Source organism: Pelobates fuscus, chromosome 1 (assembly GCF_036172605.1).
Source record: "Pelobates fuscus isolate aPelFus1 chromosome 1, aPelFus1.pri, whole genome shotgun sequence".
In the NCBI taxonomy this organism is placed as follows: domain Eukaryota; kingdom Metazoa; phylum Chordata; class Amphibia; order Anura; family Pelobatidae; genus Pelobates; species Pelobates fuscus.
In genome coordinates this window covers 473,189,630-473,326,221 of record NC_086317.1, presented here as the reverse complement: position 1 = coordinate 473,326,221, position 136,592 = coordinate 473,189,630, and the positions used below count along the sequence as shown (strand labels likewise).

Here is a 136,592-nt window from a genome sequence, read left to right as displayed (position 1 = left end):
CAAGAAAGAAGAAAAATGGTAAAAGGGTACTTACCTTTCTGGAAAGGTTGTTTGTAGGTATCTCATGCATTGTGAACATTTATAAAAAAAAAATGCATCAGGCGGATCAAATAGTGGATATATTTTACTGGCACCGGTGTAAATTGGTAATGTGCATTAGAAGGTATTCCTAACACTATAGAATCCCTTTAAGATATTAATTGTTAATGCAAGCAGTGATAAATAGAAATAGGTAAAAATAAGAATCGCTTACCTGGATTCAGGTTGTCCGTTTTTTGGTCTTTTGTCTTTTTTGCTTCTCTCCAGGTTGTCTAAACTGATAGCCACCAGTCCTCTTATCACTCCTCACCACTCCATTCTCCTGTATTAGCTACCGGGCCCCCAGGGGATCTTTTTTTCTCCTGCTCCCTGCTGCTCTATTCAGTCCAGATCTATGCTGGATGCATGCCACATGGCTCCAAAAACCCATCAAGATTTGGTTCCATCTATGAGCCCAAGAGGCTCCACCATTTCCCTTCTCTCAGTGGCCTAATTCGGAGGCAAAAACAAACAAACATACAAGTGTGTGAAAAGGGGCTGTTTACAAAACGGTGATAAAGAAGGTAAAAATGTTGAACCAGTATGATAACTGAAAAAGTCCCTGTTGCCACAGAAATACTGATATGGAATACCATTCGTCTAAGAGACTCTGATAGGCTAATTATAGCGGTATATAGTAGTCGTGGCAATAGATATTAGTGATCTACTGGTTTAGGAAAAATCCCTGCATTGCCTGCATGTAACTAGATCAGAGACATTGGGAATAAACACAAGTCCCGGAATGGATCTAGATATATAGTGAGTCTATATAGCTCAATATGACTGCTAAGGTATAGAGTGAATATCCATAAACATATACTAGATATTGATCTAAGGAAAAATAGAATAAAAGAAGACTATCGAGTATACTACAGAGCCTGCCTTATAACGGAATTAGTCAGCACACATCTGTGCCTAGATGCTAAGCCACGTTAGGCTATAATCTCACTCTATTCCTTAATGCCTCTCATGACCCGGGAGATAGTTAAATCATTTTTTTAAATGAGAATGTTAAGACATTATAAAAAAATACACCATAGTATAGGCAAAGGTATATCTCAATGTATAGAAAACATAAAAGTAAGGATTATATAGATATATAATAAAAAATAAATATGTAAATAAAAATATGTAAAATATAAAACAAATTCTAAAATATATGCATATGTTATCAAGGGACAATAGATCTAAACAAGGGGATGAAAACGGAAGGTTGAATGAAAATAAATAAGCACATTATACTAATACTATGACAAATGGAAAAGTATAACTATATCTCGTAAAAATAAAAATAAGCTTAAAATCTAAATTTAGACCATCAGGCTCTAGGGTACATGAATAAAAAATTGAATGATTTTCTGCTCCCAGTTCTTTCTCTAGATCTCCTCCCCTACAATGGGTGTTTACATGCTCTGTTTCCATAAATCCTGCTGGATTGCGGGCTGAAGAAGCCTTGGAGAGGCGAAACGCTTCATGTGGGACTCCTGAAAGTATTTTATTTCTGTTTTTCTGTTTTTATTTTTGTTTGGTAAAATAAAAAGTAAACTTTTATAGATATACTTTTTTTATTTATTTACTTACTGCTTCCTGGTACCATCATATCCTTAGTTTTGTATCATACCCCAGTTGCTGTTTACACTAGAGCAGGTTCTGCTCTGGTAAATGTAAGTACATTACCTTATTTTCTCATTTGATTTCCATCAGTACTTACTTCACCATTGGAGTTTTTATTCCTGTATTTACCTCCACATATAACCTGCACACTGCGCCTTATTTGAAGTATCTGTGGTGACTGCATCACCATATATCCTTAGAAGGGGATTATTCAGTCCATGAGCAAAACAGCAGAGCTCTAAGTTAGCTCAATAAAAGGTGAGTGGACGTGAAATGAGATAATAAAACACATATGCATTTTATATACTGTGCTACACTATTACTTTTCTTCTCATTTTGAGGTCAACTGTGTATAATTATCTGAAGACCTATGTACGTATACCATTTTGCACTCGTATACCGGGCACAATTTACTTTTTTTTCTTGTTCTCTACTCAGTCAGGCCTCACCCCCTCAATAATTATTTTAACGTTTTACATTCTGTTTTTGTTAAATTAGCTTTGGGGGGAGGTGGGGGGGGCGGGGGTTGTTTTAGGTTTTTTTTCAACTTTTTTTTATTTATCTCCAAAGATCTAAACTCTTTTTCCACTACCTTCTCAAAAATTTTTATATAGTTAGAAACATAGAAACATAGAAACATAGAAACATAGAATGTGACGGCAGATAAGAACCATTCGGCCCATCTAGTCTGCCCAGTTTTCTAAATACTTTCATTAGTCCCTGGCCTTATCTTATAGTTAGGATAGCCTTATGCCTATCCCACGCATGCTTAAACTCCTTTACTGTGTTAGCCTCTACCACTTCAGCTGGAAGGCTATTCCATGCATCCACTACCCTCTCAGTAAAGTAACACTTCCTGATATTATTTTTAAACCTTTGTCCCTCTAATTTAAGACTATGTCCTCTTGTTGTGGTAGTTTTTCTTCTTTTAAATATAGTCTCCTCCTTTATTGTGTTGATTCCCTTTATGTATTTAGATGTTTCTATCATATCCCCCCGTCTCGTCTTTCCTCCAAGCTATACATGTTAAGATCCTTTAACCTTTCCTGGTAAGTTTTATCCTGCAATCCATGAACCAGTTTAGTAGCCCTTCTTTAAACTCTCTCTAAGGTATCAATATCCTTCTGAAGATAGGGTCTCCAGTACTGTGTACAGTACTCCAAGTGAGGTCTCACCAGTGTTCTGTACAATGGCATGAGCACTTCCCTCTTTCTACTGCTAATACCTCTCCCTATACAACCAAGCATTCTGCTAGCATTTCCTGCTGCTCTATTACATTGTCTGCCTACCTTTAAGTCATCAGAAATACTCACCCCTAAATCCCTTTCCTCAGATGTTGAGGTTAGGACTCTATCAAATATTCTGTACTCTGCCCTTGGGTTTTTACGTCCAAGATGCATTATCTTGCACTTATCCACATTAAATGTCAGTTGCCACAAATCTGACCATTTTTCTAGTTTACCTAAATCATTTTCCATTTGGCTTATCCCTCCGGGAACATCAACCCTGTTACATATCTTAGTATCATCCGCAAAAAGACACATCTTACCATCAAGACCTTCTGCAATATCACTAATAAAAATATTAAAGAGAATGGGTCCAAGTACAGATCCCTGAGGTACCCCACTGGTGACAAGCCCAAGCTTTGAATATACTCCATTGACTACAACCCTCTGTTGCCTGTCACTCAGCCACTGCCTTACCCATTCAACAATATTGGAATCCAAACTCAAAGATTGTAGTTTATTGATAAGCCTTCTATGTGCAACAGTGTCAAAAGCCTTACTGAAATCTAGGTAAGCAATGTCTACTGCACCACCCTGATCTATAATTTTAGTTACCCAATCAAAAAAATCAATAAGATTAGTTTGGCATGATCTCCCTGAAGTAAACCCATGTTGTCTCTGATCATGAAATCCATGTGTTTTTAGATGTTCAACAATCCTATCCTTTAACATGGTTTCCATCACTTTCCCCACTACTGAAGTAAGGCTTACTGGCCTATAGTTGCCCGACTCCTCCCTATTACCTTTCTTGTGAATGGGCACAACATTCGCCAACTTCCAATCTTCTGGGACTACTCCTGTTATTAATGATTGGTTAAATAAATATGTTAATGGTTTTGCTAGTACACCACTAAGCTCTTTTAATAGCTTTGGGTGTATTCCATCAGGTCCCATTGACTTATTTGTCTTTACTTTTGACAGTTGAAATAGAACCTCTTCCTCTGTAAACTCACATGTAATAAATGACTAATTTATCCTTTTTCTTAACTGAGGTCCCTTTCCTTCATTTTCATCTATAATCACATTAGTTCACTTTAGTATAGTGTGGATAGAAGGCTGATTTAGGCTGTGTGTGCTTGTGTCAGGGTGTGTGTCAGAATGTGATTGTATGTGTCATTGTGTGTGTATGTGTGAGGGTATTTATCTGAGTGTGATTGTATGTGTCAGTGTGTTTCTGTGTATCAGGGTGTGTGCATGTCAGTGTATGTATCTGAGTATGATTGTATGTGTCAGTGTGTGTATCTATGTGTGTGCATGTGTCAGTGTGAATCTGAATGTCTGTGTGTTTGTGTGTGTACATGTCAGTGTGTGTTAATATGTGTGTATATGTGTGTAAGTATGTATGTGGCAGTGTATGCGTATGTCTACATACATGTTTAAGTGTTTGCAGATGACACAAAAAAGATATTTGCTGCAGAGGGATTTAGATAGATTTGGGGACTGGGCACCAGTGTTAATTTTGGCAGCAAATTTCAATTTAGTTTTAATCATAGTCTTTTGACTAAAAAGCCATTTTAGTTTTATTCGCATTTTAGTTATCTGAATTGCTCTAGTTTTAGTCCAGTGATTTCTAGTTACGTCTCTGCTCCCAGCCCCATCATATGTCTCATCTTCCAGCCCCCTCGTGTGCCTCATTTTTGCACCCCCCCCTTAATTAGAGTTGAGTGAACCCGAACTGTAAAGTTCCGGTTCGTACCGAACATTAGGTTTTTTGGATCCCGGACCCGAACACGGACATATCACTGTATATTCGGGTTGGAGTTTGGTGTTCGGCGATTTAATTGCACGTTATCAAAGGCTGCAGGGCAGCCAATCAACAAGTGTTTGACTCATGTGTCCTTAGAAGCCATCACAGCCATGCCTACTAATGGCATGGCTATGATTGGCCAGTGCAGCATGTGACCCAGCCTCTATATATAAGCTGTAGTCGCGTAGCGCCGCACGCACATGCGGTCTTATTAGTGTAGGGAGAGGATGCTGCCGCTGATAGGGACAGCTTAGGAAAGAAGCGTCTAATAGAAGCGTCTAATAGAGTGCTTACAGCGCAGTTGTAAAAATTCTTATTTTCTGGGTGCTAATCTGCTAAATAGTACATTTGCAGACTGCACTTCATATCTGAGAGTCAAATAGAAGCGTCTAATAGTGTGCTTACAGCGCACTTATAAAAATTCAAATTTTCTGGGTGCTAATCTGCTAAATAGTACATTTTGGGGCCTGCTCTTCATATCTGAGAGTTAAATAGAAGCATCAAATAGTGCGCTTACAGTGCTGTTGTAATATTTTTTATTTTCTGGGTGTTAATCTGCTAAATAGTACATTTGCAGACTGCACTTCATATCTGAGAGTCAAAAAGAAGCGTCTAATAGTGTGCTTGCAGCGCACTAGTAAAAATTCTAATTTTCTGGGTGCTAATCTGCTAAATAGTACATTTTGGGGCATGCACTTCATATCTGAGAGTCAAAGAGAAGCGTCTAATAGTGCGCTTACTGCGCAGTGGTAAACATTCTTATTTTCTGGATGCTAATCTGCTAAATCAGCGGTGCCCAAAGTGTGGGTCGCGACCCACTGGTGAGTCGCAGGGTGGGTCACGCTGACCCACACATCTAGGGCCACCGGGGACTTGGGAGTCAGGCAGGCAGACTGATTATTCGGGCCCTCATGCCCGACACCAGGAGGGAGCCTGGCGGCTTGCTCTGTATGCCACCAGGCTCCCTCCAATGAGTCTGCCCAGCAGCTCCGGTCTGCCGACTGTGTGATAAAAGTGTCATGAGCACCAAAAGTGTTACCATGGCAACACTCTGGGAGCTTGTGAGACTTTTATCACACGGTCTGCAGCTCTGCACCCGGCGGACCACCAGGGAGAGACACTGGATCACCAGGGAGAGACACTGGACCACCAGGGAAATTTAATAAAGGTAGGACACAGCCCCCAGACCTTGCCCCTCCCCCCAATGTAACCCCTTCACTCCCTGCCCCTCCCCTCAATGTAATCCCTTCATTCCCTGCCCCCCACACACACTGTAACCCCTTCTCTCCCTGCCCCCTCCCACATTCTCTGCCTTCTCTCCCTGCCCCCCCACAATGTAACCCTTCTCTCCCTGCCCACCTCCCCACACAGGAACCCCTTCTCTCCCTGCCCCCTCCCACACTCTAACCCCTTCTCTCCATGCCCCCTCACCACACTGTAACCCCTTCTTTCCCTGCCCCCCTCCCCACACTGTAACCCCTTCGCCTCCTGCCCCCATCTCACTGTAACCCCTTCTCTCTCTGCCCTCTCCCCACACTGTAACCCCTTTTCTCCCTGCCCCCTCACTGTAACCATTTCTCTACCTGCCCCCCAACTGTAACTCTTTCTCCCTGCCCCCACACTGTAACCCTTTCTCTCCCTACCCGCCCACTGTAACCATTTCTCACCCTTCCCTCACAATGCCCCCCCACACTGTTACCAGCACATACACTCCCTCCCACACTGTCACCCTCACCTCCTGTCTCTGTATGTCTCTGTATGTGTATCTGAGTAACCTTTTGTGTCCATGTGTGTCTGTGTGTATTGTGTTTCAGCGTGTATCTCTGTACATGAGTGTCTATGCAAATGTGTGTGGGAAACTAGGTGTCATTTTGTGTGTGTGTCTGTGTGTATCGCTGTGTCAGTGTGTGTCTGTGTGTGTCTCTGTATGTGTGTGTATGTGTGTGTTTGTGTGTGTCTCTGTGTGTGTATGTGTATACACTGCACACATACTCCATCCAAAAAAACATGCTTACATTCAAACACACATTGTGTATATGTATATTTTACATACACAATATACACACACTGCATCCACTACACACACACACAATGCATCCACTACACACGCACTGCAATCAAACGCAAACATTACATACAAACACACCCCTGCATTAAAACACTAAAATTGAAGATTATGCTAGCTTTAGTGTACTAATAATCTTAATTTTAATAAGGACAGGAGGCGAGTATTTTGCATTAACTCTCTTTACTAAACTCCACAGCAGTAAAGAAAAACGTAAAGAGTAACAATAAATCACTGAGCAGCATAGTATATATAAGGGTCATGCTGCCTGTACACTTCTTCTTTCTTGAAGCGACATCCGAATCCAGACTGAGCTCGAAACGACCAGAAAAAACAACGAAACTGTCAACAACGGTCTCTGGTGAGCAGAACTTGAAGAGACTCCTGGTAAACGAGATTGGGAGAAGACGAAACGAAGCCTTTATCCCAGCAAGCGGAGTCGTGAGGGTAACCAAACCAACAACCAGTGGAGGTCCTGAAGAGGATTACACTGAAAGGAGAGTATGAAATAGGTTAGGTACTGAACCGTAACTGGTCACGCAGGAGAGCCATATCAGAGTGTGTCAACATAAATGAGTAGAGACATAATTAGTGTGTGTAATATGTTAAATACATGTTTATATGTAAGTAGGTGATGCAACGTAATCTGGCTGCCTAAGACCTAGTTTCTGGAATGAGAGTCGGGATAGAAACGGCATACACCCCAAAGAAAGGAGAAACCACTAACAAGTAAAACGAAAACATCCGTCACCTTGAGATCCACTCCCCCGATGAGTCAGGGTAGGGAACAAAAGGGAGGGAAAATACTTGCCTCCTGTCCTTAGTAAAATTAAGATTATTAGTACACTAAAGCTAGCATAATCTTCAATTTTATAACATGACAGGAGGCTTCCTATTTTGCAATTTTAAAGCTGAAGGAGAGATGTCCCAGCAGAAGGGGGAGTGCGAAAATTAAAGGTACGGAATGTAGATTCCCTAGACCAATCCGCCGCTCGGAGAATGTCCGACAGGGACGCCCCCGCTTGGAAGGCTGAGGAAGCCGCCGCCCCGCAAACGGAGTGGGCGCCGAAAGCGGGGTCTATACTGGCGAGAGAGAGGATCCAGCGAATCCATCGGGCCAGCGTGGTGGCCGAGACCAGAGCGTGGGGACGAACATAGGAGACTAGGAGTTGGCCCGACGCCGAGTTACGGAGTGAGGAGGTAAGTGAAACGTATCTGCGAAGGGTGGACACGACGCAGAGCTGCGGGTCGTCGGGGAAAAAAGGATAGAAGACTGAAGTCGAACCCGACTTAGTGCGTCGGGAAATGTGGAATGTGACCCCCTCAGGGGCAATCTCGAAGGCGTCGACGTCGAAGGCTCGAATGTCTGATACCTGTCGAATGGACATGAGACAAAGCAGAAAAGCGCACTTAGCTGACAATTGGCATAGGGAGAGACGGTCGTTAGGAAGCCAATCCTTGAAAAAATGGATAACCAGCCCAACATCCCATAGGTGAGGGTACCTGGGGGCCAGAGGGTGGCAGAGCCGCATACCACGGAGCAGGCGGCAGATGAGAGGGTCTTTGCGAACCGGGAGGTCCCCGACGGGGGTGTGGGCCGCTCCACGCACCAAGTAGACCAGGAGGCCCAAGCTGAAAGGTAGCAGCGTCTAGTTCCTGGGGCCCAGGAATCCCATAAGAGTAGCCTGCGATAGTAGCCTGCGATAGTCCGCTGACTTGCCAGGAACCCCGGAAAGAGTCCAAGCCACCAGGAATAGGCGGTCTTCCAAGAGAAGTGGGTGAAGATTCACTTTGGGATCCGTGAGCAGTTCCGGAAAGGATGGTAGGAGTAGAGGGTCCTTGCAAGAGGTGGCTAGGATGTCCAGGAACCATGGTTGGCTCTGCCACAAGGGCGTTATGAGAACCAGTGTGACCTGTTGCGTCCGTATCTGGTGTAGTGTTCTCGCAATCATGGCGAATGGGGGAAAGGCGCAGGCCCCGGTTGTCAGCCATTTTTGGAGAAATGCGTCCGTCGCCTTGCTCTACGGGTCCGGGAGCCAGCTGAAGAACTCCGGGGTCTGTTGATTGTTGCAGGACGCGAAAAGATCTAGGAGAAAGGGACCCCTCCGGGTCACCAGGGCCCTGAAGATCCTCGTGTTCAGCCTCCAGTCGCTGACGTCCCTCCAGTGGCGAGAGAACCAGTCGGCCGTGAGGTTGACCTCTCTGGGTAGGTATTCGGCCTGAAGTGCGATGTTGCGGGGTAGGCAATAGTCCAAAATGTCTCTCGTGATGTCCGACAGCAGGCGTGAGCGTGTGCCCCCCAGGTGGTTGATATACCGGACTGCGGAGACATTGTCCATGCGTAGAAGGATGCAGCAGTTGGATCTGTCCAGGGCCAGGCTGCGGATCGCGAAAGACCCTGCCAGGAGTTCTAGGCAATTTATGTGCATGGAGAGCTCCTGTGCTGTCCATGTTCCCCCCGTGGAGATGGTTCCGTTGGTGGCGCCCCAGCCCCACAAGCTGGCGTCTGACTCCAGTATGAAGTCTGGGGTATCTCCGAATATGGCCCTGCCGTTCCGGAAATATGGTTAAATGGAGGCGGAGAGGAGTCCTACGATCCTGGCCAGGTTGCAGAGTGGGATGGAGTTGCGACGGAGAACTCTGCGAATCTCCTTGCGATTAGACGAGATCTTCGAGGCTGGTAGCCTCAGAGTGCACGTTGTCGAGTCGATCTTGAATTCCAGGAATTGTATCGTCTGGGACGGGGTCAATTCCGATTTCTGTTGGTTCACCACGAAGCCCAGAGATTCCAGCAGTGTCACTGCGAGATGAGTGTGTTGACGCAGTCTGCGTTCGTCGGAGCAAAAGAGAAGCAGGTCGTCCAGGTAGATGATGCATCGGATGCCCCTGGATCTCAGGTGGGCCACTACCGGTTTCAGGAGTTTTGTGAAACACCATGGAGCCGAGCTGAGCCCGAAAGGGAGGCAGGTGAATTGCCAAGGACGGTCGTGCCAGAGGAAACGTAGGAGGGTTCGACAGTCCGGATGCACTGGGACCGACAGGTATGCATCTTTTAGATCGAGCCTGGTGAACCAGTCGTTGCTTTGCAGGAGGTCTCGTAGAAGGTGGATGCCCTCCATCTTGAAGTGGCAGTACACTACATACGCGTTGAGGCCGCGTAGGTTGATGACAGGACGGTATTCTCCCGTCTTTTTCCGGACCAGGAAAATATTGCTGAAGTAACCTCCCCAGTCGTGGGTCGCCTGGATAGCCCCTTTGTCCCGAAGTTCGCGTGGTTCCGCGTTGACGAGGTATTGGTCGGAAGATGACATGTGGATGGCGCGAGGAGGTTGTGTCTGAATGGGGGTCCCCACTAGGTCTATGATATATCCCTGTACCATTTGTAGGATCCACTTGTCTGAAGAAAGAGCGGCCCAATTCTGGAAAGAATGGGAAATACGGCCTGCAGGGCGGGTGTAAGGTAACAATGGAGGAATACGGGTGCTTACCTGTAGCAAAGCGGGAACGTCCGCGTCCGCGGGGTCCACGGCCTCTGTCCGAGCCTCTGGAGAAAGGCTGCTGCCTGTAATCTCTTGTTGGGTAAAATGGTGTCGGTTGGGTGCGTGGGCCTGTAGGCCAAAATCGGCTGGCGGCACGGCCCCATTGCCGGCCAGCCCTTCCAAAAACTCCTCTGGTGGGGTTGCTCCGAAAGACTGAGCATAGAGGACTGAGATACACGCGGTAAAACAAGATGGCCGTGTGAATCTCGCGGTATCCGGGATCAGAAATGGCAGCAGCGAGAGTAGGCCGCAAGCCGGGGACTACATTTTTGGCCGGCCGTGGGCGGAAGCAGGCCAGCGCGAAAATGGTCGCGATCGATTCCGGCCGCGAGGAGGGAGCCCATTAGGGCACTCCAAGGTAGAAGGGCCGGGGGGACCTGAGGGGAGCCCAAGGAGGGAGCTGTCTGCTTCTAGCTGGGCCACTTACTGGCTGAGGCCTTGTATCTCTTCACTCAGTGCATGGAGTTCCGAGGTTATGGAAGTGCGGAGTTCGGCGTTCGCTGTTTTCAGGTCTGCTTTTGTGGGCGTTGCTGCAGCATTGAGATCAGCTCTGGTGTGAATGTGGGGGAGATCTCGTGTGTCTGTTCACCCTGCGGTGATCGCGGGTGGGAAAAGCCTGAGGCCATGGAGTCACTCGAGGCCTGTTGGTACAGGTCCGCCTGTGGCACCAGGAAGTGCTTCACGGAGGGGTTTGGGTTGCCTTTCGGGGTGTCCGCTGGCCGCTGGGCACATGCACATGATGTGCGATGAGTTTTCCCCATTTTAAGCTTTAGGCTCTGCTGTCGGTGATGTGTTTTGCTGAGCCTGCGGGGAGCTCACGTATTAGGCTGCCATCTTCTCGGACCTCCAAGCCACGCCCCGAAGCACTTCCAATTTTGTAACAAACTAGGAAATAAAATATTTCTTGACCCTAGAATGGCAAATAGATTTATCCCTGGATCTAGAAGCTATCACCATACAATTGAAAAATTATATAATTGAATATTGTGTTTTTACAAGTATGCATCTAGATGCTGTTTAAACATCTGTACAGACTCTGATAAAACCACTTTTTCAGGCAGAGAATTCAACATCCTTTTTGTTCTTACGGTAAAAAAAACAACTTTCCTTTGCCTTAGACTAAATCTCCTTTCTTTCAGTCTAAACGCATGACCTCGTGTCCTATGTAAAGTCCTGTTTGTGAATAGATTTCCACACAATTGGCCCTGGATATATTTGTATACTGTTATCATTTCCCCTCTGAGGTGACGTTTTTCAAAACTAAAGAAGTTTAAATTTGTTAACCTTTCTTCATAGCTGATATGTTCCATTCCTTTTATTAATTTTGTAGCCCACCTCTGCACTTTTTCTTGTTCCATAATATCCTTCTTTAGAACAGGTGCCGAAAAGTGCACAGCACATTCTAGATGTGGTCTTACCAGTGATTTATAAAGAGGCAAAATTAGACTCTCTTCCTGAAAATGAATGCCCATTTTTATACATGCCAATACTTATAGCTATAGATATATGCTGCTCCGGGCCACTTACAGCCTTGGTTAATGAGGAGGGGGCCCAGAACTGTAATCTCCACTCCAGCAGCAGTAGCAGGTATGATGTAGAATTATTGAAAAATCTTTATTGAAACTGTATTGAATTATTGTACTAACTCCATTTTAACCCACATCACCATGACAGACCCTCCATTTTGTCCACATTACATGACAGAATTTCCTAACAGCATTTAGTATAATGAATAGAGACTGTATTTTCTATAAAGGCATGACTAACCCCGGAATTGCTGAATCTCCTGTAATTTGCAACATAGTATAATCTGAAGGCCATGAGAAGCTGGCCTAATGAAATGTTCTATTCATAAAAGAACCCTGAGCCTGATCACGAGTCTGACATCACTAACTGCCCAAAAACCATGCCAAGTACTCAAAATGGCTAGCTGCCAGATTCCCCCTCCCATCGAGTAAAGCCTCGTGCTAAAGAGCAATGGCGACTGAATCCTGGTCAGAAATTACGACATCCCATGATGGGAGGATGCCCCACTAGTCACTCAAATCCCTGAGCCAATTAATAATATTGATGGGTGGACATTGACATAGCCACTTAACATTTAATCCAATTAATGATGTCTATTTGCTGTAATCTTGATATTCAATGATGATGTAATTCTGCTCTTATAAGGGCTTGCAAGCCTGTTTTTTGCCAGATGCCATTACATTTTGTGAAGTTATTTTTAACCTGAACTGCATGTGTCAGTGTGAACTTACTTCTGCGTATACGCAATGTAATCATCTCAGATTTGGACAGGAACAGATAGACATTTAAACATATTTGTTTATTTCTAAATTAATCTACATCAATTTGGCGCCCAACGTGGGGCACCGGGCTATGGCCTCTGGCCGGTAAGCCGTCCTAAGGAAGATGCTGTTGGACGGGGGAATCCGGGGGGAAGGAAAGGAGATTGATCACCTCTGATTACACGGTAGAGACTTCTGCAGAGCCACCGGTATGTTCCAGCCCCTTTGATTGACCCGTCCACGTGTCTGTGACTGCTGCCGGGAGGACATCAAAGACAGGTAATATCTTGCCCGGTGTCTTGTTACTCACTTGTTTACCTGCATTTAGTCTATCTGTTGCCTGGGTGTGTTTGTATTGGCCTGTTTTAGCTTAAGTGCCCGGGTAGAGTGTTTATCTGTGTACCCCTTTTGGGATAAAGGGGGGTGGACCTGTGGTAGTTTGCCTGGGGGTCCTCTGTTTGTCTGTGTACCCCTTTTGGGATAAAGGGGTGTGGACCTGTGGTAGTTTGCCTGGGGGTCCTCTGTTTGTCTGTTTACCCCTTTTGGGATAAAGGGGGGTGGACCTGGGGGTGTTTGCCTGGGGTCCTCTGTTTGCCTGTTTACTCCTTTTAGGAACCACGTGGCTGTGGTTGTAAGGAAAAAGGGGGGTGGACCTGTGGAAGTTTTCCTGGGGGTCTTCTTTGCCTGTTTACCTCTTTTAGGAGCCTCGTGGCTGTGGCTGTAAAGAAAAAGAGGGTGTTGGATCTGTGGAGATTGTGTAGACTCATAGTTTCCTGGGGGTCCTTCTGGTGTCACTTTGATAGCCTAGCTAGCCTCATTGTGCACATAGCTCTGCTTGCAGAGAGGTGGTACCCTCCAGCTTCGAGCGCTGAGGCTGGTGGCATTCCAATTGTTATTTGTGGTGCGTGGATTCGGGCAGGCATTGCTGTCTCCATCACCACGGGGTAGTGAGACTTATGAGTGGGTTCATAGGGGCACTACGGGGGTGAGGATAGTGGTGGCCACACTTAGTGGACTGCTGTAACAAGGGAGGCATATGGATTTCGGGCCGGTGTCAGTCGTTATCCTTGGCCGCTGGTAGTGAGACTTACGAAAGTTGTTCTCCGAGCGGGGACACTACGAGGTTGAGGGAGGTGACTTTGGTCACATGAGTAAAGGAAAGAGATTACTGTTGAATTTATTTGAACTGTGATGCATGCACTGTATTTCAATTGAATTGTTGTTTTATTTGGGAGTCATTCAAACTCCCGTGTCTGTCTCTACATTCACTTTACTTTTTTACTTTTTACTCTACTTCCTGTATTATTTACACTATCCACTCCTATTTCTCTTGTGAGAGAAGTGATTGGTCACACACTTCTCACCCCGCTCCAATCCGTGGCTACCACCTCGGGTACACGGAATTAGTGACTAGTCTGCGTTTTGGGAAGATGCACTTGGAGGGACCCACCCTTTCAGGTGGCAGCCGACCATTGTAGACACTCTGTTCAAAAACCTTCTTTCCTCTATATCTGGGACGCCTTTATAGAGGAGATGGGTCAAGAATTAGGGAAGCCCAGTAGGGGCTGGTTAGCATGTGATTTAGTGGAAGACAGAGAGCGTGAGGAGATGGTTAAAGGAGTTGAAAAGATTGCTAAAGTGTGTAAAATTGCTGTGCCTTCATGTGGTAGATTGCAGCCAGAGAGCTGGCGCAGATTGTTAACAGAGAAGAAAGCAAGCTTACAGATAATGAATTGCTTCATACAAGCAGAAGCCTGGTACAGAGTAGCAAGAGCTATTCAGCAGGGAGGTTGGGTTGAGGAAGAACTAGACCACAAAGGGTTAAGAATGTATGTATATTATAATAATTGTGTTACTGGGAAGCTCTCCCAGCCAGAGCCCTGTCATGGCGTCCAGGAGGTGACCACTCCCATCATCCCGTCAGTAATGACCGAAATGTAACTGACCACGGTCACCATCCCCATCCAATCTTAAATGCTGTGGGGTTTTTGTATTTTTGTGTCAGCCATTAGATGGTAAAAGCCCAGTTACACTGAGAGTATTACTAAATGTTGTGTTTTTGTGTCTCTTTGCTTTTGCAATAATTGTAATGTATCTATCCTTCTGTTTGGTTACTGTCCTTCCAGCAGTGACATGGTTAAAACTTGTGCCTGTGCTTGTTTCTCTCCTCTCTTGCCCCCCCCCTCTCCCCCTCCTGCTTCTGGTCTCCATGTGCGGAGGTTCGGGGGGGAGGGAGGGGGGTTGCATGCTTGCAAATTCAGATTTGTTTCTTCCGTAGAGTTATTCAGAAAATACTGGGTTGGCAACGGAAGTTTTTGCTAGAAAATATTCTAATTGTGTATTTTGCTACTTACATAGGAGTGATGTGTCGTATAGGAGGTTTCTAGGGTTTGTGTGTTGTTGTTGTTGTTGCCATTTGTGTGACGCCAGCAGGTTCCGTGGCGTTGTATATGTATTTGGACGTGTTGGGTGATTGATGGCTGGTGAGTGGTGGGGGAGGTTAGTTGCATTCCGTGAGTTTATTTTTTGCACCATGTTATTTCAAAGCTTCACGGGCTGTTAAATGTATAATGTTTTAAACTGTCTTATTTAATCCGTCAAGTCTGTCCACAGTTTAGTATTTCATTTTTGCCGAACAGAATGTTGCTTCTCTGATTTATTTTATTAGGCTATAACTTAGTGTAAAGCTGAAATGCCCTAAAAGAAAATGGCCCCTGAACAAAAGAAGGTTGTCCTTAAGTGCCCACACTCTGCCCTTAGTGAGGTCATATCCGCCCATATATCGTGTTAGTTCTGGCCATCCATGGCTGACGAGATCTACTCCTACCATGCTCATCCTATCCTAAGACATGCTGTCTTCCTTAATTCCCACATATTATGAACAAGAAAGTTACAATTACTAAAATAATCCTGCTATTAGTTTCCCTATATCAGAAAAGTGTCTGTGACAAGTGATGGTTAATATGTAGATAGAATATATATGTATCGATTCACGTGTAAGTAACAAATGTGTTTTAACTTTGTGTACAAAAATTGATAACATGCTGGAAGAAGGGTTATCTTAAAGAATATTTACTAAAAGAAATTTCTAATAAACAAAGATTTCTTGAACAAATGGTAATACAATTAAGGATTGGTTTCAAAATGTTTTGATCTAATTGAAAAGGAACCAGTTAACACTATAAGCATAACTATTAACAAATGGATAAGGTGGGAGTGTGTTCCAATCTGTCTTTATTGGATAGTGTTTGCCTCCAAGATTAAAAGACTGACTAACATAATTTTTGTTGTAAGCCCAGATATTTTATTATTGCATATGCATAGGAATTGAGACTTTGGGCATTATAGTGTATTGATTCTAGATCTGTTACTAGCAGCAAGTGCTTAGCCTTATGCCTATCCCACGCATGCTTAAACACGTCTACTGAGTTAACCTCTACCATTCCAGTTGGAAGGCTATTCCATGCATCCACTACCCTCTCAGTAATGTAATACTTCCTGATATTATTTTTAAACCTTTGTCCCTCTATTTTTGAGACTATGTCCTCTTGTTATGGTAGTTTTCCTTCTTCTAAATATAGTCTCCACTTTTACTGTGTTGATTCCCTTTATGTATTTAAAATGCTTTTATCATATTTCCCCTGTCTCGTCTTTCCACTAAGCTATACCTGTTAAGATCCTTTAACCTTTCCTGGTAAGCTTCATCCTACAATCCATGAACCAGTTTAGTAGCCCTTCTTTGAACTCTCTCTAAGGTATCCATATCCTTCTGAAGATATGGTCTCCAGTACTGTATCCAGTACTCCAAGTGAGGTCTCACCAGTGTTCTGTACAATGGCATGAGCATTTCCCTCTTTCTACTACTGATGCCTCTCCCTATGCAACCAAGCACTCTGCTGGCATTTCCTGCTGCTCTATTACATTGTACATTGTCATTAACAGCCAGAAACTGGAAAACAAGAAATGTGAATTAATGTATAGCTATTTATAAGCCTAACAAAATCTCCATTATCTTTTTCATTTATTTCGCAGAAGACAATGTTATTTGTCTATTTTGTATGTTTTAAAAAAAAAATACATTATCAGTGAAGAGTAGAATAAGTTTTATCCCATTTGCAAGACATAAAATTGTGATAATGTATATTTGTGATATAAGTAAGAATTACATTTTGAGAAGTTAGATATAAATAAAATAAAGAACGAGAGTCAGGGATAGCGTCTGTCTCCACGGGCACAAGTCTGGTGTGGGAGATGTAGTGGGTTAGCCACTGCGGGGCACCCACGGAGTGAAACGTTCGAGGCCTGTGCAGACAAGATGAGCATGTTAGCCTTTTATTATTTTTCTATAGGGAAAGCATAGGGCCAGTTAATAGTTGTTGTACATGGGCTATTTGCAGCCCCCATTGCATTTCTACCTAGTCTTGATTTCTGATGTATCCTCCATTGCTACATCACCTGTCTGCTCCCTTACCTGCCCACCCCCGCTTACTCCTTCCACCGATCCCTCCCCTTCATCTACAGTACTCCACTTTCTCCTCCTACTCCTCCCTCTACTCCACCTTCTCCTCTCTCCTCCTACTTCTCATCTATTCCTCCTTCTCCTCCTCCTACTCCTCCCTCTACTCCACCTTCTCCTCCTCCTACTCCTTCTTCCTGCTCTTACTCCTCCCTCCTCTTTCTACTCCTCCCTCTACTTCACTTTCTCCTCCTACTCCTCCCTCTACTCCACCTTCTCCTCTCTCCTCCTACTTCTCCTCTATTCCTCCTTCTCCTCCTCCTACTCCTCCCTCTACTCCACCTTCTCCTCCTCCTACTCCTTCTTCCTGCTCTTACTCCTCCCTCCTCTTTCTACTCCTCCCTCTACTCCACCTTCTCCTCCTACTCCTCCCTCTACTCCTCATACTCCACTTTCTCCTCCTTCTACTCTTCCCTCCTCCTACTACTCCTCTCTCTACTCCACCTTGTCCTCTTCCCCTCCTCCTACTCCTCCTCCTACTCCACCTTCTCCTCTTCCTACCTCCCCTGTCCTTCCTACTCTACCTTCTTCCCCTCTCGCTCTATCCACTACTCATTCCTCCATCTCCCCACTACCATATCTATATCCTTTATATGCTTCCTCCCTTCTTATTCCTTACCAATTTCCTCCGCTCATAGACAACTCTGCCTCTGCCTGACAACATTATATTTTGAAGAAAATATGCTCTGGCCACTCTTCCGCCACTTCCCAGGGGGAATACCACACTAACGAAAAATTATTCAGACTGGTGGAGTGCACTTCATCATGAAAGACCTGTTTTGGGCACTCTCAAGGAAATAAAAGGAAATAGTGCGGTCCTGATCCAGATTCCCATGGAAGTAAGACACCTGTATCATCACTGGGAGGTGGCTGTCCCTCATGTTTTCTTCACTAAGTCCCCAGAAATCTCATGAAAGGAACCTGACTCATTAGAACAAGAAACATGAAACACTAACAATCGATATCAGCTCTCTACAGAGGGGGGCCAGCAAGATAACTGTAAATAGAAAGACAAATACCCCCCAATCTCACACAGAAATAGGTGAGGAAACCTCTTCTACTGCTCCTCATGGTTGCTTTGAACAGATGAAAGAAGAAACAAGACACCTCTCAACAGAGCATGCAGTAGCTTTACCAGATCCTGACTCCACTCTGTTTGCAGATAAAGAGGAAAGGTACCATACTGGATTTGCTGTTGCTACAGAAGATCAGGTACGTCAAGCATCTTCACTTTCCTCACCCACATCTGCTCAAGACGCTGAATTGACAGCCTTCTCAGTGGCATACAAAATGCCTGAAGAAAGACATGCCAATACCTACACTCAAGATATGCCCTGGGTGCGGCACATTATTTTGGATCAATCTGGAAGATAAGAAGCACCACTCAGCTGACCAAGCTGCCAACCAAGCCACAAGTGCACCAAGGGAAGTGGACAGAAGGGTGTCCGCCGAAGAAACTTCTATACTCACCATGTAGATCCTATCCACAGATCTCAAGCTTCTGAAAGCAGCTGCCAAGCAGCTGCTGACCCTGAAGAAATACAAAACTGGAAAAACAGAAAGGGGCAACCCTTGAAGACGGGCTGTACTCCAACACTCTCAAGTTCTGTTTACCCAAAAACATGTACTGGACAGTGGGCCCATGGATTTTTTTATACCTATCCAAGACCCTCATGAACTCTTTGATCCCTAAATACTCTGGAGCACCTAGAATTACTCCTCTAATCATCAGTTACTGCCGATCCTGTGTCATTTGTGCCAATGACAGCTCCGGCAGAAGAGGAGGAGAATCCTAAGCACCTAGCTAACTCTCACTATTCCTTTCAAGAATCCAAGTGACTATATCCAGGTGCCAAAGAGCTGCCGGGTCAAATATGCACTAGTTATAATAGACATTTTGTCAGGATGGCCAGAAGCCTAGCCGGTCATCAATGTGACAACCAAGACCATATACCCAATAGTGCATTGTGAAAGTTGCAGATATCACTCAGTGGATTCACTGTTCCAGATTCAAGACTCTCTCTGCAACATGGGAAGTAACATTTGTTGATTTTGACAAACCTTTGACTCTAAAGGAAAAATTACTTGTTAGAAGACAAAAAGATATCAACAAGTAGGTGGTTGATGGCCATAATAATGCCTGACCACCTGCCATCGATGGAAAGCCGAGGACCCCAAAAGGAGACCTCATGAAGATAAAGAGATCCAAACGCCAAGCTTCCTCAGGATTATTTGCCCATCCTGAGTTTGTGGTGATATTAATATTGACTAAATGATCCGAGTCCACCTACACTGATGTAGCGTGGGACAGGTTTAATACTATGGTGAATAAGCGAATGTGCCCTAGCCAAGGTTATTATGTCCATACACATAAAACATGACAAGGTACTCTTGACACACCACATTCATGCTTCAGAACACAAAGAGGAGCACCCCTCTAAAGGGAAGTTTGATATATATATATTTGTGTACGGGATTATGGAAGGGGCGCACATTAAAGTGTGTGTAGTTTATTATAAATAAGAGTCGGTTGAGGTGTGCCGAAACCGACGCGAGGTTAGGCCTGCAAAAGAGGGCCCACCCAGATATAATGATATATAAAGAGGGTGTGGTGGGAGGGAATTTCCGAAATCGTCGAAGACAGGTGAGTAAGGGGGTTTGCTGGGTTTAAATAGGCATAAAATCCCTCCCACAACTTCAGGCATACGCCTTCTATTTGTGTACGGGATTATGGAAGGGGCGCACATTAAAGTGTGTGTAGTTTATTATAAATAAGAGTCGGTTGAGGTGTGCCGAAACCGACGCGAGGTTAGGCCTGCAAAAGAGGGCCAAAAAGTATGTAACATTTATTTATCATAACAACATTATTTAGACATATTACAGAAAAAATGAGCCTGATTTCCTTCTCTGGATTTGGAATGTACCGGTTGCATGCCTAGGATTTCCAGCATCCCATCCTCTCCCTAACATGAGTTGGAACATGACAACTTGAGGCTGCAGTGGCGGCCCCAATACGGAATGAATGTCCCGAGAAGGAAATTGGATTGAGGCCAAGACTACTTAACAAGGAGCGAATGTATAGCATGAATAGTTTGAGAGATGTGGCAAAATTGTACAAGCAACCATTTACATTGGAACGCACATATTATCATGAATCATATACAATACTTACCCGTATCGTAAGCTGTAGAGTACGTTTGCATAGTATTAGTAGACAAATCTTACCTGCGGAAACCTCATACTTAAGGCATGATTTAAACCTTTATTGACCTGTAGAGGATTTCTGGACTGCGTGTTCTTCTAGCTTAACCGTTACGTTTAAGCAAGGTCCGACTTCAGGACTCCGGAAGTGGCTAAGGCGGGGGGTACTGCAGGAGACTTGAGATGACAGGGTTAGTGTTAAATAAAGATAGTACGTTACCTGGAGCAATTTCTTGTAGCACGCTGTGAGGAGGGAGGAAACGTAATATGTATTAATTATGCAAACTCATATGCCCATTGAATATCTCGTGTGGTAGAGCTGCTAGCCAACGGGAACTAAGAGGCGTAGATAAGGACTATCCCATGAGAGTTGAGGCCGTGCCATTAGCCCTGTGTTTGAGAGAGGCCCACCTATGAATTGGGCCATGTGGACTTGTACTAACTACGCGCAGCAGGGTGATAACCTCTTGTGGATGAGCGTTAACCCTACACTTGTGACTAACTGACATGAACCACAGCGAAAAAGGACTGTAACAGGCACCGAATGAAATTGTTGTGATTGCGACCGAATAATAAAATGCAAAGCCGTGAGTCACCGTAGGGAAATGTGGGCCCAAGAGAGGAACCTGAAAAGGAGCTTTGATCGGAGTTTGAATTTAAAGATGATATGTGATCGAATAGTAAGTACCCTATAATAATTACTTGGTAGGCTTGGGATCGTAAAAGTTTGTATTATATGATACTAATGGTGTTACTTCTTAAACCGAAACATGTAGTATGACCGAAAGTAAGTCCTGATGGACTTCTTGAACTTAAACAAAGTGAAACGAGTGCAACGTTAAATGCATGATGAATGAATCGAATGCGCATGGAGGACCCTGTGAATGTCAAGCGTGTAGACAAGTCCCTATTAGTTGTTTAAGGATTTGAATGGAATTCATACGGTCGTAATGAAGGCAGAGTGATGCCACGATGTTTGATATGAAACCAGTGGGAACTCTGTTTACACAGACTTATTAGATTGCTAACGCTTATCCTGCATTGCTTGTATGACTGACGTCGACGTGATAATAAGTGATAGTATGAGACAACATATGGTAATTTAGAACTCCACGTACTAAACGTCCCCCAATGGGTTGCAATGTAATGAACAGTATATCTGTAATGCATGAATCCGGAAGCAGTCACGGTATGTACGTAAGCGTCTCGCGGACCTGACGATGGTCCAATACAAGGCCTAACCTGTACAACACGAAACGTAAAGGTAACGCGAGCCCCAACATACGTATTAAACTGAATATGTGTAAGACAAAATGCCTGAAACAAATTGTGGGAGGAACCGCAGGCCTCGGCTACCACTAGCTTGACCTGGGTACGTAGTGTATGTGGTATGACAGGATCACCAGCGAGTGACAAGTTGGGGTAATATATATATATATATATATACATATTTGGGTATCTTGTACTGCTATATCTAAGTACCAAGCAGACCCTTAGCCCGTAAGTGACGAAGTATTGAACGCTTAGGATTAGCCTTGTATGATAGGTCTGCCATACTGTTTGTATAACTGTAAGAGTAATTAACTCACAAACGAAACTAAAGCGGGAAATAAAAGCGCTAGGATACCTGATTTGGTTATTGGAACTAAAACATAGTGATTATGTGCGACGGGTCTGTAGTATGCCGCCCCTCCCCCAGCTTACTAGGAGTGCAAGAGTGAGTGTGTGTGTGTGCGTGCTGGCTGACTAGCTAGTGCCGCAATGCGGCAAATCGATTACTCTAGGTTGGTGACAGGTGAGGCCCTGCTATTTGCCAAGCGGCTTGAGAGGCTCTATCTATGCGTTGGCGCGAGGGGGTAGCGTGGCCACTGAACGTTGTGGCGGGGTGTCGGCCTCTCGGTGACAGTTAAACATAAGATAGAATGGGAGTGACAGATGAGGCCCTGTCTATGCCACAATGCGAGGCAGCTAGCTATGATTTGGCCAGAGGGGCGTAGTACCTCCAAGTATGAGGATGGGTGTTGGCCTCGCGGGACCACTAACCTAAGGCAAAGAAGCCAGGGGGAATAATAACTAGTGGACACCTAGGAACATGACAGCCAGCCGTTGCTAACTAAGAGGGAAGTTCAGTTAGTGAAAGAGGACATGCCACGGAACGAAACGTGGGTGGTAATGAGTTAGGATCATACAGCTTGACCGAAACTGGAGCGCCCTGTGAGCATGTCGGGGTCCAGATGGTCGGGTATGAACTAGAATGTGTGTATGAATCGTAAGCATGGCCCTCGGGGCCCGTGGTGCCATATCGTGGCCTTGTTGTGCAATGTAATACGAGTTCATTCATCTATATATATATATATTTATTTTATTTTTTCAGATCTCGTTCATGGTACCGTTAAAACGCGTACCTGCCTGTGCTGAGGCTTGTTCACCAGAACTGCAGTACCAACCTACATGCACTCGACTAGTAACACATGTGCCTGCCTGTGCAGGTGTACAAGGCGAGGTAATCAGACAATGATAGGACTTAATGCAACGCTGAATATGTTAGGATCATTAAATAGGTAAGTAATGTAATGCGCGTAATTGACGAGTATGCAAAGCTGTGTGTCTACAAGTGCGTGCCGATGAATGTAAGGTGTGCATAACAGTCAGAGCATCTGCGATTATACTGAGGACGACCAATAACAATGATGACCTAGAGAGTGCCCTACCCATTTAATTTTAAGACATCTGACTTTCATACCTACTCAAATTCACTTTTAATATTCTCCAAACGTATTTGGACCTTGAGAGCATGGTGACTTATTCCCTATCTAAAATGTATAATGCTTGACAGGATTAATCATTTCAACTTCATGTAAATTATTTTAGAAATATTACCAGCACTGTAAGGGTTAATACATTTCCTGTGAAATGACAGTAAATGGGTTGATAAACTGAATTTGACAAATTACCTGCAGCCCTGTTGGCTAGGTAATGCGGTTTAATGACCTTGAAGGCTCATCCTACGCACCATCATAACTTTGCAACTTATTTCTCTTGAGGCCTCACATTCATTTCTGCTACCTGTACTGCTGATATTCTTTCCTGCAGCTGAGTTACTAATATTTTCCACCGTAAATGCAGAACTAGTGATGTGCTCAGAGCAACATTAGGCTGTTCTCGGGTCTGAAAGTGGATTAGAGCTGCTGTGAATTGTAAGAATCATATGTATATATTTGTGATAACCAGAAATAAAAGAAATTTTCGTAAAAAACTCTGCTAATTAGAAGAGCGCTGTATAACTGCTCAAGTTAAATGAATGCAGTAACATTCCAAGCTGTTGGATAATTAAAAGCCTAAAAGACGATGAATTGGGGGGGTGGGGGGGTGGGATCGAAAACAGTGAGAAAGAGACATGGGATGTATCAAAAACAGTGAGGGAGAGACATTGCAGCAAAACGGGCTACTGAATGACTGTCTTAAATTAAAAGAAACGGCCACCCCAAACCCTACACAAATACCCCTAGCAGCAGAACAACCGCAGGAGTGAAGTCAGAGCAGCAGTACACGCTCGGACATTCCCGCTAACTGCTGCAGGATTAGGTTAGACGAGTTGCATATGAAGTCGTGTCAGGGACCCAGACTAGGCAGCTCTCATACACAGGCTCCCCTGGGAGCCCAGTGACCCACACTCGTCTTCCGCTGCACTTGGGACACAGACTACTGACCCAAACGTGCATTCAGAGCAGCCTCTGGATCCGTTATCAGTAACTGTTACCAATGCCCAGCTCGCGTGATAAAATGTATACCGCTACGAACTTCAACGTACACAGCTTGCTATGTTACATGCAGAATACGGCCAGGAATTAATTCAAATGCGGCACAGAGAGTAGAATGGGCTCGCACAACGTTCTCCAGGGAGTACGAATTTATTTGCAAAAAAAAAAAACGTCAACTTGCCGAGTTTAACCTGGAAACAGTTAGCGGCCGAGTCTGTGAGAACTGACGAATGATGAACTATTGCGAGAGGTATTTCCCCTATTACGGCAAATGAACCATACCGCCGAATGATGTGCAGAAAACGAATACTCATAGCGAAGAATATTGAATGTACTTACAGTTAGGACGAAAAACTGTCGGGAGGCTACCGTTCGAGTGAAAATACTCACGAAACCGGCGGGCTGTGTACAAGCGTCGCGGCAGACTGACGTCAGAGGTCTGCAAAGCGGAAATGAAGGCGGGAATTTCCGAAATCGTCGAAGACAGGTGAGTAAGGGGGTTTGCTGGGTTTAAATAGGCATAAAATCCCTCCCACAACTTCAGGCATACGCCTTCTATATATATATTGATGCCATAGGTGTGCCAAGGGGGGTATCAGATAATTTTGCAGTTAAAGGAAAGTTTGAGTCCATTTTCCAAACCGTCACTGCTAATAATAATATTTTGATTTGCATTTATTATATCTATTGCAACCAACAACGTTTACCTGTCACCATGACTTGTTGTGCCTATACTCCAGATAACACAGGTCCATATGGTAATGTAAGCTTGTCTATTTTATGATGTCCCTCTGAAGAACTAAGAAGACTTTAAGAACCGTTACTTCATAGGGTTTTGTGCCTTTGGGCTAACATGTCTTCTGGAACTAACCAATAAAGTTTATCTTTTAGAATCTAACATTTTATAGGGGGGACTGATGTAGAATTATTGAAAAATCTTTATTGAACCTGTATTGAATTATTGTACTAACTCAATTTTAACCCACATCACCATGACAGACCCTCCATTTTGTCCACATTACATGACAGAATTTCCTAACAGCATTTAGTATAATGAATAGAGACTGTATTTTCTATAAAGACATGACTAACCCCGGAATTGCTGAATCTCCTTTAATTTGCAACATAGTATAATCTGAAGGCCGTGAGAAGCTTGCCTAATGAAATGTTCTATTCATAAAAGAACCCTGAGCCTGATCACGAGTCTGACATCACTAACTGCCCAAAAACCATGCCAAGTACTCAAAATGGCTAGCTGCCAGATTCCCCCTCCCATCGAGTAAAGCCTCGTGCTAAAGAGCAATGGCGACTGAATCCTGGTCAGAAATTACGACATCCCATGATGGGAGGATGCCCCACTAGTCACTCAAATCCCTGAGCCAATTAATAATATTGATGGGTGGACATTGACATAGCCACTTAACATTTAATCCAATTAATGATGTCTATTTGCTGTAATCTTGATTTTCAATGATGATGTAATTCTGCTCTTATAAGGGCTTGCAAGCCTGTTTTTTGCCAGATGCCATTAAATTTTCTGAAGTTATTTTTAACCTGAACTGCATGTGTCAGTGTGAACTTACTTCTGCGTATACGCAATTTAATCATCTCAGATTTGGACAGGAACAGATAGACATTTAAACATATTTGTTTATTTCTAAATTAATCTACATCAGGTACTGTTCGCTTCTTCCTCAAGCCGCGAGAGCATTGCTGCGGCTTACCATGGCAACACTCTGCGGCATGCAAAGCAAGCCGGAACATTGCCGTGGCAACCCAACAACCGCACTCTCTCAGCTCGTGGGAGGAGAGAACAGTACCTGCAGCTGCTGGAGTGGAGATTACAGTTCTGGACCACCGGACCACCGGACCACCAGGGGATTAAGAATCCTCGCTCCATACCCACAGGTAAGAGATATGGAGGGAAGAAAGAAAGTAACAAAAAACTAAAACAAAAAAACTGCTCTCCCCCATTAAAACACACACTACATGCACAATTTACATACACTATACACACACTGCATACACTACACACACTATATGTAGTGTTGTCGCGAACCCGAAATTTTCGGTTCGCGAGCGGCGAACGCGAAGTTCCGCAAATGTTCGCGAACCGGCGAACCGCGCGAACCGCGCGAACCGCCATTGACTTCAATGGGCAGGCGAATTTTAAAACCAACAGGGACTCTTTCTGGCCACAAAAGTGATGGAAAAGTTGTTTCAAGGGGACTAACACCTGGACTGTGGCATGCTAGAGGGGGATCCATGGCAAAACTCCCATGGAAAATTACATAGTTGATGCAGAGTCTGCTTTTAATCCATAAAGGGCAGAAATCACCTAACATTGACACCTGTCCTCAAAGCCCCTGATACACACTGACACAGAGCAGAATAGAGGTCACTTGGCAGAGGGTCACTTGGCAGATATGGCGGGGTCGTGGGAGGGGGAGGATGACTTTCACCTCTTCCCCTGTTAGATTCCCGTTGTGCTGTGACATCACCCTTATACGCTGTGTAAAGCATACTATTTAATTTGATCAGCATGGCCACTTGAGTTTTTATAGTTTTCACGCTGCTTGTAGTTTATATATGGTTCACAAAAATCAAACAAACGATAAAGTAAACATGTAAGGATTCAGAATATTCGTTCAAACCCTTACACATTGTGTGTACGTATTTTTTGTCTTAAGTTTGTGGCTTTAAAGAGGTTCACGTTGTTTCTATGATGTGCATAACATGTTCTTGTAAATGTTAATTTTTTCCTGGAATTGTAATTTTTGAATCTAAATAAAGATAGTCAAATCCCTGATACACACTGACACAGAGCAGAATAGGGACTGTTCCCCCTACATAGGGTCACTTGGCAGATATGGATTGACACCTATCCTAATGATCCCTGATACACACTGACACAGAGCAGAATAGAGACTGTTCCCCCTACATAGGGTCACTTGGCAGATATGGATTAACACCTGTCCTCAGAGACCATGATACACACTGACACAGAGCAGAATAGGGACTGTTCCCCCTACATAGGGTCACTTGGCAGATATGGATTGACAACTGTCCTCAGAGATCATGATACACACTGACACAGAGCAGAATAGAGACTGTTCCCCCTTAATAGGGTCACTTGGCAGGTATGGATTGACACCTGTCCTCAAAGCCCATGATACACACTGGGGGGAGCTACTGTCCTCCGCAACCCCTGCGCGGTGGGTGGGGGCCATAAATCACAATGGGGGACCTACTGTCCCCCCCCCCTCGGCCCCCACCCCTGCGCGGTGGGTGGGGGCCATAAATCACAATGGGGGGGCCTACTTTCCTCCCCCCGGCCCCCATCCCTGCGCGGTGGGTGGGGGGCATAAATCACAATGGGACGGACCTACTGATAGGAGTGGAGTATTGTTCATATCAGTTTAATACCTTCCGCGTCTCCTATCAGTGGACGTGTATATGGCAGCCATTTTAGGAACCGCACACCTGGGACCCGAGCAAGGTCACCTCGTTCAAGCTGCTCTGGTTCCGTGATGAGCCAGCTGCCCGTGAGTTAACATGTCCCGTGGAGAAGCACTCTGTCCTGTAAAGCCTCACCACAAAAAAATTAAATAAATAAATAAAATTGATGTTTGTTTCACAGGCAGAAAGTGCCCTAAAACATGGCGGCTTGAGCCCTAGTTGGTGGCGGATAAGTCACGCAAGTCAAACATCATTCAGAGCTAAAATACAGCAGCGTGTGGACCATTTTTAGCCCAAGGCAGCTCATCTCATCAGGCCTTTTTTAATCGAATGTATCGCCCAGTGTCAGTCCATTCGGGATCCATCCCTCATTCATCTTAATAAAGGTGAAGTAATCTAGACTTTTTTGACCTAGGCGACTTCTCTTCTCAGTGACAATACCTCCTGCTGCACTGAAGGTCCTTTCTGACAGGAAACTTGAAGCGGGGCAGGCCAGAAGTTCTATCGCAAATTGGGATAGCTCAGGCCACAGGTCAAGCCTGCACACCCAGTAGTCAAGGGGTTCATCGCTCCTCAGAGTGTCAATATCTGCAGTTAAGGCGAGGTAGTCTGCTACCTGTCGGTCGAGTCGCTCTCTGAGGGTGGATCCCGAAGGGCTGTGGCGATGCATAGGACTTAAAAAGGTCCGCATGTCCTCCATCAACAACACGTCTTTAAAGCGTCCTGTCCTTGCCGGCGTGGTCGTGGGAGGAGGAGGAGGATGACTTCCACCTCTCCCCCTGTTAGATTCCCGTTGTGCTGTGACATCACCCTTATACGCTGTGTAAAGCATACTTTTTAATTTATTTTGCAAATGCTGCATCCTTTCCGACTTGTTGTAATTCGGTAACATTTCCACCACTTTCTGCTTATACCGGGGGTCTAGTAGCGTGGACACCCAGTACAGGTCGTTCTCCTTCAGCCTTTTTATACGAGGGTCCCTCAACAAGCAGGACAGCATGAAAGACCCCATTTGCACAAGGTTGGATGCCGAGCTACTCATTTCCCGTTCCTCCTCCTCACTGATGTCATTGAAGGTATGTTCTTCCCCCCAGCCATGTACAACACCACGGGTACCAGATAGGTGACAACGAGCACCCTGGGATGCCTGTTGTGTTTGGTCTTGCTCCTCCTCCTCCTCCTCAAAGCTACAATCCTCCTCTGACTCCTCTTCCTCACAATCCTCTTCTAGCGTTGCCGCAGGTCCAGCAAGCGATGCTGATAAGGCTGTTTCTGGTGGTGATGGTGACCACAACTCTTCCTCTTCCTCTTCACGCTCATCTACAGCCTGATCCAGCACTCTTCGCAGGGCACACTCCAGGAAGAAAACAAATGGTATGATGTCGCTGATGGTGTCTTCGTTGCGACTGACTAGGTTTGTCACCTCCTCAAAAGGACGCATGAGCCTACAGGCATTGCGCATGAGCGTCCAGTAACGTGGCAAAAAAATTCCCAGCTCCCCAGAGGCTGTCCTAGCACCCCGGTCATACAAATATTCATTAACAGCTTTTTCTTGTTGGAGCAGGCGGTCGAACATTAGGAGTGTTGAATTCCAACGTGTAGGGCTGTCGCAAATCAAGCGCCTCACTGGCATGTTGTTTCGCCGCTGGATATCGGCAAAGTGAGCCATGGCCGTGTAGGAACGCCTGAAATGGCCACACACCTTCCTGGCCTGCTTCAGGACGTCCTGTAAGCCTGTGTACTTATGCACAAAGCGTTGTACGATCAGATTACACACATGTGCCATGCACGGCACATGTGTCAACTTGCCCAACTTCAATGCCGCTATAAAATTTTTTCAGTTGTCACACACCACTTTGCCGATATCCAGTTGTTGCGGAGTAAGCCACTTTTCCACCTGTGCGTTCAGGGCGGACAGGTGTGCTTGTCCGGTGTGACTCTCTGCTTTCAAGCAAGTCAAACCCAAGACGGCGTGACACTGCCGTATCCGGGATGTGGAATAGTACCTGGGGAGCTGGGGGGGTGCCGTTGATGTGGAGCAAGACGCAGCAGCACAAGAGGACTCAGCCGAGGAGGTTATGGAAGAGGATGGAGTAGGAGGAGTAGAGGAGGTGGCAGCAGGACTGCCTGCAATTCGTGACGGTGTCACCAACTCCTCTGCAATGCCACGCATTCCTTGCTTGTCAGCCGTCAGCAGGTTTACCCAATGCGCAGTGTAGGTGATATACCTGCCCTGACCATGCTTTGCAGACCAGGTATCAGTGGTCAGATGGACCCTTTCCCCAACACTGTGTGCCAGACATGCCATGACTTCCTTTTGCACAATCGAGTACAAGTTGGGGATTGCCTTTTGTGAAAACAAATACCGGCCGGGTACCTTCCACTGCGGTGTCCCAATAGCTACAAATTTTTTGAACGCCTCAGACTCAACCAGATTGTATGGTAAAAGCTGGCGGGCTAATAGTTCGGACAAGCCAGCTGTCAGACACTGGGCAAGGGGGTGACTTTGGCTTCTTACACTCAAACATGTCCTTGACAGACACATGACTGTGGGCAGATGAGCGGGAACTGCTCAAGGCGGGAGACGGAGTGGCGGAAGGTTGAGAGGGGGCAAGAAGGACAGCAGTGGTTGACGTGGCTGAAGATGCTAGACCAGGAGGAGGATGGCGGCTTAGAGTAGGCGTGCTGCTTGTACTCATGTGTTGATCCCATAGGCGTTTGTGATGTGAGATCATGTGCCTACGCAAAGCAGTTGTACCTAGGTGGGTGTTGGACCTCCCACGACTCAGTTTCCTTTGGCACAGGTTGCAAATGGCATCGCTGTTGTCAGAGGCAGACACACAAAAAAAATGCCACACTGCTGAGCTCTGCAATGACGGCATTCTGGTGGTGGACACAGCATGTGTTGATTGGCGTGCTGTCGGGCTGACCCCGGGTGCCAATGCATGCTGTCTGAATGTGCCACTAGCTCCTTGCGACGACCCCCCCCTTCTTCCAACTCGTCTCCTCCTCCTCTCTGTCTCCCCATCTGAACTTTCGCCCTGTTCTTCTTCTTGCTGAGCGGGCACCCACGTGACATCCATGGACGCATCGTCATCATCAACCGCTTCGCTTGTATCTGACAACTCAGAAAAGGAAGCAGCAGCGGGTACAACATCATCATCATCATCACACCGTACCTCCATGTGTTTAATGCTGCCTGCCTGAGACATATCCCTGTTATCTACATCCTCTAGCAATAATGGTTGCGCATCACTCATTTCTTCAAACGGGTGTGTGAATAACTCCTCTGACATACCAAGTAAAGCGGCTGTGGTGCTAGTTTTGGTGGTGGCGGCAGGCGGGTGAGTGGTATCTTGAGAGGTGCCTGAAGCTAAGCTGGAGGAGGATGGTGCGTCAAGGTTCCGAGCGGAGGCTGTACAAGATTGGGTGTCCTGTGTTAGCCAGACAACTATGTCCTCAGAACTTTTCAAGTTCAGGGTACGTGGCTTCTGAAAACTGGGCATTATTCTAGGGCAAAAGGGAATCACAGCACCACGACCACGAAGGCCCCTGCGGGGTGGCCTGCCTCTGCCTGTCATTTTTTTTGGGATTAGTGGTACTATGCGTGCAAGCTACTGTGAGACCAGATATGATTGGCAATGTGAACTGTAACAGTTCTGCAGAGCACACACTGCAGGCCTGACACACCCGCTTGAAGACAAGTAACTGCTATTCAATCTATAACAGTGAAAAACAAATTTTGGTTTTAAAAGCACGTTATAGAGACACCAGATATGATTGGCAATGTGCACTGGAACAGTTCTGGAGAGCACACGCTGAAGGAAGGACTGACAGAGCCGCTTGAAGGACACTGACTGGCTGCTATTAGCTTACACTAGAAACCTTTTTTCTTTGTAAAAGCACGCTATAGAGACACCAGATATGATTGGCAATGTGCACTTGAACAGTTCTGCAGAGCACACACTGTAGGCCTGACAGAGCCGCTTGAAGGACACTGACTGGCTGCTATTAGCTTACACTGGAAACCTTTTTTCTTTGTAAAAGCACGCTATAGAGACACCAGATATGATTGGCAATGTGCACTTGAACAGTTCTGCAGAGCACACACTGTAGGCCTGACAGAGCCGCTTGAAGGACACTGACTGGCTGCTATTAGCTTACACTGGAAACCTTTTTTCTTTGTAAAAGCACGCTATAGAGACACCAGATATGATTGGCAATGTGCACTGGAACAGTTCTGGAGAGCACACGCTGAAGGAAGGACTGACAGAGCCGCTTGAAGGACACTGACTGGCTGCTATTAGCTTACACTGGAAACCTTTTTTCTTTGTAAAAGCACGCTATAGAGACACCAGATATGATTGGCAATGTGCACTGGAACAGTTCTGCAGAGCACACACTGTAGGCCTGACACACCCGCTTGAAGACAAGTAACTGCTATTCAATCTATAACAGTGAAAAAAAAATTTGGTTTTAAAAGCACGCTATAGAGACACCAGATATGATTGGCAATGTGCACTGGAACAGTTCTGGAGAGCACACGCTGAAGGAAGGACTGACAGAGCCGCTTGAAGGACACTGACTGGCTGCTATTAGCTTACACTGGAAACCTTTTTTCTTTGTAAAAGCACGCTATAGAGACACCAGATATGATTGGCAATGTGCACTTGAACAGTTCTGCAGAGCATACACTGTAGGCCTGACACACCTGCTTGAAGACAAGTAACTGCTATTCAATCTATAACAGTGAAAAACAAATTTTGGTTTTAAAAGCACGCTATAGAGACACCAGATATGATTGGCAATGTGCACTGGAACAGTTCTGCAGAGCACACACTGTAGGCCTGACACACCTGCTTGAAGACAAGTAACTGCTATTCAATCTATAACAGTGAAAAAAAATTTGGTTTTAAAAGCACGCTATAGAGACACCAGATATGATTGGCAATGTGCACTGGAACAGTTCTGGAGAGCACACGCTGAAGGAAGGACTGACAGAGCTGCTTGAAGGACACTGACTGGCTGCTATTAGCTTACACTGGAAACCTTTTTTCTTTGTAAAAGCACGCTATAGAGACACCAGATATGATTGGCAATGTGCACTTGAACAGTTCTGCAGAACACACACTGTAGGCCTGACACACCCGCTTGAAGACAAGTAACTGCTATTCAATCTATAACAGTGAAAAAGAAATTTTGGTTTTAAAAGCACGCTATAGAGACACCAGATATGATTGGCAATGTGCACTGGAACAGTTCTGCAGAGCACACACTGTAGGCCTGACACACCTGCTTGAAGACAAGTAACTGCTATTCAATCTATAACAGTGAAAACAAATTTTGGTTTTAAAAGCACGCTATAGAGACACCAGATATGATTGGCAATGTGCACTGGAACAGTTCTGGAGAGCACACGCTGAAGGAAGGACTGACAGAGCTGCTTGAAGGACACTGACTGGCTGCTATTAGCTTACACTGGAAACCTTTTTTCTTTGTAAAAGCACGCTATAGAGACACCAGATATGATTGGCAATGTGCACTTGAACAGTTCTGCAGAGCACACACTGTAGGCCTGACACACCCGCTTGAAGACAAGTAACTGCTATTCAATCTATAACAGTGAAAAACAAATTTTGGTTTTAAAAGCACGCTATAGAGACACCAGATATGATTGGCAATGTGCACTGGAACAGTTCTGGAGAGCACACGCTGAAGGAAGGACTGACAGAGCCGCTTGAAGGACACTGACTGGCTGCTATTAGCTTACACTGGAAACCTTTTTTCTTTGTAAAAGCACGCTATAGAGACACCAGATATGATTGGCAATGTGCACTGGAACAGTTCTGCAGAGCACACACTGTAGGCCTGACACACCCGCTTGAAGACAAGTAACTGCTATTCAATCTATAACAGTGAAAAAAAAATTTGGTTTTAAAAGCACGCTATAGAGACACCAGATATGATTGGCAATGTGCACTGGAACAGTTCTGGAGAGCACACGCTGAAGGAAGGACTGACAGAGCCGCTTGAAGGACACTGACTGGCTGCTATTAGCTTACACTGGAAACCTTTTTTCTTTGTAAAAGCACGCTATAGAGACACCAGATATGATTGGCAATGTGCACTTGAACAGTTCTGCAGAGCATACACTGTAGGCCTGACACACCTGCTTGAAGACAAGTAACTGCTATTCAATCTATAACAGTGAAAAACAAATTTTGGTTTTAAAAGCACGCTATAGAGACACCAGATATGATTGGCAATGTGCACTGGAACAGTTCTGCAGAGCACACACTGTAGGCCTGACACACCTGCTTGAAGACAAGTAACTGCTATTCAATCTATAACAGTGAAAAAAATTTTGGTTTTAAAAGCACGCTATAGAGACACCAGATATGATTGGCAATGTGCACTGGAACAGTTCTGGAGAGCACACGCTGAAGGAAGGACTGACAGAGCTGCTTGAAGGACACTGACTGGCTGCTATTAGCTTACACTGGAAACCTTTTTTCTTTGTAAAAGCACGCTATAGAGACACCAGATATGATTGGCAATGTGCACTTGAACAGTTCTGCAGAGCACACACTGTAGGCCTGACACACCCGCTTGAAGACAAGTAACTGCTATTCAATCTATAACAGTGAAAAACTAATTTTGGTTTTAAAAGCACGCTATAGAGACACCAGATATGATTGGCAACTGTCAAAGTACGCTGGCAGGGTTGTGCAGGGCACACGCTGAAGGAAGGCCTGACAGAGCCGCTTGAAGGACACTGACTGGCTGCTATTAGCTTACACTGGAAACCTTTTTTCTTTGTAAAAGCACGCTAAAGAGACAACAGATATGATTGGCAACTGTCAAAGCACGCTGGCAGGGTTGTGCAGGGCACACGCTGAAGGAAGGCCTGACAGAGCCGCTTGAAGGACACTGACTGGCTGCTATTAGCTTACACTGGAAACCTTTTTTCTTTGTAAAAGCACGCTAAAGAGACACCAGATATGATTGGCAACTGTCAAAGCACGCTGGCAGTGTTGTGCAGGGCACACGCTGAAGGAAGGCCTGACAGAGCCGCTTGAAGGACACTGACTGGCTGCTATTAGCTTACACTGGAAACCTTTTTTCTTTGTAAAAGCACACTAAAGAGACACCAGATATGATTGGCAACTGTCAAAGCACGCTGGCAGTGTTGTGCAGGGCACACGCTGAAGGAAGGCCTGACAGAGCCGCTTGAAGGACACTGACTGGCTGCTATTAGCTTACATTGGAAACCTTTTTTTCTTTGTAAAAGCACGCTAAAGAGACACCAGATATGATTGGCAACTGTCAAAGCACGCTGGCACAGGTCTGCAGAGCACACGCTGAAGTAGGCCTGACACCCAGACGCTTGCAGACAACTAACTGCTCTTCTATTACAGTGACATTTTTTTATTTATTTTAAATCTAAAGCTTAAGCTATTGTAAAAACAGATATGAGTGGTGGCACTGGGCAAGAGGGCACAGTATCCACTGTGAACCTCACACAGAAGCTGGCAGGCAGGCAACTGCTCTTCTATTACAGTGGAAACAAAATTTTGGTTTTGAAAGCACGCTATAGAGACACCAGATATGATAGGCAACTGTCAAAGTACGCTGGCAGGGTTGTGCAGGGCACACGCTGAAGGAAGGCCTGACAGAGCCACTTGAAGGACACTGACTGGCTGCTATTAGCTTACACTGGAAACCTTTTTTCTTTGTAAAAGCACGCTATAGAGACACCAGATATGAGTGGCAACTGTCAAAGTACGCTGGCACAGGTCTGCAGAGCACACGCTGAAGTAGGCCTGACACCCAGACGCTTGCAGACAACTAACTGCTCTTCTATTACAGTGAAAAAAATTATTTCTTTTAAATCTAAAGCTTAACCTATTGTAAAAACAGATATGAGTGGTGGCACTGACTGTGCAAATGGGCAAGGCATCCATCCTGACACAGAAGCTGGCAGGCAGGCAACTGCTCTTCTATTACAGTGAAAAAAAAATAATTCTTTTAAATCTAAAGCTTAACCTATTGTAAAAACAGATATGAGTGGTGGCACTGACTGTGCAAATGGGCAAGGCATCCAACCTGACACAGAAGCTGGCAGGCAGGCAACTGCTCTTCTATTACAGTGAAAAAAAATTATTTCTTTTAAATCTAAAGCTTAACCTATTGTAAAAACAGATATGAGTGGTGGCACTGACTGTGCAAATGGGCAAGGCATCCAACCTGACACAGAAGCTGGCAGGCAGGCAACTACTCTTCTATTACAGTGAAAAAAAATTATTTCTTTTAAATCTAAAGCTTAACCTATTGTAAAAACAGATATGAGTGGTGGCACTGACTGTGCAAATGGGCAAGGCATCCAACCTGACACAGAAGCTGGCAGGCAGGCAACTGCTCTTCTATTACAGTGAAAAAAATTATTTCTTTTAAATCTAAAGCTTAACCTATTGTAAAAACAGATATGAGTGGTGGCACTGACTGTGCAAATGGGCAAGGCATCCAACCTGACACAGAAGCTGGCAGGCAGGCAACTGCTCTTCTATTACAGTGAAAAAAAATAATTTCTTTTAAATCTAAAGCTTAACCTATTGTAAAAACAGATATGAGTGGTGGCACTGACTGTGCAAATGGGCAAGGCATCCAAACTGACACAGAAGCTGGCAGGCAGGCAACTGCTCTTCTATTACAGTGAATTTTTTTTATTTCTTTTAAATCTAAAGCTTAACCTATTGTAAAAACAGATATGAGTGGTGGCACTGACTGTGCAAATGGGCAAGGCATCCAACCTGACACAGAAGCTGGCAGGCAGGCAACTGCTCTTCTATTACAGTGAATTTTTTTTATTTCTTTTAAATCTAAAGCTTAACCTATTGTGACCCCAGATATGAGTGGTGGCACTGGGCAAGTGGGCACAGTATCCAATGTGAACCTCACACAGAAGCTGGCAGGCAGGCAACTGCTCTTCTATTACAGTGGAAACAAAATTTTGGTTTTAAAAGCACGCTATAGAGACACCAGATATGATTGGCAACTGTCAAAGTACGCTGGCAGGGTTGTGCAGGGCACACGCTGAAGGAAGGCCTGACAGAGCCGCTTGAAGGACACTGACTGGCTGCTATTAGCTTACACTGGAAACCTTTTTTCTTTGTAAAAGCACGCTAAAGAGACACCAGATATGATTGGCAACTGTCAAAGCACGCTGGCAGTGTTGTGCAGGGCACACGCTGAAGGAAGGCCTGACAGAGCCGCTTGAAGGACACTGACTGGCTGCTATTAGCTTACACTGGAAACCTTTTTTTCTTTGTAAAAGCACGCTAAAGAGACAGCAGATATGATTGGCAACTGTCAAAGCACGCTGGCACAGGTCTGCAGAGCACACGCTGAAGTAGGCCTGACACCCAGACGCTTGCAGACAACTAACTGCTCTTCTATTACAGTGAAATTTTTTTATTTATTTTAAATCTAAAGCTTAAGCTATTGTAAAAACAGATATGAGTGGTGGCACTGGGCAAGAGGGCACAGTATCCACTGTGAACCTCACACAGAAGCTGGCAGGCAGGCAACTGCTCTTCTATTACAGTGGAAACAAAATTTTGGTTTTAAAAGCACGCTATAGAGACACCAGATATGATTGGCAACTGTCAAAGTACGCTGGCAGGGTTGTGCAGGGCACACGCTGAAGGAAGGCCTGACAGAGCCACTTGAAGGACACTGACTGGCTGCTATTAGCTTACACTGGAAACCTTTTTTCTTTGTAAAAGCACGCTATAGAGACACCAGATATGAGTGGCAACTGTCAAAGTACGCTGGCACAGGTCTGCAGAGCACACGCTGAAGTAGGCCTGACACCCAGACGCTTGCAGACAACTAACTGCTCTTCTATTACAGTGAAAAAAAATTATTTCTTTTAAATCTAAAGCTTAACCTATTGTAAAAACAGATATGAGTGGTGGCACTGACTGTGCAAATGGGAAAGGCATCCATCCTGACACAGAAGCTGGCAGGCAGGCAACTGCTCTTCTATTACAGTGAAAAAAAAATAATTCTTTTAAATCTAAAGCTTAACCTATTGTAAAAACAGATATGAGTGGTGGCACTGACTGTGCAAATGGGCAAGACATCCAACCTGACACAGAAGCTGGCAGGCAGGCAACTGCTCTTCTATTACAGTGAAAAAAAATTATTTCTTTTAAATCTAAAGCTTAACCTATTGTAAAAACAGATATGAGTGGTGGCACTGACTGTGCAAATGGGCAAGGCATCCAACCTGACACAGAAGCTGGCAGGCAGGCAACTGCTCTTCTATTACAGTGAAAAAAAATTATTTCTTTTAAATCTAAAGCTTAACCTATTGTGACCCCAGATATGAGTGGTGGCACTGGGCAAGTGGGCACAGTATCCAATGTGAACCTCACACAGAAGCTGGCAGGCAGGCAACTGCTCTTCTATTACAGTGGAAACAAAATTTTGGTTTTAAAAGCACGCTATAGAGACACCAGATATGATTGGCAACTGTCAAAGTACGCTGGCAGGGTTGTGCAGGGCACACGCTGAAGGAAGGCCTGACAGAGCCGCTTGAAGGACACTGACTGGCTGCTATTAGCTTACACTGGAAACCTTTTTTCTTTGTAAAAGCACGCTAAAGAGACACCAGATATGATTGGCAACTGTCAAAGCACGCTGGCAGTGTTGTGCAGGGCACACGCTGAAGGAAGGCCTGACAGAGCCGCTTGAAGGACACTGACTGGCTGCTATTAGCTTACACTGGAAACCTTTTTTTCTTTGTAAAAGCACGCTAAAGAGACAGCAGATATGATTGGCAACTGTCAAAGCACGCTGGCACAGGTCTGCAGAGCACACGCTGAAGTAGGCCTGACACCCAGACGCTTGCAGACAACTAACTGCTCTTCTATTACAGTGAAATTTTTTTATTTATTTTAAATCTAAAGCTTAAGCTATTGTAAAAACAGATATGAGTGGTGGCACTGGGCAAGAGGGCACAGTATCCACTGTGAACCTCACACAGAAGCTGGCAGGCAGGCAACTGCTCTTCTATTACAGTGGAAACAAAATTTTGGTTTTAAATCTAAAGCTTAACCTATTGTAAAAACAGATATGAGTGGTGGCACTGACTGTGCAAATGGGCAAGGCATCCAACCTGACACAGAAGCTGGCAGGCAGGCAACTGCTCTTCTATTACAGTGAAAAAAAATTATTTCATTTAAATCTAAAGCTTAACCTATTGTAAAAACAGATATGAGTGGTGGCACTGACTGTGCAAATGGGCAAGGCATCCAACCTGACACAGAAGCTGGCAGGCAGGCAACTGCTCTTCTATTACAGTGAAAAAAATGTATTTATTTTAAATCTAAAGCTTAACCTATTGTAAAAACAGATATGAGTTTTGGCACTGACTGTGCAAATGGGCAAGGCATCCAACCTGACACAGAAGCTGGCAGGCAGGCAACTGCTCTTCTATTACAGTGACATTTTTTTATTTCTTTTAAATCTAAAGCTTAACCTATTGTATAAACAGATATGAGTGGTGGCACTGACTGTGCAAATGGGCAAGGCATCCAACCTGACACAGAAGCTGGCAGGCAGGCAACTGCTCTTCTATTACAGTGAAAAAAAATTATTTCTTTTAAATCTAAAGCTTAACCTATTGTGACCCCAGATATGAGTGGTGGCACTGGGCAAGTGGGCACAGTATCCAATGTGAACCTCACACAGAAGCTGGCAGGCAGGCAACTGCTCTTCTATTACAGTGGAAACAAAATTTTGGTTTTAAAAGCACGCTATAGAGACACCAGATATGATTGGCAACTGTCAAAGTACGCTGGCAGGGTTGTGCAGGGCACACGCTGAAGGAAGGCCTGACAGAGCCACTTGAAGGACACTGACTGGCTGCTATTAGCTTACACTGGAAACCTTTTTTCTTTGTAAAAGCACGCTATAGAGACACCAGATATGAGTGGCAACTGTCAAAGTACGCTGGCAGGGTTGTGCAGGGCACACGCTGAAGGAAGGCCTGACAGAGCCGCTTGAAGGACATTGACTGGCTGCTATTAGCTTACACTGGAAACCTTTTTTCTTTGTAAAAGCAAGCTAAAGAGACACCAGATATGATTGGCAACTGTCAAAGCACGCTGGCACAGGTCTGCAGAGCACACGCTGAAGTAGGCCTGACACCCAGACGCTTGCAGACAACTAACTGCTCTTCTATTACAGTGAAAAAAAATTATTTATTTTAAATCTAAAGCTTAAGCTATTGTAAAAACAGATATGAGTGGTGGCACTGTGCAAGAGGGCACAGTATCCACTGTGAACCTCACACAGAAGCTGGCAGGCAGGCAACTGCTCTTCTATTACAGTGGAAACAAAATTTTGGTTTTAAAAGAACGCTATAGAGACACCAGATATGAGTGGCAACTGTCAAAGTACGCTGGCAGGGTTGTGCAGGGCACACGCAGAAGGAAGGCCTGACAGAGCCGCTTGAAGGACACTGACTGGCTGCTATTAGCTTACACTGGAAACCTTTTTTCTTTGTAAAAGCACGCTAAAGAGACACCAGATATGATTGGCAACTGTCAAAGCACGCTGGCAGTGTTGTGCAGGGCACACGCTGAAGGAAGGCCTGACAGAGCCGCTTGAAGGACACTGACTGGCTTCTATTAGCTTACACTGGAAACCTTTTTTCTTTGTAAAAGCACGCTATAGAGACACCAGATATGAGTGGCAACTGTCAAAGTACGCTGGCAGGGTTGTGCAGGGCACACGCTGAAGGAAGGCCTGACAGAGCCGCTTGAAGGACACTGACTGGCTGCTATTAGCTTACACTGGAAACCTTTTTTCTTTGTTTCAGCACGCTAAAGAGACACCAGATATGATTGGCAACTGTCAAAGCACGCTGGCACAGGACTGCAGAGCACACGCTGAAGTAGGCCTGACACCCAGACGCTTGCAGACAACTAACTGCTCTTCTATTACAGTGAAAAAAAATATTTATTTTAAATCTAAAGCTTAAGCTATTGTAAAAACAGATATGAGTGGTGGCACTGTGCAAGAGGGCACAGTATCCACTGTGAACCTCACACAGAAGCTGGCAGGCAGGCAACTGCTCTTCTATTACAGTGGAAACAAAATTTTGGTTTTAAAAGCACGCTATAGAGACACCAGATATGAGTGGCAACTGTCAAAGTACGCTGGCAGGGTTGTGCAGGGCACACGCTGAAGGAAGGCCTGACAGAGCCGCTTGAAGGACACTGACTGGCTGCTATTAGCTTACACTGGAAACCTTTTTCTTTGTAAAAGCACGCTAAAGAGACACCAGATATGATTGGAGACTGTCAAAGCACGCTGGCAGTGTTGTGCAGGGCACACGCTGAAGGAAGGCCTGACAGAGCCGCTTGAAGGACACTGACTGGCTGCTATTAGCTTACCCTGGAAACCTTTTTTCTTTGTAAAAGCACGCTATAGAGACACCAGATATGAGTGGCAACTGTCAAAGTACGCTGGCAGGGTTGTGCAGGGCACACGCTGAAGGAAGGACTGACAGAGCCGCTTGAAGGACACTGACTCGCTGCTATTAGCTTACACTGGAAACCTTTTTTCTTTGTAAAAGCACGCTAAAGAGACACCAGATATGATTGGCAACTGTCAAAGCACGCTGGCACAGGTCTGCAGAGCACACGCTGAAGTAGGCCTGACACCCAGATGCTTGCAGACAACTAACTGCTCTTCTATTACAGTGAAAAAAAATTATTTCTTTTAAATCTAAAGCTTAACCTATTGTAAAAACAGATATGAGTGGTGGCACTGACTGTACAAATGGGCAAGGCATCCATCCTCACACAGAAGCTGGCAGGCAGGCAACTGCTCTTCTATTACAGTGGAAACAAAATTTTGGTTTTAAAAGCACGCTATAGAGACACCAGATATGAGTGGCAACTGTCAAAGTACGCTGGCAGGGTTGTGCAGGGCACACGCTGAAGGAAGGCCTGACAGAGCCGCTTGAAGGACACTGACTGGCTGCTATTAGCTTACACTGGAAACCTTTTTTCTTTGTAAAAACACGCTAAAGAGACACCAGATATGATTGGCAACTGTCAAAGCACGCTGGCAGTGTTGTGCAGGGCACACGCTGACGGAAGGCCTGACAAAGCCGCTTGAAGGACACTGACTGGCTGCTATTAGCTTACCCTGGAAACCTTTTTTCTTTGTAAAAGCACGCTATAGAGACACCAGATATGAGTGGCAACTGTCAAAGTACGCTGGCAGGGTTGTGCAGGGCACACGCTGAAGGAAGGCCTGACAGAGCCGCTTGAAGGACACTGACTGGCTGCTATTAGCTTACACTGGAAACCTTTTTTCTTTGTAAAAGCACGCTAAAGAGACACCAGATATGATTGGCAACTGTCAAAGCACGCTGGCACAGGTCTGCAGAGCACACGCTGAAGTAGGCCTGACACCCAGACGCTTGCAGACAACTAACTGCTCTTCTATTACAGTGAAAAAAAATTATTTCTTTTAAATCTAAAGCTTAACCTATTGTAAAAACAGATATGAGTGGTGGCACTGACTGTGCAAATGGGCAAGGCATCCATCCTGACACAGAAGCTGGCAGGCAAGCAACTGCTCTTCTATTACAGTGAAAAAAAAAATCTTTTAAATCTAAAGCTTAACCTATTGTAAAAACAGATATGAGTGGTGGCACTGACTGTGCAAATGGGCAAGGCATCCAACCTGACACAGAAGCTGGCAGGCCGGCAACTGCTCTTCTATTACAGTGAAAAAAAATTATTTCTTTTAAATCTAAAGCTTAACCTATTGTAAAAACAGATATGAGTGGTGGCACTGACTGTGCAAATGGGCAAGGCATCCATCCTGACACAGAAGCTGGCAGGCAGGCAACTGCTCTTCTATTACAGTGAAAAAAAAAATCTTTTAAATCTAAAGCTTAACCTATTGTAAAAACAGATATGAGTGGTGGCACTCACTGTGCAAATGGGCAAGGCATCCAACCTGACACAGAAGCTGGCAGGCAGGCAACTGCTCTTCTATTACAGTGAAAAAAAAAATCTTTTAAATCTAAAGCTTAACCTATTGTAAAAACAGATATGAGTGGTGGCACTCACTGTGCAAATGGGCAAGGCATCCAACCTGACACAGAAGCTGGCAGGCAGGCAACTGCTCTTCTATTACAGTGAAAAAAAATTATTTATTTTAAATCTAAAGCTTAACCTATTGTAAAAACAGATATGAGTGGTGGCACTGACTGTGCAAATGGGCAAGGCATCCAACCTGACACAGAAGCTGGCAGGCAGGCAACTGCTCTTCTATTACAGTGAAAAAAAATAATTTATTTTAAATCTAAAGCTTAACCTATTGTAAAAACAGATATGAGTGGTGGCACTGACTGTGCAAATGGGCAAGGCATCCAACCTGACACAGAAGCTGGCAGGCAGGCAACTGCTCTTCTATTACAGTGAAAAAAAATTATTTATTTTAAATCTAAAGCTTAACCTATTGTAAAAACAGATATGAGTGGTGGCACTGACTGTGCAAATGGGCAAGGCATCCAACCTGACACAGAAGCTGGCAGGCAGGCAACTGCTCTTCTATTACAGTGAAAAAAAATTATTTCTTTTAAATCTAAAGCTTAACCTATTGTGACCCCAGATATGAGTGGTGGCACTGGGCAAGTGGGCACAGTATCCAATGTGAACCTCACTCAGAATCTGGCAGGCAGGCAACTGCTCTTCTATTACAGTGAAAAAAAAAATCTTTTAAATCTAAAGCTTAACCTATTGTAAAAACAGATATGAGTGGTGGCACTCACTGTGCAAATGGGCAAGGCATCCAACCTGACACAGAAGCTGGCAGGCAGGCAACTGCTCTTCTATTACAGTGAAAAAAAAAATCTTTTAAATCTAAAGCTTAACCTATTGTAAAAACAGATATGAGTGGTGGCACTCACTGTGCAAATGGGCAAGGCATCCAACCTGACACAGAAGCTGGCAGGCAGGCAACTGCTCTTCTATTACAGTGAAAAAAAATTATTTATTTTAAATCTAAAGCTTAACCTATTGTAAAAACAGATATGAGTGGTGGCACTGACTGTGCAAATGGGCAAGGCATCCAACCTGACACAGAAGCTGGCAGGCAGGCAACTGCTCTTCTATTACAGTGAAAAAAAATAATTTATTTTAAATCTAAAGCTTAACCTATTGTAAAAACAGATATGAGTGGTGGCACTGACTGTGCAAATGGGCAAGGCATCCAACCTGACACAGAAGCTGGCAGGCAGGCAACTGCTCTTCTATTACAGTGAAAAAAAATTATTTATTTTAAATCTAAAGCTTAACCTATTGTAAAAACAGATATGAGTGGTGGCACTGACTGTGCAAATGGGCAAGGCATCCAACCTGACACAGAAGCTGGCAGGCAGGCAACTGCTCTTCTATTACAGTGAAAAAAAATTATTTCTTTTAAATCTAAAGCTTAACCTATTGTGACCCCAGATATGAGTGGTGGCACTGGGCAAGTGGGCACAGTATCCAATGTGAACCTCACTCAGAATCTGGCAGGCAGGCACCTGCAATTACATTACACAGGAAAAAAAAAAAGCAGCCTGATGTTCTAGCCCTAAAAAGGGCTTTTTGGGGTGCTGTCCTTACAGCAGAGATCAGATGAGTCCTTCAGGATTGTAGTGGACACTGAATACCCTAGCCTAGCTATCAATTTCCCTATCTAATCAGCAGCAGCTAAACTTTCCCTCCTCTCACTAAGCATGCAGCTTCAGAATGAATCGAAAATGGATGCTGGGAGGGAGGTTGGAGGGTGTGGAAGGGAGGGAGTGCTGCTGATTGGCTGGAATGTGTCTGCTGACCGAGAGGCACAGGGTCAAAGTTTGCCCAATGATGACGAATAGGGGGCGGATCGAACTGCGCATGTGTCCGCCCGCCGCGGCGAACGCGAACACGCTAAGTTCGCCGGGAACTGTTTGCCGGCGGACAGTTCGGTACATCACTAGACTATATGCACAGTTGTTATGGTACTTTTTGCAGTAAACCAAAATGTTTAAATGTCTATCTGTTCCTGTCCAAATCAATAAAATAAATTGCGTATATACGCTGAAGTAATTAAGTCTGACACACAAGGTTCAGGTTAAAATAACTTCGAGAAAATTTATTGGCAAGTGATTAAAAAGCGGACACGCAGGTCCTTTTAAGAGACATTTTACGTCATCATTGCTTATTAGAATATCAGTAAATAAACATCATTAATTGGATTAATTGTCAAGTGTCGGGATTAGTGTCCACCTATCAATATTATTAATTGGCTCAAAAGACTAAGTGGTTAATCCCGTGTCCACCCACCAAGAGGTGGGATTGTTCTGGACACGGGTGGGGGACAAGGGGTCTTGAGCGTCATTTTACACGGTCGGTGATCTCAGGCCTCGTGGCCAGGTGCAAGGTCTCTTATGAATAGAACATTTCATTACTACTGTGTTCGCATGGCCTTCAAATTATACTTTGTTGCAAATCTAAGGAAAAGTCAGCAATTCCTGTGTTAATCATATCTTTATAGAAAATACAGTCTTTGTTCTATTGTATTAGATGTGCTGGGAAATTCTGTCATGTAAGGTGATTTTAAAATGAACAAGTTAGGTTATGAGGACAAAATGGAGGATTGAAGAAGTCAGGTTAGGGGGACAAAATGGAGGATTGTCACAGTATAAAGTTAAAATGGAGTTAGTGCAATAATTGAATACAAATACAATAAGGTTTTTTAAATAATCCCACATCAGTCCCCCCTATGAAATGTTAGATTCTAAGAGATAAAAAACTTTATTAAGTTAGTACCAGGAAGACGTGTTAACCCAAAGGCACAGAAACCCTGTGGCCGCTAGCTAGGTGTTAATGCAAAGTGCAAGGCTGTCCCTAGTTCTGACCCTGATAGGCTAACTCATCCGTCAGTATGGCTCTCGAACACTTCACACCCATGGGTATCCCATGGCAGCTAACCCACCACTTCTCCAACACGGGGTCTTTACCATTCACTGACAGATGCTGTCCCTAAGTTAGTCCCTTCCTAGAATTCCTGCACTTTATCAACAAAAGGGATTGTTTGCAGCGGCAGACAGGGTGAGTTGATGTCTTGGAGCTCTTGGTCATCAACTTCGAGATGGGTGAAAGTGGGTGCCGCTTGGTCAACAGTCTTCAGGAGGGATTTTCTCAGACATGGGAGGATACAACAAAAGAGAAGAGCAAAGAGAAAAAGAAAAATTAGTATAGCCATACCAATATGCATTAAAGCCTTTTGCCATCCTGTCATCCAACCAAACCATCTTTCCCAGGGATCTTGTATCCCAGAATTCCTTTTCAACTCTATAGACAGGTCATTTAATTTCTCTATGGCTAATGTAACTTTACCATTAGGGCCTGTGTTTTCTGGGATATAGGTACAACATGTCAAGGTGTCGGGCAAAATTTTACAAACCCCTCCTTTTTCGGCTAAGATCATATCTAGGGCCATTCTATTCTGGAAAGCCATTTGGGATGTGGCCTGCAATTGTTCGGCCAATCCCTGGAGGGCGTCTCTGGTATAATTAACAAAACGCTGTTGATTATAATAAATGTAGTTTATCCAATTTAAATTCTTGTTTGTGGTAACTATGGCAAAAAGTGATTCAAATCCTGCAGCAACTTCATCTCTCGCTTTAAATTCATTGGGCACCCCCCTAGGCACCCCAATGGCATCAATATAAACATGAGGATCAAAACTTCCTTTTACTGGGGCGTCACGCTTAACCTTAGTGTGCCTGGACTCATGGGTGACGAGGTGTGTGTCAGAGATGATATGTATAGGCATAATAGCTTTAGCCAAAGTACACTCCCCCCACCATTCCTTGTCCATTCTGGATCTTAGCTGTAAATCCCCACACAACCAGTAGATATCCCCTAATGACTTGGTGTGAAACTGCAACAAGTTCATAGAGACACTCCTGTAGGTAGCACAATACCCCTTAGAGAAGTTACCCAAGAATTTACCAATTCCATCATAATTAGCATAACAAGTGTAATTACCTTTATACACGGTAATACCATCTGGGGGTTTGACATCCTTGGTTAGGAGAGGATACTCCTTTGTCCATGCAATACATATGGACCTGTTAAAATCATAGTGATAGGCAAAAAGGCTTAAAACACATTCCTCTATATCTACTGGCAGGATTAGAGGTACAGTACCCAGGTGAGGCCGGGCACCACCACACACATAGCATGCAGTCTTATTATGCTTATTAGCATTATATTTCATCCATTCTAACCATAAATTTACATCATTAAAACCTGTTTCAGCGGCCATGGTATCTTCAAAGGTGGGGTTAGCAATGGCCATCATGTCTTGAAAGGTCTGGATGTGAGGTTTTAATGGGTTAGGGACCATATGGGTGGCCCCTTGCCACTCAGAAGAGTTGCACATATCTTTTAAGAAGAAATGCCCTAATTTACGGTAGGAACCCTTTTTCCAATACATTCCCATCACATACTGGTCTGCATCCGTTGGGCTTGGATGCTCAATGTTAAGGATTAATTTCATTGGTGTACCCCCCCCAGGCTTTCTCAAAGTCATTCTCTGGAGAAGGGATCTACCTTGATCATCTACTTTAGATAAGGCACTTTTTGGCTTGTAACCCCAGGCAGGCCCGGCATTCCATCCCGCCGCCCCCCAATGATTACAATTGTGCCCCCATTGCTTGTCAACTACACAAACATATGGATCTTTTGAATGAGGGATATCTCTGTAAATACTCTGGATTTGTGATGTGGGGAACGGGCATTCTACAATATCACAATAGTCAAAGGTGTAAGTAGCCACATGGGTGCATGATGAATTGTACCAGAAGGTATACCCACTAATATCTTTGGTGATGGCTACTTGTTGGGCCTTTATGAGGCTGATTAAGGAGAAGATGTGCCAGAGGTACATGCTTGTGCGGTATCTGCTTCCTCTGGGGCAGGAGATTTCTTGCAGTGGGAAGCGTGGATCCAATTTGGCCTACCGGCCAGTTTGACGGAAGTTGCGGTAATCAGGAGAACTTGGAATGGACCGTCAAATCTTGGTTCCAGGGTATTTTTCCGCACAAACTTCTTGACCAGAACCCAATCTCCGGGGAGCAGGTTATGGGCACCTGTATCCAATTCGGGATCTGGAATTGAAGAGAAAACTTGGGCATGTATTTTGTTTAAGGCACTTGCAAGTTCAGTTACATAATCTACTAAAACATCTGATTGGAGCTGTAACTGCTGCGGATAATAACAACCTAGTCTGGGTGCTGTCCCAAATAGAATCTCATATGGGGACAGTGAATGCTTCCCTCTAGGTGTGTGCCTAACACTAAATAAAGCTATTGACAGGCTTTCTGGCCAGGGCATCTTTGTTTCTTGTGACATTTTTAACATTCTGGCCTTTAGAGTGCCATTCATGCGCTCTACTTTACCACTACTTTGTGGGTGGTAAGGGGTGTGGAAGGCTAAGGTCACCCCTAGAGCAGTCCAAATTTCTTTAGTCACTGTTGCTGTAAAGGCTGGGCCTTGATCACTTTCAATGACTTCTGGGAGTCCGAACCTACATACTATCTCTGTAAGTAGGCGTCTTGCGGTTGTTTTCGCAGTGATATTGGCCACTGGGTAGGCCTCTGGCCATCCTGAGAACATGTCCACTATGACTAGTGCATATTCATGGGGCCCACTCTTGGGCATCTGGATGTGGTCAATTTGAATTCGCTGGAAGGGGTACATGGGCTTTGCCAGGTGTTTTGCAGGCACCTTGATTGGTCTTCCTGGATTGCATTTTGCACAAATGACACAGGCCTTACAGAAGCTGCTGATCAATGTTGTGATTCCGGGTGCTTCATAATACTTCTGTATGAGGGCGGCCATTAATTCCTTTGACAAGTGTGCAGGCCCATGTGCCCATTGGACAACTGCTGGATATAAATTTTTGGGGAGACAGAATTTGAAGTTGTTGTAATATACTCCGTCCTTTTGGACAGCTCCTTTCTTTTTCCATTTCTGGATTTCTTCAGGAGTGACTGCAGCTTGCTGTTCTCGCAAAATTCGCAAATCAGTAGGAAGAGTTTGCAGAGCAAAAATAGGGACTTCTTCTTCTTCTTCTTGTCCGGACACGTCTTCATCCACTTCCTGCAAATCCCTGGCTGCTAGCTTAGCAGCCTGATCAGCCAAATGGTTGCCCATTGCTTCATCTGTATCCAACTTCCCATGGGCCTTTACCTTCAAGACGGCCACTTCTTTAGGGAGTAGGAGGGCATCCATTAGCTCCTTGATTGCAGTACTATGCTTGACTGGCGTACCGGCGGTGGTAAGAAATCCTCTTGTCTTCCAGATTAGGCCGAAGTCATGTGCCACGCCTAGAGCATATCTTGAATCTGTATAGATATTGGCACGTTTTCCTTCGGAAATTTTGCATGCTGAAGTCAGAGCCTGTAATTCAGCTTCTTGCGCAGACATTGCTGGTGGTAAGGATGATGATTTGATAACTTCATCTGTTGTGGTTACGGCATATCCTGTATGGTATCTTCCTTCTTCATCAGCATATCTTGAACCGTCCACAAACAGGGTAAAATCCGGATCTGGTAATGGATTCTCGTGCACGGTTGGTAGGTGCACTGTCTCCATTTTCATCTGTTCAAAACAGTCATGAGGTGTTTCGGGGTCATAATCATTCACTATGACCAGATCTTGAAATTCTTTTTCTAGGAAGTGGCGTGGCCATGCTTCCAGAAGGTCAGTTGTTGGGTATTTGACAATACCATTTTCCTGTAGCTGTTCTTCATCCATGGTGGCCCATAACTTTGCCATGGGCCCAAGATCATTCCATGACTTTGTCTTCAATTTGGTAACAGGAATATGTGGGATAGCAGTATCCCAATGGCGGTAGAGGTAGTTAAGTTGTTGAGGTAGTTGGACCAAGACCATGCTATTGCCTTCAGAGTCACAATAGAAATCTTGAGCAGTGAGCTTAACATCAGTCCAATGGTAGAGCTCATCTTCATAGCAAGGCTCGGGAGTAATGTCTGGTTTGTACCACATGGTACAGAAGGCGTGATCTGGGCCTTCACAGAGAGGCTTTTCACCTTCATAAAATGTCAAATGTGGATGCATGACTTTCTTGATACATCCACAAAGCAGGTAAATGTAGGTTTCATCTGTGATAAATCCATAATAGATACCCCCCTCAGGGAGTGGAAGAAGAGTGGATGGGTTAAGAACTTGACATCTTTGGATGGAAATGTTGTCAGGTAGAAGAAGATGGCACTGGAGGCGTAGGTGTCTGGCTGGAGACACGTGCTTGAGCTGGACTTGGTTGATGATGGCAGAAATGTCATGAGGGGCCAAAACAACCAGGGGGTGGCCAAGGACCAGGTCCGAGGTTCTTTCTATGAGCTCTCTTGCAGCAAAAACAGCCCTGAGACAGGAAGGAGTCCCTCTGGCCACAATGTCCAGTTGACATGAGAAATATCCAATAGGCCTCTGGCGGCCTCTTAAGTCATTAGTTTGGGTGAGAACTCCTGTTGCGTGGCCTTGTCTTTCAGAGACAAATAATTTGAAAGGTTTGGAGTAATCAGGTAGGCCCAAGGCAGGAGCAGAAGCAATGGCACGCTTGAGAGCATTGAAATTGTCCAGAGCTTCATTAGTTAAACAGAAAGGGTCAGACTTAAGTGCGTCATAGAGGGGTTGCATGAGCAGGGAGGCTTCTGGGATCCATGCTCTGCAGTAGGAAATGAGGCCTAGGAAGGCATGGAGAGATTTTGAAGTTCTTGGAGTTGGAATATCCAGTACGGCTCTTACCCGGTCCCGGGTAAGATGTCTGGTACCTTGAGATAGGCAATGTCCAAGGAAAATTACTGAGGGTTGGCAGAACTGTAGCTTGATGAGTGAAGCTTTGCATCCTTGTTCTGCCAAATAACAAAGCAGGCTAATTGAGCACTTTTCAGTAGTGGGTATATCATCTCCACAGAGCAGCAAATCATCCACATACTGAAGCAGAACAACTTCTGGGTGCTCGGCTTGCCATGGGTCAAGGATGGTGGCCATGGCCTTTGCAAATTGACTTGGTGAATTTTGTGCCCCTTGGGGCATGACAGTCCAGGTATACTGTTGCATCTCATGGGTGAAAGCAAACAGGTATTGGCAGGATGGGTCCAGTGGAACACTGAAAAAGGCATTTGCTAGGTCAATGACTGTGAAAAATTTTGCAGATGGTGGGACTCCAGAGAGCAGAGTATGGGGATTTGGTACAAGAGGGGTGTCCAGGACGGTAGCTTCATTAACAGCACGGAGATCCTGAACCATCCTGTACTTCTCTGGCTCACCTTTTGGAGTTTTCTTTTTCACAGGGAATAATGGGGTGTTGCATTCAGATTTGCATTTCACTAGGGCATCCTTCTCCAAGAGTGCCTTGATGTGGGTAGAAATGGCAGCAGCCTGTGCTGGTTTTAATGGATATTGTGGTTTTCTTGGTAATTTAGCCCCTGGAATAAGCTTTACCACCACAGGGGGAACATTTAGGTGACCTATGTCCTCTGGGCCTGAGGACCATAACTTGGCGGGCACCTGTGTTTTTAATGCCTCTGGGAAATTGGACCTTAATTCTGCTGCTTTCTCACGGGGCTTTTCTAAATGCAGCATTAGAGGCAAGGAGCACAAGGCTGAGGTGTCTGATTCAGATAGAGGTGTGGACATTTCTACCTGCCCATCCGGGGTGAAGGTAATGGATGCTTGCAGGCGTGAGAGAACATCAGCACCTAACAGGTTAATTGGGCATGTGGAGGATACCACAAAGCGAGCTAGCAGGCTGGAGCCAACTCGGAGTGGAGTTGTTAAAGGGCTATGTCTTGGCTGGCCATCCACTCCGACACAAGAGACATCAATATTTGACAGAAAGGATGGATCTGGCAGGTCTTGTTCACGGAGAACACTACGGGCTGCACCTGTGTCAACTAGAAAGGTGGTAGGGTGGCCTTCAATGGGCAAAGTCACTGTGGCAAGTGGCCCCCCTTTATCCCCTGTAGACACTGCCATTACAGGGGTTACAGACACAGGCTTGCCAATTTCCTAATCATCGGGTTCCTCAATTATCGGAACCTCTTTTTCGGCCTTAGGGGCCGGGGCAGGCCTGGATGGCTTTCTTGGCTCTCTCTTGGGTTCTGGACAGTCACTTTTAAAATGTCCCTTGGCTTTACAATTAAAGCAGAAACCATCCTCTGGTCTGGTGCCCCTGGGGACAGGGGTACTGCGTGATACCATAAGAGGGGCAGAGCTTGGCCTTCTGGGGGTCTGGGCAGATTCTAAGCCCCTAGCAACTAAAAGTAGGGTATCCAGGGGAACAACCTTATATTCAGGGCGTGCAGCAATGATTCCCTTGCGTATAGAGTCCTTAACACCTTGGACAAACGCACCTGACAGCATTTGTGAATGAATTTTGTCAGTAAGATCAAACCCCAAATCTGTAAACATTTGATACAGTCTTGCATGAAACCTTTCCACTGATTCTCCTTTATCTTGAATAACATCAGTAAGGCCAGCAGCCTGATCTGCAAGTTTGTCCTTAGCCCATTCTTTTAATTGGGTGCAAAAAGTTACTCCAGAGGGGTAATCAACATCACTGCTGAGCTGATCTGTACTGAGGTGTCGGGCCATACTTGGCCAATATGCATCCCCTGCTTTAATAGCACAAATGCTCAATAGATCACGCCATGCGGCTGAATAAGTCTTTTGAATTTGAACTATCCCTCGGTAGAAGGGCATGGGCTGCTTTTCTGGGTCCGGGAGTGATTTCATCAGAGCACTAGCTTGAGTGGGGTTAAAAGCTACATATTTAGGAGGGGCCTGTTCTCCCCGACCCTTGTGGCCGAAGGGATCATCGATAGAACGATGAGATGGGGCTCCCGCAGCAAGTTCCGATGAGACATGGGACACCCTGTCCATCTCGTCATCATCGAATTCTATGATATTGACTCTTCTACGCGGTGCAGGTCCCGCGTGAGGTGAAAGGGTCGGTGGCTGGGAATGAGCCCCAGATGCAGGGGTGGCTAGCGAGTCGTAACCTGGGGACAGGTAGTCGCCGGGAATTACTGGCATCAGGGCTGAACTGGGAGCCGCCATATTGGAGGCGGGGAAAGGAGTTGCTTCAGGATTAAGGGAAGGAGCGGCGGCCATATTTGATATGGGCACTTCCGGGGTAGATTGGGCCGGACTGGGCATGACCGGAACCTGGGGAGTGGCTTGGGGAAAGGGAGGGTAACCGGGGTAGGGCAGGGCCATGGGATATGGGAAGGGGTAGGGCCAGGCAGGGGAGGGCAAAAGAGTAGGGTGGGCAGGTACGGTTAAGGAGGTAGGATATTGGACTGGGGCGGAGCTGGTTATCGGAGGAGACAGGACAGGATTAGTAGGGATGGATGCAGAAAGAGGAGTCGTAGCATGGGAGGGAGGGGTAGTTAGCTGGACGGGTGCTGATGGAAGGGGATTAACCATAGAGAGGGATTGCAGGGAGGAGGCGGCAGATGAGATGTTAGGATTAGGCATGGAAGGAAGCGTGGGGATGGCTGAGGATGATGGGACCGTTAGAGAAAGGGAAGGGGTAAAGAAAGATCCATCAGAATTCAGGACCGGGCAGACAGGGGAGGTGATGGGATGGGATTCGGGAGGATCGGGAGTGGGGAACATAGTCAGCTGGCTATCACCTATGGCTGACTGAACCTTGGGGACGGACATCCCCTGGGCGCCATTTTGGGGCGCTGGCTGAGGGTAAACCCCAGCAACACAATTTTTATGATACACAAACAATTTTACACCTTTGTGATTTACTTCTTCCTCAACCCAACCTTCTAACTGAATAGCCTTCGCTACTCTGTACCATGCTTCAGCAGTCTTTAATAAACCATTATCTGTAAGCTTGCCTTTCATTTCTGCTAGTAACTTGCGCCAACTTTCTGGTTGCAATCTCCCACATGTCGGTACAGCAATTTTACATACTTTTGCAATCTTTTCAACACCTTTAACCATCTCTTCACCCTCTCTGTTCTCTACCAAATCACATGCTAACCAGCCCTTGCTGGGCTTATCTAAATCCTGTCCCATAGTCCCTTTACCCCTATACCAGCGTCCTAGATATAGAGAGAGAGAGGGAAATTTGAACAAGAACGTCTACAATGCTCGACTGCCACCCGAGAATCGTGGGACTTTCTCAGGTGCGTCTTCCCAAAACGTAGACTAGTCACTGAATCCGCCTACCCGGGGTGGTAGACACGGATTGGAGCGAGGTGAGAAGTGTGTGACCAATCACTTCTCTTTTAAGAGGAATGGGAGTGGATAGTATAATAATATAGAAAGTGTAGAAAAGATGAAAGGCAAGGAAAAATCCTTAGAGACAGACACAGGAGTACATGAGACTCCTCATTAAACAACCAAGACAACAATACAGTTGAAATACAGTGCATGCATCACAGTTCAAATAAAATCAACAGTAATTCCTTTCCTTTACTCGTGTGCTTACTCCAAAGTCACCTCCCTCAATCCCGTAGTATCTTACTACCAACGGCCAAGGATAACAGCTAACACCGGTCCGAAATCCATATGCCTCCCTCGTCACAGCAGCCCACTAATGGTGTCTGCGCTACCCTCACCCTTGTAGTGCCCCTATAAAAACCCACTTTATAAGTCCCACTACTCCGTGGTGATGAAGACAGCAATGCCTGCCCGAATTCACACACCACAAAATAAAAATTGGAATAGCTCCAGCTCAGCGCTCAAAGCTGGAGGGTACCACCACTCTGCAAGCAGAGTAACGTGCACAGAGAAGCTAGCAAGGCTATCAAAGTGACACAAGAAGGATCCCCAGGAAACTATGAGTCTACACAATCTCCACAGATCCAACACACCTCTTTTTCCCTACAGCCCCAGCCACGAGGCTCCTAAAAGAGTTAAACAGGAAAAGATGACCCCCAGGAACACATCCACAGGTCAACCCCCCTTTTTCCCTACAACCACAGCACCGTGGTTCCTAAAAGGGGTAAAACAGGCAACAGAAGACCCAGGCAAATCCCCTCAGGTCCACCCCCCTTTATCCCAAAAAGAGGTAAAATACAAACAGATAAACAGACAAAACAGAAGACCCAGGCAAATCCCCTCAGGTCCACCCCCCTTTATCCCAAAAAGGGGAAAACAAGCAAGACAGAACCCCAGGCAAATCCCCTGCAGGTCCACCCCCCCTTTATCTCAAAATGGGGAAACAGGCAAACAATTCAAACACAATTCAAACACACCCAGGCAACAGATAGACTAAAATGCAGGTAAACAAATGAGTAACGAGACACCGGGCAAGATATTACCTGTCTTTGATGTCCTCCCGGGAAGCAGTCACAGACACGTGGACGGGTCAATCAAAGGGGCCGGAACGTACCGGTGGCTCTGCAGAAGTCTCTACCGTGTATCTGGAGGTGATCAATCTCCCTTCCTTCCCCCTGGATTCCTCCGTCCACCCTTGTCTTCCTTAGGACGGCTCACCGGCCGGACATAGCCCGATGCCCCACGTTGGGCAGCCAAGTTGTTATGGTACTTTTTGCAGTAAACCAAAATGTTTAAATGTCTATCTGTTCCTGTCCAAATCAATAAAATAAATTGCGTATATACGCTGAAGTAATTAAGTCTGACACACAAGGTTCAGGTTAAAATAACTTCGAGAAAATTTATTGGCAAGTGATTAAAAAGCGGACACGCAGGTCCTTTTAAGAGACATTTTACGTCATCATTGCTTATTAGAATATCAGTAAATAAACATCATTAATTGGATTAATTGTCAAGTGTCGGGATTAGTGTCCACCTATCAATATTATTAATTGGCTCAAAAGACTAAGTGGTTAATCCCGTGTCCACCCACCAAGAGGTGGGATTGTTCTGGACACGGGTGGGGGACAAGGGGTCTTGAGCGTCATTTTACACGGTCGGTGATCTCAGGCCTCGTGGCCAGGTGCAAGGTCTCTTATGAATAGAACATTTCATTACTACTGTGTTCGCATGGCCTTCAAATTATACTTTGTTGCAAATCTAAGGAAAAGTCAGCAATTCCTGTGTTAATCATATCTTTATAGAAAATACAGTCTTTGTTCTATTGTATTAGATGTGCTGGGAAATTCTGTCATGTAAGGTGATTTTAAAATGAACAAGTTAGGTTATGAGGACAAAATGGAGGATTGAAGAAGTCAGGTTAGGGGGACAAAATGGAGGATTGTCACAGTATAAAGTTAAAATGGAGTTAGTGCAATAATTGAATACAAATACAATAAGGTTTTTTAAATAATCCCACATCACTACAAACACACTGCATCTACTATGCACATACACACAATGCATTTACTACACACACTACATACAATACACACATTACATACACCACACACACTGCATGCACCACGCATATACTGACTACACTATGCACACAAACACCATGCATGCACTATGCAGACACTGTGCACTACACGTGCACTACATGCACACTACATGCACTTTACGCACACGTCACACACTATATGCACTACACACACACACTGCATCCACTACACACATCATACACTACACACACACCATATAATATACACACTACATACACTACACACACTGCACAAACAAAGACACTGCACCCACTACAAACAGACACTGCATCCACAAAACAAACACAGACACTGCAAACACTATACACACACACAATGCGTTCACTACACACACTTTGTACAAAGCACACACTGTATGCACTACACACACACACTGCATCCACTACACACAGAATACACTACACACACTGCATGCAATATACACACTACATACAATGCACACAGAGCATATAATGCACACACTACATGTACTTCACAAACAAAGACACTGCATCCACTACACACAGACACTGCATCCACAACACAATCACTGACAGACACACACACACACAATGCGTTCACTACACACACTGCGTACAATACACACAGCCACTACAATACACACACTTCACAAAAACACACTTTGCATCCACTATACAGTCACCACATAACATAATTAATGTGGGCGTGGTTTAGGTTTTGTTGAAGGGGTAGGGGGAGCAGAATTTCACCCTTAGACCCAGGCAGCAAAATGTCTTGGGCCGGCCCTGCTTCCACCCAGCTGAGTAACACACCATTTAGTTAATGAGCCCCACTCAGTCATCGTTTTTTATTTTATGGGTTGCCAACCTTATGTTTCATGATTGCATGTTGGAAGCAATCAGTTGATGATCCTATAGTAGGAAATCTTATTATTGGAAACATTGGTTCTATCATGGTACTGTTATGGTACTTTTTCAGTAAACCAAAATGTTTAAAATGTCTATCTGTTCCTGTCCAAATTAAAAAGAATTGAATTGCGTATATACGCTGAAGTAATTCAGTCTGACACACGGAGTTCAGGTTAAAATAACTTCGAGGAAATTTATTGGCAAGTGAAGAATCAGAGGGCGCGCAGGCCCTTTTAAGAGACATTTTCGTCATCATTGATTATCAAGATATCAGTGAATTAACATCATTAATTGGATTAATTGTTAAGTGTCTGGATTAGTGTCCACCTATCAATATAATTAATTGGATCAAAAACTAAGTGGTTAGCTCCGTGTCCACCCACCAAGAGGTGGTATTATTTTAGACACGGGTGGGGACAAGGGGGTCTTGAGCGTCATTTTACTCGGTCGGTGATGTCAGATCTCGTGGTTAGGTGCAAGGTCTCTTATGAATAGAACATTTCATTACTACTGTGTTCTCATGGCCTTTAAATTATACTATGTTGCGAGTTAGGGGAAATTCAGCAGTTCCTGGGTTAGTCATATCTTTATGGAGAATACAGTCTTTGTCTATTGTGTTAGATGTGCTGAGAAATTCTGTCATGTAATGTAGTTTTCATATGGAGAAGTCAGGTTATGAGGACAAAATGGAGGATTTGTCACAGTATCAGGTTAAAATGCAGTAATTCAATACAAGTACAATAAAGATTTTTTTAATAATTCTACATCAGTCCCCCCTATGAAATGTTAAATTCTAAGAGATAAAAACTTTATTTGTTAATATCAGAAGACGTGTTAGCCCAAAGGCACAGAAACCCTGCGGCCGCTAGCTAGGTGTTAATGCAAAGTGCAAGTCTGTCCCTAATTCTGACCCTAATAGGCTAACTCATCTGTCAGTATGGCTCTCGAACACTTCACACCCATGGGTGGCCCATGGCGGCTAACCCACCACTTCTCCACACGGGGCCTTTACCATTCACTGACAGATGCTGTCCCTAAGGTGGTCCCTTCCTAGAACTCTCGCACTTTATCATCAAAAGGGATAGATTGCAGCGGCAAACAGGGTGAGTTGAGATCCTGGAAATCTTGGTCATCAACTTCAAGATGTGTGAAAGTGGGTGCCACTTGGTCAACAGTCTTCGTGAGGGCTTTTCTCAGACAAGGGAAGACACAACAAAAGAGAAGAGCAAAGATAAAAAGGAAAATTAGAATTGCCATACCAATATGCATTAAAGCCTTTTGCCAACCCGTCATCCAACCAAACCATCTGTCCCAGGGATCTTTTATCCCAGAATTTCTTTTTAACTCTTCAGAGAGGTCATTTAATTTTTCTATGGCTAAAGTAACTTTACCATTAGGGCCTGTGTTTTCTGGGATGTAGGTACAACATGTCATGGTGTCGGGCAAAATTTTACATACCCCTCCTTTTTCGGCTAGGATCATATCTAGGGCTATTCTATTCTGGAAGGCCATTTGGGATGTGGCCTGTAACTGTTCGGCTAATCCCTGGAGGGCATCTCTGGTGTAATTAACAAAACGCTGTTGGTTGTAATAAATATAATTTATCCAGTTTAAATTCTTGTTTGCGGTAACTATGGTAAAAATTGATTCAAATCCTGCAGCAACCTCATCTCTTGCTTTAAACTCATTGGGTACCCCCCTAGGCACCCCAATGGCATCAATGTAAATGTGAGGGTCAAAACTTCCTTTTACTGGGCTTCACGCTTAACCTTAGTGTGGCTGGGCTTATGGGTGTTGAGGTGTGTGTCAGAGATAATGTGTATAGGCATAATGGCCTTAGTCAAAGTACACTCCCCCCACCACTCTGTGTCCATTCTGGATCTTAGCTGTAAATCCCCACACAACCAGTAAATATCTCCTAATGACCTAGTGTGATGCTGCAGTAAACGTACAGGAACAGTTCTATATGTAGCACAATAACCTTCGGGAAAGTTACCCACAAATTTACCAATCCCATCGTGCATGGCATAGCAAGTGTAATTACCTTTATATATTGTAATACCATTAGGAGGTCTGACATTTTTGGCTAGAAGAGGATACTCCGCTGTCCATGCTTGACATAGAGACCTGTTGAAATTATATTGGTAGGCAAAAAGACTTAAAACACAATTTTCTGCATCTACTGGCAGGGTTAAAGGTACAGTGCCCAGATGAGGCCGGGCACCACCACACACATAGCATGCGGTTCTGTTATGCTTGTTGGCATTATATTTCATCCATTCTAACCATAGGTTAACATCATTAAAACCTGTTTCAGCGGCCATGGTATCTTCAAAGGTGGGGTTAGCAATGGCCATCATGTCCTTAAAGGACTGGATGTGTGGTTTTAATGGATTTATGACCATGTGAGTAGCTCCTCGCCACTCAGGGGAATTACACATATCTTTAAGATAGAAATGCCCTAATTTAGTATAGGAACCCTTTTTCCAATACATTCCCAATACATATCGGTCTGCATCTGTTGGGCTTGGATGCTCAATATTAAGAATTAATTTCATTGGTGTGCCTCCTCCAGGCTTTCTTAGAGTCATTCTTTGAAGGAGGGACCTACCATGATCATCTACTTTAGATAAGGCACTTTTTGGCTTGTAACCCCAGGAAGGCCCGGCATTCCATCCCGCCGCCCCCCAACGGCCACAATTGTGCCCCCATTGTTTGTCAACTACACAAACATATGGGTCTTTTGCATGGGGGATATCTCTATAGATATTCTGGATTTGTGCTGTAGAGAATGGGCATTCTACGATGTCACAATAATCAAAGGTATAGGTAGCCACACGGGTACATGATGAATTATACCAGAAGGTGTACCCACTAGCATCTTTTGTGATGGCTACTTGCTGGGCCTTAATTAAACTAATTAAGGAGACAATGTACCAGAAGTTCATGGTTGTGCGGTATCTGCTTCCTCTGGGGCAGGAGACTTTTTGCAGTGGGAAGCGTGGATCCAATGTGGCCTACCGGCCACTTTGACGGAAGTTGCGGTGATCAGGAGAACTTGGAATGGCCCGTCAAATCTTGGTTCCAGGGTACTTTTCCGCACAAACTTCTTGACCAGAACCCAATCTCCGGGAAGCAGGTTATGGGTACCTGTGTCCAAATCAGGATCTGGAATTGAAGAGAAAACTTGGGCATGTATTTTGTTCAAGACACTTGCAAGTTCAGTTACATAGTCTACTAAAACATCAGCTTGAAGCTGTAACTGTTGCGGATAATAACAACCTAGTCTGGGTGCTGTCCCAAATAGAATTTCATATGGGGATAACGAGTGCTTCCCTCTAGGTGTGTGTCTAACGCTGAATAAAGCTATTGGCAGGCTTTCTGGCCAGGGCATCTTTGTTTCTTGTGACATTTTTAACATTCTGGCTTTTAGAGTGCCATTCATGCGCTCTACTTTACCACTACTTTGTGGGTGGTAAGGGGTATGAAAGGCTAGGGTCACCCCCAGAGCAGTCCAAATTTCTTTAGTTACTGTTGCGGTAAAGGCTGGGCCCTGATCACTTTCAATGACTTCTGGAAGTCCAAATCTACATACAATGTCTGTCAGTAGACGTTTTGCGGTTAATTTTGCAGTGATATTGGCCACTGGGTAGGCTTCTGGCCAGCCTGAGAACATGTCCACTATTACTAGTGCATATTCATGAGGCCCACTCTTGGGCATTTGAATGTGGTCAATTTGAATTCTCTGGAATGGGTACATGGGTTTTGCTAGGTGCTTTGCAGGTACCCTGATTGGTCTTCCTGGATTGCATTTTGCACAAATGACACAGGCCTTACAGAAATTGCTGATCAAAGTTGTGATTCCAGGTGCTTCATAATACTTTTGAATGAGGGCGGCCATTAGGTCTTTTGACAGATGTGCAGGCCCATGTGCCCATTGGACAACTGCTGGAAATAAATTCTTCGGAAGGCAAAATTTAGAGTTGCTATAGTAAATTCCGTCCTTTAGGACAGCTCCTTTCTTTTTCCATTTCTGGATTTCTTCAGGGGTAATTGCAGCTTGTTGTTCTCGCAAAATTCTTAGGTCAGTAGGAAGAGTTTGCAAGGTAAAGATAGGAACTTCTTCTTCTTGACCGGACACTTCTTCATCCACTTCCTGCAAATCTCTGGCCGCTTGCTTAGCAGCCTGATCAGCTAAATGGTTGCCCTTAGCTTCATCTGAATCCAATTTCCCATGTGCCTTTACTTTCAAAACGGCCACTTCTTCAGGGAGTAGGAGGGCATCCATTAGTTCCTTGATTGCAGAGCTGTGTTTGACTGGTGTACCGGCAGTGGTAAGAAATCCTCTTGTCTTCCAAATGAGGCCGAAGTCATGTGCCACACCCAGAGCATATCTTGAATCTGTATAGATGTTGGCACGCTTTCCCTCGGAAATCTTGCATGCTGAAGTCAGGGCTTGCAATTCAGCTTCTTGCGCAGACATTGCTGGCGGTAGAGGTGATGACTTGAGAACTTCCTCTGTTGTGGTTACGGCATATCCTGTGTGGTATTTTCCTTCTTCATCAGCATACCTTGAACCATCCACAAACAGAGTAAAATCCGGATCCGGTAATGGATTCTCATGCACAGTTGGTAAGTGCACTGTTTCCATTTTCATCTGTTCGAAACAGTCATGAGGAGTTTCTGGGTCATAGTCATTCGCTATAACTAGGTCTTTAAATTCCTTTTCCAGGAAATGGCGTGGCCATGCTTCAAGAAGGTCAGTTGCTGGGTATTTGGCAATGCCATTTTCCTGTAGTTGTGATTCATCCATGGTGGCCCATAATTTTGCCATGGGCCCAAGGTCATTCCATGATCTTGTCTTCAACTTGGTAACAGGAATATGTGGAATAGCAGTATCCCAATGGCGGTATAGGTAATTGAGTTCTGGGGGCAGTTGGATCAGGACCATGCTGTTGCCTTCCGAGTCACAATAGAAATCTTGGGCAGTGAGCTTTACTTCAAACCAGTGGTAGAGCTCATCTTCATAGCAAGGTTCAGGAGTAATGTCTGGCTTGTACCACATGGTACAGAAGGCATAATCCGGACCTTCACAGAGAGGTGTCTTGTCTTTGTGAAAAGTTAAATGTGGATGCATTTTCTTTATACATCCACAGAGAAGGTAGATGTAGGTTTCATCTGTGACAAACCCATAGTAGATACCCCCCTCAGGGAGTGGAAGAAGAGTGGATGGGTTAAGAACTTGACATCTTTGTATAGAAATGTTGTCAGGCAGAAGAAGATGACATTGCAGACGCAGGTGTCTAGCGGGAGACACGTGCTTGAGCTGGACTTGGTTGATAATGGCAGAGATGTCATGAGGGGCCAAAACAACCAAAGGGTGGCCAAGGACCAGGTCTGAGGTTCTTTCAATGAGTTCTCTTGCAGCAAAAACAGCCCTAAGGCAGGAAGGGGTCCCTCTAGCCACAATGTCCAGTTGGCATGAAAAGTATCCAATAGGCCTCTGACGGCCTTTTAAGTCATTAGTTTGGGTAAGAACTCCTGTAGCATGGCCTAGTCTTTCAGAGACAAATAATTTGAAAGGCTTGGTATAGTCTGGTAGGCCCAAGGCAGGAGCAGAGACAACGGCACGTTTAAGAGATTTGAAATTGTCCAGAGCTTCGTTGGTCAGGCCGAATGGGTCTGACTTGAGTGCATCATAGAGAGGTTGCATAAGCAGAGAGGCCTCTGGGATCCATGCTCTGCAATAGGAAATGAGGCCTAAGAAGGCATGAAGAGATTTTGAAGTCCTTGGGGGTGGAATGTCCAGAATTGCTCTGACTCGGTCCCGAGTGAGATGTCTGGTACCTTGAGATAGGCAATGTCCAAGGAAAATCACTGAAGGTTGACAGAACTGCAGTTTGAGAAGTGAAGCTTTGCATCCTTGTTCTGCCAAATAGCAAAGCAGACTAATTGAACTCTTTTCAGTAGTGGGTATATCATCTCCACAGAGCAGCAAATCATCCACATACTGGAGTAAAACAACTTCTGGGTGTTCAGCTTGCCATGGGTCAAGGATAGTACACATGGCTTTGGCAAATTGACTTGGAGAATTTTGAGCCCCTTGGGGCATGACAGTCCATGTATACTGTTGCATTTCATGGGTGAAAGCAAACAGGTATTGACAGGATGGATCCAGTGGAACACTGAAAAAGGCATTAGCTAGGTCAATGACTGTAAAGTACTTTGCAGAAGGTGGGACGCCAGAGAGCAGAGTGTGGGGGTTTGGTACAAGAGGGGTGTCCAGGACAGTGGCTTCATTGACAGCACGGAGATCCTGAACCATCCTGTATTTCACTGGCTCACCTTTTAGAGTCTTCTTCTTCACAGGAAATAATGGAGTGTTACATTCTGATTTACACTTCACTAGGGCACCCTTCTCCAGGAGTGCTTTAATGTGAATAGAAATGGCTGCAGCCTGTGCTGGTTTTAGAGGATATTGTGGTTTCCTTGATAACTTAGCTCCTGGAATAAGCTTAACCACCACAGGTGGGACATTTAGGTGACCTATATCCTCTGGGCCCGAGGACCATAACTTAGCAGGCACCTGTGTTTTTAACTCATCTGGGAAATTGGACCTAGGTTCTGCTGCTTCCCTATGGGGTTCTTCTAATTGCAGCATCAGAGGTAAGGAGCACAGGGCTGAAGTGTCTGAAACAGATAGAGGTGTAAACATTTCTACCTGTCCATCTGGAGTGAAGGTTATAGATGCCTGCAGGCGTGAGAGGACATCAGCGCCTAACAGGTTAATTGGGCATGTGGAGGAAACTACAAAACGAGCAAGTAAGCTTGTGCCAACCCGCAGAGGGGTTGTTAGAGGACTGTGTCTCGGTTGGCCATCCACTCCAACACAGGAGACATCAATACTTGACAAGAAAGATGGGTCTGGCAGGTCTTGTTCTCTGAGAACACTTCGGGCTGCGCCTGTGTCAATAAGAAATGTGGTAGGTTGGCCTTCAATGGGTAAAGTCACTGTGGCAAGTGCCCCCCCCCTTTATCCCCTGTAGACACTGCCATGACAGGGGTTAATGACACAGGTTTGCCAATTTCCTAATCATCTGGTTCCTCAACAATTGGAACCGTTTTCTCGGCCTTAGGGGCCGGGGCAGGCCTGGGAAACTTTTTGGGCTCCCCTGGTTCCCTTTTGGGTTCTGGACAGTCACTTCTGTAGTGTCCCTTAGCCCCACAATTAAAACAAGTTACATCCTCTAACTTGACACCCTTGGTGCCAGGGGTGATGGGGGTGGCGCGGGCCACCATGAGGGGAGCTGGATTGGGTCTTCTGGGGGTCTGGGCAGATTCCAAACCTCTAGCAACTAGGAGTAACGTATCTAGAGGAACAACCTTATATTCAGGGCGTGCAGCAATGATTCCCTTGCGTATGGAATCTTTAACACCTTGGACAAACGCACCTGATAGCATTTGTGAATGAATTTTGTCAGTGAGATCAAATCCCAAATCTGTAAACATTTGATATAGTCTTGCATGAAACCTTTCCACTGATTCTCCTTTGTCTTGCACAACATCAGTAAGGCCAGCAGCTTGATCTGCAAGTTTATCCTTAGCCCAATCTCTTAATTGATTGCAAAAGGTTACTCCGGAGGGGTAATCAACATCACTTGTAAGCAGATCTGTACTGAGGTGGCGGGCCATGCTGGGCCAATATGCATCCCCTGCTTTAATAGCACAAATGCTCAGTAGGTCACGCCAGGCGGCGGAATAAGTCTTTTGTATCTGAACTATCCCTCGGTAAAAAGGCATAGGCTGCTTCTCTGGGTCAGGGAGAGATTTCATTAAAGCACTAGCTTGTGTGGGATTAAAAGCAACATATTTAGGAGGGGCCCGCTCTCCCCGACCCTTATGGCCGAAGGGATCTTCAATAGAACGGTGGGTCGAGACTCTTGCAGCCTCTAATGAATCCTGGGACAGCCTGTCATCCCTGTCATCCTCTTCCTCATCTAATTCTATGATCTGGGCCCTTCTGCGTGAGGGGATCACCGGAGGTGACAGGGCCGGGGGATGAGAGGGAGTCCCGGAGGCGGGAGTCGCCATTGGGTCATAATCATGGGATCGGTAATCACCGGGAAGCACCGGCATCAGGGGTGCTGAATGACTGGGGGCCGCCATATTGGAGGCGGGGAAGGAAGTTGCATTGGGGTTAAGGGAAGAAGTGGCGGCCATGTTGGATGTGGGCACATCCGGGGCAGACTGTACCGGACTGGGCAAGACCGGAACCTGGGGAGTGGCTTGGGGAAAGGGGTATGGATAATTAGGATAGGGCATGGACATGGGGTATGGGTAGGGGTATGGCCAAGCCATCTGGGTGGGGGCTGGGGCGGAACCTGGGGTGGGCAGGAAGGTTGGGTAGGGGTTAGCAAAGGGGGTGGGAACCTGGGTCGTGGTTGGGGCGGGCAAGGGAGAGGATGGAGAAGAATCAGTAGAGGCGGGTGAAGAGGGAGGAGCCGGAGTGGGATCAGCAAGATTAACAGTGGCAGGGGAGGAGGGGTTAGTGAATTGGGCAGATGCAGATGGGAGGGAAGGATTATCAACGGAGACAAAGTGTGGGGAAGGAATGGCAGATGAGATGTTAGCATTAGACATAGAGGGTGGTTTAGGGATGGATGAGGATGATGGGATTGGTAGGGAAGGAGAGGGGGAAAAGTAAGATCCATCAGAATTTAGGACCGGGCAAACGGGAGAGGTGACGGGATGGAGGTTGGGAGGATTGGGAGTGGGATACATAGTCAGCTGGCAATCTCCCATTGCTGACTGAACCTTGGGGAGAGACATCCCCATGGCGCCATTTTGGGGCGCTGGCTGAGGACAAGCCCCAGCGACACAATTATTATGGTACACAAACATTTTCACACCCTTGTGAATTATTTCTTCCTCAACCCAACCTTCTTGCTGAATAGCCTTCGCTACTCTGTACCATGCTTCAGCTGTTTTTAATAAATCATTATTTGCAAGCTTGCCTCTCTTCTCCATCAATAATCTACGCCAACTTTCTGGTTGCAATCTGCCACATGTCGGCACAGCAATTTTACATACTTTTGCAATCTTTTCAACACCTTTAACCATCTCCTCACCCTCTCTGTCATCAACTAAATCACATGCTAACCAGCCCTTACTGGGCTTACTTAAATCCTGCCCCATAATCCCTTTCCCCCTACACCAGCGTCCTAGATATAGGGAAAGACAAGGAAAATTGAACAGGAACGTCTACAATGCTCGACTGCCACCTGAGAATTGTGGGCCCTTCTCAAGTGCGCCTTCCCAAAACGTAGACTAGTCACTGAATCCGCCTACCTGGGGTGGTAGACACGGATTGGAGCGAGGTGAGAAGGGTGTGACCAATCACTTCTCTTTTAAGAGGAATGGGAGTGGATAGTATAATAGTACAGGAAGTGTAGAAAAGGTAAAAGGTAAGGAAAAAAAATCCTTAGAGACAGACACAGAAGTTTGAATGACTCCTAATTAAACAAACAAGACAACAATACAGTTGAAATACAGTGCATGCATCACAGTTCAAATGAAATCAACAGTAATCCCTTTCCTTTAATCATGTGCTTACTCCAAAGTCACCTCCCTCAATCTCGTAGTGTCCCCGCTCGGAGAATGACTTCATAAAGTCTCACTACCAGCGGCCAAGGATAACAGCTAACACCGGTCCGAAATCCTTATGCCTCCCTCGTTACAGTAGTCCACTAATAGTGGCCGCGCTACCCTCACCCTCGTAGTGGCCCTATAAAACCCACTTTATAAGTCTCACTACCACGTGATGCGGAAAACAAGCAATGCCTGCCTGAATCCCCCCAGGAAACTGAGTCCCCTGCCACAAGACTAAGTCTCCTACCACAATTAAATAATCAGGGAACCTTCAACTCAACTAGAGCCGAAGGGTCCGGGTCAGGAAGCCCCCAACTCAACTAGAGCTGGAGGGTCCGGGTCAGGAAGCCCCCAACTCAACTAGAGCTGGAGGGTCCGGGTCAGGAAGCCCCCAACTCAACTAGAGCTGGAGGGTCCGGGTCAGGATGCCCCCAACTCAACTAGAGCCGGAGGGTCCGAAAGCGCACAGTGAAGCTAGCTAGGCTATCAAAGTGACACAAAATTGGATCACAGAAAACTATGATTCTACACAGATCCCACAGTTCCACAAACTTCTTTTTCCATACAGCCACAGCCACGAGGCTCCTAAAAGAAGTAAACAGGCAAAGAAGACCCCCAGGAAACTTCCACAGGTCAACCCCCCTTTTTCCCTACAGCCACAAACACGTGGCTCCTAAAAGGAGTAAAACAGGCAACAGGACTCCAGGCAAATCCCCCGGGTCCACCCCCCTTTATCCCAAAAAGGGGAAACAGACAAACACAGGACCCTCAGGCAAACTACCACGGGTCCACCCCCCTTTATCCCAAAAAGGGGAAACAAATAAACATTCAGCCCGGGCAACCAAACTAGACACACCCAGGCAACAGATAGACTAAATGCAGGTAATAAATGGGTAATAAGACTCCGGGCAAGATATTACCTGTCTTTGATGTCCTCCCGGGAAGCAGTCACAGACACGTTGACGGGTCAATCAAAGGGGCCGGAACATACCGGTGGCTCTGCAGAAGTCTCTACCGTGTACCTGGAGGTGATCAATCTCCTTTCCTTCCCCCTGGATTCCTCCGTCCACCCTTGTCTTCCTTAGGACGGCTCACCGGCCAGACATAGCCCGGAGTCCCTGTTCGGGCGCCAAAGTTGTTATGGTACTTTTTCAGTAAACCAAAATGTTTAAAATGTCTATCTGTTCCTGTCCAAATTAAAAAGAATTGAATTGCGTATATACGCTGAAGTAATTCAGTCTGACACACGGAGTTCAGGTTAAAATAACTTCGAGGAAATTTATTGGCAAGTGAAGAATCAGAGGGCGCGCAGGCCCTTTTAAGAGACATTTTCGTCATCATTGATTATCAAGATATCAGTGAATTAACATCATTAATTGGATTAATTGTTAAGTGTCTGGATTAGTGTCCACCTATCAATATAATTAATTGGATCAAAAACTAAGTGGTTAGCTCCGTGTCCACCCACCAAGAGGTGGTATTATTTTAGACACGGGTGGGGACAAGGGGGTCTTGAGCGTCATTTTACTCGGTCGGTGATGTCAGATCTCGTGGTTAGGTGCAAGGTCTCTTATGAATAGAACATTTCATTACTACTGTGTTCTCATGGCCTTTAAATTATACTATGTTGCGAGTTAGGGGAAATTCAGCAGTTCCTGGGTTAGTCATATCTTTATGGAGAATACAGTCTTTGTCTATTGTGTTAGATGTGCTGAGAAATTCTGTCATGTAATGTAGTTTTCATATGGAGAAGTCAGGTTATGAGGACAAAATGGAGGATTTGTCACAGTATCAGGTTAAAATGGAGTTAGTGCAGTAATTCAATACAAGTACAATAAAGATTTTTTTAATAATTCTACATCAGTACTGGATCTATTCCTTTGAAGTTCGGGGATGGTACATAACCCGTAATATTTGCTTTTACCTGTATTGTACTATTGATTGCCTTAACCATAATCTGATGTCACTTGTTAGATTAACCATTCCTGATAGTAATGGACTTGATAGTGTCAATAATTCATTCCTAGATTTGTTTTAATTTTATGGAGTCCTTAATGATTACAAATATTTGTATGGTGTATACAAATCTCTACACATAATCCCAATTACTTTTGGTGCAATAGATGGCTTAGCGTGGTAGTTAATAAAGTTATATGTTAATTGATTTTGATATTTTCTAATCATGAAATTGATTATACTAAGTATACCCTTAGATCCTGGAGTTACTATAAATAAACCAATATTATTTAGCGTAAAAGACACAACAATTAGATTAAGCATTAAGATCAGCTATAACGCATGTTAACCATTTTTCACGAGAAGTTTCATGTTCTTTTAAATTTGCAGTAAAGATTTAGCAAATGGCATCATAATTTAGCTCAGACCCAGACAAACTTTGCAAACAAAGAGAAGAAATTGAAACTTGATTGCCAGGGAGACAGGATGACATTAACTTTATTTTTTCACACTTCATAAATACATGTATGTACGTAGTGGGGAATCGCGATGCAGCCTAGAACAAAATCTAACCCCATTAAACCCCCCAGTAACGACAGACCACTTAGTATGGATGAAACAGGCCACAGCATTTATTATCACAAACTAAATTACTGCATAACACATCCATAACTTTATTTATTAAATCTCTTATTTTCTGTAACCAAAACGTTAGACATAAATAAGCATAAATTAACATATATACATATATAACTCCACCCATAGTGTTATACAGTGACCCAACCGTCCTTGCCAATAAACATAGAGTGGTTCCTAATCACCACTCCCTCTCACCTCCCCCCTCGTCATAAAAATCATATATTTCCAATGCCTGCCATCAGCCGACCTTATCCACGCTCGATGGGCACGAGACCTCAGGCAACCTAAAGTTTAACCTTTAGAGCAGGGGAGGTTTGAGACCTTAAAAAACTTGTTCATCTCATTACATCTACTTAAACGTAACCTCAAACTCAATTGGCAAGGACATACCCCCGCTAGCTGTGACGAAATGTACTATAGGGTGGGCGGGAGGGAAGCTGTTTGCTGGCCCGAATCCCAAGTGGCACTGAGGTAAGACCTCCCCCACACTGTCTTACACAGAACATAATCCCACCCACAGACTCTTTCCCAACCAATGCTATGCATCTATCCCCACACTCCTACATGTGCCCTTGTCTGCTTAGCTGCGCTATCTCCCCAGGGCCTTATTTGTTACATCAGGGCTTGACAAATTTGCTTGGAATCTAGGGGCCAGCTAGAAAAGTTAGGAGCCAAAGAAATCAACGCTAAAAATACACTATAGTCACCAGAACCACTACAGCTTAATGTAGCTGTTATGTAGTCTATATATTGTCCCTGAACGCTTTTCAATGTAAACACTGACTTTCCATACAAAAAACATTGTTTACATTGCTGTCTGGCGACACCTCTAGCCACAGTCACTCGGACGGCCTCTAGAGGTGCTTCACAATGTGCAGCACCTACGTTAATGTTCCCTATAGGGATGCATTGATTTAATGCATCTCTATGAGAAGTTAATTTGGCGCAGTGGCATTTTGCCGTGTATACCCAATAGTCTCCCAATGCTTTCCTATGCACAAAGAAAAAACGCTGAGTTGTGATAAAGCAGAGCACTTTCTTAAAACCTTGTTTTGTGGTAACATGACTACCCAAATACCACTGATTAACCAAACTCTGTCAGACCCCTGTGTTTTAAACGGATTCTACAGTCACAGCAATGTTTTACATTGTAGAACTAAGGGGGACATGGACATTGCACCCAAACCACTTCAATGCTCTGAAGTGGTCATGGTGTCTATAGAGTCCATCTAAAGTACTACCACCATTGAAGGGTACATGGTACTTCTGATTGACAGCTAGTCTAATAAGCTCTCAGACGAATGAGTAGGACCACTGCAAATTTATACTATTTAACAGTAATACACCATATGTATTTGTTTTCTTCTCGTTTCATGCAGAACCAACTTGGGCTTATCTTTTGATTTCATTGTAAGATGTAGCTGCTCTAAGGTACATTTTAGTTTAGCTTAATAAGGTATTTTAGTTTACTTAGATAGGCATAGAGATAGCTAAAGATAGTTTGATTATGCATTGTGACATCATTGTGACATAATATTTGTGACATAATTGTGACATATTGTCACATCATCCTTGCTGAGCACAATTTAGTCAGTAGACACTGCTTGGACAGTAGACATTGCTTAGCTGCTGTGGTGTTCACGTAGCTAAAGATGGGAGATAGTAAAACTATTTACTCGAGTTTTCCATGTGTACGCTGTGATGTAAGTAAAAGACTTTTATTTTCTATATAAGGTTCCCGTTATACATATTATTAACTGAGAGTTTTATCATCTTAACCAAATCTCCAATGTTGTCAAGGATGGGTAGATAAAGAGAGTACAGATGTGACCCTTTATATAATTATTATAGGATGGGTAGATAAAGAGAGTACAGCTGTGACCCTTTATATAATTATTATAGGATGGGTAGATAAAGAGAGTACAGATGTGACCCTTTATATAATTATTATAGGATGGGTAGATACAGAGAGTACAGCTGTGACCCTTTATATAATTATTATAGGATGGGTAGATAAAGAGAGTACAGCTGTGACCCTTTATATAATTATTATAGGATGGGTAGATAAAGAGAGTACAGATGTGACCCTTTATATAATTATTATAGGATGGGTAGATAAAGAGAGTACAGCTGTGACCCTTTATATAATTATTATAGCATGGGTAGATAAAGAGAGTACAGCTGTGACCCTTTATATAATTATTATAGGATGGGTAGATACAGAGAGTACAGCTGTGACCCTTTATATAATTATTATAGGATGGGTAGATACAGAGAGTACAGCTGTGACCCTTTATATAATTATTATAGGATGGGTAGATAAAGAGAGTACAGCTGTGACCCTTTATATAATTATTATAGGATGGGTAGATACAGAGAGTACAGCTGTGACCCTTTATATAATTATTATAGGATGGGTAGATACAGAGAGTACAGCTGTGACCCTTTATATAATTATTATAGGATGGGTAGATAAAGAGAGTACAGCTGTGAAAATTTATATAATTATTATAGGATGGGTAGATAAAGAGAGTACAGCTGTGACCCTTTATATAATTATTATAGGATGGGTAGATAAAGAGAGTACAGCTGTAACCCTTAGTTTTTTTCAACCTGTCCACCAATTGCTGGTGTTATAAGCCCCGTTGCCCCACTCAGGAATGTCTCGGGGAAGCCATACTTTATCTGCCCGTACAATTACTTGTATGTAGTGTGGATGTACTATAGGGTACTGCTTTTAGGATGTTCCCTATTCAATAAATATATGTACAAAGCGCATTAATTGGTTATCTGTTAGTTGGGGATTTTTTAGTGTGTGTATATATATATATCAAAATAACGAGAGCACTCTGGAGACTTTGCGCAAAATTATATTGTAACGGATCCACTGGCACCCCAACTGGGTACCTCCGTTGAAAGATGCTCCTAGCGCTTCCAGAGGACGCCAAGCACTCCACCAGACACCATAAGCACCGCATGCTGCAGCTATCTCCCTTCAGAACGAAGCAGGAACAAGCTCTTACAAGAGCTCAGTGATTATAGCAAGGGAATATGCCTAGCATAGCAATCCCTTGTAGCAGATTCCCCCAATAAGAGACAGGACTCAAGTTGAGGGTAATAATAGAACTCTCTGGCTGCTAGCTTGCAGCCCTTTTTATTAGGTGCTCCCATGAAGGGGAGGGACACACACAGTAACGTACATTAACCAATCACACAATAGTTACATCCCACACATAGCTCTCCCCTCTACCTGTAAACTAATTATCTGTACACACAGGAAAATACAATTATTTATTATTAAATAATAAATTATTACAATTGGATCTGAGCACTCAACATATCCAAACAGCGCTCAGATTCCACAAACACAGTTCAAACGCCATGGGGTTTAAGTTTCGTATGGGCTGATGAGAGGGCCCATAATCCTGGGGCAGCCCAATAACCCACAGTATGCCCAAATACCGTGCATAAAGGGCCAAATCGCCCAGGGACCGTAGTCACAGGGTAAGAGGCGGGCAAGCAGCACCCTCCAAAACACAGTGGCGAAGTGGCTTTCGCTACATATCTTCCCATTCGGGGGTAGACTAACCAGGTACCTGACCTTCTGCCGGTCAGTACCTAGATTAGTCGGGCAGCCCACCCATAAAACAAAATTAGCATAGTAGCCCACCCACAAAACAAATTTAGCAGTGTAGCCCCCCCACAATAAGGAATTCACAGAATAGCTCCCCCACAATAATCATACTGGCCTGTAGGTCCCACGTTGTGGGGTGAAACTGTGGCACCCTCGGCCTTGCTGGGCAAATGGCTGTGAGTACTTGGGGGCCAGATGCCCGATGTGCTCTGCTCCGGGGTCAGAGCTGGGGTAGTCTCAGGGTAAGGAAAAAGGGAAGGACAGAGGCCAGCGGCGCTCTGCCCAGTTGCCAGCTCTTCCGCTGGGGCAGCCTGTAGAAAGTCAGGCTCAGGGGAAGGAAACAAGGGAGGACAGAGGCCAGCGGCGCTCTGCCCAGTTGCCAGCTCTTCTGCTGGGGGGTCAGGGAACAAAGGAGTTGACTGGGGACGAGAAATATCACTTACCTCCCCCTGGTACTCCGGCTGCTGCTGGGGGGGGAGGTCGATGCTCTCCACTTTCTGTAACTCCAGCTCTAGTTGGGGATCTGGGCCGGTTGCCCAGCATCCCTGTAGGGCCGGTGGAGAGTTCTCAGTCCCATCTCCACCTGCCTGCAAGGGGTCCTCCCAGGACCAGTCTATGAGGTCCTCTACCTCGGGTACCTCTGGTTGCTGTTGGGGAGGGAGACCGGTTGTCTCTTCCTCCAATAACACATTCTGCCGCTGGGGAGTGAGACCGACTGTCTCCCCTCCCTGTAAAACATACTGCCGCTGGGGATCTGGGCCGGGTGCCCAGCATCCCTGTAGGGCCGGTAGAGAGACCTCGGTCCCATCTCCACCGGCCACCTCGGTTTCTTCCTCGTCCCACTCTACCTGTGGCTGGAGTTTCTCCCAATGTGCCCACTGGCCTTCCCTCAACGCCCTGTGTTGTAGGTTCCGGGTCACCATGTCCCACACGAACCGCACGTATTTCTCCTCTGGATTGGGTCCGTAAAACTTCAGGTGCAACCCTACCATCGTGCCAAACTCTAGTACGGAGTAGCTATACGCCATGCTTGCTGTAGCCACTGCTGGTTCCATTATGTTGCTGAAGATAGGGACGCTGCACAACTCCACACGTTACCGGTGTCTCTGAGCTGCTTCTCCTCGCACTAGGACGCCATCCCACCGCTTGCCACCAATGTAACGGATCCACTGGCACCCCAACTGGGTACCTCCGTTGAAAGATGCTCCTAGCGCTTCCAGAGGACTCCAAGCACTCCACCAGACACCATAAGCACCGCAGGCTGCAGCTATCTCCCTTCAGAACGAAGCAGGAACAAGCTCTTACAAGAGCTCAGTGATTATAGCAAGGGAATATGCCTAGCATAGCAATCCCTTGTAGCAGATTCCCCCAATAAGAGACAGGACTCAAGTTGAGGGTAAAAATAGAACTCTCTGGCTGCTAGCTTGCAGCCCTTTTTATTAGGTGCTCCCATGAAGGGGAGGGACACACACAGTAACGTACATTAACCAATCAAACAATAGTTACATCCCACACATAGCTCCCCCCTCTACCTGTAAACTAATTATCTGTACACACAGGAAAATACAATTATCATAGGTAGGGAAAATACAGTTTTTACACAACATTCATAACTCCCAAAATATACATCACATTCGCATAAAAATACATATTCACAATCAATCCATTCGGGGGAACAACATACTCAAAAATCATACGAATTGGACCAGGGATTCAAAAGTTAGTACAAATGTGCATTTGACCTTCTGGAAGCATGGTTTCCAGCTCAAACTAGTTCCCCAGAATCCTCTATCCTGGAGACAATGGAGAAGCTGATTTAATTATATCCAGGGACAAACACAGCCTCCATTAAGCACATGTTACCAGCAACCACCAAAAGACATAAAAATACATAACTCCTGTTATACTAAACAGAACCCCCACATTCAACCCATCCCCAGATGGCTTGGATCTGAGCACTCAACATATCCAAACAGCGCTCAGATGCCACAAACACAGTTCAAACGCCATGGGGTTTAAGTTTCGTATGGGCTGATGAGAGGGCCCATAATCCTGGGGCAGCCCAATAACCCACAGTATGCCCAAATACCGTGCATAAAGGGCCAAATCGCCCAGGGACCGTAGTCACAGGGTAAGAGGCGGGCAAGCAGCACCCTCCAAAACACAGTGGCGAAGTGGCTTTCGCTACATATATTAAAGGAACAATATAGTCACCAGAGCCCGCTGTGATCCAGGAAGCGTCTCTAGTGGCTGACGGCCAGTTGTAGTCAAACACAGCAATGTTTACATTGCAGGACTAAGGGTGACAGGGGCATTGCAACCAAACCACTTCAATGCTCTGAAGTGGTCAGGGTGCCTATTGTGTCCATTTAAAGTGGTACCAACATTGAAGGGTACACAGTACTTCTGATTAACAGCTAGATTAATAAGCTCTCAAAAGAATGAGTAGTACCACTTAAAATTTATACTATTTAACAGTAATACACCATATGTATTGCAGAACGAACATGGGTATCTTACTAAGAAAAATGTAATGTGTAGCTGCTATAACGTACCTATATTAGTTTACGTTTAATAAGGTCTTTTAATTTATATTTGTACTTGATTGTCCACAAAATAAATTAGATAGGCATAGAGATAGCTTAAGATAGTTTGATTATGCATTGTGACATCATTGTGACATATTTGTGACATAATTGTGACATCATTGTCACATCATCCTTGCTGAGCACAATTTAGTCAGTAGACACTGCTTGGACAGTAGACATTGCTTAGCTTCTGTGGTGTTCACGTAGCTAAAGATGGGAGATAGTAAAACTATTTACTCAAGTTTTCCATGTGTACGCTGTGATGTAAGTAAAAGACTTTTATTTTCTATATAAGGTTCCCGTTATACATATTATTAACTGAGAGTTTTATCATCTTAACCAAATCTCCAATGTTGTCAAGGATGGGTAGATAAATAGAGTACAGATGTGACCATTTATATAATTATTATAGGATGGGTAAATAAAGAGTTTACAGATGTGACCCTTTATATAATTATTATAGGATGGGTAGATACAGAGAGTACAGCTGTGACCCTTTATATAATTATTATAGGATGGGTAGATAAGGAGAGTACAGCTGTGACCCTTTATATAATTATTATAGGATGGGTAGATAAGGAGAGTACAGATGTGACCATTTATAGAATTATTATAGGATGGGTAGATAAAGAGAGTACAGCTGTGACCCTTTATATAATTATTATAGGATGGATAGATAAAGAGAGTACAGCTGTGACCCTTTATATAATTATTATAGGATGGGTAGATAAAGAGAGTACAGCTGTGACCCTTTATATAATTATTATAGGATGGGTAGATACAGAGAGTACAGCTGTGACCCTTTATATAATTATTATAGCATGGGTAGATAAAGAGAGTACAGCTGTGACCCTTTATATAATTATTATAGGATGGGTAGATACAGAGAGTACAGCTGTGACCCTTTATATAATTATTATAGGATGGGTAGATACAGAGAGTACAGCTGTGACCCTTTATATAATTATTATAGGATGGGTAGATAAAGAGAGTACAGCTGTGACCCTTTATATAATTATTATAGGATGGGTAGATAAAGAGAGTACAGCTGTGACCCTTTATATAATTATTATAGGATGGGTAGATAAAGAGAGTACAGATGTGTCCCTTTATATAATTATTATAGGATGGGTAGATAAAGAGAGTACAGATGTGACCCTTTATATAATTATTATAGGATGGGTAGATAAGGAGAGTACAGCTGTGACCCTTTATATAATTATTATAGGATGGATAGATAAAGAGTACAGCTGTGACCCTTTATATAATTATGATAGGATGGGTAGATAAAGAGAGTACAGATGTGACCCTTTATATAATTATTATAGGATGGGTAGATAAGGAGAGTACAGCTGTGACCCTTTATATAATTATTATAGGATGGGTAGAGACCAGTCTGGAGACTTTGTGCAACCAAAATTATATGAAAGGAACACTCTAGTAACCAGAACCTCTACAGTTTAATGTAGCGGTTGTGGTGTCTATAGCTTGTCCCTGCAATGTTAGCACTGTAAACACTGCCTTTTCAGAGTAAAGGCAGTGTTTACATTGCTGGCTAAATACACCACGAGTGGGAGTCTCTCAGATGGCCACTAGAGGTGTTTTTCTGGGTCAATGCTTACAGTGTGCACACACTGCATGGAGACATTGAACGTTCCCCATAGAAATACACTGATTCAAGAGACAGACACAACGAGGGACAAAAGGTAAGTTTAAAACTTTTTAACTCTACTCTAAGAGGGACCAGGGACATAAATAGGTAGTCCAACAGCTACACACCACATACACAGTGTCAGGGTACCTGAAGTCTCTACCTCGGAGGAGGTTAGACTTTCAGACGGCCGTCCTCTCAGGGGGGCTGACGCACCCAATCCTCACAGCTCTCATAGCCGTTTACGCGCCGGCCGCGATAGCCCCGCCTCCTTTTATGACGCGGCACTCAGCGGCCGAAGTCATGACGGCAATCACGTCCCGACCTGTCAATCTAGTTCCGAACAACGAATCAGGGCTCGGCAGGGGCGGAGTCATCAATTAAAGAGCCAAGGTATAAAATAGGGATGTGTTTAATAGTTCATTGCCCTGTCGTGGTTCTAGCTTGTCTGGTCACTCAGTGCTCTTATTTCTGTTTGTCTTTTTGGTTCTGACTCGGCTTGTATTCTCGTTACTGCTTACCTCTCGTGTCCTTTGATCTCGGCTCGTCTCTCGCTTACCTGTTCTCTCGTTCCCTCGACCTCGGCTTGTCTCTGACCATTCTTTGCTTTCTCCTTACGTTAGTCCGGCCATTCTAAGGTCCGGTATACGTACCTAGCTCCTGTTTGTATTCTGCGTGTTGGATCTCTGTCCCGATCCTGACACACAGCACAGCAACACACACTATAAACACACTGTACACACAGCACAGCTACGCACACTACACACCCAGCACAGCAACACACACTGTACACACAGCACAGCTATGCGCACTGCACACACAGCACAGCAACACACACTGTACACACATCACAGCTACACACACGGCACAGCTATGCACTCTGCACACACAGCACACTTACGCACAATGTATACACACAGCACAGTTACGCGCACTGTATACACACAGCACAGTTAGGCACACTGTATACACACAGCACAGTTACGCACACTGTATACACACAGCACAGTTACGCACACTGTATACACACAGCACAGTTAGGCACACTGTATACACACAGCACAGTTAAGCACACTGTTTACACACAGCACAGTTAGGCACACTGTATACACACAGCACAGTTAGGCACACTGTATACACACAGCACAGTTACGCACACTGTATACACACAGCTCAGTTAGGCACACTGTATACACACAGCTCAGCTACACACACTATACACACACAGCCAGCGCTGACCGGCTAGCATTTATTTGTTTACCATAACGAGAAATTAAAAATAATGCAGTTAATGGGATGGCAATATAACAATATTAGCTTTTCTTTTGAGATTGTTGTATATATTGTGTCCGTTCTGAAAATGTGAAATATTTTGGTGGCAAAGAGGGCAATTTGTTCATATGTGAAGACCAACACTAGAGGAGAGGGGAAATTTAGAGGAGATTAAAGGACAATGAAAATTAAACTTGGCTCATATATACACTATGGGGGCGGGGTATGTGCATGGGATTAATTAATCTAAAAGTCCAATTTCTGTTCATCTTAATTATCCATCACATTTTTCGAATTACTTTTTCAGGATCAGAAACATCTTGGTGATGCTCATAAAAAGCTCCAAGACTGCAATAGAAAAACAGAAATTCTCCAACAAAAACCTTTGGATAAAGGTAAAGGTCCGGTGATGTCATATGTACTGTGTATTTTAAAGGAATATTAGCGTGTAACAATGATAAAGTAATTTCAGTTTTTGAGGTTTTTTACTCTGGTAGCTTTTTTGCTTTTTTGTCACATGGGATTTGTTTTGGGTCCCATCTGCTGCTAAATGTGGGAATATTAACGTGTAACAATCAGGGCCGTCTTTAACGTGGGGCAAAAGGGGCTGTCCCAGACCCATTTATTCCTGGGGGGCCCAAAGCAGCTGCCCCTTGAGCCTGCAACATTACAATTAAGGGCCTGCTGGGAGAGACCCCTATCTTTTTGTTTCACCGCAGGCTGCGGCCGGGCCCCTGTCACAGTAATCCCCCGCGGCTGGGCCCCTCTTCCTGTCTTTCTGTGTTTCCCCACGGCCTACGGCCGGGCCCCTGTGTCTTTGATCCGCCATGGCTGAAAAAATCTGATTCGTTAGTAGATCTTTTATGATTGGTGCTTTCAGACAATCAGAATACAGATAGAATTCAAAGCATGCTCAGTGACCAATAAAATCCACAGGAGAGAATAAACCCATGGCAGCCCCCCGCAATGCAACAATATATGGAGAGACATAAACTTTGTCTATTGGGAATTCAAAGTTAATTGTAAAACTAATATCATTTTTACAGTTTAATTATTCTGGAATATGAAATTTACTTTACATTCTTGACAGTTCACACTTTAGTAATGAAACTACCATGTTGATTTCCTTTTACATAAGTAAAGCTTACTATTATTATAACCAAACATTTTATTTTTTTCTCTTAGCAACACCTGCAATAAGTCCATTGGAGCAGCGCATTGAGGAGTTGAGCCACCGTTTCGTGATTGAGCGTGCCGTGGCTGAAGGAGCCAAATGCGCCGTCAAGGCATTACATCCCGGGAAAGAACTTGTTCAGGTTAGTTACAAAGTGTACTCGTTTACCCATTTCATCCCCAGAGTGAATAATGCGCTTTGAATATCTGCCATAGGGATGGAAATTACAGTTTAATGTCATTAACCAAGTATCCATTGTTACTAACTTTATAACATCTCTTCTGAGACTTTAATTTTTTTAATTATTATTTTTTGCCCTTGCTGCACCATTTGTTCTGTATTTTATTTTGTCTATTAATGTTTTACTTTAAAATTACTTTGTGTTTTAAGCCCATTAGTTTTATTAAAAGCTAATAACAGCGCTACGGAATTTGTTGGCGCTATATAAATAATAAAATAATAATAATAATAATAATAACAGGTTGTATGTTCTACATATGCTTTGTCATTCTAAATGCATTCTAAAGGCATGCAAAGCATCAAAGGAGTTGTAGTTCAACAACATCCGGGGATCTACCTGTTGGGCAGCCCTGTTATACATTGATCTGCCTTTATATCCACAACGATCTAAGGCACTAACTGGTCTTTTGTTTTCCGTTCAGCATTTAAGTTGTTTAGATGAATTCAAACTTGAATTACAAATTGAGTCAAACCTAGACACACTTTTTCCAGATTAGCTATTTTAATTTCAGTTCTGAGGTTCAGATTTCAATTTGCTACAATCCAAACGTTGGTGATTAATCCTGCAGAGTTTTATTGTATTGAGAACTATGTAGACTTATAAACTGTTTATGAATGAAATGAAAGTATAACACACACTGTTAGGAATTGTGCGTGTCACCTTGGAAATCAGCTAAAGTTGGACACCACCTCCCAGATGTTTTTACCAGCAGATGCAGGAATTGTTTTATTGAACTTTTTTTTGCTTATTTTGTTACATTTTAATTCTTCCATCTCTTTTAACAGGCTCAAGCAGCACTACACGAGTCAAATGAAAAGCTGGACCTCCTCAAATATGCCTTGGAGGAACGAGTGAAAGAACTTCCTCGTGGCCATCCCAGGAAGTGTATTACCACCGAGGAGCTGTCCCTTGACTCTGTGCAGAGCCAATTTGGAACAAGGCCCCAGCCCACTGCACTAACAGGTACGTTCTTATCAATCAGTGGCAGAATTAATGTAGAGAGGGCCCTGGTCCAGGAATTTGTTTGGGCACCCTATTGTAAAGATGGACAAAAAGTAGATCCCCATCTGTAATACAACTCCCGCACTGTTTTGCCAGCTGGGGATCTACCATTTGCACATCCTTGAAGGGTTGTATTTAGCACTAAACAGTGTTTGTGTGTTTGAATGTAAGTATGTTTTTGTATGCAGTGTGTGAGTATGTTTGCACGGGTGTGGTGTTGGCATTTGAATATAATTGTGCACATGTGTGTAGTGTTGGTTTTTGATGCAGAGGTGTGTTTATGTATAATGTTGGTGTTTTAATACAGAGTCGTGTTTGAATGCTGTGTTGATGTGTGAATGTGCGTAGAGGACTAACTGAAGATACCACATTTTTGTCTGTTTGTAAAGTGGGTTTTAGTTATTTTACATTCTGATAGAGACGTAAAGGCTGCCTAATTGTTGTTCTGACCAAATCGTGGGCTACTTAGAACAACGACGAAGTTTCCTTTAACAAAGAAATGGTATGTTTCTATTAGCAGGCTAGTTTGGAACGATGATAGAATGTTGGGGGCATCCATAAGGGAACCCAATATTGTATTATTGTAGGAAATGCACTGGGCATACATTGGTGAGAAAAGAATGAATATCATCTTGTGATGACGTTAAGTGAAACTCTAATAGCCATTCTTGCTATTTATATTTATTCTATTGTTTGACAGGCACCCTGGAATTGCGACTCAAGGGCTGTCTAGATATTCTGGAGAATGTACCTAGCAGACTAAAGGACCTGTCACATGTTATCCCTGGCAGGAGTCCGCGTCGAGGAAGATTCTCATTTATGAACAAAATAAGAAGAAACAACCGTGTCGGCATTATAAGAGTGCAAGAGACTGGAAACTTTTTAAGTACAGTGGTTTTTCTCTTATATTTCCCATTATGTGTATAGTGATATTCAAAAAACAGTGCTCAATAGCTGGGGTTTCAAGCCTTCGCCCTCCAACAGTTGTTGAATTACATTTTCCGTTCTGAATACAAATATTAGTATCTGATAGGATTCCCTCTCCTTCACAAAGACCCTGCAAATTAACCACAATTCTGAAAATGTTGCCAAGGAAATCAGTTTCCTAATTCACATTTCTAGATATTCACCCACAATTGCTTTTTTTTCGGCCAATTATTTTACATATTCTAAATAGAGTGACTCTAAACATCAACAGTGAAGGAAGCAGTACGGTTCTTTCTCCTGGGAATCGTATGTGTCATCTTTATATCCTCCTCTACAAATCAAGATAAAAGTTGCCTTTTGAATTGTCCTGCTGGTATATGGGAAGAATACTGGCTCACAATGCCACTTATTGTCTTAGCTAATCAACAGACGATACCCGGGCTCCTTTCCACATTGTTCGTTTCCATTGTTTCTTTGGCTCTTTGACTTTACCAGTCCAAGACGTAACCACCACTCGCAACCTTACTTTGATTATTATCACCTGGACTTTCTTGGTTGTGATTCTTTGTTCATGCAATAATTTCTTTTTCTCATCTCCTTACTGTTTCACATAATTTTCAATTGTATTAATCCTTTTCAAAACATATATCTAACATTAACATTGTGGTATATTACATTGAATTATTATGTATGCCGGTAAGCTCTTAATAAATTCAAGTCCCGTTCAATGTATACTGCACTAAAACCTGTCGAATCAGAACCTCAGACTGCTAAATCTGCTTTAAACTCGCTAATGGTCAAAATAAGCGTCACCCAGTTTTCCTGGGCTTTTAAACTCCATAATCTAATTACCTAGTTAAAGTGAAACCCCCTAAATTAATCTATTGTAATAAAAACTATATGAAAAAACAAAAAACTCCTTACCTACATGGTTTGAAAGAGGGATGGTGACTTTTCTTCAAAAATAAATACTAAGTAGGTAAAAGGAATAGAATATATATTTTTTTGTAAAGGCTTGTAAAGGCTGCAGACAGGTGATCTGCAGGTTTTGCAAGCTGTTTTTCGATATACACCCAATGAAAGATGCATAACTAAATGCTTGCATTTATTAATTCGGGTATATCTACATCTACACGATTTATCTTTTTAGTGTTTGGAAGTGGCATGCCCCTTTAAGGATCTAGCAGTAATGACAATTACACACATCCTGTTTAAGCATCAGATATTTTCATTGCATATCATCAAAGGAGTACTAAGATTCTCAATTTACGCATATTATTCCTCAAGCCATCTGTTTGTCGGAAGGAAATTAGATAATGGGCCATGCGTCAAATATAATTTTAAACAAACTGTACTCTATCATTGCTTTTGGGTGTGTTCCCAGATAAGGTAATGTTTTAGTACCTAACTTTTTTCAGTCCTATTTACCAAACAACCTTTAATTTCCCTTCTTTCAAAATTTGCCATATTTGGACTAATACTGACTCTGTTGTGCCATAATAAGACATTCTTAACATTACTATCCACAGAAATTGAAAAACTATAAGATTATAGACAGCCCTTATGCGCTACAATGAGCTTATTTAAAATTAAACTCTCTTACCTGTTCCCTATAATTTGCTACACACACTATCTTAGTGAAACAATTCTGGGGACAAATCTGGGGATAATATATACCCACACTCAACTTAGTCACCCAAAGGAAAATCAAACTACTCTAGAATGTATATCTTGATGCTGGACCAAGGTGATTGTGAAAGACTCACTCATCATACAAACTCCACTATCTAAATTTTCTCCCAATCAAAAAAGACAGAGGAAGAACACAATTTGCAACATATTTTAAGTTAGTAAGTTATTTCAGACCATGTAACTACAAATTTGTCTAGTTTTGTTTTTAACGGAAAAGAATATAATAGACTTCCCAAATTAAAACATACTCCTAGATCAGGGATAGGCAACCTCCATCACTCCAGATGTTGTGGACTACATCCCCCATAATGCTCTTACACCCATAATGCTGGTAAAGCATCATGGGAGGTGCAGTCCAAAACATCTGGAGTGCCGAAGGTTGCCTATGTCTGTCCTAGATCTTTGGTTAAAGATAACAGAGGCAACTTTATACTGTCATCTGTGTTTTGACCATTGCCGAGTGTTGATTCCATTTTCAGTTAGAAATATTATTTATGATAAAATACTCGTAGCCTTTTAAGCTAAGTTCATGAGATTTCCTTACAGGTGAAGTCTGTGCTCAGTTGAAGATTGACCACATTTTAAAGGGTTCTACAAGTTGGAAAACTGTGTCTAATCCATCCTGGGATGAAACTTTTAAACTGGATTTGAATAAGGTACGGATGGGACATTTTTTTGTTTCAGAACGTTTTGCTCGTAGGAAAAGTAAAGTAAAAATAGCAGTAAAAAAAAGGAACAAAATTATGTTTTTGTTTTGTTGATAGTTTTCTAGTTATGTTGATGTCTGTATCATTTTGTTTTGGTTAGTATCAATATTATATTATTATTCCTAATTTAAAATTAAAATTTGCGAGTCCTCTAAAAGGTTCTCCTAGCTAGTCTGATTTGAACTCTTATTTCTAAAACTTTTAGGACCTTAATGTTACAGTTGATACGTATTTGTTTTCTTTTTCTTCCTCGAGAAATTGTTAGGAGATGTTCGATAACATTAATGATATATTGCATATTTTAGTTATTTGGTGGAAAACCTTGTCACCAGGGCTTTTTGTTAAAGGTATTCCGTCAAGCATTATGAATCAGTGTTGTTTAATTGGATATTTTCCAGCACACATGCATGCTGATTCTAATTTTTCATACATCCTGTGTTTTCTTGATGTTCTGTACACCTGACCTTGCATGAACTGAGATCAATCTCTCAAAGCAAGTAAATCCTGCCATGTCAAGTCCACATATATGCCCGATGGATGGTAGTATGGATAGTGATGGAAGAAAAATTTAACATTTTAAAGAACTTTACACTTATACATCTGCAGCCAATACATTTACAGCCTCTATGTATTGCTGATTTTTTTTTTTATGTGAAAATGGTAAATGTGGTTAAACCATGTAAAAATAGTTGCTTATGGTGAGAAAAATACATTCCTAAAGAAAAGGGTTTGTCGAAGAAAACTTTTTTTTCTATTATTTTTTTTAAAAATGATTACTTGTATAATTTCTACATAGTCTCGAGAACTAGAATTATCATTGTACTGGCATGACCGGAGATCACTGTGTGCCACCAAGACTCTGAGGTTAGAAGAATTTCTGGTCAACCAGAAACAGGAACTGTGCCTACAGCTGGAGCCACAGGGCATCCTTTTCATTGAGGTGAGGAGTAGAGAACTAGTCTAGGAACGTCATCAATTTATATTTATTACTTGTTTTAATTTGTGTCTGTTTATATGTTGGTGTGGCACAATGAGGATACTATGATTTACTTCCAGCAGTTAACTCTTTCGGTTTGTTTTGGAATAGGTGGAATTTTCATTTCCTTTACCCCAGAAAAGGACCAAACTTCAGAAGCTTAAGAAATTGTTCTCCATAAAAAAAGGTAATTCTATTATTAACATGTCTCGCAAAAAATATTATTATTTGGTTACTCAAAAGAGGTGAACCCCTGTACCCAGTGCTAGTTCCCTGCATCATGGAAAACGTCAAACTAGTCATCCAGTGTGAATTGACTTGTATTCCCTAACCTGTGTGGGATATCACAAGTTTAATTTTTAATCAGATTGATGTATGTGCGACCAGTCCAACACCTATAGTGCATTATTAAACTTTGTGTATCATATACAATACTAATTTTATGTTCTTTGCTACCTTTATAGGAAATACCATCCATCCAGCTGCAGAAAATATTGCAGTAATTGACTCTCTTCTGTTGTCTGTAGAGGACACTGAGAGTGTGAAGCCATCAATACCCCTTCCATTGGCAGTAGCGGACACTGACAGCTTGGAGCTTTCACCACCAGCTGTCACTTCCTTTACAGAAGAGATCATTAAACCATCTCCAGAGGAAGATACAATAATTGATCCTCTTCCATTGGCGGTAGCGGACACTGACAGCTTGGAACTATCACCACCAGCTGTTACTTCCTTTACAGAAGAGATCACTAAACCATCTCCAGAGGAAGATAAAATTATTGATCCTCTTCCATTGGCAGTAGCGGACACTTACAGCTTGGAGCTACCACCACCAGCTGTACCTTCCTTTACAGAAGAGATCATTAAACCATCTCCAGAGGAAGATAAAATTATTGATCCTCTTCCATTGTCAGTAGCGGACACTTACAGCTTGGAGCTACCACCACCAGCTGTCACTTCCTTTACAGAAGACATCATCCAACCATCTCCAGAGGAAGATAATATTATTAATTCTCTTTCATTGTCAGTAGTGGACACTAACAGCTTGGAGCTATCACTACCAGCTGTTACTTCCTTTACAGAAGACATCATCCAACCATCTCTAGAGGAAGTTGTAATTATTGATAATGCTCCACTGCCAGTAGCGGACCCAGAGAGTGTGGAGCAATCACCTAGAGCTGACGCTGCCATTATAGAAGAGGCTATTGAACCACTTCCAGAGGACAATGATGCTCTTTCATTGACAAAAGAGGACTCAAAAAACCAAGAGCCATCATCACCAACTAGGTATTCACATATTCATTCTTCTCATCAATGCCGTTAGGCGGTAAACCTGCTACACATTTTCCATAAGCTCCTTATTTGCTCCTCTTTTCCACTCCCTCTCATTTCATTTATGTAATAAGCATGTCTTATATTAAAGGGATTATGCTGGTACAGTCTGACTGACACACAATGATGCGTGTCTCTGGACCAATGGTATGATAATGTATACTGTGTCTTATAAAAACATTTAGTTTTGGGGTTTTGTTTTTCATGGAGGAGAGGTGTATGCATAATTTCAAATATTTTCTTTTTTAAACTTGTTCTTTTTCTTTGCAGTATTGTGCAAATAGCTGACCTGACCCTTCAGGATTTTGATTGTCTCTCTGTGCTGGGCCAAGGAAGATTTGGAAAGGTGGGTTTATAGTTACATAGGAAAGGTGTAAAAACAAATGCTATTTATCAAAATACCTTTTTTTTATTTTCCATTTCAGGTCCTGCTTGCCAAGTACAAGTATACAAAGTCCGCATTTGCATTAAAAGCTTTGAAGAAAAAAGACATCATTGCAGATCATGCTGTCCATAGGTCAGTAAATGGAGTGTAATTAAAATTCTACTTTGATTATTTTTTTTGGGGGGGGGGGATTGTGGTCCTGTTTGTCATTTTTTTTTGTTACTAAGCAAAGAATCGTCTTTAAAAAAAAAAAAAAAAGATTCAATTAAATATTATGATTTCAAGGCTTGCAGATGAGAAGTACATCATGCAGATCGTAAGCAGCATACGACACCCTTTCCTTGTTAATCTCTTCGCAAGTTTCCAGACTCCAGATTATGTCTGCTTTGTGATGGAGTATGCTGCTGGTGGAGACCTTCTAGCAAATATTAAGAAAAACAACTTTTGCCCATTTTCAGAAAACAAAGCTATGTAAGTATAAATAGTTTCTGGATTATGACTACATATATCTGAGCTATACATATTAGAAAGTAACAGGACCCGTTGTCTGATTCACAGTCAGTGGGTATAACAAGGATAATTTATAAAAGTGACAATATTTTATTGAAAAATACCCTTTTTGTAAAATAAAAAGAAAAAGAAAGGAAACCCCCTTCAACCATAAGGCAACTCAGCAAGCTTAAGTGCTTTAGTGGAGTGTCCCATTAAGGTTAATACCAAATCCATGAAGTCTACACAGATTACGATTGAAGATGACTGTTAAGACCTGGAATACAAGACAATGCAGGAAACATGTCTGGGCATAGAGTTACGCAGGATGGGTAGAATCAAGCCATTCATTGCTGCAAAAACTCATTTTCCTTCCCTAGAATAAAAATGACATATTCACTTTTCCACAGGTTCTATGTTGCATGCTGTGTGCTGGGCCTAGAATTCTTGCACAAAGCCAATATTGCTCACAGGTAAGTGTTCAGGAAAAACTAAAGATGGTAGGTGCTGTTGTATTGTCTTATTTCCTGTAATTTAATTTGGCATTTGTGGTTTGTTTCATTATTTATTATTATAATATTAAATAATTATGTCGTATATTAGTTTAGTCCTTACATCTAACCTTTTAACAAGTCTAAATAATAAAACTCCAAGTTCCCTTTAGTGATACGTAGAATTAATAAAAAACTATTTTTCTGCTTTTTAATCTAGAGATATCAAACTGGAAAATATTGTTATCGACAAGCACGGATATGCCAAAATCACAGACTTCGGTCTTTGCAAAGAAGGTAAATATTATTGTATAATTAGTAAAAGTCATTTCTCACAAAGTTACAGATATGAACTTTATTTACAGACAAATAACATCCAACTGCATACTGAATTAAAAGTATATATGAAACAACAAACATGCATATATTTATAGAATTCTGAAACAAGATGCCATTGTGCAAATTCAAATCCAATTGGAAGTCCAGGCGATTCTGGAACAACAAGCAGATTAGATGCTGGAACACAATAGAGATTAGCAGATATTTGTACAAAGTTACAGAGAGAAGATGTAGCTGCAATGCACCAACTCCTTGCAGCCATATCCTAATGTAAGGAAACCAAGTTTAGACAAACCGCGTTCGGTAGTTTCCTCCCGAAAGGTCAGAGTCTAAGGTAGTGCGAGCTTGCTTCGATAGTTACAGGAACCGAAATCCATACGGAATAAAACAGCTGCATAAGATAATTCCCTTGTTACAGCATACGAATTCCAAATAACAGTCAGAGTCCAGGTTCAGGATACAAGTAGAACTAACTTTTATTCACACACATGGCTTTTTATGCAGGTCCCCATGCAAGGGGACATCCCACAGGGAGGAGTAACATTTATCCAATCCCGAACAGTAAAAATATAAAACACACCCAATACAAACAGGCAGTTCCCTCCCCTAGTCCTGGAGATAATCAGGTCTGATATAGTAACAACCTAATTATCTCCAGGCTGAAAATTCACTATTTTCCCCAATTTCTGGAACACCCCTTTATACCTGGGGTATCCCCACAAATACTATATCCCCTGATAGCCCCGATCCGGGTGACCAACATATCCAAATTTCACCCGGATCGGTTCAGGGGTTCGCAAAAAGTATGGAAGTCCTGTGTGACCGGTTCACTGTGGGCGGACTGCCCAAAATAGTTCCAGAGGTTCGTGTGGTTTTGCCGGTCACTTCAGAAAAAGGGAAAAAATGCATAAAAGTACCGAATGAATTCCCCTGGCTCCTAGCAGCGATTGTTCCCCTCATTCGTGTGCATATTTGTACCGAATAGCGCTCTCCTAGCTAATCGGTATCACTAGTTCCAGCGTTCGTATGATTGAGACCGGTGTTTGGGAAGTCGAGTGTCCGATTTTAGTTCCAGACACTCGACGACCAAGTCCCGCTGCCTTTGTTTGGCGAAAAAAAAGATGGCCGCGGTTTTCTCTGCCACGTGGCGTTCGGCAGTACGAACGCTGACCGCACACATAGAGGGTGAAAGTGATGCCGGCTTTGAAGTTAAGTGAGCCAGGGGTGGTCTCTGTTCGGCAGTCCCATCTGCCGAATGAAAAATACATAAAAAACAAGAACTTATGCAACAAAAGACCGAATAATATAGTCATTTCTTCACACTGCTCCCCTATAAGTCCATAGGTCGGCATACCCGCCTAGACCCTGTCGGGTTGGCTTGGGGATGTCCGAGAAAAGTAGCGGTTTAGGAGTCCAGTTCGGTCTGGCGTGACAGGCCATCCGCATTACCATTTTGTTTTCCGGGCCGGTACTGCATAGTGAAATTATAAGGTTGAAGGGCTAGGCTCCACCGTAATAGCCTGGGATTGTCTCCAGCTACCCGGTTAAGCCATACCAGGGGGTTGTGGTCCGTCATAAGGGTAAATGCCCGCCCATACAAATAGGGCTGTAGCTTCTTGAGTGCCCACACGAGGGCCAAGCATTCTTTTTCTACGGTGGCATAGCTGACTTCTCGGGGTAACAGTTTACGGCTGAGGTATGCCACCGGGTGTTCCATGCCGTCTGTGCCCACTTGGCTTAGCACGGCTCCCAGTCCGAACATGGAGGCATCTGTGTGTACAAGAAATTGTTTAGTGTAGTCGGGTGCTGCCAACACAGGAGCCTCACTCAATGCCGCTTTAAGCTTCTGGAAAGCGTCCGTGCACTCTGGGGTCCAGGAAACCTGTTTGGGGAGGGCCTTTTTGGTAAGGTCGGTGAGGGGTTTGGCCAGGGCGCTGTACTCTGGGACAAACTTTCTATAATAACCGGCCGTCCTTAAGAAAGCTAGTACCTGGGTTTTGGTCCGAGGTTGGGGCCAGTTCGCTATGGCCTCTACCTTAGCTGGCTCTGGACGCTGTCTACCGGAGCCCACCCTGTGGCCGAGATACTGTACCTCGGCCAGACCTACGTGACATTTGTCGGGTTTTAACGTGAGCCCTGCGAGGTGGATTCGTTGGAGTACCCTGGACACATGGCCCAGGTGGTCTCCCCATGTGCGGCTGTAGACGGCAATATCGTCTAGATACGCGCATGCGAAGTCCTGAAACCCCTCCAGGAGCCTATCGGCCATCCTCTGAAAGGTAGCCGGGGCATTCTTCATCCCAAAGGGCATAACCTTGAATTGGTATAGCCCGAAAGGGGTGACGAATGCCGACTTGGGGATGGCCGCAGGCTCCAAGGGGATCTGCCAATAACCTTTGCACAGGTCCAGGGTAGTCAAGTAGTTCCCCCCCGCCATACGGTCTAAGAGCTCATCTATTCTGGGCATGGGGTAGGCGTCTGTTATGGTACGATCGTTAAGCCTCCCATAGTCTACACAGAAGCGCGTGGTGCCGTCGCGCTTCGGTACTAGTACTACCGGGGAGGCCCAAGGACTTTGCGAGGGTTCTATTACCCCTAACTGTAACATATCCCTTAACTCGGTGAGCATACTCTCACGCACTGCTTCCGGGATCCGATATGGTTGTTGCCGCAGTGGCGTCTCTCCCTGGGTTTCCACGCGGTGTACCGCAGCGGAGGTATAGCCTGGGGTGGCTGAAAACATCTCTTGGTATCTCTGCAGCAGTTGCGTGGCCTCACCTTTCTCTAGGGGGTTTAAATTTTGACCCAAGCTTACTTGGTCAATAGTACAGGGAGCGGTGTCTAGTAAATCGGGGAGGGGTAGTCCCTCACTATCTTCTGTGGCGGGCGCACACACGGCGCCCACATCCTCTGTTCTCTCAAAGTATGGTTTGAGCATATTCACATGGAAGGCTTTGGTCAGCCTTTCATCTGAGCATTTGCTCACGATGTAGGTGGTCTCGCTAACCCGTTCGACTACCTTAAATGGTCCCTGCCATGCGGCTTGGAGCTTATCCTTTTTAACTGGCCTCAAAGCTAACACCTTCTGCCCTAAGTCTAGTACTCTATCTTGGGCTCCCCTATCGTACCATTTCCTCTGGTCCTCCTGGGCCGTCTGCAGGTTCTCCCGAACCGATGCGGTGAGCGCCCGCAGACGGTCCCGGAACTCCAGGACATACTGGACGATAGGGACTCCCCCCTCGTCTGTATTGCCCTCCCAGTGCTCCCGTACGAGTTCCAGTGGGCCCCGAACTTTTCTCCCGTACAGGAGTTCGAAGGGGGAAAACCCAGTGGAGGCCTGGGGCACCTCACGGTAGGCAAACAGAAGGTGGGGGAGGAATTTTTCCCAGTTCTTGTGGGACTCCGTAAAGGTTTTTAGCATCTGTTTTAGAGTGCCATTGAAACGTTCACAGAGCCCGTTAGTCTGGGGATGGTACGGGGCGCTGAACAGGGGTTTCACTCCACAGCTCTGCCACAATTGTTGTGTCAGGGTAGCCGTGAACTGAGTCCCCGATCGGATAGGATCTCTTGTGGGAAACCTACTCGGGTGAATATCTGAATAAGGGCTTCGGCCACGGTCTCTGCCTCTATATTGGTGAGGGCGACTGCCTCCGGGTATCTAGTGGCGTAGTCGACCACGGTTAATATGAACTTTTTGCCCGACTGGCTGGGTCGGCTGAGGGGTCCTATTAAATCTACCGCTACTCGGTGAAAGGGCTGTTCTATAATGGGCAATGGGTGAAGTTTGGCCTTCCGAAGGTCTCCCCTTTTTCCTACCCTTTGGCAGACGTCGCACGTCCTGCAGTAATACTTGAGGTCCTGGGTGACCCTGGGCCAGAAGAAGGTTTGGGTTAACCTGTCTCTTGTCTTTTTGACCCCTAAATGTCCTGCTAGGGGAATGTCATGACTGAGTTTTAACAACTCAGCCCGGAATTTACGGGGTACAATTAACTGTCTTTTGATGACCTGGGTGGCCCCCTGTCCCACCCCCTCGGTCACTCTATACAGCAATCCCTTATACCACTCAAACTTTTCGTGCGGGTTGTTCCCTGGGGTAACGGCCGCGGCCTTCCTATAACCCTCTAATGTGGGGTCGGTACGCTGCTCTTGTTCAAACCCCTGGGGGGTATCCCAGAAAGGAAAGGGAGGATCGGGTAAGGGGGGTATTTCGACTCTTACCTGGTTTTCCTCAGAGTGCAGCGGAGCTTCCAGTCTGGCTTGAGCTCGGGTGGTAACTGGGTATGCCTCGGCAGGTGGGTCTCGGGCCAGTTGGGAGGTCAAGCACCCTACATCATTTCCCAATAAAACTTCGGCGGGTAGTTCTTGCATAATCCCCACCTCCAGCTGTTTGGACCCGGAACCCCAATCAACAAGGATATTAGCGGTGGGCAGTTTGTGGATAGCGCCCCCAGCCACCCTCACAGCGACTGTGCGTCCGGTGCGAGCTTGCGCTCTGATCGTGTGAGGTTGCACTACAGTCAAAGTAGCCCCAGAGTCTCTCAGAGCCCGGGCCCCCACGCCATCTACGGTAATCCATTGGCGGTGGTGGTCCCGGTTGTCACCCCCAGCTTGAACTGGGTTGACCTCGTGTAACACACTCCACTGTTCTTCTTGGTTAGGAACACCGGTTGTGCCTTCCTGTTGCACACAATGAGCAGCTGCCCTGGGTTGTTGTGGGGGTTGCCTTTCCCAGCTTCCCCGGTTTAAGCGAGGGAACTGATTCTTATAATGCCCTGGTTGCTTGCAATAATGGCACACTGCAGGGGGACGTGGTGTGTTTGCTGGGTTCGGTGAAGGGTTACTCATGGAGGGTCTAGGAGGGGTAGGGGTTGTTGGAGCCTGGTAGTTAGGCTTAAAAGGTGGTCTGCTCACCCCTTGCTCCTTCCTCCTATTATCCTGATACTCATCCGCTAGCCTAGCGGCTTCCTCCACAGTTTTTGGTTTTCTATCTTTAACCCAGTCTTTTATGTCCTCTGCAGAGTGATTAAAAAATTGCTCCAGTAACATTAGTTGCAAAGCATCCTCCAGAGTGGTTGCTTGGCAGCCCTTCATCCAATTGCGGGCCGCCCGTTGTAGCCGAAACGCCCATTCCGTATGGGAATCTCTCCCAGTCTTCCTCAGCTCTCTAAATTTTTTTCGGTATGCCTCCGGAGTTACAGCATATCTGGCCAACAAAATGTCTTTTACTTTTTCATAATTATGTATGTCCCCCTCAGGTACTGCTCGCAGCGCCTCGGCTGCTCTACCTGACAATTTACTGCTAATGACTGCAGCCCATTTCGTGGAGTCTAATCCCTCCAGTGCACATTGACGTTCAAAGTCTTGCAAGTAACTGTCAATTTCCATCTCATTGTCATTAAACGATTTAAAGGCTGCATAATTTACCTTCTTTGGTATCTCCCCAGTACTTCCCGGGGACTGCAGTAAATCTCCTTGTGCCGGCCTGTCCCGGTCCTCTCGCTCTTTTTGCGCTTGTCTGGCTTGTGCCATGACCTGCAAAAGCGCCTCTGTAGTTGGGTTGGGTCCCAATAGACTGACCATCCATCGGATGTCCTTTTGCATCACGGTTTCTTCCTCTTGATCCATCTCTGTATTACTGGTATTATCGCTCTGTATTAATTCCGCAATTAACGTGGCTTTTGTCTTGTTACTTGCCACTCTGCCTCGAGCTTCCAGTAAATCCTTTAGTGTGGTTCTTTTAAGTAGCTGGTACTGCTGAGCCATTCATTCCCTTGCTTGGTTTGTAACGTCCATTCGGGATTCGAATCCCACCGCTGCCACCAGTTGTAAGGAAACCAAGTTTAGACAAACCGCGTTCGGTAGTTTCCTCCCGAAAGGTCAGAGTCTAAGGTAGTGCGAGCTTGCTTCGATAGTTACAGGAACCGAAATCCATACGGAATAAAACAGCTGCATAAGATAATTCCCTTGTTACAGCATACGAATTCCAAATAACAGTCAGAGTCCAGGTTCAGGATACAAGTAGAACTAACTTTTATTCACACACATGGCTTTTTATGCAGGTCCCCATGCAAGGGGACATCCCACAGGGAGGAGTAACATTTATCCAATCCCGAACAGTAAAAATATAAAACACACCCAATACAAACAGGCAGTTCCCTCCCCTAGTCCTGGAGATAATCAGGTCTGATATAGTAACAACCTAATTATCTCCAGGCTGAAAATTCACTATTTTCCCCAATTTCTGGAACACCCCTTTATACCTGGGGTATCCCCACAAATACTATATCCCCTGATAGCCCCGATCCGGGTGACCAACATATCCAAATTTCACCCGGATCGGTTCAGGGGTTCGCAAAAAGTATGGAAGTCCTGTGTGACCGGTTCACTGTGGGCGGACTGCCCAAAATAGTTCCAGAGGTTCGTGTGGTTTTGCCGGTCACTTCAGAAAAAGGGAAAAAATGCATAAAAGTACCGAATGAATTCCCCTGGCTCCTAGCAGCGATTGTTCCCCTCATTCGTGTGCATATTTGTACCGAATAGCGCTCTCCTAGCTAATCGGTATCACTAGTTCCAGCGTTCGTATGATTGAGACCGGTGTTTGGGAAGTCGAGTGTCCGATTTTAGTTCCAGACACTCGACGACCAAGTCCCGCTGCCTTTGTTTGGCGAAAAAAAAGATGGCCGCGGTTTTCTCTGCCACGTGGCGTTCGGCAGTACGAACGCTGACCGCACACATAGAGGGTGAAAGTGATGCCGGCTTTGAAGTTAAGTGAGCCAGGGGTGGTCTCTGTTCGGCAGTCCCATCTGCCGAATGAAAAATACATAAAAAACAAGAACTTATGCAACAAAAGACCGAATAATCGTATATTTACGTTTTGTCTTTTTCTGAGGGATGGGATACAGAAATCGAACCAGAACATTTTGTGGCACCCTGGATTATATGGCACCTGAAATGGTTATGAGAAGATCATACACAAGATCTATCGACTGGTGGAGTCTTGGCGTTGTTACTTACATGATGCTGACTTCAGCGGTAAGAATTGCTTACTTTTACAAATGTGTTGGATTCCTGTTTTGGAAATCAAAATCCCCAGTGTGATATTATACGGGCAGTTGAGGGCGATAGTATTTTTAAACTGTAGAATGGTCAGAATTAATGGACACCTTGAGCACTTTAACCACTACAGCTTATTGTAGTACTTTGATTACACTCTGTACTATATTGTGCTTGTATTCCTTTTTACATATACATTGTTTTATGGTTCATATTCATAGGTTGTTATTTTCATGACTTTCACTGCAATGTGAGTGTGTCTAGCGCAATAATAAATACGTCATTTGTCACAAGAGCTCATGACTGCTGACACAATTATTCATAAAATGTTGACAATTACTAACTTCTAATAACAACCTATAAATATGTACTTATGCTCCCTAAATAGCCGGCCTCTAAATAAAGACACTGGTGGATAGGGCATGGGCTTTACTTAGCTGAACAACTGGCAAGCAACCATCCAAATTGTCAGCTCCCGGCTCAGTACCGATAGACAGATAAACATTTACTTTAACACACTGCAGTCTGCATTCCTTCTTCAGCTTCTCTGCAGACCACAAATCTTCTATATATAGAATATATTTGCTGAGCTAGTAAGGGCACCACCGCTGTAACAACACAGAGAAAAAGAAAAAAACACAACCCAAGAAAACAAACAACCCAATATCCTACTCCCTATCACTAGTATATAAAATCCAGGGCGGGCGGGGATACAGGTCAGCCTCACCCAACCCTCCTGCTACCAAATGGTAAGGAGCACCCAGCTCTCCCCTATTTCTCACCGTCACTTTTTGAAACATTGTAGCCAAATATTTTGGTTGATTCATCCCCAGTAAAGTGTAGGAGTGTCATGTTTCCCCTTCCTTGGCTATCCTCGGGTATACCACTTCTGCATCTTTCGACCTTGCGCTCAGTGCTTTACAAACTAAAATGCACTTTTTGTAAAAATATTTTTCTATTAGTTACCCTTCCCAGGTGATGACAGAAAAGAGGTGATGAGTCAAATAGTCTACACTGAATCCTACTATCCGGAGTTCCTATCTGTGGAAGCAGTCTCAATAATAAGAGGTGTAAGTTGCCAACGCATGTTCAGTGCTTTCTAATTCTGATAGATTGAGTAAGGTGAGGTCAGATTTCTAGTCACTACTAATGAGTGGAAGATCATTGCTGACAAGCTGTCCTGGGAAGAAGGAAGTCCCCGAGAAGCTTGTTCTAATGGCAGTTGTTATGTAAGGTAGGAGACAAGCCGATGATGACGTTCTAGTTCCTGGAGGCCCTAGGACTAGAGTTCCTGGATGGAGCTCTGCTTCTGAGTTGTATAACTCTTATGGCTTTTCATACTGTAATAATGTATCACGTCATATCTCAATGTCTTGGATAAATACAAGCCAAGACCTCGTTTGAATCTTGACAGATATTGGGAAGTAACATAGAAGGTACAGGAAAAGAGTCAAGACTTTGGGGAGGTTTGGATGGGTTTGGGAAGAAGGGAATTTGATTTTCTTTTCTAGTTTCTTTTAGTTTTATTTCATATTTTAAGAATATACCGTATATGTTCTCATTAGTTATGCACATTCCGGCATAGTATATACACCTTTCATTTTGCGGAAGCAGGAATCATGCCAGCAATCAGGGGAGAAGAACTATGTCTAGGCACCAGAACAAGAGGCCATGGTTACATGGTGCCTACCATTTATTGAGCTCTGCATTAACCTATACAGAGTATCTGCAACAATAATGCCTGGAATTCTGATGTTTTATTTTATTAATTTTTTTACAGCTTTTAAATAAAAATCCCAGAGCCCGTCTCGGTTCCAGCAAGGATGACTCCATGGATTTGAAGTTACATCCTTTCTTCGAAGTATGTCCGTGCTCTATTAATTCCTTTACCATTGATGTGTAGAGTTAATGTCCATTTCTTGTCTGATTTAGTATAAAGTGGAACTGTCACTTTCGAGAGTTATACATATTTTAACAGCTTAACCAGTATTATGTTTTAGCTGAGCTTTTCAAAATAAATACACAATGTTCCATGAATTATTGTATTTGGATGCATTCAGGGAATTAGAGGGAAACTATATCCATTGGAGTTGAAATCAGTGGTGGTTTTGACGTTTAAAGCTGATGGGGCACTATTTCCTGTGACTTGTTGAGTTCTGTCTACTTAATCCAACTATTTAAACCATGACCAAACAAGACTACATGTCATATTGAAAACCGTAATACTATAGATACACGCATTCAGGAACAATAACCCCTTTAAAGAGATCTAACTCCACCTAATGATGCTGTTACCCAATGACAGCATTAAAAGAGATGGTAAGGCCGGGATTTTAGAGCATCCAGGATCTGAAGACGGAGTGCAAAGCCATTGGCTGGTATCGGAAATCTTTCTAGAACAGAATAACATGTCTTATAGGTTTATACCCAGAAATTGGGTGTTCTTTAAAAAGAAATGCCAACATCTTGAAATTAATAGTTGCTCTACCTCTTCAGTGATCTAAAAAGGGGAGAAACTGCAAATATAATCATGACAGGCATATCATGTATTTTATCTAACATACACCTACTAGTTCTTACGCACCAACAGATATGATTTGGGGTTTTTTTGCAATAAAAATTCTAGGAGTCACTGTTTTTCCTGCCCCTATGAACCAGCCGCCACTATTTTTGCGAAACGTTTTTGATATCTGTTATTTTGTATTCTAAGTTTACTGATTTATATAGTGGTGGCGTTGCTTATCTTTCTCATTCTTTTCCTTCAAAACTTTTCCATTTTTAACAGGACCTAAACTGGTATGCGTTGCTGTGCAAAATGATCAAACCACCATATGTGCCAGAGATCGCCCGACTAGATGACGTTAGTAACTTCGACAGAAGATATACATCACAGGCCCCCATTTTACTACCATCAGAAGAGCCACTGACAGCTGAAGAGCAAGATCTGTTCCAAGGTTTTGACTGGGAGGTCGACTAGGTTGAAGAATGAAGATAGTCAACAATGGACTCTGCTGGAGTGGGCATTTAATATCTGTAATTTTTTTTATTCTATTAAAAGTTTTGATATTTTTTCAATTGATCGAGTGTGTAAGTGTGGCAAATGTATAACAGATGGTGAGAAGATCAATCATTTATAGACATAAAGATATATAGAAAGGAAAGAGGTGGGTAGAAATAAAAACAAGAAAGAAGAAAAATGGTAAAAGGGTACTTACCTTTCTGGAAAGGTTGTTTGTAGGTATCTCATGCATTGTGAACATTTATAAAAAAAAAATGCATCAGGCGGATCAAATAGTGGATATATTTTACTGGCACCGGTGTAAATTGGTAATGTGCATTAGAAGGTATTCCTAACACTATAGAATCCCTTTAAGATATTAATTGTTAATGCAAGCAGTGATAAATAGAAATAGGTAAAAATAAGAATCGCTTACCTGGATTCAGGTTGTCCGTTTTTTGGTCTTTTGTCTTTTTTGCTTCTCTCCAGGTTGTCTAAACTGATAGCCACCAGTCCTCTTATCACTCCTCACCACTCCATTCTCCTGTATTAGCTACCGGGCCCCCAGGGGATCTTTTTTTCTCCTGCTCCCTGCTGCTCTATTCAGTCCAGATCTATGCTGGATGCATGCCACATGGCTCCAAAAACCCATCAAGATTTGGTTCCATCTATGAGCCCAAGAGGCTCCACCATTTCCCTTCTCTCAGTGGCCTAATTCGGAGGCAAAAACAAACAAACATACAAGTGTGTGAAAAGGGGCTGTTTACAAAACGGTGATAAAGAAGGTAAAAATGTTGAACCAGTATGATAACTGAAAAAGTCCCTGTTGCCACAGAAATACTGATATGGAATACCATTCGTCTAAGAGACTCTGATAGGCTAATTATAGCGGTATATAGTAGTCGTGGCAATAGATATTAGTGATCTACTGGTTTAGGAAAAATCCCTGCATTGCCTGCATGTAACTAGATCAGAGACATTGGGAATAAACACAAGTCCCGGAATGGATCTAGATATATAGTGAGTCTATATAGCTCAATATGACTGCTAAGGTATAGAGTGAATATCCATAAACATATACTAGATATTGATCTAAGGAAAAATAGAATAAAAGAAGACTATCGAGTATACTACAGAGCCTGCCTTATAACGGAATTAGTCAGCACACATCTGTGCCTAGATGCTAAGCCACGTTAGGCTATAATCTCACTCTATTCCTTAATGCCTCTCATGACCCGGGAGATAGTTAAATCATTTTTTTAAATGAGAATGTTAAGACATTATAAAAAAATACACCATAGTATAGGCAAAGGTATATCTCAATGTATAGAAAACATAAAAGTAAGGATTATATAGATATATAATAAAAAATAAATATGTAAATAAAAATATGTAAAATATAAAACAAATTCTAAAATATATGCATATGTTATCAAGGGACAATAGATCTAAACAAGGGGATGAAAACGGAAGGTTGAATGAAAATAAATAAGCACATTATACTAATACTATGACAAATGGAAAAGTATAACTATATCTCGTAAAAATAAAAATAAGATTAAAATCTAAATTTAGACCATCAGGCTCTAGGGTACATGAATAAAAAATTGAATGATTTTCTGCTCCCAGTTCTTTCTCTAGATCTCCTCCCCTACAATGGGTGTTTACATGCTCTGTTTCCATAAATCCTGCTGGATTGCGGGCTGAAGAAGCCTTGGAGAGGCGAAACGCTTCATGTGGGACTCCTGAAAGTATTTTATTTCTGTTTTTCTGTTTTTATTTTTGTTTGGTAAAATAAAAAGTAAACTTTTATAGATATACTTTTTTTATTTATTTACTTACTGCTTCCTGGTACCATCATATCCTTAGTTTTGTATCATACCCCAGTTGCTGTTTACACTAGAGCAGGTTCTGCTCTGGTAAATGTAAGTACATTACCTTATTTTCTCATTTGATTTCCATCAGTACTTACTTCACCATTGGAGTTTTTATTCCTGTATTTACCTCCACATATAACCTGCACACTGCGCCTTATTTGAAGTATCTGTGGTGACTGCATCACCATATATCCTTAGAAGGGGATTATTCAGTCCATGAGCAAAACAGCAGAGCTCTAAGTTAGCTCAATAAAAGGTGAGTGGACGTGAAATGAGATAATAAAACACATATGCATTTTATATACTGTGCTACACTATTACTTTTCTTCTCATTTTGAGGTCAACTGTGTATAATTATCTGAAGACCTATGTACGTATACCATTTTGCACTCGTATACCGGGCACAATTTACTTTTTTTTCTTGTTCTCTACTCAGTCAGGCCTCACCCCCTCAATAATTATTTTAACGTTTTACATTCTGTTTTTGTTAAATTAGCTTTGGGGGGAGGTGGGGGGGGCGGGGGTTGTTTTAGGTTTTTTTTCAACTTTTTTTTATTTATCTCCAAAGATCTAAACTCTTTTTCCACTACCTTCTCAAAAATTTTTATATAGTTAGAAACATAGAAACATAGAAACATAGAAACATAGAATGTGACGGCAGATAAGAACCATTCGGCCCATCTAGTCTGCCCAGTTTTCTAAATACTTTCATTAGTCCCTGGCCTTATCTTATAGTTAGGATAGCCTTATGCCTATCCCACGCATGCTTAAACTCCTTTACTGTGTTAGCCTCTACCACTTCAGCTGGAAGGCTATTCCATGCATCCACTACCCTCTCAGTAAAGTAACACTTCCTGATATTATTTTTAAACCTTTGTCCCTCTAATTTAAGACTATGTCCTCTTGTTGTGGTAGTTTTTCTTCTTTTAAATATAGTCTCCTCCTTTATTGTGTTGATTCCCTTTATGTATTTAGATGTTTCTATCATATCCCCCCGTCTCGTCTTTCCTCCAAGCTATACATGTTAAGATCCTTTAACCTTTCCTGGTAAGTTTTATCCTGCAATCCATGAACCAGTTTAGTAGCCCTTCTTTAAACTCTCTCTAAGGTATCAATATCCTTCTGAAGATAGGGTCTCCAGTACTGTGTACAGTACTCCAAGTGAGGTCTCACCAGTGTTCTGTACAATGGCATGAGCACTTCCCTCTTTCTACTGCTAATACCTCTCCCTATACAACCAAGCATTCTGCTAGCATTTCCTGCTGCTCTATTACATTGTCTGCCTACCTTTAAGTCATCAGAAATACTCACCCCTAAATCCCTTTCCTCAGATGTTGAGGTTAGGACTCTATCAAATATTCTGTACTCTGCCCTTGGGTTTTTACGTCCAAGATGCATTATCTTGCACTTATCCACATTAAATGTCAGTTGCCACAAATCTGACCATTTTTCTAGTTTACCTAAATCATTTTCCATTTGGCTTATCCCTCCGGGAACATCAACCCTGTTACATATCTTAGTATCATCCGCAAAAAGACACATCTTACCATCAAGACCTTCTGCAATATCACTAATAAAAATATTAAAGAGAATGGGTCCAAGTACAGATCCCTGAGGTACCCCACTGGTGACAAGCCCAAGCTTTGAATATACTCCATTGACTACAACCCTCTGTTGCCTGTCACTCAGCCACTGCCTTACCCATTCAACAATATTGGAATCCAAACTCAAAGATTGTAGTTTATTGATAAGCCTTCTATGTGCAACAGTGTCAAAAGCCTTACTGAAATCTAGGTAAGCAATGTCTACTGCACCACCCTGATCTATAATTTTAGTTACCCAATCAAAAAAATCAATAAGATTAGTTTGGCATGATCTCCCTGAAGTAAACCCATGTTGTCTCTGATCATGAAATCCATGTGTTTTTAGATGTTCAACAATCCTATCCTTTAACATGGTTTCCATCACTTTCCCCACTACTGAAGTAAGGCTTACTGGCCTATAGTTGCCCGACTCCTCCCTATTACCTTTCTTGTGAATGGGCACAACATTCGCCAACTTCCAATCTTCTGGGACTACTCCTGTTATTAATGATTGGTTAAATAAATATGTTAATGGTTTTGCTAGTACACCACTAAGCTCTTTTAATAGCTTTGGGTGTATTCCATCAGGTCCCATTGACTTATTTGTCTTTACTTTTGACAGTTGAAATAGAACCTCTTCCTCTGTAAACTCACATGTAATAAATGACTAATTTATCCTTTTTCTTAACTGAGGTCCCTTTCCTTCATTTTCATCTATAATCACATTAGTTCACTTTAGTATAGTGTGGATAGAAGGCTGATTTAGGCTGTGTGTGCTTGTGTCAGGGTGTGTGTCAGAATGTGATTGTATGTGTCATTGTGTGTGTATGTGTGAGGGTATTTATCTGAGTGTGATTGTATGTGTCAGTGTGTTTCTGTGTATCAGGGTGTGTGCATGTCAGTGTATGTATCTGAGTATGATTGTATGTGTCAGTGTGTGTATCTATGTGTGTGCATGTGTCAGTGTGAATCTGAATGTCTGTGTGTTTGTGTGTGTACATGTCAGTGTGTGTTAATATGTGTGTATATGTGTGTAAGTATGTATGTGGCAGTGTATGCGTATGTCTACATACATGTTTAAGTGTTTGCAGATGACACAAAAAAGATATTTGCTGCAGAGGGATTTAGATAGATTTGGGGACTGGGCACCAGTGTTAATTTTGGCAGCAAATTTCAATTTAGTTTTAATCATAGTCTTTTGACTAAAAAGCCATTTTAGTTTTATTCGCATTTTAGTTATCTGAATTGCTCTAGTTTTAGTCCAGTGATTTCTAGTTACGTCTCTGCTCCCAGCCCCATCATATGTCTCATCTTCCAGCCCCCTCGTGTGCCTCATTTTTGCACCCCCCCCTTAATTAGAGTTGAGTGAACCCGAACTGTAAAGTTCCGGTTCGTACCGAACATTAGGTTTTTTGGATCCCGGACCCGAACACGGACATATCACTGTATATTCGGGTTGGAGTTTGGTGTTCGGCGATTTAATTGCACGTTATCAAAGGCTGCAGGGCAGCCAATCAACAAGTGTTTGACTCATGTGTCCTTAGAAGCCATCACAGCCATGCCTACTAATGGCATGGCTATGATTGGCCAGTGCAGCATGTGACCCAGCCTCTATATATAAGCTGTAGTCGCGTAGCGCCGCACGCACATGCGGTCTTATTAGTGTAGGGAGAGGATGCTGCCGCTGATAGGGACAGCTTAGGAAAGAAGCGTCTAATAGAAGCGTCTAATAGAGTGCTTACAGCGCAGTTGTAAAAATTCTTATTTTCTGGGTGCTAATCTGCTAAATAGTACATTTGCAGACTGCACTTCATATCTGAGAGTCAAATAGAAGCGTCTAATAGTGTGCTTACAGCGCACTTATAAAAATTCAAATTTTCTGGGTGCTAATCTGCTAAATAGTACATTTTGGGGCCTGCTCTTCATATCTGAGAGTCAAATAGAAGCATCAAATAGTGCGCTTACAGTGCTGTTGTAATATTTTTTATTTTCTGGGTGTTAATCTGCTAAATAGTACATTTGCAGACTGCACTTCATATCTGAGAGTCAAAAAGAAGCGTCTAATAGTGTGCTTGCAGCGCACTAGTAAAAATTCTAATTTTCTGGGTGCTAATCTGCTAAATAGTACATTTTGGGGCATGCACTTCATATCTGAGAGTCAAAGAGAAGCGTCTAATAGTGCGCTTACTGCGCAGTGGTAAACATTCTTATTTTCTGGATGCTAATCTGCTAAATCAGCGGTGCCCAAAGTGTGGGTCGCGACCCACTGGTGAGTCGCAGGGTGGGTCACGCTGACCCACACATCTAGGGCCACCGGGGACTTGGGAGTCAGGCAGGCAGACTGATTATTCGGGCCCTCATGCCCGACACCAGGAGGGAGCCTGGCGGCTTGCTCTGTATGCCACCAGGCTCCCTCCAATGAGTCTGCCCAGCAGCTCCGGTCTGCCGACTGTGTGATAAAAGTGTCATGAGCACCAAAAGTGTTACCATGGCAACACTCTGGGAGCTTGTGAGACTTTTATCACACGGTCTGCAGCTCTGCACCCGGCGGACCACCAGGGAGAGACACTGGATCACCAGGGAGAGACACTGGACCACCAGGGAAATTTAATAAAGGTAGGACACAGCCCCCAGACCTTGCCCCTCCCCCCAATGTAACCCCTTCACTCCCTGCCCCTCCCCTCAATGTAATCCCTTCATTCCCTGCCCCCCACACACACTGTAACCCCTTCTCTCCCTGCCCCCTCCCACATTCTCTGCCTTCTCTCCCTGCCCCCCCACAATGTAACCCTTCTCTCCCTGCCCACCTCCCCACACAGGAACCCCTTCTCTCCCTGCCCCCTCCCACACTCTAACCCCTTCTCTCCATGCCCCCTCACCACACTGTAACCCCTTCTTTCCCTGCCCCCCTCCCCACACTGTAACCCCTTCGCCTCCTGCCCCCATCTCACTGTAACCCCTTCTCTCTCTGCCCTCTCCCCACACTGTAACCCCTTTTCTCCCTGCCCCCTCACTGTAACCATTTCTCTACCTGCCCCCCAACTGTAACTCTTTCTCCCTGCCCCCACACTGTAACCCTTTCTCTCCCTACCCGCCCACTGTAACCATTTCTCACCCTTCCCTCACAATGCCCCCCCACACTGTTACCAGCACATACACTCCCTCCCACACTGTCACCCTCACCTCCTGTCTCTGTATGTCTCTGTATGTGTATCTGAGTAACCTTTTGTGTCCATGTGTGTCTGTGTGTATTGTGTTTCAGCGTGTATCTCTGTACATGAGTGTCTATGCAAATGTGTGTGGGAAACTAGGTGTCATTTTGTGTGTGTGTCTGTGTGTATCGCTGTGTCAGTGTGTGTCTGTGTGTGTCTCTGTATGTGTGTGTATTTGTGTGTTTGTGTGTGTCTCTGTGTGTGTATGTGTATACACTGCACACATACTCCATCCAAAAAAACATGCTTACATTCAAACACACATTGTGTATATGTATATTTTACATACACAATATACACACACTGCATCCACTACACACACACACAATGCATCCACTACACACGCACTGCAATCAAACGCAAACATTACATACAAACACACCCCTGCATTAAAACACTAAAATTGAAGATTATGCTAGCTTTAGTGTACTAATAATCTTAATTTTAATAAGGACAGGAGGCGAGTATTTTGCATTAACTCTCTTTACTAAACTCCACAGCAGTAAAGAAAAACGTAAAGAGTAACAATAAATCACTGAGCAGCATAGTATATATAAGGGTCATGCTGCCTGTACACTTCTTCTTTCTTGAAGCGACATCCGAATCCAGACTGAGCTCGAAACGACCAGAAAAAACAACGAAACTGTCAACAACGGTCTCTGGTGAGCAGAACTTGAAGAGACTCCTGGTAAACGAGATTGGGAGAAGACGAAACGAAGCCTTTATCCCAGCAAGCGGAGTCGTGAGGGTAACCAAACCAACAACCAGTGGAGGTCCTGAAGAGGATTACACTGAAAGGAGAGTATGAAATAGGTTAGGTACTGAACCGTAACTGGTCACGCAGGAGAGCCATATCAGAGTGTGTCAACATAAATGAGTAGAGACATAATTAGTGTGTGTAATATGTTAAATACATGTTTATATGTAAGTAGGTGATGCAACGTAATCTGGCTGCCTAAGACCTAGTTTCTGGAATGAGAGTCGGGATAGAAACGGCATACACCCCAAAGAAAGGAGAAACCACTAACAAGTAAAACGAAAACATCCGTCACCTTGAGATCCACTCCCCCGATGAGTCAGGGTAGGGAACAAAAGGGAGGGAAAATACTTGCCTCCTGTCCTTAGTAAAATTAAGATTATTAGTACACTAAAGCTAGCATAATCTTCAATTTTATAACATGACAGGAGGCTTCCTATTTTGCAATTTTAAAGCTGAAGGAGAGATGTCCCAGCAGAAGGGGGAGTGCGAAAATAAAAGGTACGGAACGTAGATTCCCTAGACCAATCCGCCGCTCGGAGAATGTCCGACAGGGACGCCCCCGCTTGGAAGGCTGAGGAAGCCGCCGCCCCGCAAACGGAGTGGGCGCCGAAAGCGGGGTCTATACTGGCGAGAGAGAGGATCCAGCGAATCCATCGGGCCAGCGTGGTGGCCGAGACCAGAGCGTGGGGACGAACATAGGAGACTAGGAGTTGGCCCGACGCCGAGTTACGGAGTGAGGAGGTAAGTGAAACGTATCTGCGAAGGGTGGACACGACGCAGAGCTGCGGGTCGTCGGGGAAAAAAGGATAGAAGACTGAAGTCGAACCCGACTTAGTGCGTCGGGAAATGTGGAATGTGACCCCCTCAGGGGCAATCTCGAAGGCGTCGACGTCGAAGGCTCGAATGTCTGATACCTGTCGAATGGACATGAGACAAAGCAGAAAAGCGCACTTAGCTGACAATTGGCATAGGGAGAGACGGTCGTTAGGAAGCCAATCCTTGAAAAAATGGATAACCAGCCCAACATCCCATAGGTGAGGGTACCTGGGGGCCAGAGGGTGGCAGAGCCGCATACCACGGAGCAGGCGGCAGATGAGAGGGTCTTTGCGAACCGGGAGGTCCCCGACGGGGGTGTGGGCCGCTCCACGCACCAAGTAGACCAGGAGGCCCAAGCTGAAAGGTAGCAGCGTCTAGTTCCTGGGGCCCAGGAATCCCATAAGAGTAGCCTGCGATAGTAGCCTGCGATAGTCCGCTGACTTGCCAGGAACCCCGGAAAGAGTCCAAGCCACCAGGAATAGGCGGTCTTCCAAGAGAAGTGGGTGAAGATTCACTTTGGGATCCGTGAGCAGTTCCGGAAAGGATGGTAGGAGTAGAGGGTCCTTGCAAGAGGTGGCTAGGATGTCCAGGAACCATGGTTGGCTCTGCCACAAGGGCGTTATGAGAACCAGTGTGACCTGTTGCGTCCGTATCTGGTGTAGTGTTCTCGCAATCATGGCGAATGGGGGAAAGGCGCAGGCCCCGGTTGTCAGCCATTTTTGGAGAAATGCGTCCGTCGCCTTACTCTACGGGTCCGGGAGCCAGCTGAAGAACTCCGGGGTCTGGTGATTGTTGCAGGACGCGAAAAGATCTAGGAGAAAGGGACCCCTCCGGGTCACCAGGGCCCTGAAGATCCTCGTGTTCAGCCTCCAGTCGCTGACGTCCCTCCAGTGGCGAGAGAACCAGTCGGCCGTGAGGTTGACCTCTCTGGGTAGGTATTCGGCCTGAAGTGCGATGTTGCGGGGTAGGCAATAGTCCAAAATGTCTCTCGTGATGTCCGACAGCAGGCGTGAGCGTGTGCCCCCCAGGTGGTTGATATACCGGACTGCGGAGACATTGTCCATGCGTAGAAGGATGCAGCAGTTGGATCTGTCCAGGGTCAGGCTGCGGATCGCGAAAGACCCTGCCAGGAGTTCTAGGCAATTTATGTGCATGGAGAGCTCCTGTGCTGTCCATGTTCCCCCCGTGGAGATGGTTCCGTTGGTGGCGCCCCAGCCCCACAAGCTGGCGTCTGACTCCAGTATGAAGTCTGGGGTATCTCCGAATATGGCCCTGCCGTTCCGGAAATATGGTTAAATGGAGGCGGAGAGGAGTCCTACGATCCTGGCCAGGTTGCAGAGTGGGATGGAGTTGCGACGGAGAACTCTGCGAATCTCCTTGCGATTAGACGAGATCTTCGAGGCTGGTAGCCTCAGAGTGCACGTTGTCGAGTCGATCTTGAATTCCAGGAATTGTATCGTCTGGGACGGGGTCAATTCCGATTTCTGTTGGTTCACCACGAAGCCCAGAGATTCCAGCAGTGTCACTGCGAGATGAGTGTGTTGACGCAGTCTGCGTTCGTCGGAGCAAAAGAGAAGCAGGTCGTCCAGGTAGATGATGCATCGGATGCCCCTGGATCTCAGGTGGGCCACTACCGGTTTCAGGAGTTTTGTGAAACACCATGGAGCCGAGCTGAGCCCGAAAGGGAGGCAGGTGAATTGCCAAGGACGGTCGTGCCAGAGGAAACGTAGGAGGGTTCGACAGTCCGGATGCACTGGGACCGACAGGTATGCATCTTTTAGATCGAGCCTGGTGAACCAGTCGTTGCTTTGCAGGAGGTCTCGTAGAAGGTGGATGCCCTCCATCTTGAAGTGGCAGTACACTACATACGCGTTGAGGCCGCGTAGGTTGATGACAGGACGGTATTCTCCCGTCTTTTTCCGGACCAGGAAAATATTGCTGAAGTAACCTCCCCAGTCGTGGGTCGCCTGGATAGCCCCTTTGTCCCGAAGTTCGCGTGGTTCCGCGTTGACGAGGTATTGGTCGGAAGATGACATGTGGATGGCGCGAGGAGGTTGTGTCTGAATGGGGGTCCCCACTAGGTCTATGATATATCCCTGTACCATTTGTAGGATCCACTTGTCTGAAGAAAGAGCGGCCCAATTCTGGAAAGAATGGGAAATACGGCCTGCAGGGCGGGTGTAAGGTAACAATGGAGGAATACGGGTGCTTACCTGTAGCAAAGCGGGAACGTCCGCGTCCGCGGGGTCCACGGCCTCTGTCCGAGCCTCTGGAGAAAGGCTGCTGCCTGTAATCTCTTGTTGGGTAAAATGGTGTCGGTTGGGTGCGTGGGCCTGTAGGCCAAAATCGGCTGGCGGCACGGCCCCATTGCCGGCCAGCCCTTCCAAAAACTCCTCTGGTGGGGTTGCTCCGAAAGACTGAGCATAGAGGACTGAGATACACGCGGTAAAACAAGATGGCCGTGTGAATCTCGCGGTATCCGGGATCAGAAATGGCAGCAGCGAGAGTAGGCCGCAAGCCGGGGACTACATTTTTGGCCGGCCGTGGGCGGAAGCAGGCCAGCGCGAAAATGGTCGCGATCGATTCCGGCCGCGAGGAGGGAGCCCAGGAGGGCACTCCAAGGTAGAAGGGCCGGGGGGACCTGAGGGGAGCCCAAGGAGGGAGCTGTCTGCTTCTAGCTGGGCCACTTACTGGCTGAGGCCTTGTATCTCTTCACTCAGTGCATGGAGTTCCGAGGTTATGGAAGTGCGGAGTTCGGCGTTCGCTGTTTTCAGGTCTGCTTTTGTGGGCGTTGCTGCAGCATTGAGATCAGCTCTGGTGTGAATGTGGGGGAGATCTCGTGTGTCTGTTCACCCTGCGGTGATCGCGGGTGGGAAAAGCCTGAGGCCATGGAGTCACTCAAGGCCTGTTGGTACAGGTCCGCCTGTGGCACCAGGAAGTGCTTCACGGAGGGGTTTGGGTTGCCTTTCGGGGTGTCCGCTGGCCGCTGGGCACATGCACATGATGTGCGATGAGTTTTCCCCATTTTAAGCTTTAGGCTCTGCTGTCGGTGATGTGTTTTGCTGAGCCTGCGGGGAGCTCACGTATTAGGCTGCCATCTTCTCGGACCTCCAAGCCACGCCCCGAAGCACTTCCAATTTTGTAACAAACTAGGAAATAAAATATTTCTTGACCCTAGAATGGCAAATAGATTTATCCCTGGATCTAGAAGCTATCACCATACAATTGAAAAATTATATAATTGAATATTGTGTTTTTACAAGTATGCATCTAGATGCTGTTTAAACATCTGTACAGACTCTGATAAAACCACTTTTTCAGGCAGAGAATTCAACATCCTTTTTGTTCTTACGGTAAAAAAAACAACTTTCCTTTGCCTTAGACTAAATCTCCTTTCTTTCAGTCTAAACGCATGACCTCGTGTCCTATGTAAAGTCCTGTTTGTGAATAGATTTCCACACAATTGGCCCTGGATATATTTGTATACTGTTATCATTTCCCCTCTGAGGTGACGTTTTTCAAAACTAAAGAAGTTTAAATTTGTTAACCTTTCTTCATAGCTGATATGTTCCATTCCTTTTATTAATTTTGTAGCCCACCTCTGCACTTTTTCTTGTTCCATAATATCCTTCTTTAGAACAGGTGCCGAAAAGTGCACAGCACATTCTAGATGTGGTCTTACCAGTGATTTATAAAGAGGCAAAATTAGACTCTCTTCCTGAAAATGAATGCCCATTTTTATACATGCCAATACTTATAGCTATAGATATATGCTGCTCCGGGCCACTTACAGCCTTGGTTAATGAGGAGGGGGCCCAGAACTGTAATCTCCACTCTAGCAGCAGTAGCAGGTATGATGTAGAATTATTGAAAAATCTTTATTGAAACTGTATTGAATTATTGTACTAACTCCATTTTAACCCACATCACCATGACAGACCCTCCATTTTGTCCACATTACATGACAGAATTTCCTAACAGCATTTAGTATAATGAATAGAGACTGTATTTTCTATAAAGACATGACTAACCCCGGAATTGCTGAATCTCCTGTAATTTGCAACATAGTATAATCTGAAGGCCATGAGAAGCTGGCCTAATGAAATGTTCTATTCATAAAAGAACCCTGAGCCTGATCACGAGTCTGACATCACTAACTGCCCAAAAACCATGCCAAGTACTCAAAATGGCTAGCTGCCAGATTCCCCCTCCCATCGAGTAAAGCCTCGTGCTAAAGAGCAATGGCGACTGAATCCTGGTCAGAAATTACGACATCCCATGATGGGAGGATGCCCCACTAGTCACTCAAATCCCTGAGCCAATTAATAATATTGATGGGTGGACATTGACATAGCCACTTAACATTTAATCCAATTAATGATGTCTATTTGCTGTAATCTTGATATTCAATGATGATGTAATTCTGCTCTTATAAGGGCTTGCAAGCCTGTTTTTTGCCAGATGCCATTACATTTTGTGAAGTTATTTTTAACCTGAACTGCATGTGTCAGTGTGAACTTACTTCTGCGTATACGCAATGTAATCATCTCAGATTTGGACAGGAACAGATAGACATTTAAACATATTTGTTTATTTCTAAATTAATCTACATCAATTTGGCGCCCAACGTGGGGCACCGGGCTATGGCCTCTGGCCGGTAAGCCGTCCTAAGGAAGATGCTGTTGGACGGGGGAATCCGGGGGGAAGGAAAGGAGATTGATCACCTCTGATTACACGGTAGAGACTTCTGCAGAGCCACCGGTATGTTCCAGCCCCTTTGATTGACCCGTCCACGTGTCTGTGACTGCTGCCGGGAGGACATCAAAGACAGGTAATATCTTGCCCGGTGTCTTGTTACTCACTTGTTTACCTGCATTTAGTCTATCTGTTGCCTGGGTGTGTTTGTATTGGCCTGTTTTAGCTTAAGTGCCCGGGTAGAGTGTTTATCTGTGTACCCCTTTTGGGATAAAGGGGGTGGACCTGTGGTAGTTTGCCTGGGGGTCCTCTGTTTGTCTGTGTACCCCTTTTGGGATAAAGGGGTGTGGACCTGTGGTAGTTTGCCTGGGGGTCCTCTGTTTGTCTGTTTACCCCTTTTGGGATAAAGGGGGGTGGACCTGGGGGTGTTTGCCTGGGGTCCTCTGTTTGCCTGTTTACTCCTTTTAGGAACCACGTGGCTGTGGTTGTAAGGAAAAAGGGGGGTGGACCTGTGGAAGTTTTCCTGGGGGTCTTCTTTGCCTGTTTACCTCTTTTAGGAGCCTCGTGGCTGTGGCTGTAAAGAAAAAGAGGGTGTTGGATCTGTGGAGATTGTGTAGACTCATAGTTTCCTGGGGGTCCTTCTGGTGTCACTTTGATAGCCTAGCTAGCCTCATTGTGCACATAGCTCTGCTTGCAGAGAGGTGGTACCCTCCAGCTTCGAGCGCTGAGGCTGGTGGCATTCCAATTGTTATTTGTGGTGCGTGGATTCGGGCAGGCATTGCTGTCTCCATCACCACGGGGTAGTGAGACTTATGAGTGGGTTCATAGGGGCACTACGGGGGTGAGGATAGTGGTGGCCACACTTAGTGGACTGCTGTAACAAGGGAGGCATATGGATTTCGGGCCGGTGTCAGTCGTTATCCTTGGCCGCTGGTAGTGAGACTTACGAAAGTTGTTCTCCGAGCGGGGACACTACGAGGTTGAGGGAGGTGACTTTGGTCACATGAGTAAAGGAAAGAGATTACTGTTGAATTTATTTGAACTGTGATGCATGCACTGTATTTCAATTGAATTGTTGTTTTATTTGGGAGTCATTCAAACTCCCGTGTCTGTCTCTACATTCACTTTACTTTTTTACTTTTTACTCTACTTCCTGTATTATTTACACTATCCACTCCTATTTCTCTTGTGAGAGAAGTGATTGGTCACACACTTCTCACCCCGCTCCAATCCGTGGCTACCACCTCGGGTACACGGAATTAGTGACTAGTCTGCGTTTTGGGAAGATGCACTTGGAGGGACCCACCCTTTCAGGTGGCAGCCGACCATTGTAGACACTCTGTTCAAAAACCTTCTTTCCTCTATATCTGGGACGCCTTTATAGAGGAGATGGGTCAAGAATTAGGGAAGCCCAGTAGGGGCTGGTTAGCATGTGATTTAGTGGAAGACAGAGAGCGTGAGGAGATGGTTAAAGGAGTTGAAAAGATTGCTAAAGTGTGTAAAATTGCTGTGCCTTCATGTGGTAGATTGCAGCCAGAGAGCTGGCGCAGATTGTTAACAGAGAAGAAAGCAAGCTTACAGATAATGAATTGCTTCATACAAGCAGAAGCCTGGTACAGAGTAGCAAGAGCTATTCAGCAGGGAGGTTGGGTTGAGGAAGAACTAGACCACAAAGGGTTAAGAATGTATGTATATTATAATAATTGTGTTACTGGGAAGCTCTCCCAGCCAGAGCCCTGTCATGGCGTCCAGGAGGTGACCACTCCCATCATCCCGTCAGTAATGACCGAAATGTAACTGACCACGGTCACCATCCCCATCCAATCTTAAATGCTGTGGGGTTTTTGTATTTTTGTGTCAGCCATTAGATGGTAAAAGCCCAGTTACACTGAGAGTATTACTAAATGTTGTGTTTTTGTGTCTCTTTGCTTTTGCAATAATTGTAATGTATCTATCCTTCTGTTTGGTTACTGTCCTTCCAGCAGTGACATGGTTAAAACTTGTACCTGTGCTTGTTTCTCTCCTCTCTTGCCCCCCCCCTCTCCCCCTCCTGCTTCTGGTCTCCATGTGCGGAGGTTCGGGGGGGAGGGAGGGGGGTTGCATGCTTGCAAATTCAGATTTGTTTCTTCCGTAGAGTTATTCAGAAAATACTGGGTTGGCAACGGAAGTTTTTGCTAGAAAATATTCTAATTGTGTATTTTGCTACTTACATAGGAGTGATGTGTCGTATAGGAGGTTTCTAGGGTTTGTGTGTTGTTGTTGTTGTTGCCATTTGTGTGACGCCAGCAGGTTCCGTGGCGTTGTATATGTATTTGGACGTGTTGGGTGATTGATGGCTGGTGAGTGGTGGGGGAGGTTAGTTGCATTCCGTGAGTTTATTTTTTGCACCATGTTATTTCAAAGCTTCACGGGCTGTTAAATGTATAATGTTTTAAACTGTCTTATTTAATCCGTCAAGTCTGTCCACAGTTTAGTATTTCATTTTTGCCGAACAGAATGTTGCTTCTCTGATTTATTTTATTAGGCTATAACTTAGTGTAAAGCTGAAATGCCCTAAAAGAAAATGGCCCCTGAACAAAAGAAGGTTGTCCTTAAGTGCCCACACTCTGCCCTTAGTGAGGTCATATCCGCCCATATATCGTGTCAATTCTGGCCATCCATGGCTGACGAGATCTACTCCTACCATGCTCATCCTATCCTAAGACATGCTGTCTTCCTTAATTCCCACATATTATGAACAAGAAAGTTACAATTACTAAAATAATCCTGCTATTAGTTTCCCTATATCAGAAAAGTGTCTGTGACAAGTGATGGTTAATATGTAGATAGAATATATATGTATCGATTCACGTGTAAGTAACAAATGTGTTTTAACTTTGTGTACAAAAATTGATAACATGCTGGAAGAAGGGTTATCTTAAAGAATATTTACTAAAAGAAATTTCTAATAAACAAAGATTTCTTGAACAAATGGTAATACAATTAAGGATTGGTTTCAAAATGTTTTGATCTAATTGAAAAGGAACCAGTTAACACTATAAGCATAACTATTAACAAATGGATAAGGTGGGAGTGTGTTCCAATCTGTCTTTATTGGATAGTGTTTGCCTCCAAGATTAAAAGACTGACTAACATAATTTTTGTTGTAAGCCCAGATATTTTATTATTGCATATGCATAGGAATTGAGACTTTGGGCATTATAGTGTATTGATTCTAGATCTGTTACTAGCAGCAAGTGCTTAGCCTTATGCCTATCCCACGCATGCTTAAACACGTCTACTGAGTTAACCTCTACCATTCCAGTTGGAAGGCTATTCCATGCATCCACTACCCTCTCAGTAATGTAATACTTCCTGATATTATTTTTAAACCTTTGTCCCTCTATTTTTGAGACTATGTCCTCTTGTTATGGTAGTTTTCCTTCTTCTAAATATAGTCTCCACTTTTACTGTGTTGATTCCCTTTATGTATTTAAAATGCTTTTATCATATTTCCCCTGTCTCGTCTTTCCACTAAGCTATACCTGTTAAGATCCTTTAACCTTTCCTGGTAAGCTTCATCCTACAATCCATGAACCAGTTTAGTAGCCCTTCTTTGAACTCTCTCTAAGGTATCCATATCCTTCTGAAGATATGGTCTCCAGTACTGTATCCAGTACTCCAAGTGAGGTCTCACCAGTGTTCTGTACAATGGCATGAGCATTTCCCTCTTTCTACTACTGATGCCTCTCCCTATGCAACCAAGCACTCTGCTGGCATTTCCTGCTGCTCTATTACATTGTACATTGTCATTAACAGCCAGAAACTGGAAAACAAGAAATGTGAATTAATGTATAGCTATTTATAAGCCTAACAAAATCTCCATTATCTTTTTCATTTATTTCGCAGAAGACAATGTTATTTGTCTATTTTGTATGTTTTAAAAAAAAAATACATTATCAGTGAAGAGTAGAATAAGTTTTATCCCATTTGCAAGACATAAAATTGTGATAATGTATATTTGTGATATAAGTAAGAATTACATTTTGAGAAGTTAGATATAAATAAAATAAAGAACGAGAGTCAGGGATAGCGTCTGTCTCCACGGGCACAAGTCTGGTGTGGGAGATGTAGTGGGTTAGCCACTGCGGGGCACCCACGGAGTGAAACGTTCGAGGCCTGTGCAGACAAGATGAGCATGTTAGCCTTTTATTATTTTTCTATAGGGAAAGCATAGGGCCAGTTAATAGTTGTTGTACATGGGCTATTTGCAGCCCCCATTGCATTTCTACCTAGTCTTGATTTCTGATGTATCCTCCATTGCTACATCACCTGTCTGCTCCCTTACCTGCCCACCCCCGCTTACTCCTTCCACCGATCCCTCCCCTTCATCTACAGTACTCCACTTTCTCCTCCTACTCCTCCCTCTACTCCACCTTCTCCTCTCTCCTCCTACTTCTCATCTATTCCTCCTTCTCCTCCTCCTACTCCTCCCTCTACTCCACCTTCTCCTCCTCCTACTCCTTCTTCCTGCTCTTACTCCTCCCTCCTCTTTCTACTCCTCCCTCTACTTCACTTTCTCCTCCTACTCCTCCCTCTACTCCACCTTCTCCTCTCTCCTCCTACTTCTCCTCTATTCCTCCTTCTCCTCCTCCTACTCCTCCCTCTACTCCACCTTCTCCTCCTCCTACTCCTTCTTCCTGCTCTTACTCCTCCCTCCTCTTTCTACTCCTCCCTCTACTCCACCTTCTCCTCCTACTCCTCCCTCTACTCCTCATACTCCACTTTCTCCTCCTTCTACTCTTCCCTCCTCCTACTACTCCTCTCTCTACTCCACCTTGTCCTCTTCCCCTCCTCCTACTCCTCCTCCTACTCCACCTTCTCCTCTTCCTACCTCCCCTGTCCTTCCTACTCTACCTTCTTCCCCTCTCGCTCTATCCACTACTCATTCCTCCATCTCCCCACTACCATATCTATATCCTTTATATGCTTCCTCCCTTCTTATTCCTTACCAATTTCCTCCGCTCATAGACAACTCTGCCTCTGCCTGACAACATTATATTTTGAAGAAAATATGCTCTGGCCACTCTTCCGCCACTTCCCAGGGGGAATACCACACTAACGAAAAATTATTCAGACTGGTGGAGTGCACTTCATCATGAAAGACCTGTTTTGGGCACTCTCAAGGAAATAAAAGGAAATAGTGCGGTCCTGATCCAGATTCCCATGGAAGTAAGACACCTGTATCATCACTGGGAGGTGGCTGTCCCTCATGTTTTCTTCACTAAGTCCCCAGAAATCTCATGAAAGGAACCTGACTCATTAGAACAAGAAACATGAAACACTAACAATCGATATCAGCTCTCTACAGAGGGGGGCCAGCAAGATAACTGTAAATAGAAAGACAAATACCCCCCAATCTCACACAGAAATAGGTGAGGAAACCTCTTCTACTGCTCCTCATGGTTGCTTTGAACAGATGAAAGAAGAAACAAGACACCTCTCAACAGAGCATGCAGTAGCTTTACCAGATCCTGACTCCACTCTGTTTGCAGATAAAGAGGAAAGGTACCATACTGGATTTGCTGTTGCTACAGAAGATCAGGTACGTCAAGCATCTTCACTTTCCTCACCCACATCTGCTCAAGACGCTGAATTGACAGCCTTCTCAGTGGCATACAAAATGCCTGAAGAAAGACATGCCAATACCTACACTCAAGATATGCCCTGGGTGCGGCACATTATTTTGGATCAATCTGGAAGATAAGAAGCACCACTCAGCTGACCAAGCTGCCAACCAAGCCACAAGTGCACCAAGGGAAGTGGACAGAAGGGTGTCCGCCGAAGAAACTTCTATACTCACCATGTAGATCCTATCCACAGATCTCAAGCTTCTGAAAGCAGCTGCCAAGCAGCTGCTGACCCTGAAGAAATACAAAACTGGAAAAACAGAAAGGGGCAACCCTTGAAGACGGGCTGTACTCCAACACTCTCAAGTTCTGTTTACCCAAAAACATGTACTGGACAGTGGGCCCATGGATTTTTTTATACCTATCCAAGACCCTCATGAACTCTTTGATCCCTAAATACTCTGGAGCACCTAGAATTACTCCTCTAATCATCAGTTACTGCCGATCCTGTGTCATTTGTGCCAAGGACAGCTCCGGCAGAAGAGGAGGAGAATCCTAAGCACCTAGCTAACTCTCACTATTCCTTTCAAGAATCCAAGTGACTATATCCAGGTGCCAAAGAGCTGCCGGGTCAAATATGCACTAGTTATAATAGACATTTTGTCAGGATGGCCAGAAGCCTAGCCGGTCATCAATGTGACAACCAAGACCATATACCCAATAGTGCATTGTGAAAGTTGCAGATATCACTCAGTGGATTCACTGTTCCAGATTCAAGACTCTCTCTGCAACATGGGAAGTAACATTTGTTGATTTTGACAAACCTTTGACTCTAAAGGAAAAATTACTTGTTAGAAGACAAAAAGATATCAACAAGTAGGTGGTTGATGGCCATAATAATGCCTGACCACCTGCCATCGATGGAAAGCCGAGGACCCCAAAAGGAGACCTCATGAAGATAAAGAGATCCAAACGCCAAGCTTCCTCAGGATTATTTGCCCATCCTGAGTTTGTGGTGATATTAATATTGACTAAATGATCCGAGTCCACCTACACTGATGTAGCGTGGGACAGGTTTAATACTATGGTGAATAAGCGAATGTGCCCTAGCCAAGGTTATTATGTCCATACACATAAAACATGACAAGGTACTCTTGACACACCACATTCATGCTTCAGAACACAAAGAGGAGCACCCCTCTAAAGGGAAGTTTGATATATATATATTTGTGTACGGGATTATGGAAGGGGCGCACATTAAAGTGTGTGTAGTTTATTATAAATAAGAGTCGGTTGAGGTGTGCCGAAACCGACGCGAGGTTAGGCCTGCAAAAGAGGGCCCACCCAGATATAATGATATATAAAGAGGGTGTGGTGGGAGGGAATTTCCGAAATCGTCGAAGACAGGTGAGTAAGGGGGTTTGCTGGGTTTAAATAGGCATAAAATCCCTCCCACAACTTCAGGCATACGCCTTCTATTTGTGTACGGGATTATGGAAGGGGCGCACATTAAAGTGTGTGTAGTTTATTATAAATAAGAGTCGGTTGAGGTGTGCCGAAACCGACGCGAGGTTAGGCCTGCAAAAGAGGGCCAAAAAGTATGTAACATTTATTTATCATAACAACATTATTTAGACATATTACAGAAAAAATGAGCCTGATTTCCTTCTCTGGATTTGGAATGTACCGGTTGCATGCCTAGGATTTCCAGCATCCGATCCTCTCCCTAACATGAGTTGGAACATGACAACTTGAGGCTGCAGTGGCGGCCCCAATACGGAATGAATGTCCCGAGAAGGAAATTGGATTGAGGCCAAGACTACTTAACAAGGAGCGAATGTATAGCATGAATAGTTTGAGAGATGTGGCAAAATTGTACAAGCAACCATTTACATTGGAACGCACATATTATCATGAATCATATACAATACTTACCCGTATCGTAAGCTGTAGAGTACGTTTGCATAGTATTAGTAGACAAATCTTACCTGCGGAAACCTCATACTTAAGGCATGATTTAAACCTTTATTGACCTGTAGAGGATTTCTGGACTGCGTGTTCTTCTAGCTTAACCGTTACGTTTAAGCAAGGTCCGACTTCAGGACTCCTGAAGTGGCTAAGGCGGGGGGTACTGCAGGAGACTTGAGATGACAGGGTTAGTGTTAAATAAAGATAGTACGTTACCTGGAGCAATTTCTTGTAGCACGCTGTGAGGAGGGAGGAAACGTAATATGTATTAATTATGCAAACTCATATGCCCATTGAATATCTCGTGTGGTAGAGCTGCTAGCCAACGGGAACTAAGAGGCGAAGATAAGGACTATCCCATGAGAGTTGAGGCCGTGCCATTAGCCCTGTGTTTGAGAGAGGCCCACCTATGAATTGGGCCATGTGGACTTGTACTAACTACGCGCAGCAGGGTGATAACCTCTTGTGGATGAGCGTTAACCCTACACTTGTGACTAACTGACATGAACCACAGCGAAAAAGGACTGTAACAGGCACCGAATGAAATTGTTGTGATGCGGACCGAATAATAAAATGCAAAGCCGTGAGTCACCGTAGGGAAATGTGGGCCCAAGAGAGGAACCTGAAAAGGAGCTTTGATCGGAGTTTGAATTTAAAGATGATATGTGATCGAATAGTAAGTACCCTATAATAATTACTTGGTAGGCTTGGGATCGTAAAAGTTTGTATTATATGATACTAATGGTGTTACTTCTTAAACCGAAACATGTAGTATGACCGAAAGTAAGTCCTGATGGACTTCTTGAACTTAAACAAAGTGAAACGAGTGCAACGTTAAATGCATGATGAATGAATCGAATGCGCATGGAGGACCCTGTGAATGTCAAGCGTGTAGACAAGTCCCTATTAGTTGTTTAAGGATTTGAATGGAATTCATACGGTCGTAATGAAGGCAGAGTGATGCCACGATGTTTGATATGAAACCAGTGGGAACTCTGTTTACACAGACTTATTAGATTGCTAACGCTTATCCTGCATTGCTTGTATGACTGACGTCGACGTGATAATAAGTGATAGTATGAGACAACATATGGTAATTTAGAACTCCACGTACTAAACGTCCCCCAATGGGTTGCAATGTAATGAACAGTATATCTGTAATGCATGAATCCGGAAGCAGTCACGGTATGTACGTAAGCGTCTCGCGGACCTGACGATGGTCCAATACAAGGCCTAACCTGTACAACACGAAACGTAAAGGTAACGCGAGCCCCAACATACGTATTAAACTGAATATGTGTAAGACAAAATGCCTGAAACAAATTGTGGGAGGAACCGCAGGCCTCGGCTACCACTAGCTTGACCTGGGTACGTAGTGTATGTGGTATGACAGGATCACCAGCGAGTGACAAGTTGGGGTAATATATATATATATATATATACATATTTGGGTATCTTGTACTGCTATATCTAAGTACCAAGCAGACCCTTAGCCCGTAAGTGACGAAGTATTGAACGCTTAGGATTAGCCTTGTATGATAGGTCTGCCATACTGTTTGTATAACTGTAAGAGTAATTAACTCACAAACGAAACTAAAGCGGGAAATAAAAGCGCTAGGATACCTGATTTGGTTATTGGAACTAAAACATAGTGATTATGTGCGACGGGTCTGTAGTATGCCGCCCCTCCCCCAGCTTACTAGGAGTGCAAGAGTGAGTGTGTGTGTGTGCGTGCTGGCTGACTAGCTAGTGCCGCAATGCGGCAAATCGATTACTCTAGGTTGGTGACAGGTGAGGCCCTGCTATTTGCCAAGCGGCTTGAGAGGCTCTATCTATGCGTTGGCGCGAGGGGGTAGCGTGGCCACTGAACGTTGTGGCGGGGTGTCGGCCTCTCGGTGACAGTTAAACATAAGATAGAATGGGAGTGACAGATGAGGCCCTGTCTATGCCACAATGCGAGGCGGCTAGCTATGATTTGGCCAGAGGGGCGTAGTACCTCCAAGTATGAGGATGGGTGTTGGCCTCGCGGGACCACTAACCTAAGGCAAAGAAGCCAGGGGGAATAATAACTAGTGGACACCTAGGAACATGACAGCCAGCCGTTGCTAACTAAGAGGGAAGTTCAGTTAGTGAAAGAGGACATGCCACGGAACGAAACGTGGGTGGTAATGAGTTAGGATCATACAGCTTGACCGAAACTGGAGCGCCCTGTGAGCATGTCGGGGTCCAGATGGTCGGGTATGAACTAGAATGTGTGTATGAATCGTAAGCATGGCCCTCGGGGCCCGTGGTGCCATATCGTGGCCTTGTTGTGCAATGTAATACGAGTTCATTCATCTATATATATATATATTTATTTTATTTTTTCAGATCTCGTTCATGGTACCGTTAAAACGCGTACCTGCCTGTGCTGAGGCTTGTTCACCAGAACTGCAGTACCAACCTACATGCACTCGACTAGTAACACATGTGCCTGCCTGTGCAGGTGTACAAGGCGAGGTAATCAGACAATGATAGGACTTAATGCAACGCTGAATATGTTAGGATCATTAAATAGGTAAGTAATGTAATGCGCGTAATTGACGAGTATGCAAAGCTGTGTGTCTACAAGTGCGTGCCGATGAATGTAAGGTGTGCATAACAGTCAGAGCATCTGCGATTATACTGAGGACGACCAATAACAATGATGACCTAGAGAGTGCCCTACCCATTTAATTTTAAGACATCTGACTTTCATACCTACTCAAATTCACTTTTAATATTCTCCAAACGTATTTGGACCTTGAGAGCATGGTGACTTATTCCCTATCTAAAATGTATAATGCTTGACAGGATTAATCATTTCAACTTCATGTAAATTATTTTAGAAATATTACCAGCACTGTAAGGGTTAATACATTTCCTGTGAAATGACAGTAAATGGGTTGATAAACTGAATTTGACAAATTACCTGCAGCCCTGTTGGCTAGGTAATGCGGTTTAATGACCTTGAAGGCTCATCCTACGCACCATCATAACTTTGCAACTTATTTCTCTTGAGGCCTCACATTCATTTCTGCTACCTGTACTGCTGATATTCTTTCCTGCAGCTGAGTTACTAATATTTTCCACCGTAAATGCAGAACTAGTGATGTGCTCAGAGCAACATTAGGCTGTTCTCGGGTCTGAAAGTGGATTAGAGCTGCTGTGAATTGTAAGAATCATATGTATATATTTGTGATAACCAGAAATAAAAGAAATTTTCGTAAAAAACTCTGCTAATTAGAAGAGCGCTGTATAACTGCTCAAGTTAAATGAATGCAGTAACATTCCAAGCTGTTGGATAATTAAAAGCCTAAAAGACGATGAATTGGGGGGGTGGGGGGGTGGGATCGAAAACAGTGAGAAAGAGACATGGGATGTATCAAAAACAGTGAGGGAGAGACATTGCAGCAAAACGGGCTACTGAATGACTGTCTTAAATTAAAAGAAACGGCCACCCCAAACCCTACACAAATACCCCTAGCAGCAGAACAACCGCAGGAGTGAAGTCAGAGCAGCAGTACACGCTCGGACATTCCCGCTAACTGCTGCAGGATTAGGTTAGACGAGTTGCATATGAAGTCGTGTCAGGGACCCAGACTAGGCAGCTCTCATACACAGGCTCCCCTGGGAGCCCAGTGACCCACACTCGTCTTCCGCTGCACTTGGGACACAGACTACTGACCCAAACGTGCATTCAGAGCAGCCTCTGGATCCGTTATCAGTAACTGTTACCAATGCCCAGCTCGCGTGATAAAATGTATACCGCTACGAACTTCAAAGTACACAGCTTGCTATGTTACATGCAGAATACGGCCAGGAATTAATTCAAATGCGGCACAGAGAGTAGAATGGGCTCGCACAACGTTCTCCAGGGAGTACGAATTTATTTGCAAAAAAAAAAAACGTCAACTTGCCGAGTTTAACCTGGAAACAGTTAGCGGCCGAGTCTGTGAGAACTGACGAATGATGAACTATTGCGAGAGGTATTTCCCCTATTACGGCAAATGAACCATACCGCCGAATGATGTGCAGAAAACGAATACTCATAGCGAAGAATATTGAATGTACTTACAGTTAGGACGAAAAACTGTCGGGAGGCTACCGTTCGAGTGAAAATACTCACGAAACCGGCGGGCTGTGTACAAGCGTCGCGGCAGACTGACGTCAGAGGTCTGCAAAGCGGAAATGAAGGCGGGAATTTCCGAAATCGTCGAAGACAGGTGAGTAAGGGGGTTTGCTGGGTTTAAATAGGCATAAAATCCCTCCCACAACTTCAGGCATACGCCTTCTATATATATATTGATGCCATAGGTGTGCCAAGGGGGTATCAGATAATTTTGCAGTTAAAGGAAAGTTTGAGTCCATTTTCCAAACCGTCACTGCTAATAATAATATTTTGATTTGCATTTATTATATCTATTGCAACCAACAACGTTTACCTGTCACCATGACTTGTTGTGCCTATACTCCAGATAACACAGGTCCATATGGTAATGTAAGCTTGTCTATTTTATGATGTCCCTCTGAAGAACTAAGAAGACTTTAAGAACCGTTACTTCATAGGGTTTTGTGCCTTTGGGCTAACATGTCTTCTGGAACTAACCAATAAAGTTTATCTTTTAGAATCTAACATTTTATAGGGGGGACTGATGTAGAATTATTGAAAAATCTTTATTGAACCTGTATTGAATTATTGTACTAACTCAATTTTAACCCACATCACCATGACAGACCCTCCATTTTGTCCACATTACATGACAGAATTTCCTAACAGCATTTAGTATAATGAATAGAGACTGTATTTTCTATAAAGACATGACTAACCCCGGAATTGCTGAATCTCCTTTAATTTGCAACATAGTATAATCTGAAGGCCGTGAGAAGCTTGCCTAATGAAATGTTCTATTCATAAAAGAACCCTGAGCCTGATCACGAGTCTGACATCACTAACTGCCCAAAAACCATGCCAAGTACTCAAAATGGCTAGCTGCCAGATTCCCCCTCCCATCGAGTAAAGCCTCGTGCTAAAGAGCAATGGCGACTGAATCCTGGTCAGAAATTACGACATCCCATGATGGGAGGATGCCCCACTAGTCACTCAAATCCCTGAGCCAATTAATAATATTGATGGGTGGACATTGACATAGCCACTTAACATTTAATCCAATTAATGATGTCTATTTGCTGTAATCTTGATTTTCAATGATGATGTAATTCTGCTCTTATAAGGGCTTGCAAGCCTGTTTTTTGCCAGATGCCATTAAATTTTCTGAAGTTATTTTTAACCTGAACTGCATGTGTCAGTGTGAACTTACTTCTGCGTATACGCAATTTAATCATCTCAGATTTGGACAGGAACAGATAGACATTTAAACATATTTGTTTATTTCTAAATTAATCTACATCAGGTACTGTTCGCTTCTTCCTCAAGCCGCGAGAGCATTGCTGCGGCTTACCATGGCAACACTCTGCGGCATGCAAAGCAAGCCGGAACATTGCCGTGGCAACCCAACAACCGCACTCTCTCAGCTCGTGGGAGGAGAGAACAGTACCTGCAGCTGCTGGAGTGGAGATTACAGTTCTGGACCACCGGACCACCGGACCACCAGGGGATTAAGAATCCTCGCTCCATACCCACAGGTAAGAGATATGGAGGGAAGAAAGAAAGTAACAAAAAACTAAAACAAAAAAACTGCTCTCCCCCATTAAAACACACACTACATGCACAATTTACATACACTATACACACACTGCATACACTACACACACTATATGTAGTGTTGTCGCGAACCCGAAATTTTCGGTTCGCGAACGGCGAACGCGAAGTTCCGCAAATGTTCGCGAACCGGCGAACCGCGCGAACCGCGCGAACCGCCATTGACTTCAATGGGCAGGCGAATTTTAAAACCAACAGGGACTCTTTCTGGCCACAAAAGTGATGGAAAAGTTGTTTCAAGGGGACTAACACCTGGACTGTGGCATGCTAGAGGGGGATCCATGGCAAAACTCCCATGGAAAATTACATAGTTGATGCAGAGTCTGCTTTTAATCCATAAAGGGCAGAAATCACCTAACATTGACACCTGTCCTCAAAGCCCCTGATACACACTGACACAGAGCAGAATAGAGGTCACTTGGCAGAGGGTCACTTGGCAGATATGGCGGGGTCGTGGGAGGGGGAGGATGACTTTCACCTCTTCCCCTGTTAGATTCCCGTTGTGCTGTGACATCACCCTTATACGCTGTGTAAAGCATACTATTTAATTTGATCAGCATGGCCACTTGAGTTTTTATAGTTTTCACGCTGCTTGTAGTTTATATATGGTTCACAAAAATCAAACAAACGATAAAGTAAACATGTAAGGATTCAGAATATTCGTTCAAACCCTTACACATTGTGTGTACGTATTTTTTGTCTTAAGTTTGTGGCTTTAAAGAGGTTCACGTTGTTTCTATGATGTGCATAACATGTTCTTGTAAATGTTAATTTTTTCCTGGAATTGTAATTTTTGAATCTAAATAAAGATAGTCAAATCCCTGATACACACTGACACAGAGCAGAATAGGGACTGTTCCCCCTACATAGGGTCACTTGGCAGATATGGATTGACACCTATCCTAATGATCCCTGATACACACTGACACAGAGCAGAATAGAGACTGTTCCCCCTACATAGGGTCACTTGGCAGATATGGATTAACACCTGTCCTCAGAGACCATGATACACACTGACACAGAGCAGAATAGGGACTGTTCCCCCTACATAGGGTCACTTGGCAGATATGGATTGACAACTGTCCTCAGAGATCATGATACACACTGACACAGAGCAGAATAGAGACTGTTCCCCCTACATAGGGTCACTTGGCAGGTATGGATTGACACCTGTCCTCAAAGCCCATGATACACACTGGGGGGAGCTACTGTCCTCTGCAACCCCTGCGCGGTGGGTGGGGGCCATAAATCACAATGGGGGACCTACTGTCCCCCCCCCCCTCGGCCCCCACCCCTGCGCGGTGGGTGGGGGCCATAAATCACAATGGGGGGGCCTACTTTCCTCCCCCCCGGCCCCCATCCCTGCGCGGTGGGTGGGGGGCATAAATCACAATGGGACGGACCTACTGATAGGAGTGGAGTATTGTTCATATCAGTTTAATACCTTCCGCGTCTCCTATCAGTGGACGTGTATATGGCAGCCATTTTAGGAACCGCACACCTGGGACCCGAGCAAGGTCACCTCGTTCAAGCTGCTCTGGTTCCGTGATGAGCCAGCTGCCCGTGAGTTAACATGTCCCGTGGAGAAGCACTCTGTCCTGTAAAGCCTCACCACAAAAAAATTAAATAAATAAATAAAATTGATGTTTGTTTCACAGGCAGAAAGTGCCCTAAAACATGGCGGCTTGAGCCCTAGTTGGTGGCGGATAAGTCACGCAAGTCAAACATCATTCAGAGCTAAAATACAGCAGCGTGTGGACCATTTTTAGCCCAAGGCAGCTCATCTCATCAGGCCTTTTTTAATCGAATGTATCGCCCAGTGTCAGTCCATTCGGGATCCATCCCTCATTCATCTTAATAAAGGTGAGGTAATCTAGACTTTTTTGACCTAGGCGACTTCTCTTCTCAGTGACAATACCTCCTGCTGCACTGAAGGTCCTTTCTGACAGGAAACTTGAAGCGGGGCAGGCCAGAAGTTCTATCGCAAATTGGGATAGCTCAGGCCACAGGTCAAGCCTGCACACCCAGTAGTCAAGGGGTTCATCGCTCCTCAGAGTGTCAATATCTGCAGTTAAGTCGGTCGAGTCGCTCTCTGAGGGTGGATCCCGAAGGGCTGTGGCGATGCATAGGACTTAAAAAGGTCCGCATGTCCTCCATCAACAACACGTCTTTAAAGCGTCCTGTCCTTGCCGGCGTGGTCGTGGGAGGAGGAGGAGGATGACTTCCACCTCTCCCCCTGTTATATTCCCGTTGTGCTGTGACATCACCCTTATACGCTGTGTAAAGCATACTTTTTAATTTATTTTGCAAATGCTGCATCCTTTCCGACTTGTTGTAATTCGGTAACATTTCCGCCACTTTCTGCTTATACCGGGGGTCTAGTAGCGTGGACACCCAGTACAGGTCGTTCTCCTTCAGCCTTTTTATACGAGGGTCCCTCAACAAGCAGGACAGCATGAAAGACCCCATTTGCACAAGGTTGGATGCCGAGCTACTCATTTCCCGTTCCTCCTCCTCACTGATGTCATTGAAGGTATGTTCTTCCCCCCAGCCACGTACAACACCACGGGTACCAGATAGGTGACAACGAGCACCCTGGGATGCCTGTTGTGTTTGGTCTTGCTCCTCCTCCTCCTCCTCAAAGCTACAATCCTCCTCTGACTCCTCTTCCTCACAATCCTCTTCTAGCGTTGCCGCAGGTCCAGCAAGCGATGCTGATAAGGCTGTTTCTGGTGGTGATGGTGACCACAACTCTTCCTCTTCCTCTTCACGCTCATCTACAGCCTGATCCAGCACTCTTCGCAGGGCACACTCCAGGAAGAAAACAAATGGTATGATGTCGCTGATGGTGTCTTCGTTGCGACTGACTAGGTTTGTCACCTCCTCAAAAGGACGCATGAGCCTACAGGCATTGCGCATGAGCGTCCAGTAACGTGGCAAAAAAATTCCCAGCTCCCCAGAGGCTGTCCTAGCACCCCGGTCATACAAATATTCATTAACAGCTTTTTCTTGTTGGAGCAGGCGGTCGAACATTAGGAGTGTTGAATTCCAACGTGTAGGGCTGTCGCAAATCAAGCGCCTCACTGGCATGTTGTTTCGCCGCTGGATATCGGCAAAGTGAGCCATGGCCGTGTAGGAACGCCTGAAATGGCCACACACCTTCCTGGCCTGCTTCAGGACGTCCTGTAAGCCTGTGTACTTATGCACAAAGCGTTGTACGATCAGATTACACACATGTGCCATGCACGGCACATGTGTCAACTTGCCCAACTTCAATGCCGCTATAAAATTTTTTCAGTTGTCACACACCACTTTGCCGATATCCAGTTGTTGCGGAGTAAGCCACTTTTCCACCTGTGCGTTCAGGGCGGACAGGTGTGCTTGTCCGGTGTGACTCTCTGCTTTCAAGCAAGTCAAACCCAAGACGGCGTGACACTGCCGTATCCGGGATGTGGAATAGTACCTGGGGAGCTGGGGGGGTGCCGTTGATGTGGAGCAAGACGCAGCAGCACAAGAGGACTCAGCCGAGGAGGTTATGGAAGAGGATGGAGTAGGAGGAGTAGAGGAGGTGGCAGCAGGACTGCCTGCAATTCGTGACGGTGTCACCAACTCCTCTGCAATGCCACGCATTCCTTGCTTGTCAGCCGTCAGCAGGTTTACCCAATGCGCAGTGTAGGTGATATACCTGCCCTGACCATGCTTTGCAGACCAGGTATCAGTGGTCAGATGGACCCTTTCCCCAACACTGTGTGCCAGACATGCCATGACTTCCTTTTGCACAATCGAGTACAAGTTGGGGATTGCCTTTTGTGAAAACAAATACCGGCCGGGTACCTTCCACTGCGGTGTCCCAATAGCTACAAATTTTTTGAACGCCTCAGACTCAACCAGATTGTATGGTAAAAGCTGGCGGGCTAATAGTTCGGACAAGCCAGCTGTCAGACACTGGGCAAGGGGGTGACTTTGGCTTCTTACACTCAAACATGTCCTTGACAGACACATGACTGTGGGCAGATGAGCGGGAACTGCTCAAGGCGGGAGACGGAGTGGCGGAAGGTTGAGAGGGGGCAAGAAGGACAGCAGTGGTTGACGTGGCTGAAGATGCTAGACCAGGAGGAGGATGGCGGCTTAGAGTAGGCGTGCTGCTTGTACTCATGTGTTGATCCCATAGGCGTTTGTGATGTGAGATCATGTGCCTACGCAAAGCAGTTGTACCTAGGTGGGTGTTGGACCTCCCACGACTCAGTTTCCTTTGGCACAGGTTGCAAATGGCATCGCTGTTGTCAGAGGCAGACACACAAAAAAAATGCCACACTGCTGAGCTCTGCAATGACGGCATTCTGGTGGTGGACACAGCATGCGTTGATTGGCGTGCTGTCGGGCTGACCCCGGGTGCCAATGCATGCTGTCTGAATGTGCCACTAGCTCCTTGCGACGACCCCCCCCTTCTTCCAACTCGTCTCCTCCTCCTCTCTGTCTCCCCATCTGAACTTTCGCCCTGTTCTTCTTCTTGCCGAGCGGGCACCCACGTGACATCCATGGACGCATCGTCATCATCAACCGCTTCGCTTGTATCTGACAACTCAGAAAAGGAAGCAGCAGCGGGTACAACATCATCATCATCACACCGTACCTCCATGTGTTTAATGCTGCCTGCCTGAGACATATCCCTGTTATCTACATCCTCTAGCAATAATGGTTGCGCATCACTCATTTCTTCAAACGGGTGTGTGAATAACTCCTCTGACATACCAAGTAAAGCGGCTGTGGTGCTAGTTTTGGTGGTGGCGGCAGGCGGGTGAGTGGTATCTTGAGAGGTGCCTGAAGCTAAGCTGGAGGAGGATGGTGCGTCAAGGTTCCGAGCGGAGGCTGTACAAGATTGGGTGTCCTGTGTTAGCCAGACAACTATATCCTCAGAACTTTTCAAGTTCAGGGTACGTGGCTTCTGAAAACTGGGCATTATTCTAGGGCAAAAGGGAATCACAGCACCACGACCACGAAGGCCCCTGCGGGGTGGCCTGCCTCTGCCTGTCATTTTTTTTGGGATTAGTGGTACTATGCGTGCAAGCTACTGTGAGACCAGATATGATTGGCAATGTGAACTGTAACAGTTCTGCAGAGCACACACTGCAGGCCTGACACACCCGCTTGAAGACAAGTAACTGCTATTCAATCTATAACAGTGAAAAACAAATTTTGGTTTTAAAAGCACGTTATAGAGACACCAGATATGATTGGCAATGTGCACTGGAACAGTTCTGGAGAGCACACGCTGAAGGAAGGACTGACAGAGCCGCTTGAAGGACACTGACTGGCTGCTATTAGCTTACACTAGAAACCTTTTTTCTTTGTAAAAGCACGCTATAGAGACACCAGATATGATTGGCAATGTGCACTTGAACAGTTCTGCAGAGCACACACTGTAGGCCTGACAGAGCCGCTTGAAGGACACTGACTGGCTGCTATTAGCTTACACTGGAAACCTTTTTTCTTTGTAAAAGCACGCTATAGAGACACCAGATATGATTGGCAATGTGCACTTGAACAGTTCTGCAGAGCACACACTGTAGGCCTGACACACCCGCTTGAAGACAAGTAACTGCTATTCAATCTATAACAGTGAAAAACAAATTTTGGTTTTAAAAGCACGCTATAGAGACACCAGATATGATTGGCAATGTGCACTGGAACAGTTCTGGAGAGCACACGCTGAAGGAAGGACTGACAGAGCCGCTTGAAGGACACTGACTGGCTGCTATTAGCTTACACTGGAAACCTTTTTTCTTTGTAAAAGCACGCTATAGAGACACCAGATATGATTGGCAATGTGCACTGGAACAGTTCTGCAGAGCACACACTGTAGGCCTGACACACCCGCTTGAAGACAAGTAACTGCTATTCAATCTATAACAGTGAAAAAAAAATTTGGTTTTAAAAGCACGCTATAGAGACACCAGATATGATTGGCAATGTGCACTGGAACAGTTCTGGAGAGCACACGCTGAAGGAAGGACTGACAGAGCCGCTTGAAGGACACTGACTGGCTGCTATTAGCTTACACTGGAAACCTTTTTTCTTTGTAAAAGCACGCTATAGAGACACCAGATATGATTGGCAATGTGCACTTGAACAGTTCTGCAGAGCATACACTGTAGGCCTGACACACCTGCTTGAAGACAAGTAACTGCTATTCAATCTATAACAGTGAAAAACAAATTTTGGTTTTAAAAGCACGCTATAGAGACACCAGATATGATTGGCAATGTGCACTGGAACAGTTCTGCAGAGCACACACTGTAGGCCTGACACACCTGCTTGAAGACAAGTAACTGCTATTCAATCTATAACAGTGAAAAAAAATTTGGTTTTAAAAGCACGCTATAGAGACACCAGATATGATTGGCAATGTGCACTGGAACAGTTCTGGAGAGCACACGCTGAAGGAAGGACTGACAGAGCTGCTTGAAGGACACTGACTGGCTGCTATTAGCTTACACTGGAAACCTTTTTTCTTTGTAAAAGCACGCTATAGAGACACCAGATATGATTGGCAATGTGCACTTGAACAGTTCTGCAGAACACACACTGTAGGCCTGACACACCCGCTTGAAGACAAGTAACTGCTATTCAATCTATAACAGTGAAAAAGAAATTTTGGTTTTAAAAGCACGCTATAGAGACACCAGATATGATTGGCAATGTGCACTGGAACAGTTCTGCAGAGCACACACTGTAGGCCTGACACACCTGCTTGAAGACAAGTAACTGCTATTCAATCTATAACAGTGAAAACAAATTTTGGTTTTAAAAGCACGCTATAGAGACACCAGATATGATTGGCAATGTGCACTGGAACAGTTCTGGAGAGCACACGCTGAAGGAAGGACTGACAGAGCTGCTTGAAGGACACTGACTGGCTGCTATTAGCTTACACTGGAAACCTTTTTTCTTTGTAAAAGCACGCTATAGAGACACCAGATATGATTGGCAATGTGCACTTGAACAGTTCTGCAGAGCACACACTGTAGGCCTGACACACCCGCTTGAAGACAAGTAACTGCTATTCAATCTATAACAGTGAAAAACAAATTTTGGTTTTAAAAGCACGCTATAGAGACACCAGATATGATTGGCAATGTGCACTGGAACAGTTCTGGAGAGCACACGCTGAAGGAAGGACTGACAGAGCCGCTTGAAGGACACTGACTGGCTGCTATTAGCTTACACTGGAAACCTTTTTTCTTTGTAAAAGCACGCTATAGAGACACCAGATATGATTGGCAATGTGCACTGGAACAGTTCTGCAGAGCACACACTGTAGGCCTGACACACCCGCTTGAAGACAAGTAACTGCTATTCAATCTATAACAGTGAAAAAAAAATTTGGTTTTAAAAGCACGCTATAGAGACACCAGATATGATTGGCAATGTGCACTGGAACAGTTCTGGAGAGCACACGCTGAAGGAAGGACTGACAGAGCCGCTTGAAGGACACTGACTGGCTGCTATTAGCTTACACTGGAAACCTTTTTTCTTTGTAAAAGCACGCTATAGAGACACCAGATATGATTGGCAATGTGCACTTGAACAGTTCTGCAGAGCATACACTGTAGGCCTGACACACCTGCTTGAAGACAAGTAACTGCTATTCAATCTATAACAGTGAAAAACAAATTTTGGTTTTAAAAGCACGCTATAGAGACACCAGATATGATTGGCAATGTGCACTGGAACAGTTCTGCAGAGCACACACTGTAGGCCTGACACACCTGCTTGAAGACAAGTAACTGCTATTCAATCTATAACAGTGAAAAAAATTTTGGTTTTAAAAGCACGCTATAGAGACACCAGATATGATTGGCAATGTGCACTGGAACAGTTCTGGAGAGCACACGCTGAAGGAAGGACTGACAGAGCTGCTTGAAGGACACTGACTGGCTGCTATTAGCTTACACTGGAAACCTTTTTTCTTTGTAAAAGCACGCTATAGAGACACCAGATATGATTGGCAATGTGCACTTGAACAGTTCTGCAGAGCACACACTGTAGGCCTGACACACCCGCTTGAAGACAAGTAACTGCTATTCAATCTATAACAGTGAAAAACTAATTTTGGTTTTAAAAGCACGCTATAGAGACACCAGATATGATTGGCAACTGTCAAAGTACGCTGGCAGGGTTGTGCAGGGCACACGCTGAAGGAAGGCCTGACAGAGCCGCTTGAAGGACACTGACTGGCTGCTATTAGCTTACACTGGAAACCTTTTTTCTTTGTAAAAGCACGCTAAAGAGACAACAGATATGATTGGCAACTGTCAAAGCACGCTGGCAGGGTTGTGCAGGGCACACGCTGAAGGAAGGCCTGACAGAGCCGCTTGAAGGACACTGACTGGCTGCTATTAGCTTACACTGGAAACCTTTTTTCTTTGTAAAAGCACGCTAAAGAGACACCAGATATGATTGGCAACTGTCAAAGCACGCTGGCAGTGTTGTGCAGGGCACACGCTGAAGGAAGGCCTGACAGAGCCGCTTGAAGGACACTGACTGGCTGCTATTAGCTTACACTGGAAACCTTTTTTCTTTGTAAAAGCACACTAAAGAGACACCAGATATGATTGGCAACTGTCAAAGCACGCTGGCAGTGTTGTGCAGGGCACACGCTGAAGGAAGGCCTGACAGAGCCGCTTGAAGGACACTGACTGGCTGCTATTAGCTTACATTGGAAACCTTTTTTTCTTTGTAAAAGCACGCTAAAGAGACACCAGATATGATTGGCAACTGTCAAAGCACGCTGGCACAGGTCTGCAGAGCACACGCTGAAGTAGGCCTGACACCCAGACGCTTGCAGACAACTAACTGCTCTTCTATTACAGTGAAAATTTTTTATTTATTTTAAATCTAAAGCTTAAGCTATTGTAAAAACAGATATGAGTGGTGGCACTGGGCAAGAGGGCACAGTATCCACTGTGAACCTCACACAGAAGCTGGCAGGCAGGCAACTGCTCTTCTATTACAGTGGAAACAAAATTTTGGTTTTGAAAGCACGCTATAGAGACACCAGATATGATTGGCAACTGTCAAAGTACGCTGGCAGGGTTGTGCAGGGCACACGCTGAAGGAAGGCCTGACAGAGCCACTTGAAGGACACTGACTGGCTGCTATTAGCTTACACTGGAAACCTTTTTTCTTTGTAAAAGCACGCTATAGAGACACCAGATATGAGTGGCAACTGTCAAAGTACGCTGGCACAGGTCTGCAGAGCACACGCTGAAGTAGGCCTGACACCCAGACGCTTGCAGACAACTAACTGCTCTTCTATTACAGTGAAAAAAATTATTTCTTTTAAATCTAAAGCTTAACCTATTGTAAAAACAGATATGAGTGGTGGCACTGACTGTGCAAATGGGCAAGGCATCCATCCTGACACAGAAGCTGGCAGGCAGGCAACTGCTCTTCTATTACAGTGAAAAAAAAATAATTCTTTTAAATCTAAAGCTTAACCTATTGTAAAAACATATATGAGTGGTGGCACTGACTGTGCAAATGGGCAAGGCATCCAACCTGACACAGAAGCTGGCAGGCAGGCAACTGCTCTTCTATTACAGTGAAAAAAAATTATTTCTTTTAAATCTAAAGCTTAACCTATTGTAAAAACAGATATGAGTGGTGGCACTGACTGTGCAAATGGGCAAGGCATCCAACCTGACACAGAAGCTGGCAGGCAGGCAACTACTCTTCTATTACAGTGAAAAAAAATTATTTCTTTTAAATCTAAAGCTTAACCTATTGTAAAAACAGATATGAGTGGTGGCACTGACTGTGCAAATGGGCAAGGCATCCAACCTGACACAGAAGCTGGCAGGCAGGCAACTGCTCTTCTATTACAGTGAAAAAAATTATTTCTTTTAAATCTAAAGCTTAACCTATTGTAAAAACAGATATGAGTGGTGGCACTGACTTTGCAAATGGGCAAGGCATCCAACCTGACACAGAAGCTGGCAGGCAGGCAACTGCTCTTCTATTACAGTGAAAAAAAATAATTTCTTTTAAATCTAAAGCTTAACCTATTGTAAAAACAGATATGAGTGGTGGCACTGACTGTGCAAATGGGCAAGGCATCCAAACTGACACAGAAGCTGGCAGGCAGGCAACTGCTCTTCTATTACAGTGAATTTTTTTTATTTCTTTTAAATCTAAAGCTTAACCTATTGTAAAAACAGATATGAGTGGTGGCACTGACTGTGCAAATGGGCAAGGCATCCAACCTGACACAGAAGCTGGCAGGCAGGCAACTGCTCTTCTATTACAGTGAATTTTTTTTTATTTCTTTTAAATCTAAAGCTTAACCTATTGTGACCCCAGATATGAGTGGTGGCACTGGGCAAGTGGGCACAGTATCCAATGTGAACCTCACACAGAAGCTGGCAGGCAGGCAACTGCTCTTCTATTACAGTGGAAACAAAATTTTGGTTTTAAAAGCACGCTATAGAGACACCAGATATGATTGGCAACTGTCAAAGTACGCTGGCAGGGTTGTGCAGGGCACACGCTGAAGGAAGGCCTGACAGAGCCGCTTGAAGGACACTGACTGGCTGCTATTAGCTTACACTGGAAACCTTTTTTCTTTGTAAAAGCACGCTAAAGAGACACCAGATTTGATTGGCAACTGTCAAAGCACGCTGGCAGTGTTGTGCAGGGCACACGCTGAAGGAAGGCCTGACAGAGCCGCTTGAAGGACACTGACTGGCTGCTATTAGCTTACACTGGAAACCTTTTTTTCTTTGTAAAAGCACGCTAAAGAGACAGCAGATATGATTGGCAACTGTCAAAGCACGCTGGCACAGGTCTGCAGAGCACACGCTGAAGTAGGCCTGACACCCAGACGCTTGCAGACAACTAACTGCTCTTCTATTACAGTGAATTTTTTTTATTTATTTTAAATCTAAAGCTTAAGCTATTGTAAAAACAGATATGAGTGGTGGCACTGGGCAAGAGGGCACAGTATCCACTGTGAACCTCACACAGAAGCTGGCAGGCAGGCAACTGCTCTTCTATTACAGTGGAAACAAAATTTTGGTTTTAAAAGCACGCTATAGAGACACCAGATATGATTGGCAACTGTCAAAGTACGCTGGCAGGGTTGTGCAGGGCACACGCTGAAGGAAGGCCTGACAGAGCCACTTGAAGGACACTGACTGGCTGCTATTAGCTTACACTGGAAACCTTTTTTCTTTGTAAAAGCACGCTATAGAGACACCAGATATGAGTGGCAACTGTCAAAGTACGCTGGCACAGGTCTGCAGAGCACACGCTGAAGTAGGCCTGACACCCAGACGCTTGCAGACAACTAACTGCTCTTCTATTACAGTGAAAAAAAATTATTTCTTTTAAATCTAAAGCTTAACCTATTGTAAAAACAGATATGAGTGGTGGCACTGACTGTGCAAATGGGCAAGGCATCCATCCTGACACAGAAGCTGGCAGGCAGGCAACTGCTCTTCTATTACAGTGAAAAAAAAATAATTCTTTTAAATCTAAAGCTTAACCTATTGTAAAAACAGATATGAGTGGTGGCACTGACTGTGCAAATGGGCAAGACATCCAACCTGACACAGAAGCTGGCAGGCAGGCAACTGCTCTTCTATTACAGTGAAAAAAAATTATTTCTTTTAAATCTAAAGCTTAACCTATTGTAAAAACAGATATGAGTGGTGGCACTGACTGTGCAAATGGGCAAGGCATCCAACCTGACACAGAAGCTGGCAGGCAGGCAACTGCTCTTCTATTACAGTGAAAAAAAAATATTTCTTTTAAATCTAAAGCTTAACCTATTGTGACCCCAGATATGAGTGGTGGCACTGGGCAAGTGGGCACAGTATCCAATGTGAACCTCACACAGAAGCTGGCAGGCAGGCAACTGCTCTTCTATTACAGTGGAAACAAAATTTTGGTTTTAAAAGCACGCTATAGAGACACCAGATATGATTGGCAACTGTCAAAGTACGCTGGCAGGGTTGTGCAGGGCACACGCTGAAGGAAGGCCTGACAGAGCCGCTTGAAGGACACTGACTGGCTGCTATTAGCTTACACTGGAAACCTTTTTTCTTTGTAAAAGCACGCTAAAGAGACACCAGATATGATTGGCAACTGTCAAAGCATGCTGGCAGTGTTGTGCAGGGCACACGCTGAAGGAAGGCCTGACAGAGCCGCTTGA

The 136,592-nt window shown here is 44.4% G+C and overlaps 1 protein-coding gene across 1 annotated transcript; it reads left to right on the top strand.

Annotated features, from left to right (window-relative positions):
* Positions 1-25,820: 25,820 nt before the first annotated feature.
* LOC134585546 (serine/threonine-protein kinase N2-like) lies at positions 25,821-98,097 on the top strand. The gene is made up of 18 exons (XM_063440981.1): positions 25,821-26,003; positions 78,620-78,707; positions 79,498-79,628; positions 80,513-80,690; positions 81,430-81,573; positions 83,901-84,004; positions 84,852-84,995; positions 85,143-85,218; positions 85,496-86,318; positions 86,574-86,709; positions 86,789-86,880; positions 87,034-87,219; positions 87,648-87,710; positions 87,949-88,025; positions 94,957-95,099; positions 96,083-96,190; positions 96,901-96,981; positions 97,906-98,097. The coding sequence occupies exons 1-18, from the start codon at positions 25,821-25,823 to the stop codon at positions 98,095-98,097; spliced, it is 2,949 nt and encodes a 982-aa protein (XP_063297051.1).
* Positions 98,098-136,592: the final 38,495 nt, after the last annotated feature.

What these genes read in the sequence shown, in the direction of transcription:
- LOC134585546 (XM_063440981.1), top strand. Translation starts at nt 25,821, where the DNA reads ATGGCAACACTCTGCGGCATGCAAAGCAAGCCGGAACATTGCCGTGGC. An exon ending in GCAGATCATGCTGTCCATAG is followed by an intron (nt 86,881 to 87,033) that starts GTCAGTAAATGG and finishes TATGATTTCAAG; the next exon opens with GCTTGCAGATGAGAAGTACA. An exon ending in ACATGATGCTGACTTCAGCG is followed by an intron (nt 95,100 to 96,082) that starts GTAAGAATTGCT and finishes TTTTTCTATTAG; the next exon opens with TTACCCTTCCCAGGTGATGA.